This window comes from Pelecanus crispus, chromosome 5, assembly GCF_030463565.1.
Source record: "Pelecanus crispus isolate bPelCri1 chromosome 5, bPelCri1.pri, whole genome shotgun sequence".
Classification (NCBI taxonomy): domain Eukaryota; kingdom Metazoa; phylum Chordata; class Aves; order Pelecaniformes; family Pelecanidae; genus Pelecanus; species Pelecanus crispus.
Genome location: NC_134647.1, coordinates 50965170 through 51087065, shown reverse-complemented (window position 1 = coordinate 51087065; position 121896 = coordinate 50965170). Strand labels below are relative to the sequence as shown.

Sequence of the window (121896 nt, the reverse complement as noted above, 5' to 3'; positions counted from 1 at the left end):
CTAATCCTGAGTCATACATAGTCCAGTCGCATGCTGCTGCATCAGTTGTGCACACCAACCTGCTATTGTTATGGAATATTTTGTGTTATTTTTTGAGCTTTCAGTTTAATGATTTCTATTGTAACTAACTGGGTAACTTAGATTATACACAAATTTTACAACTACTTCATGAAATCATTCTCTTTTGGGTCACTGACTGATTTCTCCAGCAAGTTAATACAAAAACAACACTGAGTGTTTCCATCTTTTCCCCATTGTCTCTATTGTGTCATGTTTCCTCCTGGCCTCATGACCATTAGCTTGTTGGGTTTTTTCCCCTCCCCTGCACACAATACAAGCATTTGGAGTTTACAGACCACAGCCACTTCTGCTACCTTTTAGCGCAGTCCCTCTTCCCCTCCGACCGCTCCCACGCACGATCTGCCATTTCACGAGGCACTTCAGCATTGGGGGGCACTCCTAAAACTGCCAAAAGTCACACTGCGAGTCCCTTGAACTGTGGCAGTTGCCTTTGTCACTAGAGCCTCTCATCTTACAATAGCAAAGGCAAAAGAAAGATTACCCTGAATTTAAGCTGCCTCCTGCTTCCCCCCCACCACTTTAAACTACCTGGGGAGATAAAACACAACCTTACTTGATTTCCTTCAGGATAAATACAATCTATTTGTTAACTAAGAATTTCATATTGCCATACCGAGAGCACTACAGCACTTTTCCTTTCTTAAACGAAAGCAAAGACAGAGTTATTAGGTTACAAGCAGTCCTACTGCAGCTAGATAGTAATTTTTAGGGCCTGTCACCATAACCTTTCTTGTGAACAAGCTGCTTTTTCAGCTGGCTTGCTACTTAAACTTTGTAAAACCTGTTCCTAGCTTCCACTGGTCTGTCACCACACTCACTGGGGTAGGCACTGCTGGGTGTTTTTTTTCCATCAGCTGGGGGCTCCTGGGGCTTAGCTCAGGTGCTCCACAGCAGAGCAAAAACCCCATCTCAAAAAGGGGCGGGGGGAAATGGGAGAAGAAAAGAAAAAAAAGCAGCCCTCCATGGTTCATGAAGCAGTCTGACAAGGTCTTACTTAACACTTGTTAAGTTCTGCTAACAGAAACTCATTTTCAAGATGCATGACTGCAGCACGAAGCACCTCCACATTTGGGCTGTGGGTGCTAAACCTGCAGGAGGCTCAGCAGGGACACGCCTTCCGTCCCTGTGCACAGCAAACAGCTGTCGCGGCCACAGCCAGAAGGCTGGTTCGAGCTGGTGCTCCTACTTGCGCTCAGTTTTGAAGCCCATTAGATGAGTCCAAAAAAAAAGAGTATATGGAAAGTGGAAAAACAGCAGAAAAACAGAGAAATGTTTCAACTGGCTCCTACTTTTCCAAAACACAGTTAATTCAGAGTAGGGCAAAGCCTGGGCAACACCTGCCAAGGAACTGAAAACACAGACAGGGAAAAATGGCACTTATCATGGCAGGCAGAACCACTGGCCATCCACCAGGTCTTGCGTATGTAAATAAATAGAAAATTGTGTATGGATACACACATGTGCATACAGGTGAAAGAACAGTCTGCTAGATTGAGGCTATGTCTGCTCTGAAATGGACACATTCATTTAATTAATTACATTTTTATTCTTGTTTCCCTGCTCCCTTGAAACTACCATCAAACCCCTTGTACCACTCACTTCCAGCATCAACTAAAAGAAAAAAAAAGCACACACAAAACCACCACACCCCACCCCCACCCCCCCCCAAAACCTTCAATGCTGTTGTCAAGACGTTTTTAATGAACTGCTACTGCTCTACTTAAGGAAATCAAAGTTAAAGAAAACTTGGCATCCCTGAGCATCCAAAGCAGCTCCGCCGATGGCATCACTTCCCAAGAGCACTGTTTTAGCCAGCTCTGTCCTGCGTGAGGTGACCAGGCTGACACGTCTGTGCAGCAGCTTTAGCTGGAGGTCACTGCCAGCCGCACCCAGCCTCGCACCCCTGCCCTCACCACATCTGCGGGGCTTGCTGTAAGGCCGGGGTAGCCCAGTGGCTCCAATATGAAGGGTGTGCAGGTGATGCAGAGTCCTTTTTTTTTCTTTTTATCATTTGAATGAGCTACATTAAGGTTAAAAAAGCAGGGGGACTCAAATCCCTTTTTTTTTAAAATCCATTATATATTTCCTGCATGGCCAATACAGCGATGCTCCTCAGCTCCCTGGGGAGGAGCGCAAATGGGCAACTGTGAGGCTGTGCCATAGACCACATCCCCACTCACGAGCCTGGCAGGACCCAAGCGCAGCAAGCAGCTCGGGGAGCTGGGATGGCACACTCGCCCCCAAGGTGTGAGTCCCTTCCCTCTCCAGCCCCCAGCACGAAGCGGGGAGTACCGTGAGGAGCACCAAGGTCATGTTCAGCTAAGATGTCCATGGAGAAAGTGCTTCAATAGGATCATGAAAGGTCAGAACAGGAAGTGTTGCAAAAACCAGGGCTTTTACTGACACAGGTAAATCACTCCCATGGCTGGGGGAAAGAGAGGCCTGTCTTGTAGACGCAGAGATGGGTCTTTCAGAGACCAAAAAGCACAGGAGGGTGGAAGAGAGAGGCAGTGGTGATGTATATGAACACAGTGTAACCATAACGAGCCTTTGCATGGAGAGACAGCTATTAGATCAGAGAAACAATACCAGGCTAAAGGTATTAACAATATAACAATATTAATATAACAATATTAACAAAATTAACAATAATAATAAACAATTAACAAGCGCTGGCTCATCCCTGCTGTTCTGCCAGCTTCAGATGCACATGGATGTCAGCGTGCCTACAGTGACACCTGACAACATGCTGGATGCTCACCAGTTCACAGGTGTCCCACTTCTGAAGGCCACACCAAGCTTCTTACCAACACCTCAGGGATTGCCACACTCAGCAGTGCTTCAAACAGGTCAGACTTGCCACTCGTAAAGCCAGACCTGAGGAGGAAGCGAGAGGGCTTGTCAGAGAGGAACGACCCAGGCTGCACGTGGTGGTCCACACAGACCTGCTCTCCATACTCACCATGTTGCATGGGCACCTGCTCCAGCCTGGACAGCAGAAGGAACACAGCTTCCAGGTGGTAGCTACAGAATAGGCACATTTACATGACCAGTGACTCCATGGTAGAGTGACACAGATGAAAAACTCCTGAGCTGGCCTTTCCCAGCCAGGGCTACTCCCACCCAATGAAGAATACACACAGCTGCTCATCTTGCACCAGGTTCTATGTATTATCAGACCGGCTGACAGGTAATAACATGTCTTCTTTAGCAGAAAGCACAACATTGATCAGTAATTATTAAAAACAAACAAAAATTTTAAAAAAACCCAGCCACATATACTCAACTGCACAGATCTAACAGCAGGTGAGTCTCTAGACTGCAAGTCCAGGAGGGCATCCTCCCACTGCAACAGCAGCCTGCAGGCTGAGGTCTGTGCCAGCTAACCTAAGCAGTGTAGTCCACCTGGCCTCTGAGAAACATTAAAAAAAAAACAAAACCAAAACAAACACTGTACTCTGCTGACATGTTAGCCAACAGCAAGTACATCAGAACTCATCCAAAAAAAAGACACGTTTTCTCCTCACATGAAAAAATATCAAGACAAGTTGCCTTTCCGTCCTGTAACGCGCAATTCTATCAAGGCTGTCAACAACAGTACAGTTGACAATGCTAATATTTCTGTAGGTTGTTCTGTTTTTATAAAGATAGTGTCAAGCAGTTCATAACCAAACTTCTAAAATTTAAAGTTCCTAGAAGTCCTACACTTGGTTTTAGGGCCTAATTAAACAGGCCTGCAAATAGGTTGTGAGGCTTTGTTTTCCTGAAGGAATAAATTGAGGCAGGGGGTGAAGCAGGACATGACACGGACTAACTCTGCCTGTGTTCCCTTCAGGCAGCGCAGAGACAAATAAAACCAGCAACCTTCACTTTCTCTGCTAGCTTCCAAGATTTTAGACATGCCAAGACATCAGTTCTGGATTGGGAGGCCTGTTTAGATGGGATGTATCAAGTTTTGAAATTTGTGGAGGGGAAGCCAGCAACAGTTTTCTATGGAAGTATGACGAAGGAGAAGACACTACAGAGGAGTGCTGCTCCAGTGCACTGAACATTTTTGGAAACCATCTTGATTCTGGGAGGGATCCCTTCGAAAACCAAAACCAAATAACCCAAATGCTTGCCTGCAGTTTCTCTCAGTGAACAGGGTTATAAAAGCCTACAAACCTACAAGGCGTAACAGTTACACAGCAGCCCAGTTACAGCTATCCAGAAAGGTATTAACACTTGTACACCTCTATATATTAATCTTTATAAATACAGTATTCTACACGAGAACCGTAGAAAGACGTCATTCAAGGTTGTTTTTTTACAAAAGCTTGTGAGGGCTTTTGTTTAGATCTCTGCCTTTTTTCTGCCAGTTTGGAACACTTGTTCTTTTTCCTCCTTCATCTCCCACCCAGTCCTACGCGGCTTGGTTAGTTGTCAGGTCCAACCACAGTGCTTTGCCATTTGAAGCAGTGGGAAGGAGACCACATGAAGAGCTGCTCTACAACTTTCAAGGGTGAAAAGCTAAAGTGTGAGGCAGGTTCAGCTGTCAACAGAGTCCCAGGGAAAGCAGGCAGTCATAACTCGTCCCTGGAGGACGGCGCATTGAGAGACGACTGGGAAGGCAGGGCATCCTTGTTCTGGGCGTCGCTATGGATCTTGCCCTGCTGCCGGGATTTCCAGGAGTGTGTTCTGTCCCAGTCCGTTGACACGGTCTCGTTGTCCCAGATTGTAGAGGTCTCTGTATCGCTGAGGTAGCCTGGCTGCCCTGTGTAGTGGGTGGGGTAAACAAGCAGGGGTTCTGCTGAAAAGGCTTTCAAGTCTCTGGACTCATAGTACTCCATGTACTTTGCTCTAAAGAAAAGAGGAAAATCATCAGTAACAGAGTGAACATTCATCAGTGCCACTGCTTGTAAGTGTGAGAAACAAGCCGATCCACCGAGCAAAAAGGTCCCAGGGAGTAGAGGTAGTTGCTGGGGTGGAGTCTGACTCTCTACAGCCAGAACCACGTGCCTTACAACCACACCACCTATACAACCAAAGCCTCCGTTACCACCGATAGCCAAGTGTCTCAGAACCAGCCCACAAGCCCTACACCAGGTAGGGACAATAACCCCTCTGCAGCAGGTCTGTCACCTCCATTGAGTTGTGTCAGGAGCTCTGCTGCAGACAACCAAAAAGCACAAGGAGTAGCCCTGTTCTCTGCCAGCCAGGCTACAGAAGTGAGACACATCAACATGATCTGGCTTAAGATCACTCAGCAAGATCCAGCTCATGTCAACCCGAGCAACGAAGGTATCCTACTTACACAGGGTGCTTGTTGTACATGACTGGCAGAAATTCATCTACAGGCAACATCTTGCTGAAAGGCTCAGCTCCGATGAGTTTCTGAGCCCCTTGGAAAGAGATTGCGTACCCCAGGGTCCAGTACGAGTAGTCAGCTTCCACCAGGTTCATGACATTGGGAACTGCTTTCTCAGGCTCCTGCACCTGCATCCTTTTCCGGCCAATGTAGCTTAAAGGGTGAAAATACCACGGAAATTAGAACCAAAGCGAATCTACAGCAATTAGGACCACAAGACTGTTCAATGTCAACCAGGGAAGGGCAAAGGGTCAATCCAAGAAGTAATCCCTGACCAGGCTCACAGATTTCTATCGTGCCCCACTCCCAGACATCCAAGTCTTAACCCAGTGGGTGGTATAGCGGTGGAAGACTTCATAAGGGAGCTAAGATGACATGGTCCAAGTCTCAGGATTGAGCTGTGTCAGTTTCCCTGTCACAGTAGCATCTCCAGACACTGTTGAGATCAACAAACGCTGCCCACAAAGGGCAGCAGTGGTACCCAATGAGCATTCCAGCATCAGCCTGCCCCAGAAGGCAGATCTGTCCTGATGGGAAGAGCCACTGAGAAGTCTCTGCCACCTTCCCCTGCACACCAGCATTAACTTGCATCTCTATCATGACACAGCAGGTGCTGCTGACCTCCCCTGTGTGCCCAGGAGTTCCCAGATGGCTGAGGGCCAGTTACGTACATAAGCTCCCAGTCTAGTTGGGCTTGTTCAATGTCATCCATCAGCTTCATGAGCTTCCTTTTAAACTGGTGTTCAAAGCGCACATCATCCTCAATAACAAGCGTCTTCTCCAGTTCCCTGTTCACCACCTGAAACAAGAGGGTTCAGAAGTGATCACAGTGGCACACATGGGCCACTCCCTGCACTTTGAAATTCCTGGGGTCATCCTGACCTGGCACTGCCTTCTAGACCATGCAGGTAGGTAGGCTGGAGAACCGCTCCCAGATTCAGAGCTCAGCTGGGAGAGACTGCAAGAGCCAGTGAGTACGGTCCCGAAAATACCTTCCAGCTGAGCATCTGCAACCTACAAAAACCCTCCATCTGGTGTTGCACCATCTAGAACCCATGAGCTACCACCTAGCATGACCACAGCAACCACCTCCTCAAAGGAACATGCAGCAGCCTTTGATGCCAAAGTTGCTGTTCAGAAAAACCTCTTTATTGGAAGAAAGTGTTCCTGAAGTCTGGGAAGGAGGACAGTCCAGCATATCCAAAATCTGGCCATGATGACTTAGAGAACACACATGCAACAGCATCCTGCATGTAGGTTCCCATGTTATCATCTGACTGTTAGCGATTTAGAAGTCTCAAGCCCAAAAGCATAGGCTTGACTTCTTAGCATGGAATTCACTCCTGCTGGCTCTAGGCTGTTTGGATCAATGCCCTGCCCTCCTGCGAGGTGCTGCAACTAACACCTCTGAAGGCAGAGGGCTGTCTGTATTTGTGTAATCACTGCCATTGCCCAGTCTTCTTTTAGTACCAAGTCTTTCTCCCTGCCTCCACCACACCTTACTTGAAATAATCCCTCCTGTTGATGTTGGGCTGTGTAACTCAGCATCTCTGACCAACACAGCCCAGATCCTCTCAAGTGTCACTCCCCAGGTGACCAGGGACAGATGGAAGCTACAGCTTTTACCACCCAGACAAGATCTCTTCTCTCCGGTAACAGAGGTCCCTACTGTTAAGAATACTTATGGTGTGCCAGCTCAAAAAAGCCAGTCAGCAGAGTTACTGGAAGTTGCTTCAGTCCAGATGCAGAACAAGGGAAAAAAAACCAGGAGTTTTTTTTAACACCATTTTAACTCTTCAAAACCTTCTTGCCTTTCTCCAAAGCAAAGTTGCTCCAAGCAAGCTATTGGATGGTTTGCAAAAACAGTCATGAAAATATTTTGATAAAAATCACTCAGAGCTGTTAGCAAATGGAAAGCAGAGACGAGAAAGCTGAACACTGTGTTCAAGAAAACCCCTGTGCATGATCCCCTATAAACCAAGGAAAAGTTCTATCCTACACTTCCAGAAACCTGCATTGTACTTGATGCTCTGCCCTAGAACTGGCTGTGTGCCTTTCTATTGCGCCCGCCCACAACACCTTCCTGCAGGAACCCTGAGGCACCCACAAACTCCTTACCTCCTTCCAGATGTAATAGTGACTAAGGAAGCAGCCGATCTCTCCCCTGGTTAGTGGCCTGGAGGAGTATGGGTCCCGGTAACCCGGGAGCATATCGATGCTGAGAGCTTTGAGCTGACTTGTGTTCAGTGCTCTGAGAAAGAGAGAATATCTATCACCATTTAAAAAAAAAAAAAAGTAAATTCAAATCAGATACAGGCGCGACATGGGAAACGCTGCTGATGTTCAGAGAAAAGCCATTATCTGGAGAAATTCCTGCACTTGTTTTGCTCAAACACACAGAGAAAAAATAACTTCTTGATTTACATTTCTAAATCAAGCTGACAAATTATATCCTTAACTCTCCCAACTCTCCCCATTTTGCGGGACCATCAACTTGTCAGGTGCTTGGCTTAGATGATTTTTCCAAGAGGTCTTGATGGATACCCAAGTCTCAAAGACCACTAGGTGGCATGTGGGTTCCTGAGGCCTTTTTGCAACTCCCAGGCCAAAAATTTCTGCCTTGATTTCTCATTATAAAAAGGTCTTAACACACCTTAGAGTAAGCTTGGAAAGGGCTGTGTCAGGGTTAACACTGTAGCACAACAGCTTTGTAGCACTAGGATGGACAATCTTGCCAAGGGTAATTGCCCTCAAACGCTTTCACTGCTGACTCCTGTTAACTGTGTGCAAGTGTTACAGTTCACAGAAATCAGTATGATTTTAACCTGATTTTCATCTTAGTCTGACCCACACCGCACTGGTTAGAGATTGACTAATAGCAAAAGAAGAAAGAAACAGAGCAAAACTGCCCCAAACAGACTGTTAGGTAAATAAAAGTGGTATTCACCTCTCCCGTCAGCCCACCCTTCCCCACCAGAAGGGAGGCCAGGGCATCTGAAGAGATGGTGTTAAGCAGTTATACGCAACCCACTCTTTGCAAACATCAGCAACCCACTCTTTGCAAACATCAGCAACCCCAGCCAAAACTCACTTTCCATCCACAGCCTCCACTATCTTAACTGCAATCTCCTGCTCATAGAGAGTCCGCAGCATCCGATCCCGCCTGTCTTTCCGACGCTTCAGATTGATCATGAAAATCTGGGTAGAAGAGAAAGACATCAGCCTCCCAGCTTGGGAGTGAGGAAAAAAGGGAGTCCTGATCCACTCTTCTCCAGCAACTGCACTAGAAAAGCGGATCTTATTAAAATACCAAGTGAGTTTTTATTCCAGGTTGCTTAGAATTTGTCAAAAAAAATTGGGGCTGGTTTTGAGTTGAAAGGTTAGAGGCTTTTTATGGATGTTTTATGTTACAGGGAAAGTTGCTCTTTGAGGATGAATAAAGATAAGAGAAGACCAGTTACAGCCAAGTCAATAATTTCCAAAGATACAGGATGTTTTGATTTATATTAAACACAGAGCAAAATGGCCATGTCCAGCTCCAGTCCCTCTGGGGACTGGAACATTGACCCACATGCTTCCCCACAATGCTGCCACTGCCTGAATTTAGGATTATCAGTGGGGCCACCATCCAAGTATGAGGACACAGCAAAGAGAGGATTTTTATAATTACTTTGGGCACTGAAAATCTGCTGCTACCCCTGTCAGAGCAGAAAGCCAAAGCCAAGACCGGGAACAGAGATGTCTGGGCAGGGCTCGCTCCAAGCCTTGAGGAGACAGACTCTCTGGTGGAGGGCAGAGGACTGAAGCCCTCATTTGCAGGTAAACTGCAGAGGGTCAGGGATATTTTTCAGTCCCAGGCAGACAAGTGCAGCCTTGTACCCTGTGGAGCAAAACCTCATCCCAGTAAGAAGCAGACCAAATTCCAGGTCAGTACAAATGCAAAAATAATAAATTGGATAAATAAAGCACAGCCACAGAGGACAACATGGAAAAAACCTACACCAGCTGTGTCCTAAACACAGATGCTCAAACACACATAGCCAAATCAGGTTCAGACTTTGCGAGTCATATAAACAGATGTAGCAGAATACACCAAGAAAACAAAGGCTCCCCTGATCACCACAACTCCCTCGGTCACGGTGCCACTGCCACCCTGGCAGCTGTATACACAGGGGTTGCTGGCTCTGTGAATAACACAGGCACTGATTAATTAAAGCACAGCAGATCCCTCTCCAGCCTTCTCCCCTCAATGCTTGCTCTCTCCACAACGTGAGGCAGAGTAGGGACAGGAATTTCTGTGGGGTCTTGAGGCACTACCGGTGTCAGCAACCATCTTTCTAGTTCACTTTAACTTATGGCGATAGCAAAAATGGGATGACCAAGGAGGGCAGTGGGAAAGCTGTCACAGTAAGGAGACAGCACACATGACTTTCGCCACTCCTGGACATACCCAGCTTGGGCTAGAACCCAGCTGCGAGCCTGGCTCCCCCAGCTGCTCCAGGCTCTCCAGTGTATCTCTCAGGTGAGAGAAATTTTTCCCTTCTGTCACTGGAAAGCCAGAGAGGTTTCCCAAATGACCAATTTTTGTCACAGAATGGAAGGACTGCCAAGCTGCTCTGCAGAGTCAGATGTAGAGGAAACAGCACAAGCACTGGGGAGTTAAATAACCTGTTTTTCAGCCTTCCTTCTTCCATCTCCTCCTGGCTGGATTAAAACATCCATACCATCAAGACAAGAAGCGCAAGGATTTGCTGGGCACTGCCCTTGCACACAAACGTGCACTTCTGATCAGGGGTCTTGTAGCAGGTATTAAGTTCCCACAGACCTGACTGGCCTCATTTGCTCTCCACAGCAAATGCCAGAGGGAAAGAACACTCCCTGAGCCCTTTCCCTTCTGCTTCCCTGAGCTCAGCAGAAGTTGTCCCCAATAAGGATGGCTATTTTCTCCTTGCAAAAAGTTTAAGTCATTGGGGAAGAGCTAACGGTGTGAAAAGATAATATACTCCAAGGGAAACGGCTAGAAGCTAAGCTACAGGGAGAACCCAAGTCCTCTAAGTGACAAATAGGAAGACAAGACAATGGCAGCAAAATAGGTTCCTTACTTCATCAAATCCCATCTTGTCAGGGTTCTTTGGAGGAACAGAGACATACTGAGAAGGTTCAATGGGAGGACGATCGACTGAAAGAAAGGAGAGATCCCAAGCATCATCCTCGTGTACAAGCTGTATTGATATAACATATAAACACAGGTGTTTTCATCATTGGGCCTAAAAAGCCCCAGGGAGCTGCAATATGGGGTCAGTGCAGGAGTGGGTAGCAGAAAGCATTCACGTTACAAAGCAGAAGCCAGCAGCCACGTGCCAGACACACCTCATGACAAAAATGAGGTTCTGCAGAATCCGTTCCATATTAAAGATGCATTTTTGCATTTAATACGGGGAAGTTAAGAGGTTTTGTGAATGGGGTTGACCCGAACATCAAGTGATTACATCTCTAGGTAGAAAAGTAGTGGAAAATGGAAAACTGCATATCAAAAAGGCATGAGAGCATTCAGATCAGGATGTAAACTCCCAAGGTGAAGAGAGCTGGGCTGCTGGCAGGAGAGCTCTACAAACACTAACTTGGGGGGGGTCCATCATGGCAGGGCATAGCAACTTACTCATAGCCTCGATTAGTGTGTGCACAAAGTTCTCAGTTTCTTCTTGCAGCATCTGGTGCGATTTCAGGGGCATGGGAAGAAAACCATAGTGTTCACGGTTGCAGATGAACATCTGTATTCCTGGGGATCACAGAAAAACAGGAAGTAGAGTCAGGTCTTTTACCTGCGGATTTCGCTGCTCTGTTGCTACGTAGCCACAATCAAACTTACGCCAGGACCTCAGTCCCAAGAAGTTCTGCTTCATAAGCGAACAATTCAAAAACTTCACAGGGCCATTTTCTGTTTTATTTGGCTGGCAGCAAGTGGCCTCTCCTATGAAACCAATTCCTGCTTGCTCCCTAACAGCAGGTATTTGTAACTGCAATCAGTTTTCTCCTAGGAGAGACTGGGAACCCCCCTCTTAGACCAGAGAAAGGGTCATCTTTGGCCTTTGCCTTCATGCTATGAAAACAATCCTACAGCAGAGGGCAGAACTGCCTTTAGCAAAAGCAGTGTCTGATACAGCAGGGCTACTGCGGTAACTGGGGAGTACCACAGAAACCCCTATCCCCAAAACCCCACCTGCACTGCTCAGACCTGGCACCTCACCTGACAATCCCTTCACAGACCCAGAGCCAAAAGCAGGAATAGGCTTTCACCCTCCGCGTAAGCCAGCCTCAAGCGATGCAACGGCTGGCACAGGAGCCAAATGAGCTTCCACCTACAGACGTGCTGAAGGAGAAGCAGCAGGGATCCTGGGACATGGGGCCTCTCTCCCTGCACAGACCCAGGGCTCAGCAACAGCCTCCAAACTAGGGGGGGAAAAATGGGGCTCAAAGGTAGGGGAAACACACAGGTTTCAAAGCTCAGGGTGAAGGGTGGGGGCATTTCCACTCATGAGTGGGCAAGACTCCCCCTTGCAACACAGGAAGGCTGCCCGTGTTACACAGCTGCGAGGGGTGAAGCAGTTCAGGCGAAAGGGAAGCAGTCCTACTGGATACCCCACTCCTCTGCGGGGAGAGGAGGCCCTGCCTTGCACGCTGGGGAAAGGGGGGTGCAGGTCTATCAGAGCAGGCAGCCTTAGAGAAGGAAAAATTCAAACCAACCCAGCATGGCTAGGGGTGATGGAAGCTTTTGTCTGAGCTTTGCAAGGCTTCTCTGTCAGACTGCAATAAATATGGAATGACTCTTCCAGGGTGGAGGAGCCAAGTCTGATCCTCAGCTTCAACAGCACACAGTTGGCCAAATGCAGACCCAGGCAGTTCAGCTACCCTGGGATCACACATGATGAACCTGCAAGGCCCAAGACATCAGTATAGCTGCAGAGTCTGTTACTAGCCTAGCAAGGGATTCACTCTGAGTTTTGCAGTCAAGCATCTTCCTGCTTGTGTTTGCTTTGGCTAGAAAATAGACATTTTCACCTGTGTTGGCAAAGGACTTTGAGGAATGTACAGGATAACCGTCTTGGAAGTGCCTAGTCTACCACCAAACATGGCCCCTTCCTCTCCAGGACTACTTTTTACAGTGCCCTGAAGATTAGAGGAAAATCCTAGAGACACCAGCAAGGAGAAAAGATGCCTTCAAAAAGCAGTGATAACGTTAATATCCTTCTACTCAAAAGCTCTTACAACTGCGTGTTCAAGGAGCTGCATCTGAAGGTGCGAAACAAAGAGAAGATGCAAAGCCTCTCCTCAGAGCAGGTGCCTTTGCAAGGGGGAGACTCACCCCACTGCTCAGCTTCTTCACTGGGAATGTCCCAGCAACTTGTGATCAGCAAAATGCTGTTCCCTCTGGACTGACCAAGCACTTGCTCATTATCGGCTGTAACTGCAGCAGCACTGGGCCTGATATCACATCAGGCAACACACTCAAAAGCTACATCCAGAGAAACCAAGGAAAAATATATCTGCTGTTTTTCATTGAGTTCTGGTAAGATCCTTTATTAATTAACCACAACCTGAAGCCTGCTAGAACCCATACAACTGGCCAAGCAGATGTAAAGAAAAATGCTAGCCTATAAGCTTTTCTGTGCACCCCCCCCCCTTTTTTTTTAAATGAAATGAGCACAACCCCGCCCCCCTCCAGGCAATAAACAAAAAGCAGACACTACCTGGTGTGTTGATGCTTTCATGTATAAATCCTCCTAATCCCTGGTATTTTCAGCAGAGCAGAATTGTCTGCATTAATGACCCCAGTGTTTCTACCATTTTAAATTCTGCAAGTAAATTGCTGGCTACACTACTTGCCAAAACACATTCATCTGTCAGTTGCAATTTAGGTAAATGGCAGAATGAAAAATACTACCTGCTGACATTAATGGATTTGGCACTGATCTAATCAACTAATCTTATCTGGCTCACTGATCTCCGTTCTTATCTTCCGCTGGCTTAAATACAGTTAATCTGCATAGATTCATGCTGGTATTTCTGTTCCTTCTGGGATAAAAGCTACTTTAAAATGGTAAAGCTACTTTAAAAAGGGGACAGGGACTCGCTCTCCAGCTCTGTTTTTATAATGAAATAAACAATTGCTACAAGGGACAGAAAAGCTAGAGATGCTTGTATTACCATTAGCCCTTGTAAGGCAGCGACCAGGATTCACAGCCATGCCCTAAACCCACAGCCATATTTAGGCAACCTAAATTTCCCCCCCCATCCCTGCGACCAGACCTTCCTGCTGGCTGGCTCTAGGTCTTCAGAGCCTCAGGCTGAAAGGAAGCTCAGGACATCTGGCTGGCTAAATGCTGTCTTGCGAGCGCAAGGGGGTCTACAGAGTCCACCTTTGTCAATAAAACACCTGCACCAAGTTTTGTTCCGAGTCAGCACTCCCACCACAGGGCACGTCCTCGCAGCAGAAGTGGGACGGTCTCTTTGGAGCATCACAAAACAGTTGCTTCAAGAAGTAGATTCACTGTTGAAAATGGTTTGATTTGAGGCATTAAGTGCAGTACTTGGCCTGGACAAAAGCCAACATAATTTATGACTTCAGGGAAGTAAGCGAAATTACTCCAAAGAGACGTTTACCTCAAAGTCCATATATTTTTCACATTGCTGAACTTGGATGTCATCCTTTTATCCTGCGTGACAAAACTCAGCCCAGGACACAAGCCAACAATCTGAGCAGATCAATGGGCCAGACTGCTGAAGCAAAGCCTTTCATGCCATGGGTCAGTGCTGGAAAAAGCTAAATTGTTCTAGGAGGGAAGGAAAAAATGATGGGTTTGAATCCCTGAAATATTTCTTAAGCAGCTGGAGCTAATGCAATGCAGTTACGACACTCATTGGATGCTGCATTTCTGGAAGAGCTGTCAGAGGAAACAAGTGGGGCAGGTAGATTTGAAGGAGCCTGCATTGCTATCCAGAATTAAACCTCAATTCTCCTCTGGAGCCAATATACCGATGTCCTGACTCTGAAAGTCAGGGCCCCCAAAGGTGCCCTGCAAGTTTACATCTCACCTCTGCCTCCCAAGGGCTCTGATTTCAGCTCTTGCTGCCTCTCCTCTCTCATTTGTCTTTCCCATTTGATGCCCCTCATCCTCTCATAGCTGAGTTTTAAAAACCCTAGGGGTTGACCTCGAGTCTCCCCTGGTGCTTTCTGCCAGAGGCTCCAGGTAGGGTCATTCTCCCTGGCTGTGGTGTAGAACACATTTTTAATATCCTGCCCTGCCCGGACTGGCCCAAGGGCTACTGCATGAACTATCTCCCGTTTAATTTGTTCAAAGGCTTGTTGTTGCTCAGGGCCCCATTTGAAATCGTTCTTCTTCCAGGTCACTTGGAAGAGAGGGCTTACGATTAGAATGTAATTTGGAATATGCATTCTCCAAAAACCCACAACGCCTAAGAAAGCTTGTGTTTCCCTTTTGCTAGTTGGTAGGGACATAGCTGTTATTTTGTTGATCACATCCATTGGGATCTGACAACATCCATCTTGCCATTTTATTCCTAAAAATTGGATCTCCTGTGCAGGTCCCTTGACCTTGCTTTGTTTTATGGCAAAACCGGCCTTCAGAAGGATTTGGGCTATTTTCTTTCCCTTCTCAAAAACTTCTTCTGCTGTATTGCCCCTGCTTAGTCTTAGCAGAGTTTTAAAAAGCCCTGCTTAGTCTGCCAAGACGACACCATCTTTTTCAGTGCTGTCAAGAACTTCAAACCAGAAACATCGCTAAAAGGAAAGCTACAAACACCTGGTGGCTGCTGTGCTGGTCTGGTAACGGTGGGAAAGGCAGTCTTCTCAGGCTGTCTCTTCTGCAGAAGCGACTGCCAACAAGAAGAAGCTGTACTTCTGCACTTCACTTTCTCTCTGCTTGTCTGTCCCCCAAGAACAGCCCTTCTTTCTCACCTTAACTTTGCCTCTTTTACAAACAGAAGACAGGTAACACCAACTGCGCATCACTCAGAGGACCCACAAACAACTTTTCCCTACTGATTCACCTCAGTAAGTCAGCAAACCAGTCATGAAGCTCTGAACAGAAGTGCAGTCCATTGGTGCTGCTGAGGTTTCATCAGTGCCTTTTCCCTTATAAGGCCCCAAACTTTCCCCTTTTCAACACAGCAGGGCAAAGAACAACACAGATGGCCATTACAACCATAGCCTTCCCAGGAGCTCCTTTCAGCTCTGACGCTGCTACATACAGGTCTGGGAGTCAGGACTTTGCTGGAGACAGAATACCCACCAGATCCACTCTCCAAAAATAAATGGGACTAAACACCCTCACCACAAGTACAAGCAGCAGTAGCAGCAGTACCATGCACTTAAGAGACAGTGATTTCCCCAAGACACCCAGAGCTCTCTGCAAACACCAACAGCCATTCCAGACAAAGGAAGAGGACACTGAGGTTGTGACTTGGCCTGAAAGGACCCCTGTATTTCAGGTCTAACTGAAATCCTCCCACTGTCCAGTAGAAACTGATCCTGGTATCAGCCAGAGTGGTACACGTTTTCCCTCAGCTGTACCCTAAGGATCTCAAGGCAGCTCAGTGCTCGACTGGTTCTCCCAAAGTACCAAGGATACAATGTCAAGTATGCAGAGATTTTACCGCTCACTTACCAGCTCTAACCTGCTCTTGCCTGCAAGAGATTTCCTCTCAGCACAGCCCACAGACTCCACACCATTTCCCTGAAAGTTGCACTGATTTTGCTTTAAAAAAAAAGACAAAACAAAAACCCCTACCTCTCAGACAATTCCTGCTGAGCTGCCATGAAGCAAAGTGTCATCAGCACTGTGGATAAGCAAGTTGGGGCTGCTACCTTTAAAAAGAGTCTCTTGCCCTCACACCCTTCCTCATGGATCTCCTGGAAGTGGTGATTTTAGATACCTTACCTACAGACTTCAGAATACCTTCCACTCTCACAGCATTCACCTATGTTCGCTACTATCGAATCAAGGGTGGATGTCACACATTTTGTCTCTGAAACACTGCCCCCACTCCAAGAATGGCTCCTGTGTCCTTTGAAGCTAGCTAGCATTGCTAGTCACTTGCTGCTCCCTGACCAGATCTGAAAGAGGAAAGGGAACAGGGTCTTAACTCACCACTAAAGTCAACACAGGACTTTTGGCCTGTGAGCTCAAAAGTAGAGGTCTGCATGTCTCTGTTAGTGAATCCTCCCCAGCAAAGGCTTCAGACATACCTGCTTGGCGACTGGAGAAGGCAAAGACCATGATATCATCAAAGCTCCAGGTATAGTCCTGGTGGGGGGGGTAGAACGTCAGCTTGGCGGAGGCCTCTTTCCTCAAGTCAATGAGGAACGTGGAATGAATCATCGGGACAGCAAAACAGCCTGTCCTTTTCCATTCCCGAATCAGGGGATAATCCAAGGTCCTTTTGTAATAGCCCTGCAATCACAATGAGGGGGCTGCTTGTTACAAGAGATTTCTGTTTTATAGATGCTCCCCAGCAAAGCTCTCACCCTTAGCCCTCCCCAGAGATGGATCAGTGCTCAATCCTCAGATTTTTAAGTGTTTCCGATTTGGAAAGGGCTCAGTCAAGTATTTAGAAACAATCTCCACCAGAAAGATTAAAGTTTGACCTTCTCTCTCCTTTTTAGCAGCTATTGGAAATCCAAGCCTTTCCATTGCAAAACTCCCTTGCAATAGAGTTTCAAATCTCGGACTATTTTCTTCTGGCTCTTCAAAAACCCTTTTTGCACATAGACTCTCAGGTCTGATCCTGGAATCATAGAATCATAGAATCATAGAATCATAGAATCGTTTAGGTTGGAAAAGACCTTTAAGATCATCCAGCGCGGAGCATCCATGACATCCTCCATGTTCAACAGGCGCAAAGGACATTCAATGTCTTGCAGAATAGGACCTGCCAATTATTTCTGTCCATGACTTTGAAAAAAAAAAATCATTTGCTTCACTGCAGCAAAGGCAACATCTCAGTCTCTATCAGCTGTGTAAGAATCCCTCCTTCCTCCACCCCAGGGCAAGCAGGTTTAATACTCACTCCTGAGCTATCCCCACAGAGTCTGTCTGGGGGAGGCACTTCAGTCAGCTCTTTTCTCCGTAACCACGAGCTTCGCTAGCCTTCCAGCACTGTGGGTGCAACACCCACATTGTGCGACTCACAGCTGGTTCTGCAGATGCAGTATGTCTAAAGCTATCAGATTTGGAAATAAATACACTGAATTCCTCCAGAAAGAAAACCCTAACACACCAATGAGACATCCGGTCACAGATGACAGTTGAATCCAGGGTAGATTCTGGTCTTTACAGAAATGATGAGTCACTAAAATAAGTTAAAGTTACTTTTACGTTATATTTTCCATGAACATCCTAGCAATGGCTGAGAAAATCACTGCAGAACCACTTTACCCTGGTTCTCTGTAGAAGCATGGTGTGGTGCATTTGTCTGTTTATGTATCTGCTGATCCTCCCCTCTGCCCTTCAGACATCTAGTCTTCACAGTATGGTCAGAAGGCATGTCAAACCCAGCCAGTCTCATTTGCATGAAAAGGAGCAACCTTACTTGCATTCCCACTGAAGGAAGGGTTAAGACATTCAACCTTTAACAGACATCTGAGAATGCCCACAGGTGAAAGATGCTGGAAACTAATCTTTCTTCCTCCAGTCACTCACTGTGGGGTTTTGGGGCTTTTCACTGCTCATAAATCATGTGTAGTCAAGAAAGACTCCAACTTGTCAGCACTGTTGCCATGCTCTCCTAAGGTTACCTTCATGACAACTAAATGTCAAACTGTCTGGAGCTGGGTTTGGCTTGCTGTTGTTCAGTGCCAGAGGCTGTGTTTCAGGGCGTGCTCCAGCTGTTACTCCCTCCCCAAGTCCCCAGGGAGAGCAAGGCTGAGAGAATGAAGCTGCAGGACTGCGAGCACAGAAACAAGAAGCAGTAACTAAAAGAAAAGAAAAAATAAAGTGGGAACTTTCCTCTTCATTTGAGCAGCTTTTTTCACCAAATTCTGCAAGATGCATTTGCTGCTAGTTTTTTTCCCCCTCTCCTTTTCTCAGTTAATGCTGGTAATGATGGAAACTTACTACCGGAGAGGTAATACAAGGGGCCAGCGCTGAGGCTGGTGCACACAGGCAGAGATCCACTTCAGCCTGTGGAGCAATGCTGACTGACATCAGTGGAAAACCTGGCTGTCTCAAGACTTAACCTTAAAAACTTAAAGGACAATGCCTTCGCTATGAAGTTTATATCTCCATATTAAGACAAAAACTGAAACAAGCAAACACACCCACACACCCCCCTTTTCTTATGTATATATTTACTTCCCAAGAATCTAGAAAGTTCGGGATCTTTTCCTGCTATTTTTACTCAATTAGTCTGAACTGTGGAACTCCTTGCCATAAGATGGTGTGGGTGCCAAAAAAAGATTCAGATAGTGATTTCTGTAAAAGAGGGAAAAAAAAAAAATCACCGAGCGCTTTAAAGACAAAGACCTTCCTCAAGAAATCCTACAGAAGGAGATTGCCAGAGGACAGAAAAATATTTTGGGAAAGTCTCATTCACTTGTTTGCCATGTTCTTATACTATTCCATAGGCATCTGCTACAAACCACTGCTATCAGACAGACCTTTGGTCCAACACATTACAGTTGTTTTCACCCTGCCTGTAGTCCCTACTTTTGTCCTTGGTAACACCAGGAAGGACGAATGATGTTTTACACCAGAAGAAGGGGGGAATGGAGTTTGATCTTTGTTTCAGTCCAGCAGTAATGACAATAATTAGTATCTGGTTAGCTCTCTAGAATAAAGCAAGAGGGTAGGGAAGGGCAGGACCGTGGAGCATCTCTAAAGTACTCCTATTCACGTGCCCCAGGGAAGCTCAAAGATGTATGCATAGCTTAGGCATAAACACATTTGTCTATGCAGGGCAAGCTTGTCTTTACAAAGAAGAAAACACAAGACTCAGGCATGGAAGAAAAAAGGAAATCTTGAAGCTTTCCAGGGCAAACATGGGCAACAATGGAAAATTTTCAAGGGAAGAGTAAACCTCTTCCTATTCTAGGAGACATGCAGCTTAGGATCCTGCCTCCCCAAAGGATGACAAAACACATGCCACCAGCAGACTGGAGAACAGATCAAAAAGCTGATCTCATTATTGAGTCTTACCTGCGAGAAAAAAGCATTAACTACAGTCCCCATTTCAGCTTGAATGTCTTGGAAAGCCCATCTAGAGCTTAGTCAAGATGTTTCAACAGAAAAGAGTAAAAAAAGGCAAAAAATGACTGTGATAATAGATCTGCCCTTCTATATATTTGACTGTCTTACTAAAACCCTTTTATGGTCAAGGTGATTGTACTGGATTCAGCTGGCATGCAGTTAATTTTCTTCATAGCAGCCCGTACATTGCTGTATTTTAGACCGGTGACCAAAACAGTGTTGATAAGATGCCAATGTTTTAGCTGCTGCTGAACAGTGCTTGCACAGTATCAAGGCCTTCTCTGTTTCCCACTCTGCCCCCCAGAGCAAGTAGGCTGGGGGTGGGCAAGAGGTTGGGAGGGGACACAGCTGGGACAGCTGACCCCAACTGACCAACATGATTTTCCATACTGTATAACATCATGCTTAGCAGTAACGCTGTGGGGGGAAGTTTATCCAAAGTAGCCAATGCTCGGGGAATGGCTGGGCATCGGTCTCCTGGTGGTGAGTGACTATTTTTGCATCACTCGTTTGTGTGGGGATTTTTTTCCCCCTTCATTTATTAGACTGTCCTTTTCTCAACCCATGAGGGTTGCTTTCGGGTTTGGGTTTGGTGTCCCCCCCGACTTTTGCCCTTCCAATTTGCTCCCCCAGCCCACTGGGTGGGAGTGAGCGAGCGACTGGGTTACTTGCCTCTGGCTTACCTACCAGCCAGAGTCAAAACACCACAATGATGTGGATCAACTTGTAAAGTGATAACTCAACCTTGTTCTGACTCTAAAAATAATGCTACTTCTACTATACAACATTTTTGTATCTTATACTTTCTGTAGCATATGTGATTTGAAAAGGTAACATGAAACTCTGATTTCTAGGCTCAGCGCTTCTGTCCTTTACACCAGTACCCTTTACATACATACTTGAGTACACACACTCCCTTCAAGGCAAAGGGTGTTGCCCCACTACATAAATCTTATTCATCTGTGTGAAAAATAACCTATATACAATGGAGAGCTGTACAAAGAAAAGCAAACTCCTGTCAAGATTAGCATCACTATACAGGAAAGCTCATCTAAAATAATGTACCAACAATTTTAAGGCCATTACACAAACATATGGAACCACCTCAAATAAATTCTCGTGTGACTGTGTGTATATCAGTATTTTTTATGTAGTTAGTGGGACTGTATCACTTCCAAGGACTTTTGGCTAAGCAAGCTCAGCTTCCTCCAGATTAAGCTTTTTCAAGTGAGGAATCTCAGATAAGGAGGCAAGTTTCAGTCGTGCGCCTGCACACCCAATGCAAGACATGTATTACTTTTGCTCATACCTAGAGCTTGGTTAGAAAACAAAGCCTGAAAAACATTTATAGACTGCAATGTCCTCTCTGCCTTTATTCCCAGATTCCCTATAAATGTACAGTCCTTTCCCAAAGATACCCACCCAAGATTTGGGATGCCACAGCTGAGAGAGGAGGAAGCTGAGATGACTGCATGACACCACTATCCTCACTACATGCCAACATCACCTCTACATGCCTCAGAGCTACAGCAGCTTCTTTTCAGAAAAACGACACTACAATGGCGAACAGGAAAGCCCATAGAACAGAAACAATGCCCACTGCTTCACAGACACAAGGCAGGAGGCCTTTGAAAACACAGCTTGCACAGTCACCCGGCACCGTTCACGCAGTCACTTGCCTGAGGGGTGATGCCACACCAGAAGTTAGAATAGAGGGAGCGAGACTCCAGCATTGGTGCCACCAATGTCTTGTTTTCTGCTATCATCAGGTTCAGGGTTTGTGGGTTGGTCAGTAAATTATCTGCATCAATAAACTAGAGAAGGAAGAGGGAAAGAGAAAAAGAAATTTGTTATTAGATGAAATTATTTGCTTCCCCTGACACTTTCTTGGGAACAAGGCAGTCAGAGGCATGAGGTTGGCAAAAAAACCAAAAAGCACTGAGCTGGTAGTTTTGATACCGCAGGGCACATCACTGTTATAGGTAAACCCAGGAGTGGCTGCCCCTAGGACAAAGCTATGAGATGGGAAAAGATGCGGAGCTTCCCTCTGACTCCACAGAACGTTACTCCAGTACAGGGGTAAGGGAGCTGTGAGGGAAAGTAACATTGCTGAAAATTCAGAGCAGGTTTATTCTTTGAAGAGGATCAAGAAGAACTCTTAAAAACTGGCCTCACATCCTCGCCTTGTTCAGAGGCTGTGGGAACACTACCATTAACTGCCGCTGTAGTGACCAAAGGCACACATCTTTCCACAACTGTTCTGCTGAACTATTTCCCTTACATTTCATCAATAACAGGTGGGGTTTCAATGTGGGGGACCCTTGCAGGTACCTACCCACCACCAGGACTATACTCAATCCTGACCCCTGTGGAGAAAGCCTCGGGCTTACCCAGGGACCTACCCCCTAGCTGCAAAGCTCATCAGACCAAGAAACGGCACACAGCATCTCACTACAGAGAGCTTTGTGTTTCGATGGAGAGGGAACTTTTCGGCAGCCTCAAGTATCAGAGTGACTACCTGAAAAGCTTTTGCCTGAGGACAGTTAATAAATCAAACCTTGTATTTACCAGGATGTAGTCCGACCACTTCTCTCGTGCAGCGCGCAGGGCAGCCTGTCGGAGTTTCATCACATGAGTGAATCGGGAGCTTGGCCAATGTTTTGGCCCAATTTCCTCTGGGTAAGACCTAGCAAAGAAAAAAGAAAGCGACTGCAAGCCATGTCTGGGCCCTATTATTGCGGGGGCGGGGGGGAAGGGAAAAGAAAAAGAGTTCCTTTGCTGCCTTCTTTCCAAAAGAAAAACAGTGTTAGAGTCACCTCAGGCAACACAGGCGAGGTTTTGAGGGAGAACGATTCCAAATTTCATGCTGGCATGTGTACACAGGGCACTGGAGAACAAGCAGCACTGCAGCCCTTCCTGCCAACCAAGAGGCCACAAGCAAAATAGCACTATCAAAACTAGGAGTTTCTTCTGCAGAGGCAGGCCCTCACCTGATGTAACCAGAGTTTACCCCACTGAAATGAACTGAAGCTAATTTACCTCATCCGACCCTCTGGTAAAAAGTCATCTGTCCTCCGCAAGGCTTTAAGTTTAAAACTATAAATGCAGCTTCCTTAAGCCCAGTAGAATCAACAGAGCTGAGGATGTAAAGATGAAGGCAATTTGGATTCCCTGAGGGGCTGGGCATTATTAGTAACTGTTAACACATCCCAATAACAGCTCTTAAATCTACAAACACCCAACACCCAACCCCATGAGCCCAATCATGTGAGCAAAGTTATGCACATGTCTCTGTTTTCAGGATCAGGTCCAAAAAGCAAACACTTTGTAACAAAGATGGAAGGAAACTCAGGGACAGATCCCTATGTGGAATAAAAATTCAGGACTTTGAAATAGTGCCAGCATAAGCCAGCGAAGGAGCTAAGAATTTCAAAAACTTTTTACAGAACTTAGAAAAGCCAAGCTTGACAGGATTAAGAAAACTCAATTCCAATGAAAGGATTAAAAATGTCAATAAAACAAGCATTCCCTGTGGGTTTGTACCACAAATGCCCCACCACTGCACTGAGGACCTTGAAAATAAAAGCAAGCCTAAAGGAAGGGGAAACTGATGTGCTTTTCCCTGATGGAAGAAATAGAAAACAGAACAAAAAAGGAACAGTTGACCTTGAAAAAGACAAGAAAAAGACAAGAAAAAGACAAGAAAAAGACAAGAAAAAGACAAGAAAAAGACAAGAAAAAGACAAGAAAAAGACAAGAAAAAGACAAGAAAAAGACAAGAAAAAGACAAGAAAAAGACAAGAAAAAGACAAGAAAAAGACAAGAAAAAGACAAGAAAAAGACAAGAAAAAGACAAGAAAAAGACAAGAAAAAGACAAGAAAAAGACAAGAAAAAGACAAGAAAAAGACAAGAAAAAAAAAAAAGCAAGAAAACCCCAACACACCTAACATCATATTTCAAAGCAGTGATCCTGCAAGTCATACAAAGACATAATACACTGAATTAAATCTAGTTCCCTGGCTCAGAACTTACTGAGTATTTGATGTCCCAGACAGACCTTTCAGAGACACTATGGGAATGGGCTATGATTTCTCTGCTTCCTTGCAAATAAAGAATGACAGTTTTTATTCCTTGTAGCTTTTGATGTGATTTGTTTACCATGCAAAGAGAACAGCTGCAGATGCTAAGTAACTGGAAAAAACACTTTCTTCTCCAGAGTTCTGCATGAGCTGCTTCACTGAAGTCAGAGACCTTTTTATGGGCTCTGTAAGAACACAATTTTAATGGGACAGACCCCACAAAAAAAATTCACATTTTAATGCTTGGACGTGTGGTACATCTCCTGGTTTGAAAACAGAAAACCTAGAAAATTTGACATAAACACCCAACAGCTTCAGTCAGCCCTTCAGTGCAGTACTCACTGGGGGTCTTCCATCGGCCTCCACTCCACATCGTGGTAGAGGTTCTGCACATTCTTCAGCCACTCTCTAAGGATTGCTGTGGTGTTATCGACATTGTGGTCAGTGGCTGCCCTGCGAAAACGAGAGCACAGAGGAGGCCTGTTAACACAAGATTTAGGTCCTTTGCCTTTTGCCAGCTGGTAAATGAGTCAAACAGAAGCAGAACCTATTTCTTACAGGTGCATCTGGCTTCTGGCTGAACTCAGGGCAGCTCCACAGGTGTGCGAGCCCTTGCTAAGGCACGCAGCAGAGCACCCCCTTAACGCAGGCATGCTTGCACACCGCGCCCCTCTCGCTCATCTCCTCCGGCCTCACAGGAATCACAGCAGCTTTCCCATCAGATACAGGACTGAACTCTCTGTTCAGTTCATCCACTGGAAAAGACAAGACAGGCCATCTCAAGATGAACGGCCCAAGGCAAGCTAACCGCAAGGGTCCTATCTCTAGAAGCACCAGGATTTTGCTCTGCTTGCTGTACCGTCCTGCCAGCCCACCATTTAAGCTGCACAGCCCGGCTGTGAGCACGTGTACACCGCTGCCTCACCCTACGGTGGAATCACTTGTGCCAGGACTGGGGGCTCTGCTAAGACACGGAGAGGAGCCCTCGCTAACATGCTGCTAGCAGAGAGAAGGAACACCTCACTCACTGCTCTACAGCACGGATAATCATAGCCAAGGCCTAGGAAGCCACTTGCCTACAATTTGCAATCTGCAGTTAGCACAGGCCCTCAGAACTGCCCTCTGTATGGCCAAGCTGAGCACAGAGGTGGCAGCGAAGACAGGGATGCTCAACATAAACCAGGATCAGCATCAGACCTCCCTCCCCCTACGGTGCTATAGCCAGCAAGCAGCAAGACTGCAGCGCAAAGAGAGGCAGCTTGCTGTCTTACTGTTTCCTGACACAGAGGTTATGAGCTTGTGAAAACACAAGGATGAGCTTTGCACAGATGCTAGGTTCTGTTAAAGCACTGCAATAGCACTCAGTCTCAAACAACGGGCTGGGAGAAACCCGCCTGCTTCCTCTATGGCTTCCGCCATCCTCCCTGAAAGCAGCATCTGAATAATGTTTTTTCCTCAGGGTTGAGTAGTGTAGCTGCACAAACTGGAACAGGATGGAGAGATCATGTCTCTGACAGTAATCACATGGAAACGCTCCCAAAGGAGCCACAAGCTCATGTCCGCCTGGGATCCTCAAGCATTCACATTACAGGGCGAGAGCGCCAAGTCACATCCCAGCTGCTCCTTTCCAGCATGCGTTTCCCTGGGACCAGGCCTTTGCACATCCAACACCTGGCTGCTCATGTGGTCATGGCAGATCCCACAGCAAACTCCCTTAAGCCAAAGGGCTGCTCGTTTTCTTCCTGGCCAGAAGATGGGAAAGCACGCTCCCATGGTAGGACGTGGCCTGTGCAGTCACAGTTCTGCAAGCTCCACCGAGAATTTACGATCCCTTTATATTCTTCTGGGAGTATAAATACTCCCAAAAGGTCCCATGGAGAGATAGCAAAGATGGTGTGAAACACATCCCTAAGGGGAGGACACTGAATGGCTGTGCTAAGCCCCCATCAACTGCTATAAATTGCCTATTTTGTCCTCCATCGAGGCATTTCCCACAGCATCCTCCGCCCTACTTGAAGCTGAGACACCTGTAGTTAGGGGAGGGCACACAGAAGGGAGAAAGGGGGAACATTCTAAACCCTAGAGCCACTCCAAGCTATTTCAGGAAAATACCTCCACCCCAAGTCATCGTATGATCCTCCAGATGAGAATCAGGGTATGAACGCTTTCTAGTTCATGCAAGCAAAAGATATCAATCCCATGGGGCTTAGCCTGGTTTAAATTAAAAAAGAATCAAGAATTCAGATTTTAAGTTTATTTATAATCGGAAGAACACAATCACTTAAGGACAGGAAGCTTATTTGTTGAATATTTATTCCTGTCTATTAAAACAATAAATAATGGAAGTTCAGCAAGCAAATGGAGGCTGGTTTCTTTGCTGTTAACTGCTCTCCTACAACAGAGCAATGCTGGGTTTAGCTGTAACTTCAGGGTTTGCTTTTGACCAAGACCCTGGGTCAGACTGTACTGCAAACCTAGCTTGCAAGGATGTTGTAACTGGACTAAAACAGTCATAGTGCTGACTTGGTAGAACAGACTAAGTCAAACTCGCTCCATGTATTTTATGGATTGCAGCTCATCCACTCAAGCCCCTGCTTTAGCACACTTGCTTGGGCCTCCCACAACCATTGCGCATTTCACTCATCTTGCTCTGCTTTCCTCCCACACTTCAGCTGCACAGTCAGTGAACAATGGCTCCAAAATTCCTAAAATACCAGAGAATTGTGAAAATGTTTTTTTGTTCATGGTCATCACTGGAGCTGCAGTGGCACCAAGAAGCTCCTACCATACAGTGGGACCACACTGCAATTAGGCATCATGCAAACCAAGCAAAGATGATGGTGGCCATCCTGAAGAACATCGGAGTCCATCTTACATCATTCTCTTTGCCAGGTCCAGGCTAGTCTTAAGGATCCTACAAACCCTTAAAGTAAGCACACAAATCCCACAGAGTCAGGTGCATGTGCCTATTTCCCTCAGCAAGCCTCATCCGAGTCCTTCTAACCTTGCATAAGATCAGTGGGGAGATGTGGAGGGGTTTGCTACAGTCTGGGGAGGGAAAGGGGAAGCTTCAGCTGTGTACATGTCAAGTTAGTCTTGGTGTTATCCTGGCTACTCCCTTATCATAGAATCATAGAATTGTTTAGGTTGGAAAAGACCTTTAAGATCATCCAGTCCAACCATCAACCTACACTACCAAGTCCACACTAAACCAATTAAGGGTAGACTAGACTAAACCATGTCCCGAAGTGCCACGTCTACCCATTTTTTGAACACTTCCAGGGATGGTGACTCCACCACCTCTCTGGGCAGCCTGTTCCAATGCTTGACTACCCTTTCCGTGAAGAAATTTTTCCTAATTTCCAACCTAAACCTCCCCTGGCACAGCTTGAGCCCATTTCCTCTTGTCCTATCGCTAACTACATGGGAGAAGAGACCAACACCCACCTCACTACAACCTCCTTTCAGGGAGTTGTAGATAGCGATAAGGTCTCCCCTCAGCCTCCTCTTCTCTAGGCTAAACAACCCCAGTTCCCTCAGCCACTCCTCATAAGGCCTGTGCTCCAGACCCTTCACCAGCCTTGTTGCCCTTCTCTGGACACGCTCCAGCACCTCAATGTCTTTCTTGTATTGAGGGGCCCAAAACTGGACACAGTATTCCAGGTGCGGCCTCACCAGCGCTGAGTACAGGGGGACAATCACCTCCCTGCTCCTGCTGGCCACACTATTCCTCATACAAGCCAGGATGCTGTTGGCCTTCTTGGCCACCTGGGCACACTGCTGGCTCATGTTCAGCTGGCTGTCTACCAACACCCCCAGGTCCTTTTCAGCCAGGCAGCTTTCCAGCCACTCTTCCCCAAGCCTGTAGCGTTGCATGGGGTTGTTGTGACCCAAGTGCAGGACCCGGCACTTGGCCTTGTTGAACCTCATACAGTTGGCCTCGGCCCATCGATCCAGCCTGTCCAGGTCCCTCTGCAGGGCCATCCTACCCTCCAGCAGATCAACACTCCCACCCAGTTTGGTGTCGTCTGCAAACTTACTGAGGGTGCACTCAATCCCCTCACCCAGATCATTGATAAAGGTATTAAACAAGGCTGGCCCCAAAACAGAGCCCTGGGGAACACCACTCATGACCGGCTGCCAACTGGACTTAACTCCATTTACCACAACTCTCTGGGCTTGGCCACCCAACCAGGTTTTTACCCAGCAAAGAGTACGCCCGTCCAAGCCATGAGCTGCCAGCTTCCCAAGGAGAACAGTATGGGAGACGGTGTCAAAAGCTTTGCTCAAGTCCAGGTAAATGACATCCACAGCTTTCCATCATCTACCAGGCGGGTCACCAGGTCATAAAAGGAGATCAGGTTGGTCAAGCAGGACCTGCCTTTCATGAACCTATGCTGGCTGGGCCTGATCCCCTGGTTGACCTGCACTTGCCTGTTGAGTTCACTCAAGATGAACCTCTCCATAATCTTTCCCGGCACTGAGGTCAGGCTGACAGGCCTGTAGTTTCCCGGGTCCTCCTTCCAGCCCTTCTTGTAGATGGGCGTCACATTGGCAAGCCTCCAGTCATCAGGGACCTCCCCTGTTAACCAGGACTGCTGATAGATGATGGAGAGTGGCTTGGCAAGCTCCTCTGCCAGCTCCCTCAGTACTCTCAGGTGGGTCCCATCCGGCCCCATAGACTTGTGAGCATCCAGGTGGTGTAGCAGGTCGTTAACTGCTTCCTCCTGGACTATGAGGGCTCCGTTCTGGTCCCCATCCCTATCCTCTAGCGCAGCGGCCTGAGTACCCTGGGGATGACTGGTCTGGCTGTTAAACACAGAGGCAAAGAAGGCGTTAAGTACCTCAAGATCCAAAGTTCACAAATGAAATATAATTTCCTTGACAAAAAAAAAAAAAAAAAGTAAAAATTCATTTAACCTCAGAGAAGATTATTAACATGAGAGAATGCTGTTTCCTCAATCACTCAGAGGTGCGTCATAAAGCCCAAAACTTTGACGAGAAAAAACCTTAAAGTTGAAAGACGGTGGTTGACAGAGTTACTGCAGCTCTGCTCTCAAAAGCTAGCTGCCCTCAATAGCTAGCCCTTCTTTGCTTCCCCAGGCAAGACATGGGGGTTGAAGGATGCTCCTTCTATCATGTCTTTGTCTCCAGTTCCTGTAAGGTCAGACCGCAAAAGTTTTACTGCATGGACACACCACCATCTTGAGAGAAGGGCACAGCACACCAAAACCTGCTACTACCTGACCTTGCCCTGCGCTAAGGGCTGCCTAGGGAAAGAGCTTCCCAACAGTCAGACACCCCACACCTTGGGTTCTCTACCCTGCTCCTGGTAGGGCAGCACGCTGTTGGCAAAATTCACCCCAGAAGACCCCAACAGCTCACAAACTCCAGACAGAAGACACATGAATGGGAGGCTGCAGGAATCTCTAGCTCTACCCACAAGGAAACTGCTGGAAGAAAAACAGCATTTTACTGCCCAGGCTGTAATGGTGGTGTTATGTAGAAGGTAAACACACATCCCAGTACACCTTTACAAGGACATTGATGAGACAAAGCTCTGGCACAAATAAATGACTGAAGTCTCCAGGACTATCCACCCAGCAGCATTTCTAAGCCCAAAAGTTCTTAAAGGCAATAAAGTTTGTCACGCCCTGGATGAAACATGCCCTATGACTAGTAATTTGGCAAACCTTTGTTTTTCCAGCTTTGAGCCTCAAAAAAAACCCAACCAAAAAAAACCCCAAACAACCCAAGCCATTCTCAAAAGCAATTATCACTATTAGTTTCAGAACAATTCACATTTAAGATCAAACAAAATCAACACTTACTCCTATTGTAATATCTAAACCAGTCCACCTATTTATTGCCCCAGAAAAAATAGCAGCTATGGTGTTTACAATACCACTGTATGGAAAAACAGGCACTTCCCGCCCCACTTTCTTTTTTTTTTTTAAAAAAAAAAAAAAACCACCAACCCTGCACAAGAAAAACAGGCAAATAAAAATACGAGCAGGACTTCCCACTGGCAGCAAGAGCTCCTCAAGCCATTAAGAGGCATGTCAGGATATTCCCTGTTACAAGCACTTCTTCTGTAACAGACAGTTTGTAGGACTTCAAGAAGTCAGAACAAGGAATAATGGTTTTAAACTAAAGGAGGGTAGATTTAGACTGGCTATAAGGAAGAAATTTGTTACAATGAGGGTGGTGAAGCACTGGAACAGGTTGCCCAGAGAGGCAGTGGAGGCCCCATCCCTCGAAACATTCAAGGTCAGGTTGGCTGGGGCTCTGAGCAACCTGCTCTAGTTAAAGCTGTCCCTGCCCCCTGCAGGGGGGTTGGGCTAGATGACCTCTAAAGGTCCCTTCCAACCCAAAGCATTCTATGATTCTAAGTCAAATACACAGAACATCAGTGCTCCAACTCAGCTGTATGGACCAGTTGGACCCTGTTCATTCTTAGAATCATATAATCACAGAATGCCATATAGCCAGTCTAAATCTACCCTCCTTTAGTTTAAAACCATTACCCCTTGTCCTGTCACAACAGACCTTGCTAAAAAGATTGTCCCCATCTTTCCCATAGGCCCCTTTAAGTACTGGAAGGCCGCAATAAGGTCTCCCCACAGCCTTCTCTTCTCCAGGCTGAACAACCCCAACTCCCTCAGCCTGTCCTCGTAGGAGAGGTGCTCCAGCCCTCGGATCATTTTTGTGGCCCTCCTCTGGACCTGCTCCAACAGCTCCATGTCTTTCCTGTGCTGAGGGCTCCAGAGCTGGACGCAGCACTCCAGGTGGGGTCTCACCAGAGCAGAGGGGCAGAATCCCCTCCCTCGACCTGCTGGCCACGCTGCTTTTGATGCAGCCCAGGATATGGTTGGCTTTCTCAGCTGCAAGCGCACATTGTTGCCTCATGTCCAGCTTTTCATCCACCAGTACCCCCAAGTCCTTCTCTGCAGGGCTGCTCTCAATCCCTTCATCCCCCAGCCTGTATTGATATTGGGGGTTGCCCCGTCCCAGGTGCAGGACCTTGCACTTGGCCTTGTTGAACCTCATGAGGTTCACACAGCCCACCTCTCCAGCTTGTCTGGGTCCCTTTGGATGACATCTTGTCCTTCTGGCGTGTCAGCTGCACCACTCAGCTTGGTGTCATCTGCAAACTTGCTGAGGGTGCACTCAATCCCACTATCTATATCATTGATGAAGATACTAAACAGCACTGGTCCCAGTATGGACCCCTGAGGGACACCACCCGTCACATCAGTCTCCATATGGACATGAAGCCATTGACCACTACCCTCTTGATGCAACCATCCAACGAATTCCTTATCCACCTAACATTCCACCCATCAAATACGTATCTCCCCAATTTAGAGAGAAGGACGTTGTGGGGGACATTTAATCCATTTTCAAGATGCCAAGGCCATCTCTGCTGCAGATCTCACCACCACTACTAGTGGTCTACTGCCCATGGTGCACATCTCCCCAGTTCTGGAAAACTGACTGTCCTTTCCCTGGGTGATGACAGTCAGGAAGGGTTGAGACACACAGAAAAAGCACCTAACACTTGTGCCATGTTTGGTACAGTGAGACAAGGCCATGGGATGAGACTGTTCATGATAAACTGAAGGTAAGAAAGCATCACATGGAAGACACTGTGCTGGCAGTGTCCTGTGCTGACTCTTCTTGGAAAAGGCTTACAGCAGATGAGGTAAAGCTGAACCTCCAATACCTGCAGAAAAGCAATTTCAGTCTGCCCAAACTCCTCCTACAATGGTGCTAGTGGAGAGAGGCAGCACAGGCCAACGGGTCTTCTCTGCATGTCCTGCAAGTAAGTTTGATGGTGAGAGCACACCACATAAGAGATGTTATCATCCCTCCTTACTTAGACTCATAGAATTGTTTAGCTTGCCTCTCCTGGAAAAATGTTTTTACCACATCCTCTGATCCTTACTGGTCCATGGTATGCACTTGATAGGGTGAGGAGAGTGGGCCACCGTAACCCAGCTCCACTTAGCTCACCAAGAACACAGCTTAGCAGCCCACATGGCCCTTAGACTAAGGCAGCACCTAGTTTTGTTGGGTGTGGGGTTTTTTTTTTTTTTTTGCTATATTTTTGAAAGCAGGCTGGTGAGCACAGTACTATTGTTTGAGTCCATCAGCGTTATTCTTGGCCTGGCGTCAGGTTCCAATCATGTTTTTTGAGTGGATCAGTTTGAAACATTCGTGCAGTCAAGACCAAGCAGGAGTTACAAGAAGATATGTGCAAGTCCACAGGAAGAGGAAAGGTGAGCTTGCTACCAAGGAGTACAATCCTCACCCGTCATTCTCCAACATCTCATCAACTTCATGGTCTCATCATCTTCATGGATCTCTGCAGGACTTGCTCACACTTGTTAACATCTTTCTTCACCAAGGGGGCTCAAAACCAGATGCAGTATTCCAGATGTGATCAAACAAGTGCCTAGCAAAAGGGGAATAACCCCTCCCCTTGATCTCCTGGCTATACTTCTGTTCATGCTGGCCAGGACGCAGTTGACCTTTGTCACCAGGGCACACTGCTGACTCACATTCAGGTTGCTGCCCACCACAGGTCCACAAGGACCCCTGAGGCCTTTTCAGCAGAGCTGCTCCCCAGCCCGCATCACTGCAAAGGGTTCTTCATTCCCAGATGCGGTACTCAACAAAGTTCAAGAGATTCCCTGCAGGCAACTCTCAACTCAAAGCCAGCACACTCTGCCTGCAACTAGCAGTTGGTGGAGAAGACTTAAACAGAAGGTTTCTCTCAAAAGGGACAGGTTATATCAACCACCTGTGCACTAAAAGGGAGGCAACAATGTTCAAGAGCAGATTAACAATGTCTAGAATTTAATTTAAAAAGTCTCCTGTGAGATTTACAACCTAAAGCCTGTGCAACACAACCAGGAAAGACTGGTGGAGTGACAAGGAAAAAAGATTAAATTCCTACCACTCTTTGCAGAAAAGAAAGTTTAATAAATTAAACTGGAACAGACCTCTAGATGGACACTCCTATTCCAGTAACATGGCAGTTTTTTCCACTCAGGTTTAAACCCATTTCCAATAAATAGAACTTAAATTTTAGAAAAGTTTGAGTGAGAATGTTCATATAGGGGCTTATGTCGGCATAACTATAACCACTTCAATATTTACTTTGGCTTTAACCAGTAGTCTTACCATGGACACAAGCCCTCATTGTCCATGCTCAGCAAGTACCCCCTCCCAAAAAAAACTCAAGTACCATGAATAGTGGAAAAGTAAGCGCAACATATTAAGCGACTACTGTTTTAATTAAGTAACATGTGAGTAACAGCATACAAGGAAAACTGCTCCTTTTACAGACTACTCATATTTTTAGCCTAATAATGTCTCCTCACACTACGTTTGCAAGAGGGAGTTAATTTAGGCTTTGATGGTTGTCCTCTTTTCCTCCCCAAAAAAGAAAGATGGGGGGGAGGGGGGGATCACCCTTTTTCATTTCTTCACATTCCAGCCTGCTCTTCCAAGCTATTTACAGTTTATTTACCTCAGGCACTGGGTCAGAGAAGAAAATTTTCACCTTTACCATCTGTATAGGAAAAGTACTACAGGACAAAACCAACACTGTGTGCCTCTGGCTTGTCAGAGTAGGAGTCACATTGTAACATTAGTTGTGGGCAACTCTATAGCCAGGGGCCTGCAGTAATTTTCCGACTGAATTTAACATTTACCAACTCTTCCCTTTGGCAAACACGTAGGGAGGAAGGGCTTCCAACAGGGGTAAGTACTTCGTGTTCAAGAAGTGTATAGTGCAAAGCAGAGTCAGAATTGGAGGCAGCTAGTTCTCAAAACCTAAAGCTATAAGGAGGATCCTCTCCCCTTCTGTCAGTGTTTTGAAGACTGTAGGTCTTGAGGAGGATGTTGGGTTCTCCCTTTACTGCTACGAGAGCCAAACTCAGACACCCACATTCAAGTGGGCCCTTCCCATCGCCCTGCCAAGCACATATCACAGACGACAATGGTCAGGATGCTGCTGATGGTTGGGGTTGCCTTGAGAATGGCTCACAGGAAAAGGATGTCCATGGCTTTTCAGGACTCCTGCTGCTTCTGCACACTGCAGGAATGAGTTGGGCATGTAACCAAGTCCCAGGACAACCTAGAGATACCCACGTATGGGGTTTGTGTGGCAAGGTTTTGGTAGTGAGGGTGGCTACAGGGGTAGCTTCTGCGAGAAGCTGCTAGAAGCTCCCCCCATGTCTGATAGAGCAAATGCCAGCTGGCTCCAAGACAGACCCGCTGCTGGACAAGGCTGAGCCCATCAGCAACAGTGGTAATGCCTCTATGATAACATCCTTAAGGAAGGGGGGAAAAAATACTGCACAATTGCAGCTGGAGTGAGGAGTGAGACCTTGCAGACACCAAGGTCAGTGAAGAAGGAGGGGGAGGAGGTGCTCCAGGCACTGGAGCAGAGATTCCCCTGCAGCCCGTGGTGAAGACCATGGTGAGGCAGCTGTCCCCCTGCAGCCCACGGAGGTTAACGGTGGAGCAGATATCCACCTGCAGCCTGTAGAGGACCCCATGCCAGAGCAGGTGGATGTGCCCAAAGGAGGCTGTGACCCCATGGGAAGCCGGTGCTGGAGCAGGCTCCTGGCAGGACCTGTGGACCCGTGGAGAGAGGAGCCCACGCTGGAGCAGGTTTGCTGGCAGGACTTGTGACCCTGTGGGGGACCAAGCTGGAGCAGTCTGCTCCTGAAGGACTGCACCCCATGGAAGAGACCCATGCTGGAGCAGTTCATGAAGAACTGTAGCCTGTGGGAAGGACTCACGTTGAAGTTTGTGGAGGACTGTCTCACATGGGAGGGATCCCATGCTGGAACAGGGGAAGAGTGTGAGGAGTCCTTCCCCTGAGGAGGAAGGAGCAGCAGAAACAACACGTGATGAACTGACTGCAACCCCCATTCCCCATCCCCCTGCGCCACCCAGGGGGAGGAGGTAGAGAAAATCAGGAGTGAAGTTAAGCCTGGGAAGAAGGGAGGGGTAGGGGGAAGGTGGTCTTTTAAGCTTTGGGTTTATTTCTCATTATCATACTCTGATTTGATCACTAATAAATTAAACTAATTTCCCCAAGTCAAGCCTGTCTTGCCCATGACGGTAATTGGTAAGGGATCTCTCCCTCGACCCACAAGCCTTTTGTTATGTTTTCTCTCCCCTGTCCAGAATGAGGAGGGGAGTGATAGAGCGGCTTTGGTGGGCACCTGGCATCCAGCCAGGGTCAACACAGCACAACCCATTTTAGCCGTCTCTCTTGCTTTTTCTCCACTTGCAGCCAGGGATTCAGTCTACCCACAAAGCTTGCTATGGGATGTAGTCCAATACTGAGTTTCACTGAAACAAGAGTCATAGGTTAGCCGGATGCCCTAAGCCAGCAGGGTCTCATCCAAAGCAAAGCCCAAAGTCAATGGAAAGCCCGTTAGTAAATCACTCCTAACAACTGTAACATAGAAGCCAGTGACAAAAGCACCAGTAGCTCACCTCGGCCATCTTCTACAGAACAGAGGATCAATAAGGTGTTCAGAGAGAGGTTATGTCTCAAAACAAACAGTGATGGAGGAAGCATATTTTCTGTATGCTGTATTCCACAACTTGTGCTAACAGAGGTGCCCAAATACTCAGGTTGGACCTAGAACCCCTCCATGCCCTCACACATTTGAGGTAGTGAGACAGAATGGGAAGGAGTTCACCTGTGGAGCCTTATCTTCCCCGTTTTATTAGAGATAATTCAGACTCATGGGGAATATGGCAGTTCAGACCCAGCTCTCTTACTGCTTGTTAAAGTCTGCAAGGCCACTTGACCTGCCACCTTCCAACTTATTAAGAAATGCTGAATTCTACAGTTATTCTTAAGGAAGTTACCTCCCACAAGCATAAACCCTCATCAGGAATCTGGCTAGTCTGGGCTCTCTGGAGTAGCCTTGGCGACAGAAAAGTGCTATCACTGAATGGCTTGGTCTTTGAGTTAGCAGAGCTGCGCCCCCCACTCTTGCTATAAGGGCCACAGCCAAAGCTGACCCCACCAGATGCTTCAAGAGGGTTACTGGAAAGCTCAGCCCTCAGAGCAGGACTCAGCATGTTCATGACAACCTCCTGTCCCCGAGCTAGCAGCCACGGTGCACCGCACAGGGAGTTCCCTTGATGCTCTGGGGAAACACCAGGAGGGATGTCAAACCTCAGAGCATTAGAAAAGCCCTGCTACTTCATCCAGCACTAGCCATTACTAACAAGTTGCTACAACGGTCCAATGTTTTTTACCACAGCACTAATGACATGCGATGAACAGAGCACAATATGCGAATTTTAACAGCTTAACTTGAAGTAAAGAGAAAGCAGAACTAGGGAAGACAGCAAGGTACTTCTAGCTTTGTAAGGCTTGCTAGAGGCCTCCGAATTGTTTGGATCCTGCAGCAAAAGCCTTCGGCTTTCAGTCACTTTGGGCAGCTCAGAGAGCTCCCTGGTCTGAGTGGAGAACTGTGGAGAACAGTGTCACACAAGCTACCTTGACTGATGGCTGTGCTTATTCTGGGTGTGAATTCAGCACTGCCAAAAATAATGAAAAATAAAATCCAGCAGTGGAGTCCTAATATGAGTCAAATACAAATTTGGATTTAGATTTCCCAAAACAAGCGGTAAATAAAGTAACAGACAAGTAATTTCTCCCTGCCTTTTTGTTTGAATGCTGCCAGACTTAGAAAACCAATTCAAAACATAAAAAACACCAAGCTGGCAGTTTCCACTGTGAACCAGCATTGAATTACCTTGACTAGGAAACAGTGCAGCTGGAAGAGACTGGAAGAGAAGGTATGGATCCTAAAGGGGAGGGAAAAAATTCAAAACAAGACAAGAGGCAAAACACTTCTGAAACCCAGTGAGAGGGAGTCTCCCAACGCAGCGGAGAACTACCCAAAAGCAGCTGCCCCGTTACAACGGCCTGAGAGAAAGCTTTCGTAGCTATGGCTCTATCACCTTCCCCCCGAGGACTGCAGCACACTACCCACCCCAAAGCAGCTGGCTTTTACTGCCTCTAGCATGGCTTGACACACAAGTAAAAAGCTGTTCAGCATCTAGTTGGGCAGTATACCCTGATTTCCCAAACTCTAGTGTTTCACTTCAGCTGTGAAAACATCCTTCTTTACCACAAAGGGGCAAGTGGAATTGTTGCTATTGAGTACTTCAAGGTCTCCTGCTCAGGATCTTCTCAGAAATGCAGCAAAGCAGGGCTCACTATATCTTCTCAAGCACTCCCCTACCAACAGGCAGGTACGGCTCTGAGCTGACGCAACACTGAGGAGACTCAGTTAATAAACAATTTTCTTTTCATTAGAAATAGTCCGTTGTTTTGCAGATATTTGTGCTGCTCCCTGGATTTGCATCTATTAACCAGAGACTTGATACCTCAAATCTCACAGGTATCAGTGGGATCAGAGTATCCCATCATGAGACACCACCAAGCTAGCTCACAACAATGCAGTTCAGAGACTGTGAACAGATCTAAACCTTCTTTGCCACCACTTATTTTAGCACAATTATGCTCACACACTTCATTAATAAGGCCTGACCATTCAGGCCCAAGTTCAAAGAACTGTTTAAGCATTTAAACAAGTTGTTAAAATCTTCATGTATGTGTAAGACTTTTTGGCTTCATAGGGACTTGGCATTTGTTCTAGGGTTTTCCTTAATTAAGGACAGACTTTTGGAAGTACCTTCTTTTGTTTTTTAATTATTTTAACTTGGTCCCTAGGATGTCAGTCCCCAGCAGAGAGGCGGCCTGAGCCCAGATCAGTGGCAGGGACTTGTGTGGGAGTGCAGAGCCAGCAACAAGAGCAGTGACACTCTCCAGGCTGGGCAGCTGTACAAGAACAGGACCTCACAGTACAGGAATGCAACAAATATGCCTCTTCTCTAACTCTTTCCCTGTGTCCTTCAGCAGCTTGTGGATAATAGATTTTGCTGGCAGCAGCAGCGATTTGAAAACCTCCAATGATCTTCCAAGCCCAAGTGAGAGAATGATTCACAGATGTATGTAAGTGTGTACATACTTTCGTACACACCAGGGTCTTTGCTCTTTCCACACTACCTCAAGAAATCTCTCACTTTCTTGTCTCTCACTCCCCAAGATCCTCAGGTTGTCTCTGATAGTACAGCGCCATGACAGGTATGCGCTTAAGCCCAGTGGGCACAGACACAACGGGGGAAATCAACATCGCCCCAGAAAAGCCATCAGGCTAGGGCTGCTTGTGGTTGCCTCATGCCGATAGTCAAAAATTCATGTTTAACAGCTTCTCTGGCATTCATGTAAGAGGAATTCTATTGCAGGGCAAAAGAGGTTCCTGCTGCTTCAATCCCAAGTCCCCTCTTCGTCTTGCTTTAGTTCTCCCCATGGTCAGCCTGCTGCAGACAAAGCTTTAAAAGAAACAAAAAAACCCCATCTGCATCTGGCCTTGTGAATATTTCCAAGCAGACTTGGCTTCAAGGGAACAACTCCCGTAAGGAAAGCCCAGGAAATTGCATATGCATAGGATCAGGGCTGTGACTAGCCTCTGAAATCAATTTGCTCAAATGAGGAATTAATTGCAACAGTTCTGTAATTTCTGAAGGGATAGCTTGTTCCCACCAATGCTAATTGAGACACCAGCTAATGCAGCTGTTCAAGATTAATGAAAGTATGTAAGCCCCTGGGAAGGAACACTGGTATTTAGAAATATTCTTGGCTCTGGTAACCAAAAATGGATAGGTTTTAAAGGGCAGAATCTGCTCAAATTTAGGTGCTCAGTACCACTGATTTTTCAACGGGCACATTGAGTATGGGCCCATACCACATTACCAAGGGTCCCTCAAAATAGAAACATCTGAAAAGCTCTCAGTCTCTGTACCAAGCTTGCAGAAGAATGAGTGCAAGGCTCCCACAGACTGCCTCGCCTCCAGTAAGAAGACTCGGATCATGGACCACTTGATGCCCTGTATTGGAGGGAAAGACAGACCCAAGTCATTCCACTCAGTGGCTTACTTTTTAATTTAGTTTTTCTTTTTCTTTTTTTCTTTTCCCCTGAAAGTTATAACCATGCCCTACAACTATCGGTAAGCACATGGTGCCTGCCCTCCAGCCCACACACCACCCAATGTGGAACTCTTTACAGTTCCACATATACCTATTGAGATTTTCAGACATAAAGGCAGGTTTTACAACATGCCAGGAAAGAAAACCTAATACCTCTCTACATCTTCCTTTACATTCCCCACCTTTCCCTGAACCTCACCTCCTTTCCAAGCTTACAATAAAGGTCCAAAGCTTGCCCTTATTACTGCAAAGCAAGATCTCTCCTTTGCCAAGATGAGGATGAAGCCATTGTCCATACTGTAGTACTGGTATCAATTGACAGACTTCTTTTCCTTTGAAGCAGGCAAAGAATAATGGAATACCTATCTCAGGATTATGCCAATCTGAAGAGAACAGGATTAGCTTAACATAAGCAGGTTCTGTGGTTGAGACAGGTATGCTCCATTCTTCCAAAGTGTTTAAGAATGTACCTTTCCAGACAAGACATTTTTAGCAACTCTTGACTTAAAATATGAAATATGACTGCCCTTCCATTACGAATGGATTTTCATTCTAATCATATCCTACAATACTTAATCAAAGTCATTTTAACACACAAACACTTTTTATTGTAATCCAAATACTGTACAATTAAATGGCTACAAATAAAAGTGATTTTTTCATCACTTGTCCAGTGTAGGCTGACAGAAACCATGTAAGAAAACAGGAAATGGCAACAGGATATTTTAAATCATGTCAGTAACTAGGAGGAGTTCAAGCAGCAATAAGAAACACCAAGCTAATTTTGGAGCAAAGAAAAATTCAGCATTTTTACCAGTTGAGAATCTGCTCTGTGATCTGGAAACCGGCAGGATGTTTTGTGTAACACTAGAGTGAGTTTTACACAATAATTGACCCTTCCATGTGAAAACTTTGCTGATATGCAACAATAAAGACATTGTTCCCAAAGGTTTTTCAGCCAGCTTTTCTATGACGCCATAGGAAATATAAAACAGAAACAGAATGATTTGCATCTCAAACCAGAACAAGGCAGCGGAAGAACTCTATGAGTGCTAGTAAGAGTGTTCTCTGAGATGAGACCCAAATTTAGCATTTGGAGAAGAGGTCTGCTTCAAAGTAGGGAAGAACCACAAGAGAAATGTAAGAACAGGCCATAAACTGTTCCTCCTACAAGCAAAGTGGCAAAGGATACTTCACCATCCAAAAGATTTTGCCTCTGGAAAGAGAAAAATAGGTATGTGTCTTGGTTTAGCCCCAGCCAGCAACTAAGCACCACGCAGCCACTTGCTCACTCCCCCTACCCCGATGGGATCGGGGAGAGAATTGGAGGAGTAAGAGTGAGGAAAAACCCCTGGGTTGATATAAGAACAGTTTAATAATTGAAATAAAGTAAAATGGTAATGATAACAATATAATAATGATAATAATAATAATATACAAAGCAAGTGATGCACAATGCAATTGCTCACCACCCGCCAACCGATACCCAGACAGTTCCCGAGCAGCGATCGCTGCTCCCCGGCCAACTCCCCCCAGTTTCTATACTGAGCATGACGTCATATGGTATGGAATAGCCCTTTGGTCAGTTTGGATCAACTATCCTGGCTGTGCCCCCTCCCAGTTTCTTGTGCACCTGGCAGAGCAGGGGAAGCTGAAAAGTCCTTGACTAGCATAAGCAGTACTTAGCAATAACTAAAACATCAGTGTGTTATCAACATTCTTCTCATCCTAAATCCAAAACACAGCACTATGCCAGCTACTAGGAAGAAAATTAACTCTATCCCGGCCAAAAACTAGGACAGTATGTTTAGAAGGGCAGAAGATGTTCAAAGTTAAGTAGTCACTGAAAATCAACAGTATTTCATATTTTCACGTCAATAGAAGACTCCCTGGAACTTCCAACCTCTCTACACAGCCCCACGCAAGCATCACTGAAGTACACAGGGGATTTCTTTCACCTCCAGTGAGCTTCAGATCACAGCTCACCGGCCTTCTGATATTTGAGGAAAGCCATTCAATCTATGCAGTAATTTACAATCTTCATTTATGTTTCCAAAAGCGTAAGCTTTCACTTCAAGCAGCTGTGCAGGTGAAGCATAAGTAATAAACACACGTCACTGTCACACATCTGTAAGTCCCTGGTCTGTGTTCATTTTCAAATCAGACCTTCTCCTATTGAAAGCAACAGGTATAAACTCAATGTAACCAAACTGTCGGGACTCCCACTAGCCCATGAAACAGGACTGGCAGGTTGGTCAAACGAGCTGTGCTGCACTAAGTGCTCTCAGCATCCTGCAGACTTTCTGTGAGTGATGTGCAGGCTTCCAAACCAATAGTCAGAGGGCAAGGAACATGCCCCATCAAGAACAAATGAAAGAGCCATCAGGCAAACACGATGATGAGAGTCCCCGGTGCCCCTGTACTGCAAGGGCATACCTCCCCTGCCACTCGGTCAGCCTCTGGCCTGGTTTAAACAAACCAGGGCTGCTCTACAGCAAAGTCACTACTTTTTGTTAGCAGTCTTTCAACAAAACCCGTGTGCAGACCAGGCAATAGGACTTCCACCTCAATGCATCTATTTGAAGTCAGCTCTGCATTTAGGGCAGATTTCCATCCAGACCCTGCGCCTCCCCAGTGCACCAGGAATTCCTTTGCTGTTGCTGCAGGCTGAACAGGACTGTCAATAGGACAACAGCACCAAGCCCTCCAGACCTAGTGTCCAACAAGTTGCTACCTGCCTACATACTCAGGTGCGCAGAGATATCACAAAACCTCAAGAGTAAAACTTTTCACGTATGTGCAGTGATTTCTGAAAAATGTGGCACAAATTCTAGTAGATATCTTCCAGTTCAGCAGGTCTGGAAGACTTTGAGGATTCAGGTACACACTCACTGAGCAACAGCTTGCAAAATTCCATCTCTAGGCTTTTGGACAAGAGTCATATTACAGTGCTCTGTACTGAACCTGCACAGCTTAATGGAGGACCTTGTGCTTTTCTGCAACCCTAGTGCCCACCTCCTGAGAAGGCTCCCTTGATCAACAGCTGCACAGAGTTAGAAAAAGCTGAGGCATACATATGCCCCATGGTTACTCATCCGTTCCACCAGAAGCAACAATATGGCTTTGCTCATGAAGGCTAGGAGAAGGGGAGTTGCAGGCAGGAAGAAAGCCTGGACACAGCCACCATCCCAAGTTCAGGACTGCCCGAGTGCAGCAGCACAACCAAAGAGAGTCTTCCAGTGGCAATACCAGCAACCATGAGAAGTATCCCATCAACTTCCAGAGGGCTGAGATTCTTCTTAGCGCTCCGGAGGCACGCAGGCCAGTGAACCCGGTGCAAAGTATTATATTTCTGTTGCACCATCCTACGGAAGTGTCTAATCATGAAAGACACCAAGACAAAGTGGAGGATGCTCAGCATTTGGCTGAAGAACTCCTGGCCCTCCGCATAACCAGCCCTCAACTCCCCTGTCTGCTGGCAATGTACACACTGGTATTTGCTTACACCTTCCCTGTTCCAGCGCTGTGTGGCTCACTTGCAGCGTAGCTGTTAAGAGAAATTAGCTTGGCCGAGCCTACACTACAAATAAATCCCCTGGCCAATTTGCACTCAGAAATATGACTCTGCACTTCTCCTTCATGAAACGACTCACTGTCTGGGCATGGAGAGGGCATGTACCAGATGAATAGATCATTAGAGCCACATGGAAGAATCTCAGCACTGCTGTCAAAGCGCAGAGATTATTGCTGTCAAATGTAAAGCTCTCCTTCCCATGCTCTCACATTGGGAATTTTGACAGGTTTAGAGGTTTAGACCCCAAGATAGTGCTCCAGGCTTGCCTTGCACAGGCAAAAGCAGTTACAACGATTTAATAAGCTTTTCCTCATTGCTTATGCATGTGAATTTCTTTCCACTCTGATGATCTGCAATGCTGCCACCAGGAGTGGATGATACAGAAAAAAAAGACAAATCTAAACCCAGCCAGGAAGGGTAATTCCTTCCAATTACTTGGGCAGATCAATCTCAGGTATGTGTGTGTGCTGTACCAGGTATGAGACTTACAGAAACAGACAAGTTAGCAAGACTTTTTCAAATGAATTCAACTTCAGGATTGCTCAAGAACAGCAGCTTTCAAACTGCGATCAGCAGACATTGGTGGGTTATTTCTAGTTGGTTTGTGAAAGGTAACTTAAAAAAATGCCTAGCATACCTAAATGAAAGTTTGCTACGCAGGCATCTGCGTTCCCACAGGAAAAAAGTTTACGCTCAGCCAACAGAATACCTTTCCCCTTTCACTTGTGCTAGAAGGATCAGTACCAATACCCTCATCAGAATCAATGCCCCCATCTAAAACTTTACCGTGTGATCCCCAGCACAATCTCAGCAGGCAGCACAATAAACCATCTGTGCACCTAGAAACTCAGTTCATTTTGACACTAACTTGAGTTTATTCTTACAGTGCAAGATAACAGAATCAAGGCTGGCACAGGCACATAATAAACACCCCTGCTTTCCTGGGAGGGCTGTGAATTACTGGGTGCCTACAGGCAAACTGGGCAAGCGTAAGGACGATAAAACCCCAGGTGCTTACAACATTTAGTACAGACACAGAGGAGTAGAAACAGAAGTAAATTTCTTGGCTGCTTCTTCTACAACCCCTGTACTGGCAAGCAAGCATCCTTCGGGATGGAACGTGTTAACAGAGAATCTGCTTTTAAAATAAGGCCAGGAGGTACAGCAAGTAAAAGTCAGCCAGGGACCTGTAACAAATTCCTCACAAGGAAGAGAGTTGCCATGTTTTTTGTCTTGTACTTCACAGAGGATGCAGGCACTGGCCTGGAAAGCTCGTCTGTGTAGTATCCCCACCACAGGCCATCACAGGCAAATCTAAGTCGGCCTTCCTCCTGCTGCCAGAGCACCTCCTCTTCCACAGACCACAAAGCACTAAGCCTTAGAGCTGTCTCCTAAGGGGCAACCAACTACAATGTTTCTGGAAGCACGACCTTTAAGAAGGATCAGTCTTGAGTCTGCAGGCAAGGGAAATACTATCCTCACTTTTACAGCCAGAATACATGTCAATTAAACACTTTGTCTAGAGCACAGCATGAGGTGAGGCAAGGAAAAGGACCATGATCTCTTCATCACCAGGCTATGCCTAGCAGATCGCCAGCATGCCTCCTCACAACATGTCCCAGCACTGCTGGGCACCCCCAAGCCAGCCTGTGCACCAAGAGCATGAACAAGAACGTACTGGTAGAAACCAGGAGAAAATGTGGCCGAAGAGCTCATAGCTCCAGGTGAATACTGGAGACAGCACAGCTCCATAGCTAGGACAAGATCTTCAGATGCCATCTCACAGGCAAGTCGCATCACAGCTGATACAGAATTTACACTATTACCCCACTGTATAGAAGCATCTAACATCACCATGTGCTGAGGCACGTCCTTAGCCACTCAGGTGCACAGCTGGTGGGAAATGTCACAGCCCTCCAAGAAGTCACAGGGCTACCACCTCTCTCCACCAAAGGAAAAGAGTTTCCACTTTTTACAACAGGTCTGAATCTGACCCGTAGTATCAAAAACAAGCAAAGAAACTTCAAAACACAATAGCAAAAATTAGATGTGTACCAGATGCTCCTGGGAAGACTGAGGCACGAAATCCACCCAACACAATCTCCAGGCTCTTCCAAAGATATCCAAGGTGTTTACAACAGCTGCTGCTGATGGAAGCCACATGAAGGAGGCTGAACACACAGCTAAAAGATGATCACAAAACATACATTCTAAGATGTTGCTGCTTGCCATATGGTAAGAAAATGAAAGGACATGATGGGTGCAGGCCATGACAATCTGTCTTCAAGGCAAGGCACGTACACTAGCTTTACAGTTTGCATTAACGTTGTAAATAACTGTGCAGAAAAGGTAATGCAGGAAAATTAAAAATAAATCAAATGTTTGACATGGCTCCAACTGGTTAGCTACCATCTCCAAACGATAAAATGGTAAATGGCTACAGAGCTTTCACCTCTGCAGCAGGGAAGAGGTTTACCCAATCAGCAGGGTAACCATAGGAGGGGAGGGTTTGGGCATCAGGTTGTGTCTTTAGCTGTTGTTCAGTACCCACACATCGATAAGCCTACATCTTGCATTGTATTGCACTCACCAGCCAGGCTTTAGGCACTTACTCATGCCACCTTCATGTACTTAATTAATTCAGTCTCAGTTTCCAAGCATTTCAGTGACTCCAGGAAGCTTGGAGTCTTTGCCACATCATGTCCTCACTGCACTGTTAAGCTAAATTTGACATTTGGGGCCTGATTACCTTCCCTCTGTCTTCATCCTCCAAACAGTTAGCAGACCCTCCTATTCACCACCTACACTAAACTTGGTCTCCACCACCACCCAGCCACGCAGAGGTTATACAAAGGGCCAGCCAGGGCTATGACCGGGATGTAGTTTGTTCCACTAACACTCCACGAAGTGGCACAGCCAAAGGCTAAAGCACCCTAGTTAGTCAGAGGGTCAGGAATAAAAGATTTTTGCCTTTTCAGGGATTATCAGAGCTTCAGAGAGAGCCCCTGAAAAGGAACACGGCCAGAAACATGCAAGTCATTTACCTTCCTGTATTCCGTGATCAAGGAATAGGCAATAAAAAAGCAAACCCAAAGTGTCATGCTGAAGATACAATCAGCCCTTCCCCCCAAGAATAAACAACCCCCCCAAACAGTTTAGTAGCCCAACCAATACATAATTTCTGTAAACCTACAAGATTAAGTTAATTATATGCAGCATCTAATGACATCAGACTCTACATTTCTCTTGATCTATTGCATATTCACAGCAAACATGGTGGGTTTCATTATGACAGAATCACAGAATCATTTAGGTTGGAAAAGACCCTCAAGATCATTATCTGCTCACTGGCACAGGTTTCACTTGGCATAGAGCAGTTAATGCCAAATTTTGCTTTCACCAACATTAAGCTATACCCTACAGTCATCAGTAAGTTATTTTAGAGTTAGACTTTGTTGAAGCCAGCATGGAACTTGAGACTGCATAATTTTGGCCTAACCTTCCTCAAGTAGCCAGTTATACTGGAAAATGGAGGTTCTCTGAATTGCATGGAATGGTACAGTGCTTCAAAATAAATGGATTATGTCATATTTGCTGGCAAATGGCTGAAAATGTTTTATACATAATTAAGTAAGAGATCAGAAAAACAACCACTGCAGCCAAACAGGAAAAAAAATATTCAACCTTTACATATGAAGTAGAGAGTTTTCCTGGATGTCATCTGTAATTTTGTCCACCACATTTCAGCTTAAGAAAGGTGACACTAGTTCATACACTGAGACGGTTCCGAATATGGGGGGGGTGGGGACAGAGCAGACGGCGGGGACGGGGATGACACAGACACGTGACACAAACAACAATTTGCAAGTGTGGAACAGTCAACTTGTCAATTAAAATTTTCTGAATTTCTACCAGAGACACAATTTTACAGTGTTCTCGCTTTGAATGGCTAAGTGTACTCATCTTCAGGGTACCTCTGGGAATTAGGCAATATGGATCAGACTGGGCCCAGAGGCCCCTGAAAACCATAGCAAAGGTCTCAGCCTCCCGCAGCCCTACATTGAGGCAACATTATAGCTTCATTTTACAGAGAGGGAAACAAAAGCAAAGAGATTAATGGATTTTCTCAAGTCACAAAAAAGGAGGGGGTGTTGGGGCTGGGAATTATAAAACAAGCCTACACTCCTTCCAAAATATACACTGAAATAAATTACAAATACTCCGCTTTTCAGAGCAGTTTACTTAACACATTCACAGAGTATTTGTCAGACTAGTGGTAAATTTGTGGCCATGGCAATCTCAAGAAAAACTTTTCCTCCGTGTTGCTTTTAAGAAACTCTCAAAGGCTCAAAGGCAAAGCCTCTCTTCCTGTCCAAGTATTTTGCTTTCATCACTGAAAAAAAAAAAGACCCCACCTGGGTTTTTGGAGATGTGGTTCTAAATTTATTTTTTAAAGCAGTGAAGCACTCAGATAAAAAGAAAAAACAAACAAACAAACACATCTCCAGCATTAGAAATACTTTGCACACACTTTTGAGAAACAAGTAGATGAACTCTACCCAGAAGCTCAGCCCAGACTCCAGCCTCCACAGTGCTAAACATGACTTACTGCTGTTGTAGCGTCTCAAAACTGGGGCCAAATCTGTTTAGTTCCTTGCTCAACAGACTGCTGCTTTTGCTGACCTGGTGATCTCTCCCCAGCTCCAGCCTCACAGGCAGAAGGGGTGCAGATAACAGAAGGCTATGATTCTGAGTTGGTTTATTAACTGCCTTTCATCTTTTTGTACTTTGAAGTGCGTGCTTTTAAGCAAGCTGTCAAAGCAGGCAGTTAAGCCTCTGTTTTTGATGCCTAACTCAGCACTCAGGTGGTGGTGGGGGAGAGTTTTCCTGTCATCTCATACAGACAACAGCACAGAATAACATGGTCCTCTGAACAAACACTACACAGTCCTCATCACTTAACAGAGCTACGTGTAAGCAAAGCATTTCTACTTTTAAATTCCAAATACTTTGGGCTGGCTAACATTTCTCACCCTGAATCCCTTTCATTTGTGATCTCATGTTTCACTCACACATACAGGAATCCACACGGCTTCTCCTATGGAGGAAGGCATGGGCACACACGTGCAGGACACATGGCTGCTGTTTGGTGAACACACATGACACACTACCGATGCCAGAGAAGTCAGAGCACATTTTCTCTTGGAAAAGACTGACTCTGGACTTAAACTGATGGAAAACTGGTGCTATGCTGATGGCTGACTTAACTCTAAAAAGGAGAGAAAGAAAAACAGTGAGGTCTCAACATTTCTCTAATCTTGTAAACTAACAGCTCTACAGCCTTCTGTAAGTAATGCTGTGTATTTCTCATCCCCAGCTGAGGAAAAGATATCATGGAAATGAAGTGACATTTAAACAAAGTATGGGATTGCTTCTGTTATGCTACACAATCTTACTCCAACCTTGCAATTCTGCCCTCTTTGTGTGGGTATCCAGGGAGCGTCACTGGAGAGGCGCACGCTTCAGGGAGAGCCGAGCACTGAAGGCTGCATCAGCAAGTGTGGTACTACATGTGGAGAAGAATGCAAACGCACAATTTATTTTAACTACTAACGGTTTAATCCTGACCACAAACACACAGTTTAAGGGTAGCTAATTTTTTCTTCTTCACTGCCTGGATGTAAAGAAAGAGAGGAAACGGGCACTTACTTGATCTCAGTAACCACTTCCTAGCAAATTGACTGGGTAATTGGAAGTCCCATAAAATATGTATTTGCCTTTATTTTGCAGAACATGGTTCCCAACTATGCCATCTCCAACGCGAAAGATTCACAGCCTACATATGGCCATCGCCAGTGGATGAAGTGCACAAGATAAAGTGCTTTCTAACCTCAGTGGAGAGAATCCCACACACATCTGCAAGCATTAGACTTGCCTGTCCCAGCAGGGACATGTGCTGACCCAAACAGCCCTTGCATGCATCCCAGCACTTGTCCAGCAGTGTTCTCATGCCCGGACATTTAAGCTCCTTGGGCCTTTGAGGCAATTTCAAAGGCTGAAAAAACTGGATTTTTGGAATACCTGATAAACCCGTCACAAGGCATTGCTGTGGTAGGGATGAAAAAGCAGAGAAGAAGGTGACAGTCCAGCTTCAGTGAACCCGCGGTCCCTCAGCTGAGCACACAGAAAACCAATCCAAGGCGCTCTGTTAACGATAAACGCTGTCCTAACCATGATCCCAGTACTACAAAGGAATGGCAGATGACATGCGACAACTGTTTCATATATTACAAAACATTTATCCACTTCATATAAAATAACACAGGCTGTCTTTGGAGATTTTGGGTTTTACATAGAGATGTCATGTATAAAGAGACAAACAGAAAATGAAACCTAATTCCTCTTTTCAATTTCTCTGTTGGAGCTACCAAGTTTCTTCGAAGTTATGTTCAAAGGTGTCCAACAGATCATTTAATCTGGCCTACTATATATATATAGTATTATATATACACCACAGGCAAAGCATCACTTAATGTCCCCATAAGTGATTCAAAGATTTTTAGCATCACCCGCTTGCCACTTGGGGGAGGGGGGGGAATCCCTTTTTTTTTTTTTTGGTTTTCATCTGAAACTGTCTCAGGCCCTTTTTCTGAAGCCTTTCAGATAATCCATCAAGAGTTTCATTCAAAATCTATCCAACAGCAGCAAATGATGTGCAAGATCAGCTGCAACCAGTCAGTCAAGGTGACATACAAGTAACTGGCCACTAGAGGGATTTCTTAAATAAATGAAATAAAGGTAATCAGATAATTTCCTCATGGAAAAACTGAGAGACTAGTTCAGTCTCATTTGAGAAATCATTCTGCTCTCTCCTAAACATCTGCCAGTTTCTCAGTTGCTGCCTGGGAGAACCGACAGAGCAGATAACACAGGGTTTCTGAGCCTGCATGGCTGCTGAGGATGTTTTCAGTTAGCAGCCCCTGTTTCTCAGGATCCAAACCTAACTACTCAAGACATGTGACAGACACCTTACAAGACCATTTCAGCATAAACTATTTCTGCCCTGTAACAGTTGCGTAGGACTTTTGCTTTAAAGTGTTTCATTAACCAATTTAGATCATGTAATTGATATCAGATCTAACAAGCTGAAATCTGTTTCTTTGGCTCCTTAGTTGGTTTCCTCCAAGTATATTCTTAACTTCCATGCCAGAGTTAGCACGGCTTTGGAGCTGTTTATAGCTCTATCTGTGTTGTCAGTTCAAGAGACCTGGAAGAAATATGCCTTTGTCAGTTCAGTAGATCTGGAAGAAGTACATCCTCCAGAACAGAAAAGGCTGGCGTTTTGGTCCAGCTATGTGCCTGAACTGTTATAACCAGATGTTTTTCTTTATCTCTGGGCTGTTCCAAAAGTGTATATGTAGTAACCAACTTGGCCACACATTCTGCAGCAGCAACAGGAGCTGGTCAGATTTGTCAGGCGGGTGATTACTGCTGTTAGATGTAATATGCAATTGCTTTCCCTTAGAGACATCACTCTATTGGAGACGGAAAAATAATTGAGAGAGACTCAAACAAACCACGTTTCTCCTTAGCAAATCTCCTCTGTGGTAGACTGAGTTAATGCTTGTTTTCATTTGTGATTTAGATTCACCTCCTCCCCAGTGGTTGGGCAGTCTGCATTCAAATAAGGATGCAGTCTGCAATCCAAGTGCAGCAACAAATGATGCACCTTGCAGCAGACAATATAGCAAACCTGAAGGTGACTGAAGCTCTCCACAGGTAGCAGGATCAACCAACACCATTGCACTGGCTTTGCAATTTGTTGAGTATAGAAAAGAATTACTGCTTTCCTTAGCCCCAGTCTCGCTCTGAACCTACATTCCTTCCCGCTTAAATTTGCATCACATATAGAAAGACAGGATCATCCAAAAAGACAGATGTGATGTTTGTAGTCAAAGCTGCTGGAAACACCACTGATAGCAGCTTGATTCTTGTTCTGTAAAACAGAGCGTCCTTCAAGGCTCAGGTACTAGGCAAAAAATCCTGGCAACAGCCTTCGTTTGTATGAAGTCAGAGCAGAGTTCTGCCAGCAGACAGCTATGAGCTCACTAGTCTGAAATAACAACTCATTGACAAGACTTTTTGTGGAAGCAACAACTAACTTGTTTGTGTGACAAATAGAGCGGGGCAGGGAATGAGCGTGTGCTAGGAGTGATAAAATGTGTATCACAAGCCTACTCCATGACTTAATGATGATTTGCATTTAAATCCTGGTTTAGGTAAAAAAAAAAAGAAATTTAAAAAAATCATAAATTAAGAGAAAGTATTTAGCAGCAGTGACATTTTCATATTCCAGTCACACACACTGAACTTATTTCAGATTAATGTTTTGAAAAATGAGTGTAACGAAAGTCTCTTGACAGCCAGAGCCAGAGGAAAAAAATATTTGAAGAGGCAAAAGACCCAAAAGCAATTATTCTCTGCTAACCTATTTAGAAGAGTCTGGGTAGGCTCTTCCAAAGCCCTGGAGCTAGTCATCTCAGAGACAACTAAATGGAAACGCCATCCAGAACTTCCTACCAAAGAAGCATGTATCAGTTGGAGCAAACACCGGCAGCATCCAGAAACTGATTTATGAGAGTGAGTCAAGTATATCTAATGGCATCAGACTGGGAAAAATGAGCATAGTGCTGGTTTACTACTCTGTTGTTCCTTGCTTGGTTACAAGAACTGGTTATGCTGATGCCTCTCCCCAGCAGTTACCAGGACTGCCTGTTTCATTTCAGGCCCAAGGAAATTTCAAGCCTTTTACTTTGCGAAGAGAACATCAGGCCTAAGCCCATACCAACCCCTGGTCTCTTCCTCATTTTGTCAGCTCTACAGAATGCTTGGGGTCTGGAACCTTTGCACTCTCCATGCTTGCCCCTAAACCAGATACAAGCAGCGTACACAGCAACAGCACAAAAGAGCATGCACCACTTTGCTCCTATCAGCGACAAGCCTCTTTCCAAACCTCCAGGACCTGAATACTCTGCTCGCATCTCAGTATGCAGCAGCTTCAAACTCCCAAAACCTAACCCTGACCTAAGCTGTTCCATACAGCAAAAGAGAACAGAGGGAATTCACCTCTACCAACATCCCACCTCCATCTGAAGGCACCGAAGAAGACAGAACCCAGCCAAACTATAGAAGCTATAGAGTTCCAGGCATTAACTCTAGTAAAATTATTACCAGAAAACCCATGCATACACTAACAGAGAATAAAATTACATGCACCCAGGTCAACACCAACTTTCTTCCCAACTCTGCCAGCCATGCAGAATCCAGCAACAAATTCAGATTTCCAAATCTTACTCGTAACCACAATCCCCTAAAGAACCCCAGTTCAAACCAGGGGATCACTCTATAACAGAAGATCATACTACACACATTCCACCATTACAAGCCCCTTTTCTCCATCTGTAGGATCTGCACAGGTCAGAAGTAGCTGGAGTTCTCAAAGTCTTCCACTCCCAAGACGTAACTTCTATTTAAACCCTCACCTAGTAAGGGATCATTTCCATAACAGAAGAGATTATCAGACATTGGCCCCTACTCACACCACTCCTTCTCTGGACTTTTTAAGCCTGTACAACCCGTCAGTAAAACAGGTCCTTGAATATTTAGATTTCAAAACCTGAAAGCTACCTCTAAGCTATTCCATCTGTGGTACACAGAGGTCCCTTGTATACATCAGAACAGAATACACAGCTGCCCACTGACACCAACCCTCTTCCCATCTCCTATTGCTGGGTTTTACAGGATCTGCAATTGCCTCAAACATAGCCTTCAATTATAACTAGCAGATCCATTCAAGAAAGAACACACTGCATTGACAAATGCAGAACTAAAATAAGTAGAAAGGCTATTGCTCATAAAATCCAGCAGCAAGACAGGACTCTTGAACTAGGATTTGGTTGGAGTTTGTAATAGAAGTATTCTAGACACAGAAACTCCCTGCAAACTGTAGAAGAAGGGCATAAGGCCTTGGTCTCTCCCGGACAACAAACCTCTTAAATTGCAGTAGCAGCAGAATCCAGCAGTGACCTGAGTGCCTGAAGTGTTAAATTTCCTAGCCATAATCGGAAATAACGGATAAGCTGTACCATAAAGGAGGATATAAGGTGTTGCCTTCCTGCTGACCACAGACTCCTTTCCAAGCCTGCAGGCCTTACTGAATTCAACAACCTTTAAACTCTACATTCTCCAACTATATATCTAAACCCCTTACCTACTCATAATCCTACTTGCACACAGTAGAGCAATCTGTGAAGTAAAGCAGAGCATAAAGCATCGTCCCCAAACAGCAACAGCCTCCTACCCAAACCTGCTGGCCCTGCACAATTCATCAGTAAACGCAGCTTCTGAAGCGTTGGATTTCCAAATCCTAGTACCATCTCCAGTGCCAGCCACAGGAGCATTTCTCACTGTAACAGTGCACACAAGCTCCTCACCCCCCACCCTCGTCAACAGAGATTTCTAGAGAAAGTCTGAACTTCACCTCCTCTGTTTTTAGTGCCTTTTCAAGTACTCTGTTTCTAAATCCTAATGCCAACCCTAAGTTCAGTTATTCCTGCAGGAGGAATTCCCACAATCAAGGCAAACGGAATACATTGTTCCAAAGCAACATTTTCCCCAAACATTAACCTTACCATCACTGATGTCAGGGACTAATCCCGAAATGATTATGCACCCAGCACAGCAAACAGACTTCCCAATCCTTTTTTCCTAATCCTTAAACCCACCCCACCCCTAGGGATTAACCTTAATCATAGCCAGGGGATGGATCTGTACAAAAAACTGAACACAAGGCACCAGCCTCTGTGGACACCAATGCATTTCTTAATCTCACAGCTAGGACAGAACACAACAATAATGCCAACACTTCACACTTCTCTCCTCAGACCCTAACTCCGATCACAACTCTAACCATAACCATGCCCTGGGAACTAAAACTACTTTAAGAACCGATGTATTTGTCTTGTGTTATGAGCAACAGCTTCTCTCATCTATCTGGAAGCCACCTAAAACTGCCTCCTCAAGTTTTTTTCTCCCAAATACATACTGCAATCTCAACTCTGATCCCTTCTGATCACTGTGGTTGATCTAGACTAGTGTAACATGCGAGGCCCTTCAACTCTTCTTTCCCCAGACCATAACCTTAACTGGGGGACAAACCCAACACTAAACCAGAACATACAACACTGACTCTTTCCTAATCCTGCAGGCCCTACAAAATCTGAAAACAAAGTGGGTTACTTAAAACCCCTAACTTTAGCCTTTACCAGTACTGTAACCTTGATTCTATTCAACATCACAGAATCACATAGGGTGAAAGGGGCGGGGGGGATGTGAACAGGGAATATATAGAGATAAAAACACCTCTCCTCTCATAGAAGGGACTGAGGAAAACATCACTTGGCCCCTTGAGTATATTACTTCTGTTACATTCAGGACTCAGGGTCACCTTGGCAGTATCACTGGTGACCACATGGATGAGCAGCACAGCCAGAAAGCTAGACAAGCTTTGGCAATCTCCCTGCAACATCCCAGGACATCAAGTCAGGCTGGCAGATACGTGCCCCATCCTCCAGAGGAGATGGCTTCTGATAACTATCACCCTCTTTTTCCTTCATGCAGACACTTGGTTGAGCTTCAGCAGTCTCCGATGAGACATGTTCCTCCTCACCTGTTCTCCAAGTCCTATACCCATTCTGCAACTGCAGAACCACAGACAAGGAGCCTTTGTAGTGTTGCCAGAGTGCCAAGTTTCCAGCCTCTCCCTTCTTGTGAGTCTTTATCCACCACTCCTTTGGGGGAGTCTCTAGCCACTCCTTCCTTGTAACATGGGATTCACGTTCTTTGTTCTGCAGGGTCTCTGTGGAGACCCTGTTCTCCTCCCATTCATCCTCTCCAATGGTGCGCGGCTGGCTCACCTCCCATCACTCTTTCACCCAGCTACCCAGTACCTGAAGAAGAGCACACCTCTTGGCAAGGCCACACCAACATAATACTGTATTATTGATACAGCAATACTAAACAAAGACTTGGTGAATCCAGTAATAAACCAGGCACTTCAATCCCCCTTTTCCCAATCCTTACCAGTAATTCTAGACAAGAATTAAGGAAAAATAAAATGCAGGCCATCAGTTCCTGAAGACACCAGAACTCTTTTTAACCCCTCAGTTTGCAGAAATGAGAAATAGCATGGCTTCTGTTGTTTTCCAAATTAAAAAAAAAAAGCTTTTGCCCTAGTTATACAGTTCCCACTCTGACTTCTCATATTTCGATATGTGTCTTTTGGTTAGGATTCTTGCTATTCTAGTGTAGTGACTTGTACATGTAGCTGCTGTGCTTTTCACTTAGCTTTAAATATTTTTGTCACTGCCTTTATGGGTTAGGGTGTCAATTACGAATTCTGGTTAGACTATGAGAACAGACACTATTCATTTAAGAAGAATTTTCAAGAGCAAAAACACACCCCTCAATAACCTCAAGGGGAGTTAATAGTGTTAATACGCACCCCAACACTGAAACTCCACTGAGTAGAAAATCTGCAGCTAAATCTCAGGATCCTGGGATTTCACCTAACACAGCACTGAAAATAGGCACCCTAGGACACTTGAAAATCAGTACACTGGCCTGCCCTCCATCACTCCTCTCCATGGGCTGGGCTACTGCTGCAGCACTTACTTATCTTCTCACACAGAGCTGCAGCTAGGAGACATAACTGCCCCAAAAAGTCACTTCCCTGCTGGCAGGCAGCAAGATGAAGCGGCCAAGGACCACACTCCAGCACACATCAGGGAAAACAGCAAACTAGCTGCCACAGGCTGAGGCAGTACAGCCAAGGTCAATGCTATGCACCTGTTCTCCTCTCTGCAGAAAACATTAAACCTCACCGGCTCCTCTCCAATGAGTTTTTCAATCTCACTTAAACACATTGGTTTACATTTTTTATGCAAAGACAACGTAACATAACATAAGAAGCAGAACAAGAAGCAGCAGAAGCAGAACAAGAAGCAGCAGAAGCAGAACAAGAAGCAGCAGAAGCAGAACAAGAAGCCAAAGCAGAAAAAGCTGTTTAATATCTTCATCAATGACAGACAGTGGGATTGAGTGCACCCTCAGCAAGTTTGCAGACAACACCAAGCTGAGTGGTGCAGTTAACACACCAGAAGGACGAGATGTCATCCAAAGGGAGGGACCTGGACAAGCTGGAGAGGTGGGCCTGTGTGAACCTCATGAGGTTCAACAAGGCCAAGTGCAAGGTCCTGCACCTGGGATGGGGCAACCCCTGATATCAATACAGGCTGGGGGATGAAGGGATTGAGAGCAGCCCTGCGGAGAAGGACTTGGGGGTACTGGTGGAAGGAAAGCTGGACATGAGGCAACAATGTGTGCTTGCAGCCCAGAAAGCCAACCATATCCTGGGCTGCATCAAAAGAAGTGTGGCCAGCAGGTCGAGGGAGGGGATTCTGCCCCTCTGCTCTGCTCTGGTGAGATCCCACCTGGAGTGCTGCGTCCAGCTCTGGAGCCCTCAGCACAGGAAAGACATGGAGCTGTTGGAGCAGGTCCAGAGGAGGGCCACAAAAATGATCCGAGGGCTGGAGCACCTCTCCTACGAGGACAGGCTGAGGGAGTTGGGGTTGTTCAGCCTGGAGAAGAGAAGGCTGCGGGGAGACCTTATTGTGGCCTTTCAGTACTTAAAGGGGGCCTATGGGAAAGACGGGGACAAACTTTTTAGCAAGGTCTGTTGTGACAGGACAAGGGGTAATGGTTTTAAACAGAAGGAGGATAGATTTAGACTGGCTATAAGGAAGAAATTTGTTACAATGAGGGTGGTCAACACTGGAACAGGTTGCCCAGAGAGGCAGTGGAGGCCCCATCCCTGGCAACATTCAAGGTCAGGTTGGCTGGGGCTCTGAGCAACCTGGTCTAGTTAAAGCTGTCCCTGCCCCCTGCAGGGGGGTTGGGCTAGATGACCTCTAAAGGTCCCTTCCAACCCAAAGCACTCTATGATTCTATGAACATCCCTGCATCCTCACATAAACTGGTAAGTGCTGATGATTAAAGGAAGGTCTTGCTTCAAAGCTTTATAGTCTATGTTCCTCTTTGTCTCCTAGGCATAAACTGTAGGAACAAAAGTTTCTCGTAGTTTTTCCTGGTTGTCTAAATCTCATGCTTCCTCATTAACCTTTCTAGGACTTGACACAAGATGGCTTTTGACTATCTAATGACACAGCATGCACATTAGTCTGACTAGGGGAACTTACTTAAGTCCACTTGGCTGAAGTCTGGTGGGGAATAATTCATAGACTCAAACCAATAAACAGAATGGGGGGGGGAAGCGGAACAAAGCTTTTGCATTGTCAGAATTTAACATTTAACTTCCACGTCACAATTAGCAGTTCAAAGTATGAATGCTGGAAAACAGCCTTTTCCTCCAGTTTTCCTAAGTACTTTGTCAGGACAAGAACGATTGAAAATGCTGAGGAAATAACTCAAACTACAGCCTTAAATTCCTATTCTACCCCCAAAGGTACAATGCAGCATCCATTTTAAGAGCAGCTGTTGAGCAAGTAGGAAAACCAAGATTCTGATCTGCTAACTGAAAAGATAACCACCTGCTATCAGCTTCAGGATATAAACTAACACTTCACAGTTAATGCAACCTAGTTTTTGCCGCTAGGCAAAATTCAAACCAGACTGCAGCCACACATAACCTTTCCTCTGCAGACGGATCCAAGAGCAAAAATGAGCAAACAATCCTTTTAGAATCAAGGGAAGCCTGTACCCTGTTGGGGTGGCAGGGAGAGCATAAATAAAAATCATATTTTCCCTCCTTACAGGGGAAAAAAAAAAAAAAAAAAACTTAAAAAAAAAAAATCCCTATTGGACCTGAAGCCTTCCAAACTAATGTGAAAGAGCTTATATGAGCCCTACCGTGGCACTGTAGTTTACATGGACTCCCAATATCTTCTGCTTCAGCATGAATTTAGATCCTCATGAGGCCCAGGGCGGACAGCCTCAAACTCAATGCATTTTCTGGTCCAGATCAAGATCTGCTCATCTTTAGAAGAGGTGCATTATTCCTATCGGTTCATACAGACAGAATGAAAGGGAAACAGTTAGAAACCTGTTCACTCCCATGTATCACAACGACATGGGCATCAGGGATAACTCTGAAGCTGACACCTCCAGCAGTGCCAGTCTTTTAAAGGAGCAAGGACAGACTTTGGTGAAAATGTATTCCCATCCCAAAACAACCTTAAAAGCTTTCATGCCATTTTACCTGATAATATAGTTACACATTAGTAAGTGGGGAAGACATATTGACTATGTAAGTAATTGGTCAGAATGAAAGCAGAAGATATACCAGCCTTGGCTCCTGAATCAGGAGGTCTCATTTCCCAGCATGTCTTACAGCTATCTTGAATAGGCAATCACCTCTGCCAAAGAAACATAAGAAATACTGCATGAACATAATTCCAGTCCTCTGCAGTGAAATTCCTTATTCAGCCTCTGGTACAAAATTAAGCCATTAATTTAGCAGTGCCACATCTGTCAAGAAGAGGATGAAAATGTTACATTACAAAACATTAATCACAACCAAAGTGGTTCTTAGAAAACTTTGGTGACTAAACTCTATTTGAAAGTATATACCAGTTCCAGTCAGCTGGCAAAAGTTTAAAATCACCACATATTTATTAGGTCCCGTTAACGTTCCAGGAAGAAAACTAGTCATTCTACAGTAACAAAAGTACTCTGGTCCCAAGACACCAGATACAGATATATAAATATACATGAGCACGCACACATAACCAAAACCAATCCTTTTTATGTTTAAAAACTGTATTCAGGCACTGAATGAAGCAAATTGTGCAGTTCCATTAAAAAAAAAAAAATTTTTTTCTTTAATGATGAGCCTATTAGCAGTGCCACATGCCTGTCTGAAGGAGCTGGGCATTTTGGCAGCAGATGGCCAAAAATCCACCTTGTAAGAGAACACTAACAAATTTTTTTATTCTTATCTTTCTTCAGCCTGAAATTTTGATGCATATGGGCCCCATTTAGCTGCAATCCACCCTTGGCGATGAGCATCATCAACATACACTGTGCTTCACTAAAGTAAAGGAAATGAGATGCACATAAATATATTGAAATAATATTAAGTCTGAGACATCATCCCACAGGAAGGAAATTCCAGGTTCCAACAGACAGCACCCCACAACATCTTGGTTGTCTCTGTACCCTGTAGCCCATATGGTCCCAGGGAACTCCCTGAAAGACCAAAGAATGACAGCGAGCACTAGCAATGGGCAGCACCCCGTGTTCTGCACACCATCTGTATCATGGATCTATTTTTAGAGAATCCTGACCTAGTACATGAAGACTTTCAGTCCCGGGGGACTCGGATAAATAATTGCAGGTGTTGTGATACTTTACGTAAAAGATCAAAACTGCCCTTCAATCTATGGTTCAGTGTACATCCTGACAGGCAACAGGGCTAGCTGCCCTGCCCATCCCCTCTTGGGTCCCTCAAGGAAAAACTCCCCATCTCCCGGTTTCCCCTCTCCTACGGCAGGCCCAGGTCGTACCTCCCAGGCCTCCCATTCATACCCACAGCTCCAGCTGTGCTCGGACACCTGGGTCCAGGAGTCTGACTAGCAGTGATCAGGCAGCTTTCTGAAAAAAAGACATGCTAAATTTAGCAGAAAGAACATGCAAAATGGAAAGGAAAAAAAGCTACTGGAACAACAGTCTTCATACAAGTTTGTCTTCATCCCAAAGGTCTGCCACCCTGCTAGACTCACCCTCAGCTAATATGAATTTCCAAGACACTCCTTGCCAGTGACTATCTCACTGGAACAGGTTGCCCAGAGATTGTGGAATCTCCATCCCTGGAAACATTCAAAAATTGAACTGAAATGGTACTGAGGCTGCTTTGAGCAGGGGTTGGCACTAGACAGTCTTCAGAGGTGCCTTCCAACCTTGACCGTTCCAGGATACCCACACATTAGCCTTGGGACACTCTGGCTGGAGGAGCATTGCAACAGGGAAAAGGTTTTTGTCCTTGTAATAAGAGGCAGCAACTTGTACAGCAGCAACTGGACAGACTTCACCTGGATCAGACCTAACTAATCCCTGCTTGCAGATACACCAGAAGTTAAGAAGCTGAAATAGCTTGTATGCCAGGAATGTACAAGTGAAATTGCCTTTTTTTTTTTTTTAAGGGACAAATTAACTCCAGCACTTTACAGCCAACATCGGTTGCAGCTGGTCCTTTGACACACTCCCACAGCTGCCTCCCACCTCCCTGATGCTTGAACAGGCTTCAGAAGACGTGACAGTATACAACCTTGACAGTCCGCAGCCTTGACGGGATGAGGAATCCCAACCCCAGGCAACAGACAAGTCAGGGATGAAGTGGGATCCTGCTCTGGGCAGGAATGAACTACATGACCCCTTGAGGTCTTTTCACCCCTACTTTGTACATATTAAAAAATCTTGGAAGCTAGTTCTCCCTGACCTTTGAAAGCATCCAAAGGCTTATAATAAACAACCACCTCTGATCTCAAACTCTGTCCTGCTGTTTGTGACAACATATTGTTTTATTGGCATTACAAGGCACCAGGTAGACAATTACACAAGTGACAAATGGATAACAGGGTAAACCTGTCTCAAAACGTGGTTGCCAAAAGATAGCAGTCAAAATAAATGGCTGCATTTTCAGAGATACATAGCACACAGGATTCAGACCAAAAAAACCACACACACCCCAAAAAAAACCCCAAACCAACCCAAGAAAACCCAAACACACACAATGTATTATATTCACTAATCTCACAGAATTCCTACACATTTCAAGATGTCATTTTTATGGTATAATCCCCTCACCTCTGGAGGGCTACTTACTCATTTTATGAAAGATCCCAATACTCACACTGATGTCTAGCAGACCCTAATATAAAGTGTGGGACAAGATGCTCTTTAATGACATCAAAAAGGCATCAGAATCTGGCAATTTGTGAGCACAATAGGAAAAATAAAGAAACTACTGCTACCCAACAAATTGCCATCACACAGCTGATGCTTCTTTTAAGGTTCCTCTGCAGAACTGCAAAGTTTTTAGCTGAAGAGCGGTTTAAGTCTTGCTATGCAGACCTCACTGAGGCACAGCAGTAATTTTCGGCTTCCCTTCAAATATTTCTACTGAACAATTTCATGATGTCATTTGCTTAAGTTTGCCAAGACTTAGATGAGGGAGACAGACCCAAAGGACCGAAAAAAAAAAAGTTATTAATACTATCCCTGGTCTTAATAAATTCAAGAATTTTGTGTAGGTTACTTAACCATTCTTCCCCAATTTCCCCAGCTAGAAAATGGAAGTATTTTACTCCCATTCTTTCTTTTGATGTATCATTTAAATGCAAGTTCTTTGGAAGAAAGATTCTATGCAACATCTTGCACAACAGGAACATCACCTTAATCAAAATTCTAAGACTGCAAGCCCCATCTCACTCCTAGCCCCACTTAGTCTATGGCTAGGTTATTAAAGCTATATAATAAATTAAATTTAAAATATCTACAAATACAAATGGGAAACTAAATCCCACAAGTTTAAATGACAAGCCAAGTGAAAAGTCAATTTAATTTCTAAAACCTAAGTGTTAATACTGTCATGTGGAAGTCACAGCACAGGTGAGCAAATTTTAAATAGATGCAAAACACCAGTGGACAGAAGCAACAGAAGCAGAGCCAGCAGACTGGAACTTCAGCATTCCTAACTGATTAATACTGACCACGAAGATTAAAGTGACCTTGTTGCACAAATGGAAACAAGGACAGAAAACACAGCGCATTTGAAAGCCAACACTTCCCAGTGAGTAATAACATCCATTAACATTTCAAATGATCCCTGCATCTTAGAGGAAATTGTCCTCTATATAGAATTTTTCATATTTGAAGAGTAAACTATTGAAGAATAAGAAAATGCTCAGATAGAGTATCATCAGCTAGTTCTAGACGAATAATATATAATTATGAAAGTTAATTATTATACTGATCTCATCAGCTTCTATTTTCCACTACAACTAGTTCTTTTAAGTTGAAACCATTCACTCACTGGAGCCAGTGTTACAGTACATCCACTGATCTCTCATCTGGGATTTACTCCAGCTTCCACCAATCTCACCTATTGTTCATGTTATCATTTCTGAAATATAAGCATACTCTGATCTGCAAAGCAGGCACAGATTTTTCAAGCACAAAAGAACCTAATTATTGCTTCCAAGCACCAGCTCCTTTATGCAGACACTTAAACCCCAGGTTAGTTAAAGATGAGAGAGCAGATGGCCCACAACTATGAACTAGCAGGTATTTAAAGATGAAATTACGGACAACTTTCTTTGCTATACTGTCACTTAATCTGAGGCTAAGGAAGGTGTAAGCCAGTGTGATAAACTGCTGAATACAGACGCTTTTACTTTGCCCACTACAGCCAAAATGAACCTGTCTGACAAACACATACTCCTTACCTATAATTGAATGTATCTCAAATACAGAGTCAGCATTGCTAATGTTCAAAATGAGAAAAACAAACCTAAACCACCCAAAAGAGGGTTGGGGCATGCTGACTATGTAACTTCTGGGTCATTTTCACCCAAGATAAAGAGCATTTTTCCCTCCCTTTGTAGTTCTCAAGCACCAACACAAACAATGCAGTAGGTCTTCCTAACGCGCCCAAGTTTCCTAACTCAGCTAGGCTGGGTTCGCAGCACAGCGTCGCTGACGCAGCCCTGAGAAAAGCTCAGCCCACCCCAGTCAACATGCCAAGCGCAGCCACACAAGGAGTGTATTAGAAGAACACTCCCTAGCTAAAAAAATAGATTGACTTGGATCCAATAGTCATGTTTTAGGGCTCTCTACTGTTGCTGGGCGCTAGCCTGTTTCTCACAATGTTATATATTTTTGAGCCAAACGCTGGCTAGGCTTTCCACAAGCACCTGAGGGGAGGGCTGCGACCCTTTCCTCCTTTGCAAGAAAGGACAACTATCATCTCCAGCATTACTCTTCCACAGCTATACAAGCACCAGCCTGAAGAGCAGAGAGGGAAGCTGGGTTCCGCTGCTAAAGTGGAGAGTCTTTGCTGTTCCCGCCTTGGTGGCCAGCACCAAAGACTCACAGACAGACTGCCTATGGCCAAGTCTATCCCGGCAAGCTAAGCAGGGCCAGGACAAAGACCTGAGCAGAAATTTCACAGAAATTCCCACCATTAAGTCATTAGTACAATCCTGGGATGATGTGCCCTGTGCCCGCCGGTACTCTCCGAGACAAGGATGGCTGGGGTTAATACAGGCCAGGGACCATCCCCAGGAGGCAGTTTAGGTGTAGCTTCCTGATTCTTGGAGGGGGAAGGAAGAAAGGAAGGAAGCATTTAACTGAGAGGACATGGGTCACAACGTGGCAGTTGGCCTCAGACCAAACAGCCTGCTCGAGTCATTAGTAGCCAGCAAGTCCTTCCAAGGTTGCTCACAACCACAGCACAGCAACTGAAGAATTCAGAATTAATACCAAAGGGAAACAAGGAGTACAAGACTGTCCAGTGTAGATCTTTTGCGCAGTATCAGGCTAACAAAGATTGAGATTAATTGATACAGGCTACAAAAAGAAAAATGCAGCGTCTGCTTCAAACTCATTGTCTCTTAACCCATCGTTACTGTCACTCATAGAACTTCCACTCTCTAATCTGTCTGAGGAATCCACTGTTGAACCTGAGCTCTTGAGCGATACAGAGAGCATGTGGGAGTTTAAGAGATGATGTATGTTTTTAATTTTCACTCTCAAGACCTACATTTGAGAATTTTAAAATTCTGATTTACTCAAGAAAATTTTGAAGTAGAATATAAGTGGCAACGAAGGAATGCAACTCTTTGACAACCACCACTTCACTGCCCTTCACACCAAGCTATCCCAGTAATACAATGGCACAGGGCCACAGGTAAATCCTGGAATTTATCTGTTGTGCCTAACAAGAATCCTTTCAAAGTCTGAAATGTGAGACACTTCCAGAAATGGACTGTATTGTATCATTTCTTCTCAAGAGACTTGATAGATACCATATGTGAGCTTCCTCTTGGTGGGTACTTTGTGTCCTAAACACCCCCGGCTCTCAAAAAGCTCATGTCTTATCGGGGAGCTGAAGTGAACAGGATTAAACCTCTCCAGGGAATTGCTGCCACCCTACAGGTACTGCTGCTCTCTGTAGCAACTCAGAGCATCTACAGAACTTCCTTCTCAGTGGCCATGACATTTTAGTCATTCTCATTTTATAAAGCTTGACATTTTCAACAGCAGATTTCCCAGTTTAACCATGCCTTGTGTCTGTGCGCCATCCTCTTAACAGTTGAGTGAAATTCTTATAAGAATCTTAGCATATTTTAATTTACCTTACACTGTTATTTCATGAACAGTCCCCACAAATACTTTCACACAATACTGCAGAGACCTTAACTAAAGTAAGGATAATGCAAGCAGCGTACTAAAAAAAGTTGTAGAGCGAACCAGTGCTCTGCAATACTTCAAAAAAAAAACCCCAAACTTATTCTGCATTCTACAGCAAGAGGCATTCCAGGATCCACCCTGCTTTGGTGATCAGGTCTGCACTTACAACTCCCACTACGTTTTATAAATGCCAAGCTTAGCTGAAACACGTATGTAGGGTCTGGTAGTATCTACTCTTACACACATCTGCTAAGATGATATCCAAACCAGTAAGATTCCTACTGATACAAATGGAAGCGGAGTCATGGACGTAGACACAGATGAATCTGGCATTCACCTGCTGCCATACACCAGCTTGTAACTCCACAGCCTCATTTGTGTGGTACACCACACTTGGGCTGATAGCACTGTCTGCTTTGTACACCCTAAATTCAAAAGGAAAAATAAAAAGGCAAAAGAAAGCCATGCACTGATTATACCAGCCACTGATTTTCTGCAGACCTGTAGAGCACCTGAAGACAAGTAACAGCCATGTTCCTGAAGCACACAGAGAAACGTCTAATGCTGTCTGCTTAATGGCACTTTAGTATCAGTGACATGAACAGGCGAGGGGTCCTCCCCCCATCCCTTTATACAAAGTAAAACTTAACTTTATTGACTTTTCAAGTTAGGAGGAATCTTCCCACTGACTCCAGTGAACTTTGGATCAGGCCCTATACTACGTGGTCTTATTTTGCACGATTACCACACTTGAAAATCTGTTTTGGGTCCTTCCAAGCAATTCCTGTTCCTCCCAACATTTACGTCAGGTTGAAAGGGATTTTTTTTTTTTTACCCTTATAAATAAAGGGAGATTGACCAGTTCCCAAATTGGTCTAATTCCTCCATCCTGACACAGATTTGATTGCCACAGCTGCCCCCATGCTGCGATTTCTGAATACATCTTTAGTCCATCTTTCAGACTAGAGCCTTGCAACAATGCTCCTTTTCAATGCCCACCAGCACCTACTCAGCACGCCTGCTCCCCAGCCCTGGCAAACCCTCACCATCTCCCCACAAAGCCCGGTATTTACCGGCCAGAGAGCGAAACACCACGCTCCCACCCGGGCTCTCCGTACCGAGCCGCAAGCTCTTCGTGTCTGTGGATTTGGACAAATGCTAAGGCGGTGAATGTTCCCAGGCTTCAGGCCAGCTCCGCTCGAAAAACTCATCTCCCTCCCACACCGCCTACCGCAGCTGTCCGCTTCGCTACAGCGAAGCCCCCCCCGGCGCCGTGGGACCCCTCTCCCCGAACACGCGGGTCGTGGGGCCGCCCTCGGGGAGGCCCCGCGCCCCTCGCCCCGCGGCCGGGCTCCTTCCCGGCGTGCCGAACGCCGGCCCTCCGGCTCCAGCTGCGCCCTCGGCTCGCTGCCGCTTTCCCTCCGTGCCTCTCCCCCGGCGTGGCCGGGCAGAGGTGCCCGACCCCGGCTACCTGCGCTGCACGGGGAGGCCGGGCGGCCCTCCGCTCCCGCCAGACAGCGAGGAGGGGCGGCCGGAGGCGCGGAGCCAGCCCCATTCCCGGGCACGGCCACGCTGTCAGCTCCCCCCAAGACCCCCTCTCCCGCCGGCAGCGGGGGGGGGGGGGGGGGGGGCAGGCGCAAGCAGGGTGGAAACCGAGGGCTGGCGCGGCCGGGGCTCTGCTGGCTCCTGGGGGCGGAGGGGCCGCACGCCCCCGCCGGCCAGGCCACAGCCCCCGCGCCGGGGTCCCGGCCGCCGCGCACCGCCCCCCTTACCAGAGGGCGATCCTGCTCTTGGGGTAGCTCAGCCTCTCGATGCAGCCGAGGAAGTGGGGCAGCGTGTGCGCCGCGTTGCGGGCGATGATGGCCAGGAGCACGGTGGGCTTCTGCAGAGCCGACTCGGGCAGGGGCTGGGGCTCGGGGCTCGACGGCGGTGGCGGCGGCGGCGGCGGCGGCGGCTCTGGGGGCAGGCTGGCCCCGCAGCCGCCCAGCAGCAGCAGCAGGAGGAGGAGGAGGAGGAGGAGGGGACGGGGGGCGCGGGGCCCGGCGCACGCAGCCATGATGGGCGCGGGGCGGCCGCGGGGAGCCGCGCCGGCTGTGCGGGGCGGCCGCTGCAGCGCGCCCGGCGCCGCGGGGGGGAGGAGGAGGAGCAGCGGGAGCAGCGCCGCCGCCCGCCCGGCCCAGCGCCCCCAAACCCGGCCTTTGTGGGCAGCACGGCTCGCCGCACCTCCCCCGGCACGGCACGGCCCGGCCCGCCCTCCCTCAGCGGGCTGCCGGGCGAGGACGAGAGCCCGCACTGCCCGCCGCGCCCCCGGAGCGCCGGGGCGGCGAGCGCGGGGCGGGGGGGGTGGCCCAGGTGGGGTCCTCTCAGCCCCTGGGTGGCTCCGGTTAGCACAGCCTGCACGCACCCGCGGAAGTTTGGACCCGGTAAAAGCACGAGTTACAAAACACACGTCTATCAACCGAGTTTGGGGTTTGGAAGAGCCGCTTGGCAGCTCCCGTTGCAGCCTGCCCTCCAAGTGCTGATGCTAACGCGGAGATCCCTTAGGTTTGCCGCCTATGCGAAGATCTCGCCCTCATCCTTCCCGCCCATTAGGGAATGCAGGTTACTTTCCGCTTTTATGTCAAAAAGCATTTTGCAAACATCCCTGGGATGCCAGTGCGAAGCAGCCTCACGCACAGTACCCATTCCACGCCGCAGGAGGGATGCACAGAGTGCAGGCAGTCGCTCCAGCTGGAATGTGGCTGGAAGATGAAGATATTCCCTGTATTTCATTGACTAACCCTCCACAGAAACGTTCCCATGAATGGACCGATGACAATTTAACAACAAAATAAATAAAACATGTTACAGCAATTAAAATTATTGGGTCATGATCTTAAAAGGGGCGCAGTAATTACAGCTCTCTTAGAAGTTAATAGGATTTGGGCACATTAAACCCTTTTCAAGATGAAATCTCTAATTAACTCTAAGGGCCCCATCATGGCATATCTGTTTTTTACTGTGGGTAGGTAGTTCCTCCAATGTGAACAGATCCACTTCAAGCACGCAGCACTGTTGCCTGTGTGCTTGCGAGACTCAAGAGGAAACATTTAGCAACTGAATATTTTTTTATTAAATATCCATAATCTTATTGTGAACTCTTTGCAGCCCAGGTAGCATATATATAGATAGATAGTTCATGCCTGCAGTGTTCTTTGTTTATAGAACATAATTTATCACGCACACCAAATTATATCGTCTCAGTTTCCTGATCAGATGACTCCCCAAAAAACTAACACAAAAAAGAACATCCTAGGAAAACAGTAAACTTCAACAGAGAATCTCCAGAGGTCGAATCATCTGCACTAAAATTTGAAAAGCTTCTGCAATTTGTAAGCATCTTCCTGAAAAACTAATGAGAATATATTCCCCCTGTTTGCCCTTCACCTTTATAATTGTCCTTCTAGAATGATACGTTAATGAGGCTTTTCTTTCACGGTTAGTTTGCCACATGTTGCTTTTATGCTTGGATTCATTAACCAAATAGAAGGAACAGCTTTGTAGTCTCTATGAAGTGATTAGGGTTTTGCAGGAGCCAGCCGAATCCACATGGACATAATGCTGCTGTCGTCCACAGGACCACTCCATTTGGAGGATGGGGACTAATGCTACTGAACTATGCTTGACGTGGAGGGCTAGCAGCCGGCTTTTTCCACCCACTGGATGTTCAAGCTGGGTCACAATCCTGTTTTTAGCAGGCTATGTGGCAGCTTCAGGAGAAATATGCACCTCCTGTAACTCCTCTTTGCCATGCCTCCTCTGTGGATGCAGGTGCAACAGCACGGGCTGCATATCAAGCGCTCCCTTGCTCACGTGAGGGAATGCAGGGTCAGCCTTCCCCCATAACCCAGAGCCAGCATGGCCAAGTTAGCACAGGGGCAGGGCCAAGCAGAGATTATTTCCCCTTAGTAACAAAGGAAGACCTGGGAGGCAGAGACCACAAAGCCATGGCTTTGCCCTACGAGCAACACAAAGTGTAAAGGTGCGATCCAGTTACGCGTTATTGCAGTCAGCACGTTTGCAGAAGGTTGAGTGTGCTTTTTAGCCTGTGCAGCTCTTGATGTCTTCAGTGAAATCTAAAGGGCCTTCAGCTCTTTTCAGACTACTCCCTTCTTTTGGTTTTGTGAACAGCACCAGAACCATAACAATTTGCTGGGGGCAAATGCAATGCCTCTGGCAGCATCCCACAAACGGTAATTTTCTCTTCAAAATGATGTTCCCCTCACTCACTGTCACGAATGCATTCGTGACACTCACACAACTCACTTTGCTGGCTGCCTCATGTTGGTACACAAAAGAAAAAATCTGTCCTTATCCTGGAGAAAAGACAGTAGGTGCCTGAAACATGAGATGTTTCTTCATGCATAAGAGAAAAGAGTCAACTCAGCTTAATTTCTTACTCCCAGCCACCCAGCAAAGTCTGGAAAGTTCAGGTCAACAGTTACCCTTACAATTCATGTAATTCTTACATCTATAAATGCATATATCTTTATGTGCATATACAAAGAAATCTGTATACATTTTTGACTTCTTTATTAGTGGCCAAAATGATATCTTGGGGTTTTTTTAAGCCAAGACCCAATCCTGCTGTGACAGGACAATTAACCACCCTGTGGTAAAATATTCTAGCTTTCAGGAATAAACGGCTTTTTGCAGACCTAAGTCCCACAGAAATAAATTTAGACCGTTTGTTTCAGCCACTTCTAAATATCCACACCAAACAAGAATGGTCCAACTGCGAGAACTGTCTCTGGCAGGGTCATATTCCCTTGGTTTGGCAGGTAACAAATTCTCTCAGAGACTGCTTGCTTCTAATTTAGACTTGTTTTCCATGCAGTAGAAAATGGAGGATCCATCCTTCTGATAGAGCATATCATATATACAGACCTACAAGAATCTACAGACAAGTCTATTTCCTTTCATTTGCTTCTTTACCTCTGTGGACTCAAAGCCATCCAATTCTTTTCCCAGCAGCCAAGTGAACTACCGTTGCCAACTCTTCCATGGAAGTCTCAGAGATTGGATTCTTTTTTTCCTTTTTTTTTTTAAAAATTATTTTGTGCCCAGGGAATTGAAGTGCTAGCTAAAATGATGCTTTTTAAACAGGCCAACCTCCTCAAAATTGCTTGAATAAGATTGGCCCCAATATGATTTCCTGCGGCTACAGATCACACACCAATTTATGTACTCAATATATAGAGAGATTAATTTTCATTGATGCTTTCTTTATAGGCTTAATGACTGTTATATAATAAGAAGGGTTAAAGACAACACTGTTCATTCTTCAGTAGGCCCTGCATCAGTCACATCATCTCAAGATCATACTTGCTGTTTCCTCTAATCAGTGTAGCTCTTTGGCAGTTTCCAACTTCAGCCAGATTTTTCTGGGTGTAGCCTGATCAAGGACAAGCACAGCGTACAAGTGAGGGCTTTGCATCTCTCATCTGATGTTACAAGATGCTCTGTATATCTGTTAAAAACAGCACACAGCTTTTTTTGTGCATGGACACCAGCTTGAAGCTATTCAAAATGCTGTAAGAGACAGGCCTGACTTCATTTCAGCCAGTGTTTGCAATTTATCAAAAGAGGTGCCAAGACAGATGGGGCTGGTAAGCCAGACCTGGGACACTTCGCATTAGGCAAACTGTACTCGCACTGGAAGTCAGAGTAAAGCAGTCCAAGATGCTTTTAATAACAATACCTTGAATCTAAATTTCTTAATGAGTCTATAAAAGCTTTGGACACCATACATTAATAACATATTATTTGCTTTTGTTTCTGTTTTATTCTTCTTCTCCCTTCACACTTTCTCTCCAGGCGTTTCTCTTTCCAAGGGGACTTTCACTCATGTTAGGTTCTGTTGTGTTCATCGGCAGTTTATTGTCCCCACGGTTGTTCTCCCCCCTTTCCCTCGAGATTAAAATCTTCCATCTTCTACACTGACACCCTCCAGCAATACGGACACAGCTGCTTTCCCCTTGCTGCCTGCCTCTCCCATGTTTACCCCAGCTCCCCAGGCCTCCCCCCCACCGCAGGGCTCCATGGGCCCACCTTGCCCAGGAAGGCCTCACGGGCTGCTCCCCTGGCCCTGTGGTAAGGGTGGCAAAGCCGCTGCACCCAGATGTGGCTCGAGGGAACTCCGGACAGTCCTTTGGTGTCTATATGGCACCTGTGAGCGGTAAAGAAAAAAATAAAGTGTGGAGGTGCTCTACAGACACCTGTAATGTGAAGTATTTCTGAAGTGCTCCCCATCTTCCACAGAAAACATTCTAAACCCAGACAGGCTGAAATTTGTGCCTGGGTTATAAACCCTGCCTTGTTCCCCTAAAACTTCTCCAAGCTCCACATCTCTTTCGTGGTCTCCTCTCTCCTGCGGGGTCTCCACACTGGACAGGGCAGCTTCTGGCCCTGCTTTCTGGGCTACCTCCTCCTTCTGCTTGAGGTAGTTATTTCAAATCCCCAAGCCTCCTCGCGAAATAAGACCTTGCAATTAGAAAAACGGGCTGCAAAAGGGCCCACTGTGATAAGGCACATATATCACCCTGGCCGTACGTAGGGTTTGATGTAGCGCTTCTGGCCGTGGAGGCAGAGCCTTGGCTCGGGGAGGGGGGGGGCGGAACGAGGTGGAGGCGGAACGGGAGCGGCGCCGCAGTTGCCGGGGAGCGCTCGGCTGCGTGGCGCCGCCCGGAGCGAAGTCGCGTTACACCGGGGAGCGCATGGAGCCGGCGGCCGGCCCGGCGGAGGGGGGCTGCGGCCCGGCGGGGGGCCCCTCCGCGGGCGGGCGGGAGGCGGGGGGCCAGGGGGGCTGGGCGGGGGGTGCTGGCGGCAACTGGATGGCGACTCACCCCACGGTAGGCCTGTGCGCGGGGCGGGGGGCGCGGAGCTCCGCGGCCCTCCGTTGCCCGGGCGCTGTGGGGCGGGGGGGGGGGCGACCCTTAGGGCCCGCCCCGCTGGGGCGGGGGGCCCTTGGCCCTCAGTCACTCGGGAGTGCCGCTCTCCCGCCCGTGCCCCTTGCCCCGGCCCCTGGCAGGATTCCCTCTCCCCCCCCCGCCCCGGCTTTTAGGAGCACCTCGGGGCCGGGGCGCACGTAGGTAATCACGGCCACCCCGAGGCCGAGGGGCCGGGGAAGCGGGTGTCGTGCCCCCCACCCCGAGAAGGGGTACCCCAGGAGGAGATTTTAATATAACGTGCTTGGTTTTATCTGGCCTGTTGAAGGGGCTCGCCTCTCGGCCCGTGAGGAGAGCCGGTGGGGTTGCTGGGGAATGCCGCTTTTAGTAGGGGACAAGGTTGAGGTTGTAAATGCTGAAATCGCAGCTGGAAGACGCAAGTGTCTTCAACTTTGACTCCATCTTAGTTTTTAGTATACTGAAAACATGGATGTATTTAATTTGGCCAAGTGTCTTCAACTTTGACTCCATCTTAGTTTTTAGTATACTGAAAACATGGATGTATTTAATTTGGCCGTCATCTTATGTTGATGCAGTAAAAATAGGTAAAATTCATAGCTCTTCTCCACAAAGCTAGATCTGTTCCAGAAATAGTTGCTATTCCTCACTTGTTTATTTGGCTTGCTTTCTTAAGGGCCGAAATAGAGGGAGTGTGGAAAAAAGAGCTCTTAAGACACTGTCAGAAAACAACTCCTGTTTTTTTAATTGCCTGTTAGTCCTTAAAACCGGTTTCAGTCTGCAGTGGCTTAGATAGCTGTACAGATTCTGGGTTTAGTCTGTTCATTCTTGATACAACTTCTGCTTTCCTTCACCAATGTTACTTTTTGGGTTTCAGTTCACAGAAATGATGTCTCTTGATATATCTGACAGTGCTCAAATCTATGCTGCATTTGTGGTATACCTGGACCTCTTAGAAGGTAATTCAATGAAGTGACTGGGTAGATATCCCAACAAATGTATTTGCCTTTAGGTGCTATTAAAGTTTGTGCACTAGCTGGACCTTTCCTACAACAGTCCTTGGCATTCTTTTTGAAACTTAATGCAGTGATGGTTACCTAAGAAACAGATGGTATTTTGGCACTGAAGATTTCTATCCTGTGCCTGCCTGGAGCCTTTATGAAGATTAAGGCCCGTTTTTTCCAGCAGTTACAGGCGTTACAGGGCAAAGACATTTGGCATGGAGAAAAAGCAAAAGAGGAGTAGAGGAAGGAAAAGGAATGTAGAAGGGTGAAGTTACAAGTTCAGTGGTTGTGCTGGTAATAGAGTCCTCATTTGTAAATGAATGTCAAAGTTACTGATTACCATTTAGCAAATGGCTGATGTATGCCAGCCTGGTTAGGATGCTGTTTTCTGGCAAGGGCAGGATTGCTGTAGGAAAGAAGATAATTTGGAGGTCTGGTGGCAATAATTACGACAAGTGCAGTGTAGTCTTCTGGTGTCTGGAGTGGAGCAGAGTTATGTGATAAATAAACTTCTGCCTGCGATTCTCCCAAGTTGGCTTTGTTGAAAAGGGGCTGCGCATAGGCAGGCAGCCAACCTAATGAAAATACTTCAGTTTCTCTTGGAGGCTGGTGGTTCTCAAGGTCAGGGAAGGAGGGGATTTTTCAGTCCTTAAAGCACTGTGTCTGTTATTGTTACACCTCTAAAGAAAATGCCGTAACAGGCTTTAAGAGAAGGCTCCTGTAGTTCTGCAACAAAAACTTTTAGCCTTATCCCTTCAAGCAGAAGGGAAGAACTGTGTATCATCAATAATCATGCTTTTAGCACCTGCTCCTTCACAGTTTAGGGGACTGATAAAGTCCAGATTTGGATTACAGTTTTATGCTGCAGATGACAAAGATGGTGTTTGTCTTCTTTTTGCCTTTTTGAAACAAAGCTTTGTCAGACAGATCCCTATTCACCATCAATCAGTGTAGCTCTGGAGTTAGCAGACTAGTACTGCTTCCGTGGGGTTTTTTTAACAGGATTGTTTCTCAGAAGGAGAACTTGACAGTTGAATAGGGTAGTTGTCTCTCATGGGAAATGTCCAGTGAGGATAGGGGGAAAACAGAACCTAAGATGTTAACTTGAATATCAAATTTGATATTTGCATGATTAAAACTTACGTTTTGTGTTCTGTTCCTCGTCATCGATGATGAACCTTTCTAGGGAGAAACTGGCATGAAGTGAAGCATGTCGGAGTAGCAGAACTGCAACTTGTATGTTTACACGCACGTGAAAGAGAACAGGACAGTCTCCAAGTGATGGTGCCGGTACCTGTGCACATATCATTAAGCCATGAGAGGTAAGGATGTGGTCAGTGTTTGGCTCGTTACCAATAAGATCAAATGAAGAATAGATATATTTAACAGGCTGCTGATGACTTGGTCAAGAGGGGAAGGGGCAGGAAACAAAGGAGTGTCAGAGGAAAGCAATATGTCAGCCTATGAGCAGAGTTATTTTGGGTGCTGCAAACATACATGTGAAGTTGAGTTTCCTTTTTTGAATTTTCTAAGCTGCATCAGTCTCTGCTCCTCCCTCCCTCAAAGTGGTATGCCTTTGATGTCAGCTTCCCACAGCAACTGACTCCTGCTGCTGATAAACACTTCGTATTGTTTAGACGTTGCATATGCTCTAGGAAATAACAATGGATATCAAAGTATGTGTTTGAGAGACAAGGTTAGAATACAAGACCTTCACAGCTTACGTTTTGAACATTCTTGCACTGCTTTTTTGTAGTCTAGGAAATCTAGCAATACTTTTTGTGTCACTGGGCTTTAAAGTACCTAAGAGGAAAGAAATCCTCTCTGACCTGTCCAAGAATAAACTTTTTTTTTAATTGTCAAATCTATGGATAAGCCTGGTGTGGTTTCGTTTGCTTTTCTTTTTGTTTTGAAAGTATAATTTGGCTACTTTCAACCAGAAATTCTTCTTACTTATCCGGAGTCTAATGTGTAACTGTCCCTTGAGCCATGATTTTTGACTTACTTTCCTTACACATGCAAGACTAATTCTCAAGTGGAGGAAAACACAGCTATGACTTTGTGATACTACAGATATTTGCAGCCTAGAGAAATTCCGCTTCAGTAATTTTACAGGATATTTTAACTGGCCCTTAGGGCATCCTCAAACACACAGTATGATTTACTCTCTGATAATGGCCGCCTTCTCTTGCTGGTGTTTGCCATTCTTTCCTGTGATGTCTCTGAAGACCTGAACTATTTCAGCTGCATCGTATGGTAGTACATTGTTCAGTTTCTTCTGTTCCTACTTTTGCTAGGAGCGTGTGCTCAGGGCTGGCTTTACAGATCTTGCTAGTGTTTGCTGTTTCCTCTTGCTCTGTTGGCAGCAGCCTGACGCAGTAGTAGGTAGCTAATGAATTGCACTTGGCAGACGTGTGTATGCATGCGCGTGCTCTAGGAATGATGTTTTAGACATGCTATGGTTTTTGCATTTTTTTAGGTTTTAGAAGTGATAGATTGGTCTCTTGCAAACAGACTTCCATCTTAATTCTGCTATGCATTTCCTTCAGAAACAATTCATTTGTGAGGGGGAAGAAAATGACTTAATAGATATTGATGGATTTGAGTGATGTCTACGTGCTGAAAAAGTTTTTCTATTTGCAAATATTGGTCAGTCACTCTGTGGGCTTGGTATTATAGGGAAATACGGTGTGATCGCCACAACAGAGGAAAGCTGCTGCGAGGTCTTGCAGAATTAAATGCTAAGTGTCATTCAACCTTTCCACAAGAAGCGGATCACTGTATGTGTGTGAAAGGGACACCTTGCTATCACAGTTCAAAGTAGATTTTAGGTGGGAAGAGAAGGCAGCAAATTAGGATATGGGATCTTTGAGAAATTATGCCTACGTGATGAGTTGTTGTGCTTGTTTAATGTAGTAGGTTTCCACCTAGGTTGGAAACTTTGATTCCTGGCATTGGATCAATGCTAGCAAGTGTGTTCTAATTGCCTTTTAATGACAGTGAGATATTGCACTGCATGTATGTCCTATCTTTTACTGTTTCATTGGGGCTTTTCATTTGGAGCCTCTGAACGTGTTTGTACTGTGGTGATACTGTTTGCTCTGCTTCTGGCACCAGTGCAGATGGAATCCATTACTGGGAGGATGTGTGTTAGAGAAGCAAAGACTGAATGCATCACATTGATTAAAAGTACAGTTTGTGACTAGGTTTTGCTACAGAGTAACTACATAGAGCATATTGTCACTAAAATGAGCTGAATACCAGGCTGTAATGCTGGGTGAGTCCATTAAAGCCCGTATGTGCTCAATACTCATAGATGTTGCCAGGCAGGAAGATCGTATATGCTTGTGTTTGTGTTATTGAACGTGCATGTGCATATGCGCACTTGGCATCTCATTAGCAGGTCACCACTGATGAGAGGGGCCTGGAGTGTCTTCATAGAGAAAGGACAGCATGAACTCCTTGGCTCCTTTGCTGGAACAGTAGGCAAAAAACAGGGGGTGTAGACAATAACTGTAGCTCAAAGTTATGTAGCATAGAGGAAGGCCATGAAAAAGGCACCTTACAGAAGGAGTTGGAAATAGTATTACATACTACTGTCTCTCTGTTCTGACAGTGATGAATATTTTGTTGTGATTGTTGATAAGCAGGAGGCTTGTTAGGTATCTGATGTCTTAAATGGTATTTGCTCACTTGACTTACCAAGCTATAGGTAGACAGGAAAGCTTTTGTATTTAGCTACTTTGCCATTTTGCTCAAAGCAATGCTTTGGGGTTTTGTGTTACTTGCTAAAGGTAGAGGAAGAGGTATGAGTACAAGTGAATGCAGCTCACTTAATGTTGAAAGTTAGCCACGGGAGGGGGTTGGGAAGGTGAATATGTTCTGTCCTCATTGCTGGGCCTGGAAATGTGCTAACTGCAAAAGCAGCTAGCAAATGGCAGCATTTATGGGCAGCATTTCCTTGCTTAACCAGTAAGGCCTGGGTAGGGGCTGCAGGGGTGGTTTTCCTCTCAAAGCCACTTCAGCCAAGCTCTGCCTTCCTGGGTGTCTCATGAAGATTCTGGCTTGGCTGACACTCGAGGAGTGTGTCCTTAAAAGGCTGTTGTAAAGTTGCTGTGGAAATTACCAGCAAGATGCCTAAGCAAATGATAAATATGAGTGCCCTACAAAAATAATAATCTGCTCAATGTTTTTTAGCCTATTACAAGATTTCATCACATCCAGTTTATGTGTGACAATTAACTGCTTAAGGCAAAAGCTGTTCTGCTTACTAAGCTCACTGTCCACTTCTACAAACAGCTTGATGGAAGCTGATCATCCTGCCCTGCCAGTGTAAGACTGCACAGTAGCTCACTGAATTGCAAAATTATGGGGTCTGGAGCAAAGCGACCACCAATGCAAACGGTAGTCTCATACAGTCTGAGAAGTGCCTTCATGCTGTGTGTGCATGCTCTTAAAATGAAGATTGTTGAATCTTCTGTGAGTAAAGACCTGGAGAATTAGAGGCAACTTCTGTCTGTCTTGAACCACTCTCTCAACCACATATAGCTGGCTGAGGTTTGGAGAACCTTTTGTTTGTATGCCTTTGAATTTAGCAGTGATTCATACCTGCAGGAGGAGTTTGTAGGTCCACTGGTTGGGAGGTGGTTGCTGTTCACTACTGCAGATGACACCTTAATGCACACCAAGTACCTAATTGTCAGTACATTCCAGAATTGTGGCGCCCCAAAGGGGATGAAGCGGTTAAATACAGGTAGTCCTGCTTCAAAGCTGGCAGAAATGACTTGCATAAACCAAGCCTAGCAAGTGTAGGAGAGCTCACGGTGTTGACAGCTGGATTTTCTAGGTAGCGTTGAAAGCCTTGATCCTTCCAAGGACCAGGGAGTTAGATGCCAGACCTAATGGAATTATGTGCTGTCTGTCCTACACAAATAACATTGTCTAAGCAAAATGTTACTAATAAACTGTCAGATTAAATGATATGTCACTGCCCGGTTTGTTTTTTCTATGCAAGTGCTGGAAATAAAGGATGAAGTCAGTTGCACGAGGTTATGGAGACTGCAAAGTTTGGTTTAGGCTAAGAGGGAAAGGGTTATTTTGTTAAAACGATAACTTAATTTTGGAAAAAGAATACATGAATGTTTCATTTTAAAGCTGACAAGCATCTTTAGAAGCAAATCTGAGGACTGGAAGCGATTTATCCTCTTCTAAATCTGTAGTCTGGATCTTCCTCTAATATGAAGTGGTTTTACTTGTAAGAAGCATTGTTATTTTAAATGCGCCGGAAGCGTGACATGCTCCTTATCTTGCATCCTCTTCACAGTTTTGTCAGTAGCTCTTCTGCTATAAGCATTATTTGAGTTTACTCATACAGTAAATCACACGCTGAAAATGTAATTAATGGCTTCTAAATGCAAACTATTAATAGTTTAAAAGTGCTTGATGTGGCTCATACAGCTGAGTTGGTTATGCAGTACTATGAGTGAATGTCCTGTAGTTGGTGTATCTTGTAGAACTTTGCTGAATTCTGATTCCTCCCTTTTGCATAATTTATCTTGTTTTCTTTTTTCAACTTCCATGGAAAAAAGGACTTTATATTCCTTGGGGTTTCAATTCCTTTTCCTGACCATGAGGCACATGGTGTTTTCTTTAGGTGTTTGGGTTTTTTTTCCCCTGTTACAAAAACGTGAGTTTCTTCTAGGATCCCGTGTTCCTGTAGTTTGGAAACAAATCCCAAGAAACAGTGGTGTCCATTTATACCTTCTACCACCACCATGTGCTTCTTCCCATATATTTCAAGGCACTAAGTTAATATTGCTGCCTGCCCTGCAGCTAGGTCTGGAGCAGCGTTCCTGAAGGTGAGTCATGCTGCACTGTTTTTGTAGGGCTGGCTAAATTCAAGGTATTGTGGCTTATGGGAGGTTTCCTCTGCCTCAGTTCTCTTGTCATGGGGCCTATCTGAACAAGGTTGGTACAATGGTAATGATCTCTCTGGCGGTACAGAGACCAACTTGTGTTGACTCTCCAGCCCAGCCTTGCATGGAGGGAAAGGAGCTGTTTGGGCTGGCCAAGCCTGCAATGAATTATTCATCCAAGTATAAAGGGCAGATTGAAAGCCTTTGGCTTTTATGGTAGGGAAGGCAGTAGTTCCATTTCAGCTCAGTGGAGCACTATGCAACCTCCATAAAACTACTCTGAGTTTTCAGTGTTTCCGCTGCTTCTCAGAGGTACTTGCATGGGATATATCACTGAAATACTCTTTTGTTCCTCACAAAACTTTCTGTCCATGTTATCTTTCCTTTATGATTCTGTTCCTGTTTAGTTTTTGGACAGTCACTTAAAACCTAAAGCTACAGTTGCCTGAAGTTCACCAGTGGTATACCTGTTTCTTTCTCTGGAGCAAAAAGGGCTATGCTATTTTCTTAGGAGCAAATCATTAGGAAAGACGGTACAAATTTCTGATGTGTGTTGAAAGCCTACGTAGTATGGAAGTTTTTTGTTAATAAAAAATGAAGGTGGGAGAAAGATGGAAAATTCCCCTCTTTTCTTTGGATGGATTTGTATGGACTTCTGTGTTTTGTTTTGTTGTTGGGTTTTGTTTTGGTTTTAAGCTATTAACTGCAACAGTAATAGAAGAGCAGGTAAGTTCACTGTCACCATTTAGTTTGAATGCAGCAGTAAAGGCAGATGCAGGATGACATTCATAGTGCTGTTACCTTGCATGATGTTAAGTAAGTAAAACCTGCTCTTATGACTAATTCTCTGGTACAAAAAAAGCAATCCCTACTGATTGTAGTTTGTAGGTATCTAGAAAGCCTTTTCTAAAGCCCTTTTTCTGATGCAAAGGGCTTAGAAATTCCAGCTCTTACTTTTTGTAACAGTGTCTCCTTCACAAGTTTGAGATTAAATCCTTTTCATCTCCGGCAATGTGAGGTGAATGTGAGGTTGCTTCCTAGGTGGAAACTGAGGGCTTCATCCTGCTTGCGTTTGGCTCGGTGGGAGTGGATCCTAGCTGGCAGCAAACATGCAGACACCATCTGTTTTTAGAGATGGGTTTTCAAGCTATTCTGAAAACTTTGGACTATATGATCTGCAACAGAGGACAATTCTTATTTAAAAAAAAAAAAAAGTTAGTCTTATTCTATTTATGGGACTTAAAACTTTCAAGTATTTCTTGTGGTGTCTGTATTCCCCTAGCTTATGTATGTTTCCTTTCACAGTGCCTTTGAGACATACCTTTTTGTGCGGGGGAACCTAAAGCTTCTGTGTTGCCTGTTTTAACATTCAATGACCTTTCTTCATGGGGAGGGGGAGAGAAGGGAAAGGTGTGGTTGCAGGATATTTTAACTCATAGGCTTCTCACCGTGCATACAGCAGCATACACACTTGATTGTTCTGTGTACTCTCCTGGGGCTCTAGATGCCTTTTATTTTTTAGCAGGTAGTCATTGGCATAAATCCCGAGAAGGCAGCATGTGTAGGGTTGACTGTCCCCGATCTTCCTAGCCAGGCTGAGCCTGTGGATGAGCAACTCTGAGGCAATGAACAAGGCAGAGCCTGTGGATGAACATGTACTAAGGTGATTGAGTATTGTGTTGTATGGTACCCTTCAGGAGATGACAAAGTGAAATGGTGCATTCTTCCAACATAGGCTTTACTTGAGACTGTATTGAAAACATGCTAAGCTTTTATTCAATCACTGCAGAACAGTATTAACTGTTTCTCAGCTGCACCTTTTCTCATGTTAAGTCTCTATACTCTGCGTAAAACTTGATGTCATAGAATCACAGAACTGTTTGGGTTGGAAGGGACCTTAAAGATCATCTAGTTCCAACCCCGCTGCCATGGGCAGGGACACCTTCCGCTAGACCAGGTCGCTCAAAGCCACATCCAACCTGGCCTTGAATACTTCCAAGGATGGGGCATCAACAGCTTCTCTCGGCAACCTGTTTCAGTGCCTCACCACCCACTGTCTGGCCAGTGGAGTGGGCATACCTGAATGCCTGTTGAAAAGGAGGAACCAGGTAGAGCCAGTCCATGCCAAATGCTTGACACCACAGCTTCTGTGGGGTTCACGCTATTGCGGTATGGCCTGTAAAGGCTGGGGAATCAAAACCAGAGTCTTTGCGGATCCCTTGATATCAATGGGAACAATGTTTGCAGAATGTGTCCTAATGCAGTTGTGATTCATGAGGAGAAGGCTGGTCAGGGTGCTGATGAGTGGAGGTTATCATGACTGTTGGTGGAGTATGCTCAAGTACTGGATGTATTGAATTCCCCTGTTCCAGAGGCTTCTAATGTTTGACACTTGCAGAAACATTAAATCCACTTTTACTTAAGCAAAAACCATCTTTTATAACTGACATCACTTCTATGTTGTAGCAGATGTACTGGTCATTAAGGAGCTTATCTGTAACCATTAACTTAGTGTCCTGGTTTCGGCTGGGATAGAGTTAATTTTCTTCCTAGCAGCAGGCATAGTGCTGTGTTTTGGATTTAGGATGAGAAGAATGTTGATAACACGCTGATGTTTTTAGTTGTTGCTGAGTACTGCTTATGCTAGTCAAGGACTTTTTCAGCTTCCCATGCTCTGCCACGTGCACAAGAAACTGGGAGGGGGCACAGTGAGAATAGTTGATCCAAACTGACCAAAGGGCTATTCCATACCATATGACGTCATGCTCAGTATAGAAACTGGGGGGGGGTGGCCAGGGAGCAGCGATCGCTGCTCGGGAACTGTCTGGGTATCAGTCGGCGGGTGGTGAGCAATTGCATTGTGCATCACTTGCTTCGTGTATCATTATTATCATTATCATTATTATACTGTTACTATTAGCATTACTATTTTACTTTATTTCAATTATTAAACTGTTCTTATCTCAGCCCAGGAGTGTTTCTCACTCTTACTCTTCTGATTCTCTCCCCCATCCCATCGGGGTAGGGGGAGTGAGCGAGCCGCTGCGTGGTGCTTAGTTGCTGGCTGGGGCTAAACCATGACACTTAGTAAATGAAGTCAGCTAGCTCTGTTGGGGGGAGGTGTTACATATGGGCTTCTTGTTTAGGACTTCATTATAGTCATTTAATGCAGCTGTTGTGCGAGATGGGCAGCCTAGAGGGCTGCATCTCTTGGAATAAAGGCTTCTTGCATTGTTTAAGAGGTCAAACATGCATTCCTTTGAATTTCAGAAGGCCAAGAAAACTTCTTGCTTTTTGTTTTTTATAGACAGTGTTAGATACATCAAAAGGATTAAAAAAAACTATGCCTTTCCTGCAGTATTTCATCTTTCTGTTCATCGCAGGTAGCAAATGCAGTGAAATCAGCACAAACCCAGATGTTCTCTGACTCCTTCTTTGAAATGTCCACTGCTGCAGAGAAACTTTGTGAACATGCTGGATGCAGAGGCTAACAGTGATGCCTTCAGGGGAGGAGAGGAAACGCAGGCATCTGAGACAGACTTCCTGAATTCTGAAGCTTATTCTTTCAAAAGATACCCTCTCACTAATCTGCAGATGTGCTGCATTGCATTATGGCTAGTTGTGGTATGCATGAATGAGAGCTCTTGTTTTGGGGCTGCCTGTGTTGAGAAACGGGGGAAGGGGAGAATCTTGCATTTGCAGTTGTAATTCTTTACGGCAGTAGAGGCTGATTCCCCATGTGTGGTGGAAAGCATTGGGCTCTGCAGACAGCAGTGTTAACATATCATCCTGAGGCAATGGCATGTCTTTGTGCTCTTTACATAAAGCCTGAAACACAGTCTCCTGAGAAGTAAGTCAGGGATGTGAAGAAATGTCTTTAATCTGTTGTCAGGACCTGGCCACTTTTGGGATCATGGTGCATCTTCTAAGTCTAAGCGCTAAATGGGGGGGAAATATAGGTTCAGATATCTGTGCTTGACAGTATAAGAAGAAATCATGAGCGATGGGAAGTCTAGATCTAAGGCCTCACTATTATATTCATCCCCTTAATAGACTAGGAAGAGAAACAGTGACAGTTACTAAAGAAAATACGAAGGAGCTTCTGCCCTAGCTGACAGGTGAATACAGGCCACTGCCTGAGTCTGCTTCCAAATATGGGACTGTCCACACTTAACACGTTTGGTTTCCTTCGGTCCCAAAATATCTCTTCCAGGTAGTTGTGCCCTTTTATTTGGCTTTTTATTTGTTATTTCTATTTCACATTTCCAGGAGAAAGAGACATTAATATCCACTGCTTCATAAAAGCCATGGATAGTTCTTTCCTCACTGGGTCTCTGCCAGTAGCCTGGCCTCACCATTGACAACTTATTCAGAGCTTCCTCCACACACGAGCTACTGAGGCATGACAAGTGGATTCTTGCTCTGTGCATGTGTAGCATGTCTGGAAGGACATCTGGAATCCTTTCTCAGGCCCTCATCACCCGCCAGAGCTATGGCAAGACATTGTGGTGCTCGAGGTACCCGTAAAAAGGGGCTGGAAGTGACAAGAGCAGAAGGTGCCCGGCATCAGCACAGAGGTACAGCACTTCACTGCTGTGCCTGAGACATTCAGTTTGTTTGTCCTTGTTTACTGCAGTCCTGGTGCCTTGCTTGTACACCTGCCATTCACTTGGTACTTACTGGTGCAACTCCAGCAGGCACATGACCCCTCTCACTAGGTAGTGCTTTCACTGGAAGGCCTTGCCGTATTTGAAGCATTGCTCATAGTGGGATGCATTTCTTTCCTGTTGCAGAGAACCTCCATCCATGAATTGCTTACAGCTTTGGAAGGCAGGCTTGCATTTATGCTCTCCTTAATACCCACGGTGCAGTTAGTGTTCCCACAATAGGGTCCTGGGCCTGAGGCACCGGCCGAGTAAACGTGCGGACAAAGCAGTGCCAAGGTGGCAGGGAGCAGAGAAGTTAATGTCACATTGCTTGAAGTATGAGTCTTTTGCAGGTGTCTCTTTTCTGCCAGTAGCCAATACAGTACCTCTTTGCTTATTTGTTCTCTTGTTACAAAATATGCTGATGGTAGGAGGACCAGAATATGGCTTTTCACAGCCTTAGTATCTCTGTTGCATGAAATGACTGACTAACTATATTGTATTGCCTTGTCTTGCATTATATATGGGCCAGTAGTGATAGCAAAGAAAGGCACTACTGAATTTAGCCAAGTTGAATTACGAACACTTCAGAACACAGATGGATACTTAAGAGGGTCACGGGCTTAATAACATAGGCTTTCCAGGCTGCTGCTTATTGTCTGCTGCTTTCCATTTGGCTTTTATTAAGGGATCAAAGAGGTTTGGAAGGAAGATGATGCTTAAAGTTTGAAAGCTGATGCATTTAGAAAGAGCCTTATTTTCAACTACAGTGCCCAGCTTTCAGAAATGCATATTTTCTGGTGAGTGAGATCTCAGGGGCACATGAAGTGAGGGGTGATTTTTCCCACTGCATAGCTGACCTCTCCCCAGAGCGTAACCGGTCCTGGCAATCCCAGATGAACTCTATTGCACCCGAGCTTTAGGTGAAGGAGAAAGCTCCCTGTGGAAATGCTTGCTATGGGCAGTGTTACTGTTCTGCCCCTGGGCACTGCACTCCTTCAGTACTTGCTCCCCAGTTGGAACAGTAATACAAGGACTCCAGGAATCAATGTTGTCCTCAGCTCTGAACTAAAAAGCGACTGGCATGTTACGCTTAAAATAAGCTGAACATGAAAAATTGTGTAACTTTGTCTTGAGTTTTTAAGGAAGGCATTATTTATGCTGACTGCCTTGAGGAAGAACATTAGTCTTGTGGCTTCTAGTCTAGACAGGGAGGTAGAGAAACCTGGCTTCAGTTCCTGGGTCTTCCACAGTCTGGCAGAGAACTGTAGCACAGAGACTGGAAGACTTATCTCTACAAATGGAACGAGTCTTAATTATTTTGTTCTCTAATTGAACACTGTGTGTTATTCAATTAGATAGGTTTTTTTGTTTGTTTTTTTTTGTTTTTGTTTTTTTAATCTAATGAAAACAAGGCCATTAGAGATTGCCATGCTATGATTGTGGTAGTTGAAGGATGGTTGAGGCATGTGCCCAGTGGTACACCTAAGCAAAGCTTAGAAGCATGTGTTGAGCCATTTCCAGCAGAGATGCATGTAACTGAGTATATTTTTATAAGATTCCTTGTTATTTGATTTTGTTGCTTGATTATATGACTTTGGATTTCTATTAGAACAGATATTATACTTTCTTTAGTGAAGACAAATTTGCAGAATGAAAACAGGGTGGAAAAAAAAGCAGTGGTGCACTTCTACCTTTGTGCGATCATTAGGTGGTTGTGGACTCCTTTCTAACTGATTGTTTCCTCTTCTAGGATGAGAGAAATCATGAAGAAAGCATCTCTCCCACAAGACGATCCCAACACCCCGCTGTCAGTTACCTTGGCTATAGTTGAGTCAGATTCCACAGTAGTCTATTATAAAATGACTGATGGCTTTGTAATACCAGATCCTCCCGACGATACTGAAGATGTGGACAATAAACAGTGGAGAAAGAAAAGAAAGAAGCTTTTCAAATGATTAAGACAAACAGACTTTTCTTGAACTACTGTCCTCAAACCTAAACAAATCCAGGAACTTACGTATGTAAATAAGTAGTGTGCTAAAGTCTGCCTTCTGCATTTCAAGCATCTGTTCAGGGAGAATGGAGGCTTGTGCAGCTGCACTGTGATGAAATGCCATTAAAGTATGGGTCACGCTTTTGAGACAGACTGCTCCTGACTAATAAATATACTTGTGTGATGTTTCCAAAGCTAGTCTCTCCTTTATATCTGTTCAGGTACATAACAGAATAAACACATGTAAATGTTCATTAAAGGTGATTCTTAAGGATTTCTGGCAGGACTACTGATACGAAGTTAAGGGCTTTGTAGTTTACAGATTGTCTTTGTTTTAACACTGTCAGAAGCACTCATGTTACCTCCCAGGTTACATTTCCGAATGCTTACCTCCTTTCCCGTACTTTTGGAGAAGACTTTTCCACAGAAGTACCTTATTTTAAATTTTTTTCTGCAGAGGGAAAACTGATTATAGCAATATCAGAGTCTACTAGAGCAAAGTGTAGACTAGTAAAGGGTAGTCTCTGGATCTGCCTGAAGAACCTACAAGTGGAGGTCAGCCCTTCACGTGGAGGTAGGTTATGACTGGATCAACCACACCTGAAAGTGTTGACCCAGGGTAGCGTTACCCACGTAGCTGAAAGCACGCTGTGCTAAAGGTCACGATCCAGAAACACCACCAGACTCTTGTTCCACATACAGCGTTGGACGACTGTCTAAGAACCAAAGGTACCTTGTGTTCACATCCCAGTGCGATGAAGTTGTCTAAATGGTGACCTGCCCTCTCCTTGTGTTTCCTGTCTTGAAAGAGCGTCGATGTGCTTTTAGTACTTCACTGTGATGTTAGTCTTAAAGCTCTCTGAAGAGGAGCATGACAATGGGGCATGTTTTTATCTGTTGCCAAAGTATGGCACCTTCTATGCTATGAGTGGACACTAGCTGTTACCTGCTTCGTTCAGCAAGCAGATTTCTAAACCCACTGTAATTTCTGTGGTGAGAGTTTTGGCAGCTAATACCAGCTCAGAAAGGTTTGCTTCTGGCAGTTTTTGTTTTCAGCTATTAACCTGATCCTGCATAGGCTGAATTTGCATTGGTTACAACTGTATGGATGTGTACCCTGATTTGTTAGGGTAATTGGACAAGCCATACGTGAGGCTGTGCATGTTCTGATGCAGTCAGAAACAAAACAGTTGCTTTTTTCCTGTACAGCAAGGGGAGACTGTGGGTCTGTGGGCTTTGATGATGGAGAAAGGCAAAGAAAAATTCTCTCTTTCTCAGTCTTGCTCCCCTCATGGAGGAAAAACGTAATTTTATTTTGGTCCGATGCCATGCTGCCTTAAAAGGGTAGCTGTGTGCTGACTTCTGACATGCTGTGTTTGACCTTAACATTGATATTTGGTGTACTCTACTGCTTATTCCATAAAGTAAATCTTAACACTTTGCTAGGCTACATACCACCAGGTAAATTGTCCTTGTTAGAAGCTGTTAAATACTTCAGCCCCAGTGTGAGTATGTGCTGGAAAAGAGCTGGTTTTGTGTGAAGAAGGCCGTTAACAAATGGTACACTTCGCAGAATTTATATTTAAGTGACACACGCTTAACCCCAAAAGCAAATTCTTTCGCATTTGCTTCAATTTCTGGGAAATACTACCATTTTGCAGTTTCCTTCATGACTGATGCTTGGCTTTCCTCCTTCACTTTATTATTTCTAGGCACAGAAAGAGGAGTATAACTTCAGCCACCTCTTCCGTACACTGAAAACTGCTTACCCAGTCTTCAGAAGCTGAGTTGGAGAAACCGTGTCCGGAGGCTTTGATTTCTGCCGTGTGTCCCACTGACAAATGATTATATAGGCCTTTTTCCAGCCTTCTTAGATTGTGGTGGTTCTTTATTTCTCAGGAAAAAAAATAGAACAGTAAATAATATCACTGCAGTGTTTGTCCCATATGTATTACAACGTAAACAAGGGGAAGTTAAATGAGTTCAGAGCCAGCTGTGCTGTTCCTTTACATTCCACTGAAGTGTTTCTCTGTGTCAAGTCAACAGCACACAGACCAGAGCCTCTGGTGTTCCAGGCACTGAATAAAGATGGGAAGAGACTTCCCTTAGAAGTGTATCGGTTCAGAGCAGTAGTGCATTAACATTCCTAAATCCATAATATCTTGGTGCTGTGCCTAAAATATTCAAACATTCCTCTGCTTTCAATGTTTGTGAGACATCTGTGGAAGCATGAGCCGTGACATCTGGCCTCGACACCGTTGCAAATTCATCTCTTATTTCAGTCCAGAAGATTTTACAGGCTACATTTTGCCATCTTTAAGTTTTTTCCAAGTTTTACTTGCCAAGCACAGCTTGATTTGTTTTACTGATCACCCTTGACCAACAGAAGGTATGTTTTAAAATCTTAAGAGTATCATTTTCTAGTAGATTATTGTTTCAAGTCTTTTGTCTCTTCAGAGAGATATTTGCATGGAAGCTTCCCCACCGAGTAAAGAATGATAGAAAAGCAAAGTGATGTTTTGGCATGGATTTGACGACAAGAGACAATGCCCGGTTACATAAGTGAGTGTCCGCTCTGTGTTATGCAAACTGCGTTTCCTTGAGGCATTATTACTGGCATCGTCACCCGAACTGTCCTGTATCCAACCTGACTCTTTGCAATGCACCCAGAACATTTTATGTTAAAAAGCACTGGTCAAGAAGCAGGAAGCCTTGTCAGATGCATGAAGAGCTGTGGTAGCAAGAAGTGGCTGAGAAACACGTGCTGCAACAGACAGCTGCCGAAAGTGAGTGACTACTGCAACTTTCCCATTCTCCACGCTGAGTAAGCAGAAGCACATGTGTATGTTTGGGTAGCAGGCTCCTCCCGTTGGAGTCACCTATGCCTTTGTGGCTATGCGTGTGCTGTGTGTAATCTCAGCGTGGAGCAGCCAGGCAAGTAAAGGACGCCAGAGCATCGGCTCATGATCTGTCCCTGCTTGCCAGGGCACGCCAGCGTGGCAGCGATGCGGTCCCTGGCAGTGCTGCCCAGCAAGCAGTGAGCAGATGAAGGTGTGCTGCTTCCAATCCACACCCTAAGCAGGATTGTGTTGCCTACAAAATGGTCCTCAGCATCTCCACAAAACAGTTCTGTTTTTCAGAAATCACTAGAAAGAAAGATGCAGCCACCTCTTGCCCCTTCTCAAGCCGGGCAAGGTTTTCCACAGGATCTTTTTCTTGCACACAACATTGAAATATCAATAATATTACTAAAGCCAAACAATCTTAATCTCTTTTCTGGGTCAGCAACCCAACAAAGCTTTTCTGTTTAATTTAAAACTGTTTTTACTAGTATTGCAGGTCCGTAGGAATTACATGTTTAATAGGTTGTCCCAGTAGTTTTCAGGAATCTAAACTCCATCAACTAGCCTGTAAGTCCTGCTTTATATAAATGGGCTTACTGTTAATCTCCTCTAGTCCTCCAGGGATGTTTCAGTCCTCCGTTATAACCCAATAGTTTAAAACTTCCTTAAGTCATTAGCCAAAGCAAATAAACTGAGATAAATTCAGGCCCTACTAACTGAACATTCTCAAACCAAATAGCCTTTCACCTCTACCTTCCTTATTCCTATTCTACTTCCAATTTAATTGTCTCATCAATTTTGTAAGGCTAAAGCAATAACGTTGAACTCTTCAGCCCTTTCAATCCCTTCAGTTAAGAGATGTGTGCTTTTCTTCATCTCCCTCCTGTTTTGCTTTTTCAATAGCTTTCTTACTGCCTTCTGTATCACTGCATCACACCTCAGCATGCCCCGATTTTGCAGGACTGGGAGGAATTTGGTGCATCCCTGGTGTGGATCCTGCCTCAGCACCCCCAGCTACAGCAGACACCCAGCAAGTGAAGCAACACCAGCCAGGATTGCAAAGAATTTCAGACTATATCAACCACCAGCAAATTGCCATGCTGGCAAGTAACCCCTATGCAGAAATGAAGATAATTATGAGCAACTAGGGTTTCCTAACTCTTCAAAAATAGCTGCAGCTGCACCTCATATTTCAGAGTATCCCAGGGAGTCAATTGCTTTTCCATTTTCTTTCCCTCATTTCTCAGATGATCCTTTGCCACTTTGGTGGCACCATGAGCTGGAGGAGCCCCAGACTCAGCCACTACCTTCAGCAAACCTGACTGACAGCCCATTTGCTGGGGTGAATTAATGACTGCTCCAACTCCTGATTAGCTATGTGCTGTGTGTTGTGTTCTCAGCACCTAACTGACATAATTTATTGCCCTGATGGTTTATCGTCTCATTAATCATTCTTTGCATCCCCACCTAGCTACAAGCTTCTGCCCATGTTTCTTGTCTGGCCACCAAGCGGGGTTTGCCAAACCTGAGTGGCTCTTCTCATCTTTTTCCTGTTTGTTGGGTTTTTTCCCCCCCGCCCCCCTTTATCACTGCTCTAGTCATCTTGCCAGTAATTTTTTTACTATGGTTCACTGCCCTCCTGGCCCGTGTTTTATATGTAGAACCCCATCCCTTAATTACCCTCAAATTTATCTCTTCATGCTATCTGGAAGCTCCCCTTTCTTTCCAACCTTCCTGCTACCACCCTGTCTTCTGCTGGGGTGCCTAGATGGTCTCCAAAGAACCGTCCATGCCTTTCTCTGTCCTAATCCAGGTACCAGCTGGGCATCTTGATTCTACCAGACCAATCCCATTTACCACCAAAAATCTTGGTACAAGCCGAAGCAAGGTCTCACGAGCGCTGTGCCGATGTCCAACCTGCAGAGGAGGCTCTCCCTCTTGGTGAGTGCTGTCTTCATGGTGCAGGGTGGCTGTCACCCCCCTTTCCACCATCTGAAACACCCAAATTAACACCCATCATGGATGTTTGCTGGATAAATCTGCAGGGCAGAGCTGGCTCAAGCCAGCTGGCTGCATTTGCACCAGAGGGCGCTTACAGACTGCTGAGCAGGAGCCTTCCTCTTCTGGGAAAGTCAGAGATTTGCAAAACTCCCCTCACTCTGCTGCCTGGTTCTCAAAAACAAAGGGAGGAAAAAAAAAACCCTGTAAGTGACAACCCCTGCGATGGCAATCCTCCCTTCCTGAACACTGAAATGATACTACAAAAGTGCTAGCTTGGGTTGAGGCTAAAGAAATGGTGGTTCAGTCTGGAAGCCAGACTTGGGCTCACAGATGCTGGCAGGTTCAGTCCTGGATCTCCTGAAACAACTGGCCAAAGGGCTGTGGAGGCCGGGGCTACCCTTGCTTTCCTGGCTGGAAGCTGGGACACACACACACGATGTTCTTGGCAGGGGTTTATGTCCCTTCCCCAGTGCAATGCTGTCTTGTGAGGTGAAATGCTGTGCTCTGAGCTATACAGGCCACAATAACTTGGTTATTCTCATTGATTTAGAGGTATGCAAGTGACTTTGCTGCAGTAATTTTGTATTCTCACAAAGAGACGCATTGAAAATCACAGAAATTAAATGCACCTGAAGGTGTTTTTCTGCCCCTGCCACTGATTTCTGCAGGCAGGGGGTACCAAACCCTTCTGTGGACCTGAGGCCCCCCCCTGCCCTCCCCATCCTCCCTTGCTAATGTGCTCCAGCCAGCCCAACACAGCCCAGCCTCAGAAGGACAGTCAGTTCAGGAGATGTTTACTGTGGTGTCCCCTTCTTCATGACTGGTGAGCATCCCTTCTGCAAACTGGTCTGATATGACCATTTTATGATACCACCATTCGGTGGGCATGATTTTCCATCGCGACAGACTTTTAAATAACGGAGTGAAAGAGAACATGATGTTGGCATTCCTCAGAGGCTCAGTTAAGCCTCCCTGCTTATTAATAGCATTACATGACTTAATTAGGCTGAATAGTAGAGGGTTCAGGACACTGATTGTTGCCCACTTCTCCATCTATTAGAAAACACAAGAACAAGACTTTGGGGTGTTTAAATACCTCACTGCTGTCTGGATCCTCTGCAGCTGATTTTTCCACCCCGGTGCCTCAGCAAGGGAGGCAGGGTATGAAGCAAGGGCAGCCTTGCCAAGCGGTACAGCGAAACATCACAAAAGAGTCTTTTAGCAGGCCAGCATGCTTCGCCTCTGCTGTCTGCATATATTAGATACTGTGGTATCCTCTAACTAAACAGCCAGCATGGTGGTTTTCTCAAAAACTGCCCCAGTCCTCACTCTTTCGCATTTAATTACCCCTTATAAGATACAAAATTATATCCACTGTGTTAGGAAGTTGACCCCAGCATGATGGTAATCCCAGCTGCCCACCTCCTGCACAGAACTTTGCAGTCTGCCTTCTAGATTCATACATGCATTTTCTGAAAGCTTAGAATAAATATCTAGAGGGAAAAATCCAGCTTGAAACTAGCCATAAAAGATCATATTTAATATAAAAGAACATAAGGTGACATAAATAACATAGTATCATACAGAAAAAGTGGCCAAGAGAGACTAGAAATACTTGCTGTGCTTAAAAATATGGTACATTCCGCAGAATATAGTAGAGCAAAAGAGAAAGTGGTCATTCTCCCAGGAAAATTTAATTTACTGAAAAACCAAAACTGAAAATAGAAGGAAAGTATTAAATCGCTTGAACTCTGGCATTTAATACATATTGCTTATTTTCCTGAGAACCAGGTTGCTACTAGTCAGGCATTTATAGTCATCACTATCCTAAGAAGGGATGGGCTCAGCTGATACTCTGACCAAGCTATTGCTAAAGCAAAATTATCAAAACAGAGAGCAATTGTAATTACTGGCAATATGGGTTTGGAGATGAGATAGTATGATAGATGAGAAACTGTTTAGGAAAGAAATCATGAGTTGTACATATCAAGGGAAGTATCAGGGTGGAAGGTGGTTACTCATGGATTTGTTCAAGGGTTGATCTTGGGTCTATGATTGTTCACTATTTTAATTGATGGTGTTAGACTAAACACAAGCACAAAGTTAATTAAGTGTCAACACAGCAGAAAATATGAAAGAGGAAGAGAATATCATGTGAGAAGGAGCAAATGACACTGAGAGCCAGGGGGAAATTCCTCTGTCCAGCCTGCAGCGTTGCACATCCAGGTACAAATTTTGTGCTGTAAACTTTGGCTTACTGGTTAGGACTGATGGAAACCAGTCTCTGAACATATTAGCCACTCTCAGTGAAATGACACCAAATAACATGGCCATGAAAAGAGAAATGCAATTTCTAGGACCCCTCAGGCTAAATATTCCCAGCAGAGATGTGTAATCCAGTAGGTACCAGCACTGAATAAGGCACCTGCCCTATCTCTAGGATACCCTATGCAATGTTGGGCATCCAGGTGCCATTAGCCAGGCTGGGTAATGGTGGATGCCTCCTGGAAGAGATGCGTGAAGGAGCTGCTGTGGGGATCAGCGAGTGCAAAACGGGTCCTTAGATAGAAGGCTGTACATGCTGAAAGGCTTCTTCACCATCTGATCAAACCAATTCTCATGGAAATCAAAGCACAGGTGTCAGATAACACCATAGCGAGGAACCTCAGGTCAGCCAACGCTCAGCTGTCCCCTCCTGCTGCCAGAGGAGGAGAAGGTTACTTGGAGGACTGCAGACACAGACCTTTTTCACCATGGGGGGAGCAAGAGAAAACAGTTCCTGTATGCAGGCTGCTTCATACGGCGTGAATGTTATGTTGAATTACAGGTTTGTTTTCACAGGAAGGGAAATGACTGGAGTATATGAATAACCGGGCGAGCAATTTATCCTCTTGGCTTGGATGTCTCAGTTGGAGCTCTATGTGACTGGCAAGGGAGGTTTGCTGGATGAGCTGAGAAAGAGGGTCAGGAGAGCATCTGTGTCCAGAAATTCGGCTTCAAGACCACCAGGAGAAACACAGGCTAGGATCAGAGCTAGCTGGAAACATTTTTAAAGTGTATTTTGTAAAACCAGCTATGAAAATATGTTGTCTAAGTAATGCATCCCGTCAAAAGAGTTTAAGCTGAGCAAAGGGAATTTACATAGCAGCAAAAAAATCCTGAAAACCTCTGGGTGTTAATTTCCCCAAGTCAGACTAATTCCCGTCTAGCTTGCTCCCCAGCATCATTTTTAATTGCTAGAGCCTCACGGAAAGGCCTGTGTAAGGAAAGGAAGATAATAATTAGCTTAGTATTTTTCTTGCCTTTGTGGTGAGTCTACAGGGACTGGCCTTTTCAACATTTATTATTTGGTTAAATCATTTTGTTCTAGTGGGTTGATAGAAGGGAGAACTGTGATGGAGGAAGGGTGTTTGCATTGTGCTGTGCAGGCGTTGCAGCTTCTGTTGCTGGCTTCAGGGAGATGTGAATTTTGTTGGCATGTGTCAAAGAAAGATTTCTCTCCCGCTCCACAAAATCACAGTTTTTTAGGAATATGAGAGAAAAATCCTGATGCTAATATAGGGCACCTTGGGCACCCTAGGAAAAGCGCTGGGGAGAAGACCTGAAGCTTTGAACAAATCCAACAGAAAAGCAGAGCAGAGCAATGGTTGGAGTCCTTTTCTGCTGCTGCCCCTCTTCATCTGCAGCAACCATCCAATTCTCTCTCCATGCATGCTTGCTAAAGAACAAAAACTGGGGGGAAAAAAACCCTCACTAACTCTATAGGTTTTTTTTGTCTCAGCTGGGAGAAAGCCAGCACTAAGGACAGCTGGGCACTGCAGCTTGCACAGGAGAGCATTGCTGGAAGTTGCAGGGAAGTTCATAACTTTTTTGCAGGAGCCACCCCATGAGCTGTAAAAATCAAACCTCCTCTGAATCCTTTCAATGTGAGGGATTTAAATTCTGTCCATCACCTGTCAGAATGGCCAGGTAATAGATCTATAGCATAACACAACCATTCAGGCTGAAGGGGACCTCAGGAGGTCCCTGTCCAACCTGCTGCTCAAAGCTGGTCAGCTCTGGGGCCAGACCAGACCAGGTTGCTCAGGGCTTGAACCAGTTGGGTCTGGAAAACCTCCCAGGATGGAGTTGGCACAACCTCACTGGGCAGCCTGTAGCACAGCTGGACTGTCCTCAGTCACCCAGCATCACACAGCCCAGAGCCAGGACCCTTGGTAAAGCCCAAGCATCCGAGCAGCCTTGAAGTGCCTTGGAGACCTCCCAGAGAACAGATGTTCCATCATCTTCCGATTCTCATCAGCATGGTGTGGTGGTTTGAACTGTTAACCGTGAGCATTGCAAACAGTGAGCAAAAATCAGCTTACTGTTTGTAGGTGGCTAGCTTCCCCTCAAATTAGCAGCATCAGTAATAATCAAATTAAAGTAGGACCAGTATAAACTGAAGGTCAGCTTGCAAGCCAAATATTGTGCAAGGAAAAACAAGGCTAACAGAAGAAACTGGTTATTAGGCTGCCTCTGCAGAAACAACCTTTGAGGAAATTTGGGGGATGACAAGCAACAGAGGTGTTTATTGTTATATATTATCATTGCTATATCCCAAAGGAGGTGATGGAACTGAAAGCATGCCAAAAACTTTAATGGGGTGTGTGAAAAAAACCTGAGACTATAGCTTCAGCAAGACAAATCAGAATACTAAAGGATGAGGGGTTGTGACTTCCTACCTCTTTTTAACAACTCAATAAGAAAAATGAAGATCCATTGCAAACCCAAAGGGCATCTGACCTAAAAGGAAGTTTTGAGGAAAGCTCTTTTTCTCAGCTGCACTTGGAGGAGCTGCAAGGCTCTTTGGTTCTAGAGACCCAAAAGGAGATTCAACAGTATGGGGTTATGGGGGGTTTTTTTTGAGAAAATACATGAACAAAGAAACAAAAAAAAGGAGCCTAAAAAGAATGAGAAATATAAGTATTTATCCAGTACTCTTCTAGCAGCACATGAAATCAGTGGTTCTCTTTTATTTTTTAGTAGCCAAGCCTCCTCGGAAAACTCAGTCTTGATCCAGTGTGGAGGTAAGCAAATAACTGAGATCGCAACACAGAAGAAATTGTGAATTATTTTGGAAAGGGGAAGAACAACAGAGATTTAGAAAATTAACTTCAGCACCAACACTAATAATAAACCATGACGATTCATTGCAGACCTGCTTGGGAAGGGAGCCGGCAGCAAGGACAGAAACCAAGCTAAAAGTGAGATTGTTTGGTAAATGGAAAGGCTGAGGCATCTTGATTAGGGCCCAAGTGTGAGAAGTTATCTAAAAATAAACAAACAAATAAACCCCCAAAGCTCTGAAGATTTCAGCACCATCTGGAAACTCTGGGAAAAGAGAAACAGCTTGCTGCTGTAGGAGGTATTAAAGAACAGGGTTTATATATACACGTATAGATGTATGAAGATGTATATCAAAGCAATGCACATCACCAATAGAGGTGAGTCCAAAGCTTAGAAGTCAAATCCAATTGAAGATGTCTGAAGTTACACTTTATTTGGATGGAGGCTGGGGTTTGGGATATTTTGATTTACTTCTGCTCCAGCTTACTGCAAAAAGCTACTCCCTGCCCGCCTTGAGTGTCGCCTATGTCCTGTGCCCTTGCGTGGTCATTATGTCAGGCAAGTTTGATGGAAGGAAAGGAAAGTTATTATAAGGTAATTTAGTGTGGACGGGGGCTTTTTTGGACCAGAAGCAGTAACAGACCCAAGCAAAACTGCATGCAAATCCAAGAGCAGCCACCATCTGAGAAGGCTACAGAAGGGTACAGAAAACCAGTAGAGCTGGAAAGGTGTTGAAAAACCCAGCAAAATTTGAATATATTGGCAGAAAAACAATTCTATGAAAAAAAATAGATGTGTTTGCCAGTTTCCTGGGCTGAGATGTCAAGTGTTGAGAGAGGCAACGCTCAGCTGGAACCCAACTCCCCTTCCCAGAAACATTGAGGGTCGGGGACCTGTGCCGAGCCCCAGGCAGGAGACCTTGACTGGTAGCTAACTTTACATTGCTTAATGCACATGATTTGTCTATAAGATGAAAAAAAATAAAATAAGGTGGTGATGGGCTCTACTGGTGTGATTAATTTATTTCAAGGTGGATTTAATGACTCTTGAGTCTTCAGGAGAAGAACCACGTTGCATCCCAAAGCAGTGGGAGCACATGCAAGTCATGAACATGTCCTTTCTCCTCTTTAGTTCCCAGTTCAGTCCCCTAAAATGAGGTTTACTTCAAGGTGCAGCGAGTTTTTGGTTTAGCTATCGCTTCCACAGCAGGTTGAACCAGTGAAGTACAGTTGAATTGTTAGGCATGAGCAATTAAATTAAATTAAATTAAAAAGTTAAGCTCTCATTATCTGAAACTGAGCACTGGAAATTAATAGACATTTAACGCCTTAATCTCTGTTCCTCAGATCTCTAGCTGCAAAAGGGAGCAGCATCACCCCTGTCTAATTTCCTCATCTAATTATGTAGGATTACAGTGCTTACAGCTCACTAATGCTTGTGCATCGTTTTGATATTCTGGTGAAACACCCCAAAGGCAGGACTTCTGTACTGAGTGCCGCATCTGGATGCTCTTTGAATGATAACACATAAAGTAACATGCTGATCAGAAGGATAAGAAGGACTATCAGATGACTCCCCATTTACCGAATGGAAAAAAATATTATTGAAACCTATAATAAAAGACTGTTTTAACACTTTTCCACAAGATGATCAAGCCCAGGATGGCAAGAAGATCAAGCCCAGGATGCACAGGCAACCTGAATTCTGGGACTGACTTTGCAACCCTAAAGCTTCCTATAACAGACCCAAATTCCGTCCTGCAGTGTGATACCGATCCCAAGGTAGACCTTGCTCGAGGAATCATCACTGCTCTTACAGCCACCACAGCAGATGGCCAGCAAACGCGGTGAGTCCCAGCTCCACCACTGGTGTTTTTGCGGGGGGGGGGGGTCACACCATGGCCACCCTCCTCCACTTCTGTGCCTTTGGGGAATTAGCCCCCAAAATCAGCGTTTGGCAAACGTACAACTGTAAGCTGTTTTTTTTTTTTTTTTTTGGGGGGGGGGGATAAATGCCAAGCATCTCCAAGGATTGCAAAATTATCAGCCCTGTAGAAAAGCAGGCCAGCCATGCACATGTCCTGTTTTTCTGGTAAGCAGACCTGGCTGCATCAGCATCCTGGCCCTGGCAAATCCCATTGTGCTCCCAGCTGCCAGCATCAACCAGCATTTACCATGTGAAGCCAGAGAAACCCTTCCTCTGGGATGCAGTTTTGCTTCCCCGCATCAGGGCTGACAAAAAAGAAGTCTAACTCGGCAAAAGGTTCATATTTTACTACAGATGTCGGTCTTGGGGAAAAACAACCAGCAACAGCTAGTGCTTCTAATCACATTGTGTAAGCATTAGGGAAGAAAACATGATTTTAATGGAAAGCTGGGACATTCTGTAGTTCATTTTTTCACACTGAGCCAGGGTCTCATCTTCAAGCAACTCTGTTGCTTGTGCATTTCATGGTCGCAGCTAACGTCCTCCCAGCAAAGCTTCCTGCCGCAGCCAGAGGCTCCGCCACCTCTCCCCCAGCCCCACTTCGCCCCAGCAAGGAGCTGGGCATCCCCTTTCACTGCCTTTGTTTTTGGAGCAAGCGCTACAGCTCGTCTGTCAGTGGGCTATCTTTAGCTGCCATGTGGTGGCATTTCCAGCTTTCTATTTTTGCAAATGCTGTTACCCAGGAAAGAGGCTGAGCCGCCTCCAATCTGTGCAAGCACTGGGAGGCAGGAGCCATATTTTTGATGCGCGCATGGATGATTGCACCTGTACCACTGCACAAAGATTGGGGTGATTCCCCCTGGCCAGGGCACAGCTGAGCATGCCAGTGCCAGTGCTGGTGCCGGTGCCAGTCCATCTGGTGCCTGCAGCTGTGCCACCAAGATGCTGATGCACAGTCCATTCCCGTTCCCTTACTGCAGCACATCCTACAGCTATTCCCTCTTCCTCTATAGCACCTGCAAAGGTTTTCCTCCTCCTTGGCATCCTCCCTGCTGCCATCCCTGCTCCAGCTGCCTGGCCGAACACCATCTGCATGGGCCAGGGCACCACAGAGCTCAAGGTTGGGTCGTACTCCATTGCAGCAGTTGCTTTCTGCCCACGTGGGGTTGCATGGAGGTAGCACATAAACACGGAGAGAGTATATGAAAAGCACAGTAAGGCAATGGGGAAACAACAGCAAGTAAAGCCAGCATGGGAATATCCACACAAAAATCATTCACATGGCTGTTTGAGTTTTTTCTTGGGTGACCGAGAATTTTAGGCTGCACAGGGTTATTTCTTAGACACCTTAAAAACCATCCCCCAGCAGCAGTGTCCCCTGGAAAGATGACAATTGGTTACTGTGGTCCTGGGACCATCAGCATGAGATCAAGAGGGACTGGGACAATTTCCCCCAGGGCAGTGTGGAGGCACCTGCCTCCCTCTGGGTACCTTCCCACCTCACAGCAAAGGTGGTTTTGCAACTTTATCCCCAGGTAGTAACTCCAGCAACAGACTTTTACTGTATTTTCTTTAGTGTGAAGAGCCCTTTTATGACCGTGTGACGTGTCAGCCTTATACAGCCCTGAAATGCAGAGCATCGCAACATGCTCAGCTGGTCTTTCAGGCTGTAAAAAGTATCTAAATCTCCCATTTCTTTCCATGTCTTTCAAGCAAAGCCTTTTGAAGGCTTTGGTGTGAGAGGTATTGGGGAATGTCCTGGCAGACCCAGACCCTGTGGGACTCCTGCAAGCAGCTTCAGCAAACAAAGCTGAGACAGAAAAAGGAGAAAAGTGATGTTTAAAACACCAACACACCTCTGGGGTCTGACCTGGTCCTTGCAGGGTTTCTCTCTAGTGCAGCATCTCCTTGGCCTGAGGAAAACCTCCTATCGCTTTGAACTTGTGGTCAACAGATTCTGTCCAGATAAGTAGAGTAACCTGGAGAGCCTCTCATTAGCACTTCGTGCTCAAGGTAAGTCTGTTTTTTCCCTTTCTCAGTGTTCAACAGGCAGCAGCTACCTGAAAGAGCATCTCAGGGCTGAACCTGGTCTTCCAGGCTGGGACAGCTTTCTCCCACTGTCAGAGATATTCCTAAATATTCCTAAATATTAGCTATGCCAGTGCAAGTGATGGAATTGAAGAAAGAGATGGAGATTTTTAGAGAGATGCTCAGTGACTTGGGTTGGCCAAGCAGGAGCTGTAGTTGCACAGAAAAGAACCATCCAAACACTTTGGACCACCCAAACCTCCTTGCCATCCAAACACTTTGGTCTGGAGTTGTTTTTTCGGAATATCTGAAGAGGATGTATGGCAGAGAACACTGCCCTCAGACCGTGATTGAAAAGGATATCACCGCATATCAGTGTGGGAGCAGAATTTGGGAGGTGGGGGGGTTTATTGCCATGAAGAAAGAAAATTCCATGCAGGGCAGATTTTGCTCACTGCCTCCATTTTTTTGAAGCCAAACTGCTGGCCCACAGCAGGGTAATTCAGCCCGTCTGACCAAATGACTCACCCAAAGTATGCAAACAGATTGGAGCTGTCAGGCTTGGGCATGAGAACTGGAGGAACCTGAAGCTAAAAATACAACTCAGTGATTACTCCAAGCCCTCTTGGACTGACGGGGCCGGCACACACGAACAAGCCACCACCTGACGTGCCATTAGCATCCAGCCAAGCCGAAGGGGAGAAGCAATCGAGCTGAGTTCAGGTGCACCAGTCTATTTTTAAAAGCTAATTCACTCTTTGTAACTTGCAGCATAAATTCATTCACATAGAAAGCACACTGGTGCCTCTGAAGATGATATATTTAACCCAGCACTGTCTTGAAGCCGTATTTAGTTCTTACACTGTTTTCACACGGGAACGTGCTCATGAGGACTGGCAGTTTGCTCAGGATGCCACCCTCTTTCTCCCAAAATTTCAGCCATATGTGGATCACCAGCTTCCAGTGGTTCATTGATGGTTTGCAAAAATTTCAGAAGCTGCACATGCCCTCTTGTAATCTGGCTTACCTGCAGTAAAAAACAGAGGTGTGGAGGAGCAAGCAAATCCTGCCCTGTATTTTTCTTTCTTCTTTGCAATAAACCCTAATTCTGCCCCAAAACTGACATGTTATGATATCCTTTTCAATTCCACTCTGAGATCAGTGCTCTGTGGTGTACATACTCTTGAAGTATTCCTAAATTCCATCACTTATTTGCTTCAATGCCTTTTTTCTTCCTAAATTATACTCTGGGTTTATGACCATTTCTGTTGTCTCCTATTCCTTGCAGGGCACAGGGCACATACATAGACTGACCATAGGGCGAAAAACCCCATGGGCCCAGTGTTTTCCAGTATCCCTGTGACCAGCTCGCATGCAGCAGACAACTAATTCCCTCATCTGGTGTAGCTGCATTTGGGATTTCTCTGCTCAGGCTCAGGGGCTGCTCTCCTGTCTGGGATCTCAAGCAAACCAGGCAGAGCCTGCAGATTCCACCTGGCATCTTAATGGCTAAAGATGTCCACAAAGCCTAATGTTTCAGCTGAAAAGCAGCTAAAATATTAATTTAGCAACTTAAAATAGACCATACGCACTCCTGGGCGCGTAAAGGTGGAACATCTCCCTATCTGCAATGTGTATTTACAGCCCAGAGCTTTGCATTGAGTACTCATTCACTGCCCCACTCCTGCACCTCTTCCCCAGGGAATTAGCAGGTCGTGCTGGCTGGAGAAGTCCCACTGATACCCTCATTTCTCCCCAATGCTGTTTTTTTGTGCACAGGGGTCTGTCATCACGCCTGAGAGCCAACACAGCGGGCTGACGGCAGTGGACTGTTCCAATATAGGGATAGAGCAGATAGAAGCATAGTTACCTTAGTCTGTGCTTGTAATAGAAAACTGAGCCCATACAAACACAAAAAGTTATTGTCAAATTTCCTGGCCCCATCGCAAAGTCTACTTGTCCATGTCTCCATCACTTGCAAGCATCTGAGCAGAGAGAAGTGGTACTCTCTTGAACCCAGTGAGCAAAACGTGGAAAAGCCAGAAACCACCTCAGTATTTAACACTGGAGAGTCCATTGTACCTTCCCCTGCCCAGAGAAATTTCTTTCACCCCCTTTACTTCTTCTCCTCAGACGTTTCTTCTGATGTTATTCCAGGACTGATATCAGGCTGCTTTGATGCACTGAAATTCCCCAAAGAACAATACTCAAACTTTCGCACACAACCCTTACTTATCTGCATGTATATATTCCTCCTCTCTGCCTCCAAGGAATAGTTTCCTATGATCTTCCAATTTTATTTAGGTCATTTTTGTCTTGATCCAATTTTCTCTTTGGAGAAGAAAGCCTGCATATGTTTCTTCAGATGTCACTCTCCCTCCTGTACAGTCACAGTAAATATGCAGCTATGAAGTCTTTCCTCCCTGTAAACATTGAAATATAAAGAAAGTATCCTAGTTATCTTCAAGATTTACCCTTGGGGTAACCACTCCCCTTGAAGTCTGTATTAGCTTTAGTGTTCACTTCAATTAGCAGCATTAACCCAACACCAAGGCAATTTCCAAAGCCTCCACCCAAGTTTCTACTACTAGGGTTTGCTTCTCCCAAAGTCTCCGAAGACATATTCTGCACATTTCATGTGAGTGCAGTGATTCACCGTATCCATAGGAACTTTAAAGACACTTTTTATAGATCTGATTTCAGCTAAATTCAGCCCTCTGGATACAAAACAGTTCAAGAGGGGGAGCTGCCTGCATCTGGAGGCAGCCTTGTCCTGCTTCTCCCTAGGTAAGGACCCCTTGCCTTGACTACCAGCTGCCCTGCTACAACCAGCAACTACAAGATTTCAAAGGAGAAAAACAAGGCTGTATTTTTTGTGTAATTATCAGACAGTGAAAGTTATTCTGAGGCTGCCAAGTCAGTATTAGAAAGCCTGCTGAATTTCTGATGGTTTCTGCAATTTGCCACGGCCCAGGTATCACTCACACACACATAACCAGTTTGTTCTTCAGTAAAACAGCCTCCAGCAACACCCAGCTCAGGAGGAGGAGGGCTTGCTCGCTGCCTTTCCGGCTCCCAAAGCTGGAGGGACTGGAGCGAAATGGGGCTTGAGCCAACTTTTCCCATGTAGGATGAAGAGGACAAATAAGCATCCTTACGATTCAGCTCACAGGCTTTGGGAGATGCTAAATTTCTGCCAAGGGTTGCTGGTCTTTTGTAGGCACTAATCTGCTGACATGGCAACTGGATCCACTTGGGTGGATCCTCAGATAAGCACAAATTTCCATGGCAGGAGTCTGCGTGAGTAAAAAAAAAAAAAAAAACCCTTTGTGCCAAAGGAGCCAGGTGCCAAATTCTGCTCACTGTAATCTCTCGGTGAAACCACTTATCTGAAAAGGCAGGAGGAAGCTGGCTCCAGTTCTTTGCATAATTAAAGGCCTGGTGCTCTGGGCATGTAGCTTTGGAGTAGAAATCTTATTCTCCCACTTCTCAGCTCCCAGGGAAACATGACTTAGTTAAAGTGACTTGGAAATGTATCGGACCAAGATCTATCTATACATCCCTCACTTGCCATCTGATAGGTCCAGCACCAGCTCCAAGCCAGGTGCATTTCAGTATTTGCATCCACACCGATGGGAGCAGACCAGATATTTCAGCCATGGGTATGAGCCTGTGAGATGAGTATTTACATCTCGTCACATGTTTTAAAAGCTGCTTTAAGCTTTAGGAATAAATAGTCCTATATTGATATATATATCTCTGTGTGGGTGTGCATAAAAACACATGGGTATAGATGAGAGAGGGGGTTATTTATATCAAAAGCAGACTTTTAATAAGCAAAAAAAAATGTACACCTGAGTATCTGGGGATGTTTTGCTATGGCTGCTCAGTAGCTTGCCCACTGGAAGTGATTTCTGGCTGACAGATTTTACTGTAAGGGTTCATTTTTTCACCCAGAGAAAAGCATTTCTTTAACCAAATCCCTGGGAAAGAATAAAGGTTGGACTGCCCTACTTACATGAAATAATTTGGTTTTAAATATTTTTTTATTATTATTATTCTTCAAGCGGACACGAGTGGCCAAGTTTAATAGTGGCCAAGTTTAATAATCTTCTTAACCTCCATTTGTAACTTGTCACAGTAAGGTGAGAAAAGGTCTTTACGCTTTCCCTTGGAGAGCAAGGCAAACTCTTTCAGGAAAAAAAAACACCACTACATTATCGCTCTGCTATCTGCTTCAGCAGCTTCACACACGGGCTCTTGGCTTGTTTCTCACCATTCAGTTTTACTATTCATGGTCCCTGTTTTTTGCATGGCTGCTCCCCCTGTGGGGATATTCCTGCACTTTTTACCCACTTTCCTCAATTTTTTTCCCAAAAGCTTTGCCAAGAGTAGCTCCCTACAATGCCTGTGTACGGACAGGTCACATTTCCATAAGGCTGGGATGGGAAAGGCAGCAGGTATAATCAAATATAGCCACCCAAATTCTGGAGGAGAGCCTTTTAAAGAGACTGAAACCCATTATGCTGAAGACCAGCATCTTCATGGCTCACCTGCACAGTCCTGCTACTATGAGTGTTAAAACTTGCGCTATTTTAATGTCCTCCTCAAAATGCTAAACTAGCTGTAAATTTGCTGAATGACTTTATCGAAAGCGGCAAATCTGGAGGTCTTTTGGCTCTGTCTCATTGGAGTAGGGTGACGGTCTGACTAAGCCGAGCCAGCACTGCTGATGGGGGATGGGGCTAACGCTTGCACTCATTCATATTGCTCTGAGCTCCACGAGAAGTGCCCTGTGAGATGGGTTTGTTCAGCTCTGAAAAAACATATTTTCCTAACCTGCTTGCCAGCTTATGATGGTAAGCACTTATGCTTCTGCATACGATGCTTATGAACAGCCCTCGTACACTCACTCAAGCAGACAAGCTATTTTTGCATGAGTAACCCTGAAAATCTTGATGGGATTGAAAGTCTGGCGATAAGAAGGCTGTGTTCTGCATCCAAATGGAGTTATGATTTTACTGCTGGGTAGTTTATATGCAGGCACTGCTGCTTAAGGATGTAGCTATAGGATCAATGATGTTAAGAAAGCAGCAAATTAACCAACGACTCATTTATAATGTCAATTCTGTCTAGAAAAATGACTATTGCTGTTGGTGCTGGAACAAGCCTGATTGTTCAAGAGGGTTGAAATGCATCTTCCATGATGTTCGATCCCACCTGAGGCACTGTGGGTAGCAGTATCGAGAAGCATTATCATGGGCAAGTATTAGACATTGTCCAGATGACTTTGTCTTTACAACATGGTATTGGCATATCTGCAACAGTGGTGGGGGAGGACGTGAGACCTTGACACAAGAGTCAAATCCAGCCTTTTCACAAGCGTGGCATTTCCACCCCGACGGCTGCCAGCACACAGGGATACTCCAGCATCACATGTTTAGAGCTGGGTATCGGAAACGTCCCAAGCACCCTGCGGTGAATTACTCATGTTGTAGCTCATGAGCCTGCAAATACACATCAGGTCACAGCAGAAACACGAGACGTGGTGATGGTCAGTGGAGAGATTGTGTTAACAAACATGAATGCGCTTAACGGCCTTGTACTCCCAATCTCTATTCACAGCTCTGTGGGTACTGACCTCTTGCTGACCTGCACTGAATTACCATGGGTGAGGGTCTAAGCTTCATTTGCTTGGGGTACTTTGCAAAGGATGGAAAGTGTGCCCCTGGTACTAGTGCAGATGTAAACTGTTGTAAATGAGCTGATCTAGTCCACTTGTCAATGGGGAACGGCCAGCAAACACAGAGATGGCAAGTCAACTGACAATCAATCTTATTTTAGACAAACTTGTCTTCTAACTGGTGGCTCATCTTTGGACTCTGTAGGTGGGTTTGGGTCTTCCTTTGCATTTACAGTTGTGTGTCTTAACAGAAATTGATTCACAATGAACTAATTCAGCATGACTAATCTAGTCGATACTCCAGCTTGGGGTGGGGAAACCTCTACCTGATGAACCATCGGCAGATGTAGGTCGTGCTGATCCTTCCCTCACTCACTGCTCAGTTGTGCTGACACAACCCTTTGGGCAAATGTGCTCTCCAGCAGCCTGCAGGCTTCCTTGTTTAAGTCCAGATCATTTCAAAAACACCACCTGCAGAGAGGGAACAGGACAAGGGTCCTGGCTTTTTGTTTGCAGCCCCCTGAGTATAAATCTTGGGGAAGACTGGTCTGCAAACCAGGGCTGAGCCAGGACGGACAACGTCTCACTGAAGGTGAAGTGAAGCTCATTGGCAGATGTGCCATTATTTGGTTTGCGTGCTGAGATGCTACAGACCAAACATGAATCTCCAAACTGTATTTTGCAGGGAGTAAACATGAACGCTTGCAGGGTTACTCTTTCTATTGTCATACACCTCTTAGGTGCTCAACCAAGGTCCTAATCCCAACCTGTTTGAACAGAAGAAATGTCCATCTCATCTGAAAAGCACATATAAATGCAAAAGACTAAAAGAACAAGACAGTACTGGCCAGCAAGAGAGGATGATGGGCACTGACACCATTGCAGCCAACATTGTGGAAGGGACAATGGCAAGAAAGACCTCACAGATCATGCTATCCTCTTGAAGCCTCTTGAAGGTGAGAAGGAAAGATGGGTTCAGCATAGAGACAAGGTTACAGCAAAACAGGCTAGGTTGGTCAGGTGGACTGGCACAGCTGTGGGAGATGGGAATTCCTTGATATTCATAGTGAATACATAGTTTCCAAAACTGCTCAATATTCTCCTCCTTAAACCTGGCTGCCTCTGTGGTGCCTTGCAAGGTTTTACCCCAAAACCCATAAAAATGGCAGGTCTGGAAGACACCACAGACATATACAGTGGATCTGCTCAGATCTTATTATAAATCCACAGTACTGCCACTGATCGTGACTGTTTTCCAAGACTCAGTTTTCACATGTCAAAATAGATGGTCTCAGCATGGATATCTAAGACCAAATTTTTTAAGCATCATCCAAGACAAATATGAGAAAAATTTAATAGTATAGCAAGCCAGCTCCTATTGACTTCAGAGAGAGCAAGGATGCAATCTGACAGTATTTCAAGCCCACACAGCACCTTCCCTCTGACTCCAACAGCCTCTACATCCTTTGCTGATTAATGTACTGTAGTGCATTACGAGTTATTCATGTCTTCCTGTTTGGGAATGCATAAGCCCTAGAGCGCTTCCAAGCTGCTTATCTCCAGCTGTATAGCTTGTGGGCTGCAAGGTCATGAGCAGAAACCCAGCAGAGGTGACAATCCTGGCATAAGAGCTCAAACTGCCATATACCTGTCTCAACTCTGGGATACCATTACTGGATGTTGGTCCTTTTGCAGAAGGAAGCAGCAGAAAGCATGTGGCCTCCAGCAGGCCCTTGCAGCCATCAGGATGGGAACAGCTCCAACAGGAGATACTTAGCAGATGAAAGATGTTTGTTTTCAGCATTGTCTAGCTTGGATATGCTAATCCATTTTGTCATCCCTCAGACTTGGAAGTGACTGTGTAATAAGGCCTGACAGGGAAACTGTCAGAAAAACAGGCAAGCAGACCACTGCTGTCAAACAGTTGACTCCTGAGTCCCGCTAGGTCTCTATTGATTCATTATTATGCACTTTTGCCACCAGTCATTTGATCCAAAGAATGGATGACATGAGCATGCGCCATGTGAGCAGGTTTTAGTTCAGTCTAGCCCAGCCATCCTCTGTCAGCTCAAAAATCACACACTGAATATGTGCACACCTTCCTGAAGAACTCTGATTACAGTTGTGACCATGTGTAGGCAGGAGCCGCAAACTGTTGTGCATGGGAGCACAGACTCCACAGAGGCAGTAGGACAAACTGGTTTTGCTCCAAGAAAATGGACAGGAGCCCTAGCAGGTTTTCAGGTCAGAAATCCTCCTTTTGCTGGTACCAAATTAAAGAAAAGACCACAAACTAAATGCAACCAATGACAAGGGTTTTGTCTATGCACAGCCCAGTTAATTCTACCCACAGGCAAGCTGAAGTTGGCCTGACAAGCCTGTCCCCAGGGTTATTTCACCACCACTTGACCTTTCAGTCTAGAACGGTGCTTACCTTGTCTCAAACTTCTGAGGGTTTCTGTAACAACCTAGTTCTTGGTTATTTACTGTGCCTGGGGACCAAAACCAGAAACAGATCCCCAAACTGGGTGGGAGTGTCGACCTGCTGGAGGGTAGGATGGCCCTGCAGAGGAACCTGGACAGGCTGGATCAATGGGCCAAGGCCAACTGTATGAGGTTTAACAAGGCCAAGTGTCGGGTCCTGCACTTCGGTCACAACAACCCCATGCAGCGCTACAGGCTTGGGGAAGAGTGGCTGGAAAGCTGCCTGGCAGAAAAGGACCTGGGGGTGTTGGTTGACAGCCGGCTGAACGTGAGCCAGCAGTGTGCCCAGGTGGCCAAGAAGGCCAACAGTATCCTGGCCTGTATCAGGAATAGTGTGGCCAGTAGGAGCAGGGAGGTGATTGTTCCCCTGTACTCGGCGCTGGTGAGGCCGCACCTGGAATACTGTGTCCAGTTTTGGGCCCCTCAATGCAAGAAAAGACATTGAGGTGCTGGAGCGTGTCCAGAGAAGGGCAACAAAGCTGGTGAAGGGTCTGGAGCACAGGCCTTATGAGGAGCGGCTGAGGGAACTGGGGTTGTTTAGTCTGGAGAAGAGGAGGCTGAGGAGAGACCTTATCGCTGTCTACAACTACCTGAAAGGAGGTTGTAGTGAGGTGGGTGTTGGTCTCTTCTCCCAAGCAGTTAGTGATAGGATGAGAGGAAATGGGCTTAAGCTGCGCCAGGGGAGGTTTAGGTTGAAAATTAGGAAAAATTTCTTTACGGAAAGGGTGGTCAAGAATTGGAACAGGCTGCCCAGAGAGGTGATGGAGTCACCATCCCTGGAAGTGTTCAAAAAACGGGTAGATGTGGCACTCGGGACATGGTTTAGTCTAGTCTACCCTTGATTGGCTTGGAGTACACTTGGTAGTGTAGGTTAGTGGTTGGACTGGATGATCTTAAAGGTCTTTTCCAACCTAAACGATTCTATGATTCTATGATTCTAAAGCAAAAGGCAGAGCAATGCCGACTTTGGATTTGCCCCTAAGATGTCCCTGTTCTGTGCAGGACAGAGATTGATGTGGCACTCATTCTCACCCAAGCAACATCAGGTTGGATCAAATTTGGTCAACTTCTGTATCCTAAGAAATTAATGGGTGCAGCTAGGATGTAGAGTGAATCAAGTTGTTTTAAAAAATGCCTTTTACAGTAAGGATGTAAATTTAAGATTTTCGTTATTCCAGTCCCTTGTTATGTCAAGGCAGTAAAGTACAACCACCACGTGTCCTTTCTTTTTTCTTTAGTGGACATTCCAGTGAGAAATGACACCCCAGAGCAAGCTACAGTGAAAAAATTAAATGATGTCTTACATCTGATGGCAAAGGTATTTATTTTATATTAGAGACTGATGTACAACTATGTATTAGAGAAAGCAGTCACCATTGATTCACCCTCCCTTCAGGATGCCATTGCCACTATAGCAAAGCTGAAGCCTGGAGCAGGCCAAAACTATATTTCACAAGTGGGAAAACTTCTCTACCACGTCGGTGTTAGCGTGAATTTGAAGGAGCTTCTCTGCACAAGTTGAAAACACAACATAGAGGTAGGTCAAGTCTAATGAACCCTGTGAAAGCTTTGTAGCATCAGAGGGCTTCCGCATACACTACACCAGCTGTGCAGAAACACCTCACAAAGAAGGGTGCATTTTTACTTTGATTTTGTTTTGGTTTAAATAGCATTTGAGTACTCAGTTTGCCTGCTGTAAAGTCTGAGCCAAGCATTCCTGTGGGCTCAGTAACCCCACCTGCAAAGAAAGAAATGTCCCAAACAGCTTCTGGACAGGATGTGAGAGATTCCCAGTTCATGAACAAACAAGGAAAAGTAAAACAAGCTTAGAAAAAAACACTGCTTATATCGAAGTGTAATGTTTCTGTGATTTAAAACCTCTTTTTATGGCCTTGAATGGCCTAATGGGGGCATTTTCTTATTAGCTTTGATGACGGCAGATGTACAGGACACCTACAGGTGACTGTATTTTCAGTTCTTTTGGATGCAGATGTTGGCAATACAGGGATCTGGTGCCAGCCTGGCTTTGGAAGAAATCCTGTGTTCTTCATTGCAGTACTTTATTGCTATGGAAGATACATTTGGAGAGCCTCGAAAATTTGGAAAGTCAGACTTTGCCCCACTGAGGATATGCAAGAGATGAAAATCAATGCTGGGAAAATCAAACGTGCTGATATGTGCATTATTCATCATATGGATTGACACATCCCAGTGCACACGGCATACAGATGCAAGTGATCATCTTCATTTCATTGTTCACACAGCTCCTTTCAGCTCAAAAAAGCTCATCAAAGCCCATGACATCACGGCTGGAACCTAAACATTAAAAAGCTTTCAGCAATGATACCACTTAAAGAATCAACTTCCAAAGAGCAAGGCAGGAGAATGGAAATGAGACAAGGTTTCCTTCTCACCACTGCTTTGATGGACAGCATTAGCCTGTGACATGTCTCATTTCTGCATCTTCCAAAGCAGAGCTTGTGGAAAAAGTAGGGTTTGAGACCATTTATTTGAATTCTTGACAGCTCCTCTGTTCAGCCACACTGAAACCTCTCACTTATTCTTTGCAAGTCATGTGTAAACAGCCAGGGAAAGGGCTTTTTGTTCTCACAAAATGTTTAGGAAGTGCCTCTGTGTGCTAAATATCCAGAATTGTGCATATACAAAAATGTATTTGTTCTTCCATTTGCAGAACCTCCCGAACATCATTCATAAACAGCAGCTGGGGTGACTGTGTACTTTGAAAACTGCCACCACTGAAAATGGTTTTTAATAGTTACTATCTGCATACTTACAGAAAGGTACATGCAAAAAACTAAAAGGAGATCTGTGAAATAACGGGGTTTTTTTAGTCCTTTGTACAACTGCCAGATACTACTTGCAAAAAAAGCATCATTTAAGATTCCCTGTCAGTGTAATTCAAAGGTCATCTGCTTGCGGGGGTAACTCAACAAATTCCTTGGCTAATGTTCAAGTCCAACAGGTATCCCCCCGCCCCCCCGTCGCTGTACCTTTGTCCATGCCTGCCAGCGTTACTGCTGTACCAGATTTAGCAGCTGGTCACATGACAACACACTGGTCACTGTGTTCATTCAGAAATCCATGCCTATTTTTTGAATCCAGTCATTTAGGACATCCTCCTCTGCATTGTACTAATCATGACATATGTTGCCAAGGCAATGGCCTGGTGAAATCCATCCAAGATTACCAGTTGTGTTCCCAGCCCACTATTTCCACATATCAGCTGTGCAGAGCAGTTTCAATGCTGCAAACGGGGTATGAAAACCCAGGGTAGCTGCAGAACAAAAAAAATCAGCTTATCTACATTTGTACCTCATTATTCCCCGCCTGCAAGCATAGGTTCCCTTCTCCCCAGCCTTTAGGGAGAGCTGCTCCGCAGCCTGATCTCTTCTCATGCAAATAAGAGCACTCCATGCATGAATAAGCAAAGAAGATTGTGTTTTCTTCCCGCTTTAGAGAATTCAACCCATCTGGAAGCAGAAACGATGTTACTTAGGTGATGGCACAGGGCAGGAGGGAGAAATAGCAATAGCGATAGAGACGTGTGTGAAAGCTGAAGGAATACATCCAAACTATTTTCCAAGTGCTTAAAATACTAATTAGCAAGTCAAGATGCAACAAGGACAGCAGTTAAAATTAAGCAAATAATTTGGCTGCTAAAGCTGCTGGGCTTGCCGTAGTACAAGCAGTGCCTTTGTATGGCACCAGACAAGAAATCTACATTCACATCCACCCTCGCTCTCCCTGTCCCAGTTCTTGTATTTTATGGCAATGTGATCCTGTCAGTTAATTGTTAGAACAAGGCAAAAAATATCTCTCTCCAAAAAAGCACAACTATATTTAAATAAGGCATAGCCCTTCCTTTCCCTTGCCCAGGGCACAGCGGGCACAGAAGCAGCAAGTAACTCAAGCTGTGAAATCTTGGTGAAGGAGCTTTAAGCTGCCCAACCTGGGCCAGGTCGATGCCTTTATGATGACATGTATTTCTTGGAATTTCCACAGAAAAGCCAAATAAAAGTTTCCACTAATAACATTTTGGGGGTTTTGCCTTTCTATTTGAAGGAGGAAAATAAAGGAGAAGATTCTAGAAAGGTAGAAAGCAATGATGATTTTTCCCCATCCTTCAGATGCAACATAGGAAGAAGGATTTGCTCATTCACAGCATGATGAATCCCAGCATCAGACCACCACAGGCTGAACACCAACTTTGCCACCAGTTCACAAAATACAGCCATTGGATTGGCCACCTGAACCACCTCAGCCTGTGGTCTCACGAAAGGCCACCTGCTGCCCCTCTCATGCCTAGGTTGGCCAAGTTGTCCAACCAAACTGCACTCTAAATGGCAAAGGTGGTGGAAAGATTTGGCACCTACTGCTTCAGGAATTTGCTTATCCCCCAATTAACTGAGGATTCGTGGGAACTTCTGTACGTGTTGGCCACAGATGGTGCTGCTGGACACCTTTACATTGGAGATACCTTGTCCTAGTCATTGCAGCTGAAAGGATGTTAGAATAGGAGGAGTGCTGGTCTAGTTCAATGGGAGAAATCTTCAGTTTCTGGTGAGTGTTTTTTTTTAATATATACATCTTCAACAACAGCTGTCACAGCCAACACAGCTTCTCTAATGAGGTCAGGGTGGGGAAAAATTGAGGATTGTCAGTGGGTTACTTGGACCATTTACTGCATGTAAAATCACCAGTGACCAACATATGATGGGTGAAACCATACTGTGAAGCAAATGAACAAAGGCTTTAGCTTGTGCCAGGCACTGACCAGCAATGCCAGGGAAAAAAGATGTTTTCCATGACAACAGAAGATGTTGAAAAATGACAGATGCACTACACACATGGAAAAATCCTTCCTCCTAAGCCAGAGTCCACCTCATAGTGCCCCACTTTCCTCACCCACTGTCATCCACTTTAGTATGCGAGTCTCATATGACAACCATGACTTCCAGTTTCCTCTCAGCTATGCGAGTAACAGCTCCTTTCCAGTATTTTCCACCTTTTTCTGTAAGAAGGAGAAGGGAGGGAACCTGCAGGTGGGCTTGGGCTGCTGTTCAGCTCGGCTCGGCTCTGCTCCAAGAGCTTGTGTGTACTGAGGTGGTGTACCGTGACATGCAGCCACTGGCAACAGTGAAGATGCAGTTGAGAAACAAATCCTACCCAACCTCGCTGCTGGTGTCTCTTATGTTTCCTTGGAGGTGGCAATCGTTGCCCTTCTGCATTTGCCTCTTTCTCCAGTGCTGTCTTACAAAGGAGGTCAGCAAGGACAGCAGTTTGCCTTATTTCTGAGCAGAGAACCTCTTTTGGTAGCTTCTTGTTCCAATTTCAAGGATACCCATGGTCTACATCCCCAGTTGCTTTTCTTTACAGGAGACCCGCTCCTTGGTAAGTAAATCCAGACATTTGGCAGCTCACACACTTCTTGGTGGGGTGAATCCCTCCTGCTTCCGTTGGTGTGGTATCACCAGGCCAGTTCTCTCTCCCTGGTTTCCCTCTAAATGCATCACCTAATATGGTGGTCTGACTCATTAGCTGTGATAAACTTCCCTGAGGGACATCTGAATAATGGCTGGGCAGTTTCCGATAGCTGGTCCTTTCCTGCTCCTCACGAAGGTGGGGAGATGTGCTGGACACACGCTACCCCTGTGCCATCCCTGGTACCTGCACAATGGGAACAAATCTGGAGTCTCTCAAATTGGGTGAATTGGTTGGGATTTAAGGATGGCACTTTGACTATTGAACTTGCAATAGCCACCCAGTTCCAGGAGATGTTGCTGTGCTTTCAGCTAAAGGCCTTGAAGGAGATGCATACGAAGCATGGGAATTGCAAAGAGTTAGGGAAAACACTGTAAGCGCTCTTGCAGCAAATAGTGTTAGAGAGCATGCAAGTATGGGTAAAATCACCCCACAGATGGGGCAATTCTGCATTTTTACAGGCTGCAAAGCAGAGACACAGGAGTCCTCTATCAAAAAGCAGATGGGTGGCAGTGTCAAGGATTGGAACCCATTTCCAGACATCTCTTGTGCCTCAGACCTCAGACTGTGTTGCCTCTTCACACTTGCTGGTCCGATGCCATGCAGAAGACAGGGCATGCCTTTGAACAAAAATTCAGTTCTTCCCAATTGCCTTTTGACCTACAGTAAGAAAAACCTCCCAAGCTTTCTAGCCCACCTCATGGTCAGTTAAACACAACCCTCTAGAGAACAAGACAACAGCAGACTTATACACTTCTTCTAAGCTTTTAAACAAGAGCCTGGAGCAAAGTCCCCAGGAATGCTGGAGAAGGGACAGTGCTCAAGTACAGTGCAACTGGAGGAATCACTGACATGCCCAGATGTCCTGGTTTAACTGTGTCTGTCCTGGTGCGCCAGCAAGATTAGTCAGCGCGTTGCCTTGGGGTTTGCTTGGGGCAGAGGGTTCGTGCTGTCTTCTGTCACCCCCGCCCAGGCTGCAGCCCTGGGAACGAGCTTGTTCCCAGCTCCCAGAAGGAGCTGAAGACAGACGTCTCTTCACAGGGTCATTACCCATGCTCGGGGTCACCCTGCATGACCCAGCTTGGAGGGCCTGCCTCCTACATTTGTTTGTAAAGACTAGCCACCCTACAAGTAGAAATAAGGACAACCAGAGAAAACAGGAGCATGTAAAGTTGCTTTGTTCCCATGTCTACTCTGCATGCATAGAAGGAGCTTCGGCATTGTGTTGTCAATACCCAAGAAGACTTGCAGACCAGAGAGTGTTGGCAGCCCACCTCAGCTCTGTTGGCAGCCAGGAGCATTGTGGTGACCCATCTGCTACTGGCTTGCTCTGCTGTATCCTCTCCGTGCACCATAGCATCGCTGACCCTCTTCTTCCTTCCAAGAGGGTGCAGGACAGTATCCGCAGTCCTATCACTGGTGAGGAGCCGTACCAGAGCTCAGCACTGCTGCAGGTACTGTCTTCAACCCAGACACATGATCTGTTGGTAGAGCCAGTCCCCTGAGCCATACCTTCATCCAACATGAGCGGTGGAAGCCAAAATCCCTTTGAGGGTAATGAAAAGGATGTTTGGGGTAATTAAACTCTTCTGGGTGAATTACGGTCCCTGCCCCAAGGAGATTGCCATCACATGGGGGGACAAGCATGGATGTTACAGCAAAAGTTAAGAAAAGATGATGATGATAACAGACACGGACACACGGGTTGCTCAGAGGGTTGAGTTAGCATTCATTTGCCCGCAGCGCAGGGGACAGGAACGCTGAAATAGTTGTTTGAGAAGCCAACCGCACTCCAATGCCTAATCCCTTTTAAACTCAACTTAATTTGCACTGCTTGGAGGTAAGTAAAATTCATGCAGGGTTTTGCCAGGTAAAGAGCGATCCAGGCTGTCCAGTTCCTATTCATCCAACCACTTGTGTGCAAAGTTATACACAGGTCCAGAGTCATCCATATACAGCCAAGTACCTGAAGCACACATTGCATATCATTATTAGAAAGGATCTGAGTGTACGACTACTAATGCAAAAAACTCAATAGTGTCTAGACACGAGTCTGATAACAGCAATTCTTTAGTTCTGCTCAAGACTGCTGCAAAGGGGAAGCGATGTGTTGGGGGCACAACATCCTGGTTTGTGCCAAATATGATTGCTTACTGCAGATGGGGGAGATTCTTTAATTTAAAATCTGGGCACCTTCATGCTTTGCATCGAGCTTTGATGCCCAAATGGAAAGCACTCCTCAAGACAGAGCCTGGCTGCTGGTTTGTACTAAGAATATGTCAAAAATAGACTAGAATAGAAATAAAATAGAAATATGACTAGGATGTGTCAAAAATAATGGAGAGCAGGGAGAAAATGCACTGTTTTTAAAGCACTCCAGTTTTGTGATTGAAGCTGGCTGTGGGTGCAAGGAATTAGGTGTCTGCCAATCTAGTTGAGGAACACAGGCACTTGAAGCCTCCCATTTGCTGCTACTTCTGCCCATCCCAAATGGCTGCACCTCAGGACAAGGACTGGTGCAGAAGTAGCAGCTGGCTTCAAAAGCATGGCATGGGAAGAATGAATGGAAATATATACTTTGTGGTGACCTCTGCATTGGCATTCTCTAAAACATCAGCTAGAAAAGCATGACACAGAGGTAGTGGTGGGCAAACATTGGGGCAGCCCCGAGTGCCAACATTGAGCAACTGGGGCGCAGCTGCGCATCTGGATTGGGGGTTCATTTTAAAAGTCTTTGCATGCACTGAAGTGCCTTAGAGTTCAAAACAGCCTTAAGGACGTTGCAGAATTGGAGCTGCAGCTCCAGAGGCTCCCAGTCTGTACTAGACCAAATAGCTCTAATGAAATAGCGCCACAGCAGGGGCTGTTTGATCTTTAGTGAGCTCCTTAGTGAGGTTTCAGCTCACACCAGATATCAGTTTTCCAAGCAGTATCCGGTTACTGGAAGAGCACAAGCCCTGGGCTAACCCCAGAATGCAGTAGGGATAAAGTCTCCCTGTTCTGGGTGAGAAAGGCATGGGAGCAGGGAAGGAAAGTGCAGTCCTACAGACACAGGCTACACAGGACCACTTGTGTTCAGGATTGGCCACCAGGCCCTGGCCTGTGTCTTTGAGCAGCACAGGTGTAGCCAGAGAAACTGCAGAACCCCCAAAGGCTGGAGAATGGGTTTCTGCAGGTGCATAGCTGGGTAAGTCAGGCTTGGCCAAGATGCAGCCTAGCACCAGCTCCACTCAATACCAATCTTTCTGATAAAATGAGAAAAATCCGTGCTTCCCAGGGTTTGGCTCCACTTTCAAAAAGAGCCATCATAGCTACATAAAACAGTACTCATTCTTACACTTTCATGTAAACTTTCCCAGGCTCCACCACTCTAGATTACGGTGCTGGGAAAAGGCTACAAATGAGCCCAACAGCTGGTTACTGAACTGGAGATGGGCAGAACAGAGATTAGTGTCAAAGATGCAGTCCTCCCCATGTGTGATTTGCTTTCCAGAGAGCTGCACTGGGCATATTCCATCACTTTGGTTTCTTCCCTCCATCCTCTAACGCCACACCAAGAACTCTGCTGTCAATCTGCTGGCTTGCACTGAGTTGCAATGGGGATGGATTTGGACAGACAGATGTTCAGACCCTTTACCATGTCCTGCAATACTGAAATGCCCATAACTGGAATGGGCGGGCTTGAAGACACCTTTCTAACCTGCTGATGTCTCTCTTTGCATGCATGCAGGCACCTATAGTCATAAGAGGCATCTTTATCCTTTGTTCATGAACAAATGAAGCAATTCATGCAAAAGCATTCACTGCTGCATACATATAGGGGTTTACAGACGTGGATATCCTTGCAAATGTCTGAAGCAGATCTGAGGTTACACCAGAGTCTGGCCCATGACATTTAACTTGTGTGACAAAACCAGAAGTTGAGTATCAACTATTAAGATTAGATCCCTACGTCAGCGTTTCAAATTAGAAGCATAGACAAAAGGGAAACCAGCTCTACCTCACAGCAAACTCCTATTTCGCTTCTTGAGACTTTCCAATAGCTGCTATTTTTAATTCTATATTTATACCACAGACTCTTTCTTTCCCTTTCAGGAGAAAGGAGTGAAATCAGCTTATAATACTTCTACATCTTTTCATGGAGGTGTTGAAGTAACTGCCTGCTGATTTTTACTTTTTTAAAATATACTTTAGGGCAGCAAAAAAAAAGGACTTGATAAATACCAGAGAAATGAAAAGCCAGTGTCTCTTCTCACCTGGGAAATCTCTGTGCGGGTAAGGGAGGGAGCCCAGCTTGCAAGGCAGGAACAGGGCTCGAGGTCCTGATCCACATGAGCCCATAGCATCTTTTTAATCGTTGATAAATTTGTGTTCAATTCCTGCTTTGGTCCAAGTTCTGGGGACTCTTCCAAGCCATATTGGCCTCATATTTGGATTTATTAAGGTTATATATAAGAACATGTATTTACAAAGTGTTACTATACACAGGGTTTAATGTAAAGCCTTCAACATGTACATAATGGGGTTTTCCTGGCTAAGGAACTCCCCCCTGTATGCCACAATCCCCTGCTCCGCTGCGGAATGCACCTGCACCAGAGCTGATAGCCTCTGCAAGTGACTGTTGGCAGCAGTTACACCACGTTTAAGTCTGCAAGGTCCTGCACATGCGTCGGGGCAATCCCAAGCACAAATACAGGCTGGGTGGAGAATGGGTTGAGAGCAGCCCTGAGGAGAAGGACTTGGGGGTGTTGGTTGATGAGAAGCTCAACATGACCTGGCAATGCATGCTTGCAGCCCAGAAAGCCAACGGTATCCTGGGCTGCATCAAAAGAAGCGTGGCCAGCAGGTCGAGGGAGGTGATTATCTCCCTCACTCCGCTGTCGTGAGACCCCACCTGGGGTACTGCATTCAGCTCTGGGGCCTCCAACATAATAAGGACATGGACCTGTTGGACCAAGTCCAGAGGACAGCCACGAAGATGATCTGAGGGCTGGAGCACCTCTCCTATGAAGACAGGCTGAGAGAGTTGGAATTGTTCAGCCTGGACAGGAGAAGGCTCCAGGGAGACCTTATTGCAGCCTTTCAGTACCTGAAGGGGGCCTACAAGAAAGCTGGAGAGGGACTTTTTACAAGGGCATGTAGTGATAGGACAAGGGTTAATGTCTTTAAACTGAAAGAGGGTAGATATAAGGAAGAAATTTTTTACAATGAGGGTGGTGATGCACTGGAACAGGTTGCCCAGAGAGGTAGTGGAGGCCCCATCCCTAGAAACATTCAAGGTCAGGTTGGGTGGGGCTCTGAGCAACCTGGTCTAGTGGAAGGTGTCCCTGCCCATGGCAGGGGGGTTGGAACTAGGTGATCTTTAAGGTCCCTTCCAACCCAAACCATTCTATCATTCTATGATAATGCAAGAAAAAACAGCTTTAATGTAACAGTTGTCCTCTGCTCTCCAACATCACCCCAGGCTTCCTCCTGGGCCCTTTAGAAATGAAGGGATTCTTGCTAGTGCTAAATTTTAAATTTAGGTGAGTTTTAGTGCCATGGTGCTACTGAGCAGCTTCTTCAATTAACAAAGACCCTGAGCTTCCAGGTCCACCACAGCTGGCCGGGGGCAGGCGAAGTCACCCTGAGAAGAAAGGTTTGCTACCTCAGTCCTTCCTTGCACCACACTGCAGAAGTGAGTTGCTCATTGCAATCCTTCACCTTCATGCTACAAGGAGTGAAGACACAGAGGTTCATCCCTTGATGTTTCTCAAAGCAGATGTCCCCTTCTGATCCATGAAGACACAGACCACCCCTCCTTGTTTGAGACAACAGTGAATCAGAACCTCTTTTCTGGCTTTCATGCAAGTCTCTTAAGAAAGCATTAGGTTAGAAATCCCCTCATACCATACGATATTGCAGATGCAGATACAGAAGTGATCAAATGAAAATGTAATTAATCTTCTGTTCAGCAAGAGCTGCTGCTTGTGATGGGAAAAGACTCTCAGTTTGCTTTGGCAATCAGTCCAGAAGGATATGAATGAAACAGTATTCCTTAATTTTTACCATTTATAACCAAAAAAGCTATTTCAATAGTGAAAAAACAAACCCTGAGCATAAGTGCTTTCCTTTGCTCATTATCTTTCACTGGCAGGTTTCAGTAGGCTGTCGTTAAAGAAAGCGTCACCATCTCCCTGAGGGCTGGAAGTGAGGAAGGCTTCATTCAGATGAAGAACTGAGGTAGATGTTAAGGTTTAAATTCTCCCTGCTGCCAGTGCAGAGAACTCAAATGGGGGGATCAAATACCTCCATGTCAGCCTTCAGACATCTTAAATTAAGCAGTCAGAAGATAAAGCATCTAAGGCAAATCTAAGTGAGTTAAAAGCTGTAAAGAATCAAACCTGAAGCACTGATAGACTGAAACCTTGATTTACCTAAGCCCAGCAGACCCCACCATGTCACATTTATCCATTTTATGACTGATAAACATAAAGAAAAGTGGTTTTATCAACTGAGGTATCACTGCTGCAGAAAAAAAAAAAATCTTTTATTGCCCAGAAGGTTCCTGTTAGAGCCTGTGACCAGGTATAATATTGACTTTAGGAGTCTACACTTATGGAGCTGTTGGGAAACTCAAAACAGGCTCCACCTAGGAGGGGAGTTCAATGGGGAATTGTGGCATTTGACAGAGTTGCTAAACCAGCTTCAGAGCAGCTTGGGTTTAAATAAGCCTGGCACTTCCAGGTCAGGGTTTTTGTGGAGAAGGCTAGGACAAGTTTTCCTGTACTTGGAAGTTCAAGGATGAAGGTGTGGCAAGAGAGGTGGTACTGCTTCTTTCAGACTTGCAAAAGCTGTACTCTTTTAGTCCATATCTTTACCTTCCAGATCTTCACCTACCAAATCTTCAAGGTGGATTTGGGAAGTCTGAGAGGGAAGAAAGCAAGGCAGGTAGAAGCATCCTGCCTCTCGTAACCCTTAGTGAATGAGGGAGGAATGAAAAGGAATGAGGAAAAAAACCCACCCTAATACTTTAGCTTCCCTATTTAAATTTTGTTAAACTAAAAATCCAGAAAACTTGAGTTTTCACCATTTTTTCAACCAGTTGTAAACTTTGTTCAATCTTTTTAAGTTAGCTTATTATACTGGAGACCCCCATTATATTCAGGAGGGCAGGGGGAGAAAAAAGGAAGAAACCTATCTGAAAGGATGTTTTAGGGATGGCGGCTGGCCTTTTTTGGGAATTGGTTAAGGCAGGTGGACAAAATATCCAGTGTGACCACCAGGTACCTGTAGCAATGTAGAGCAAATGGAGAAACATGTTTGGTGGGGTTTTTTTGTTTTGGTTTGTTTTTTTAATGCCTTATAGGATCAGCACTTCAGGAAATAAACCTCAGAGGCACTATTTGGATACCATGGAGCAATGCAAAAAAATTTACGTACAGCCTAAAAGTCAAGAAATAGTGCTAATGCAAGTCTCAGATGACCTGGCTGTGGGTTCACTGCTCAGCCCTTCTAAACCGTCTGCTTCAAAGCAGCTATTCAGCTTCAGCGTTGATCCAAATTCTCTCCTAGCTTTTCTCAATGGGCCATGAGCACTTAGAAACCATCTGAAGGCTGCTTTCCCTTCACTCCTCCTGTGCATACCAAAGCAGAAGCTCCTCTGTTTTCAGTTGTGAATAAGGGGAGGAAATCTGTTGAGAGGGCTGCGTACTCCTCACTGTTGCTCCTGCTCAGGCTCTAGATACGGCTGCAGAAGTCTGCTGTTATGGCTTTAGTAAAAAAGTGCTGTGAAATGTGTATGCAGTTTGTGTGCACTGAATTTATTTTAGGAATGAACGAGGATGCTAGTACAGAAATGGTCCATCAGTGCATCTTCCATCATTGTGGCCCTCCTCACAATGACAGAGCTGGCTGCTGAATCAAAGTCTATGCCCATCCCTTCAGCTGAAAAGCAACTAGACGTCTACACAAAAATAATTGTCTGTAACAGGCAGTCTGCACTGTGTGCTCTTGACATTGAGTCCCAGCTGACACCAGTTTGTTTGAATAACACAATTATTCAGTCAAAAGGGACACCTTGGGAGGTCTCTAGTCAACCTCCTTCCAAAAGCAGGAGCAGGACTGGTCCCAGGAAGGATTCCTGAGGAATGCCACTTGTAAGCAGCCTTCAGGTAGAGTACAAACCATGAACCACTACACTTTGACCCAATGATCCAGACAGTTTTCCCACACATCTAGTAGTCCACCCATCCAGACCATAACATCCCAACTTGGATACAAGAAAGCCGGGGGAAACTGCATTGAAAGCCTGGCTAAAGTCAAGGTAAGTGACATCCACTGCTTTCCCTCATCCACAGATTCAGTCATCTCTTCTCAGAAGGCAATCAGGTTGGTCACACATAATTAACCCTTTGCAAGTACCTGCTGGCTATTGCCAATTATCACCTTCTTCCGCTGCCCAGAAATGTGGACTTGCTCCATGATTTACTCAAGGAGCAAAGCAAGTCTGAGCCCCATTCTCCCTGAGCAGTGGGCAGCCTGGGACCAAAGAGCAAAGCACTTTTATGTTGTAAATCAGACTGTCAAGAAACAGCTACAGAAGCTACCAGCTGCATAAGTCACTTGGAAGCTACCAAGAGCAAGCTGAACTTCAGAATAACAAAAGCTGAAAAAAAAAATGCCCATAGATATAACAAACCCTATAAACAAACACCAAAACCCAAAGAAAACCTCACCCTCACAAAAGCCTGCCTGTATAAATAATTCACAAATGGTCAAAAAAACAGAACAGGGAACCACCCACTTCCCCAGACTGCCAAAAATGGAGAGGAAAGACAACAAAAACAAAGTCAACAGCCATCCAAACAAACCACCCAAACCCAGAAACAATAACCCCCTCCCTCCCAACCTGCTGAAAAGACCAACAGCAGCAATGTTCCCTGCTGAAAAACTGTCCAGAACCACCCCCCCCCCCCCCCCCCAAAGACCCAAAAAAAGACAGACGCCAAACAATAGTTTGTTGGTTTCTTGGAAATATCTATGAACAATATTGAGAGGAAATGTTCCCAAGGGGAAGTCACGTAACCAAGTACAGAAACAAGGCAGAGATGGGAAAACAGATGGACCTGGCTTTCCAGAGGGGACTTCTGGTGCCTAATGAGTCCAAAGTCATCAGTTCATTCCCTCCACGCACATACATCAAACCTCTGACAACCTCGTACCTTAGCTACTGACAGTCCTGATGAGACACTTTAGCTGGAAAGAGTTTGATTTATTAACTCAAGAGATGACTGATGCCAGTAAAATCATCCAGTTTTCAGAGGCTTTTCCAACCCATTTGCTTTTTTTAGTTGAATATTGCAAATGTTCTTTAACTAAATACCCATAGGATGGTTTGCTACTAATGGTTCTTGCATTTATTTGCTTACAAGTGAGAATTTTACACCAGAGGGGACCATTTTTGCACACAAAATAACAGACCACAAGGCAGGTATAGATAAGTTAGAATAAAATAAGCCAATAGTTATGACTTCTGGTCCATGAGAAGGTAGATGTCTTTGTAATTTAGGGTCCATCTGAAGAAAATGTAATTAAGCACTGGGGTCATATTAAGATTTTAGTATTGTGTTGCTCTAATGTTCTGTTTGACCACAGGTAGGAAACAGTTGTTTGACTCCTTAGAGGGTATCACAAATAGAGCACCTCTTCATGCATACATCAAATACACCTTCTATATCCCTAATCAATATTGACATTAAAAACCTCACTGGGAGCATCTGAACAAGCAGAGTCCTTACACCAAATGTCTACAGGGGAAATGAGTCCACCGGGAATGAAACAT

At 45.4% G+C, this 121896-nt stretch overlaps 2 protein-coding genes across 2 annotated transcripts; one reads left to right on the top strand and one right to left on the bottom strand.

Annotated features, from left to right (window-relative positions):
* Positions 1-4643: 4643 nt before the first annotated feature.
* Positions 4644-66051, bottom strand: COLGALT2 (collagen beta(1-O)galactosyltransferase 2). The gene is made up of 12 exons (XM_075710608.1): positions 65768-66051; positions 24115-24225; positions 22261-22378; positions 21372-21506; positions 16695-16899; positions 11088-11207; positions 10531-10607; positions 8520-8626; positions 7547-7679; positions 6100-6227; positions 5375-5581; positions 4644-4920 (listed from the first exon to the last, which is right to left on the bottom strand). Exons 1-12 carry the CDS (start codon positions 66049-66051, stop codon positions 4644-4646), a joined length of 1902 nt encoding a protein of 633 aa, XP_075566723.1.
* Positions 66052-70750: 4699 nt separating this feature from the next.
* TSEN15 (tRNA splicing endonuclease subunit 15) lies at positions 70751-84569 on the top strand. Its single transcript, XM_075710609.1, has 4 exons — positions 70751-70885; positions 71817-71898; positions 73130-73265; positions 84258-84569. Exons 1-4 carry the CDS (start codon positions 70751-70753, stop codon positions 84460-84462), a joined length of 558 nt encoding a protein of 185 aa, XP_075566724.1. The 3' UTR covers positions 84463-84569.
* The last annotated feature ends 37327 nt before the right edge of the window (positions 84570-121896 follow it).

What these genes read in the sequence shown, in the direction of transcription:
- COLGALT2 (XM_075710608.1), bottom strand. Translation starts at nt 66,051, where the DNA reads ATGGCTGCGTGCGCCGGGCCCCGCGCCCCCCGTCCCCTCCTCCTCCTC. An exon ending in CTTCTCCAGTCGCCAAGCAG is followed by an intron (nt 11,208 to 16,694) that starts GTATGTCTGAAG and finishes TGTGATCCCCAG; the next exon opens with GAATACAGATGTTCATCTGC. An exon ending in GTGGAGGCTGTGGATGGAAA is followed by an intron (nt 7,680 to 8,519) that starts GTGAGTTTTGGC and finishes TCTCTTTCTCAG; the next exon opens with AGCACTGAACACAAGTCAGC.
- TSEN15 (XM_075710609.1), top strand. Translation starts at nt 70,751, where the DNA reads ATGGAGCCGGCGGCCGGCCCGGCGGAGGGGGGCTGCGGCCCGGCGGGG. An exon ending in GGATGGCGACTCACCCCACG is followed by an intron (nt 70,886 to 71,816) that starts GTAGGCCTGTGC and finishes TTTGGGTTTCAG; the next exon opens with TTCACAGAAATGATGTCTCT. An exon ending in ATATCATTAAGCCATGAGAG is followed by an intron (nt 73,266 to 84,257) that starts GTAAGGATGTGG and finishes TTCCTCTTCTAG; the next exon opens with GATGAGAGAAATCATGAAGA.